At 37.0% G+C, this 110,004-nt stretch overlaps 1 protein-coding gene across 3 annotated transcripts; it reads right to left on the reverse strand.

Annotated features, from left to right (window-relative positions):
• Nucleotides 1–27,320: 27,320 nt before the first annotated feature.
• Nucleotides 27,321–99,790, reverse strand: ATL2 (atlastin GTPase 2). Of its 3 annotated transcripts, XM_044663263.1 has the most exons (14): nucleotides 99,652–99,790; nucleotides 49,596–49,840; nucleotides 44,973–45,107; nucleotides 43,945–44,049; nucleotides 42,436–42,486; nucleotides 42,058–42,114; nucleotides 39,971–40,063; nucleotides 36,641–36,779; nucleotides 35,602–35,729; nucleotides 33,967–34,023; nucleotides 32,660–32,731; nucleotides 31,438–31,869; nucleotides 29,814–29,828; nucleotides 29,127–29,715 (listed from the first exon to the last, which is right to left on the reverse strand). In XM_044663263.1, the coding sequence occupies exons 1-14, from the start codon at nucleotides 99,788–99,790 to the stop codon at nucleotides 29,608–29,610; spliced, it is 1,776 nt and encodes a 591-aa protein (XP_044519198.1). In that variant the 3' UTR covers nucleotides 29,127–29,607. The 3 variants fall into 3 exon arrangements, with proteins under 3 accessions (XP_044519196.1, XP_044519198.1, XP_044519197.1); XM_044663261.1 differs by lacking the exon at nucleotides 29,814–29,828 and having other exon boundaries at nucleotides 27,321–29,210; XM_044663262.1 differs by lacking the exon at nucleotides 29,814–29,828.
• Nucleotides 99,791–110,004: the final 10,214 nt, after the last annotated feature.

Genomic DNA, 110,004 nt, shown 5'->3' on the forward strand with positions numbered 1-110,004 from the left:
AAAGAAAGAAAGAAAGAAAGAAAGAAAGAAAGAAAGAAAGAAAGAAAGAAAGAAAGAAAGAAAGAAAGAAAGAAAGAAAGAAAGAAAGAAAAAGAGAGGAGGAAGGAAAGGTGGAAAAGGAGAAAGGAAGGAAGTAAGAGGAAAGGAGAGAGGAAGAAGGGAAGGAGAAAGAGAGAAAGGAGGAAAGGAGAGAGGAAGAAAGAGGAAGAAGAAAGAGAGGAAGAAGGAAAGGAGGAGAAATCCATCTTAGGTTGGATTTTGTGTGTGTTGCCCCTGGTATCAATTTTAATTCATCGTGAAAGGCGTCTTCAACTCAGCCTGTTCGCAAAGCAAGGGAAAGTCTTCTGGTCCTGTGGTGTAATAAATAACCCCTCATTATCTGGAAACATGACTCCCCAGCAAGCAGAGCCATTTGGTAACCGCAGCCCCACATGGCAGAAGCCTTCCTTGTGAAATCGGGGCCATCCGGGCCTCTTCCCTTTGGAAAGCAATTAGTGGAATAGAGCCAACCCCGTCTGGATTTGTGGTCACTTGGCCCGGCCTTGAAAAGAGCTGCTCAGCTCTCTGAGAAAGCAGCTCAGCCCTGAGAATCTCAAGCAGCAACCCGCTCCATGTGGTCTGGGGAACCCGTTCAATGGGATCACCATTTAGTGAAACTTAAGTCTCCCCTGGAGAGCTTGCAGATGGATGCATACGAAGCTTCCCCGCTCGAATTCAGGGCCTTTCCAAGCTTCTGACAGTTGCCTTTGGCCGCCTTCTCCCTCTGCAGGAAGGAGGTAGGGAGGGTCGGGTCTCTCTTCATCTGTTGGGACTCGCAGTGGTGAAGCCTGAGGCAATTAGAACATTTTTAGCAGCCAGAGCTGCTAGCGGGGCACACCACCGGCCCCCTGAGTAAGATTCCTCCCTGGGATCTGGACCCTGCCCTGCACTTCAAAATAAACACCTCCGACCCGTGCCACAGCGGGCAGAAGCTTAGAAGGCACATTAGAGAGGATCAGCCCAGGCTGGCTGTACAGATTCCTCACTTGTGCTGCAAAGACCCAGGACATCCGCCTACCCACTAGATCGTCCACGTGGGGCATTTGGGATCTTTGACCCTATTAGAAAGGAGTGAGCAGTGACGCTCCGCTGATGTATCTTCCCCCAAAACTGGAGGAAATCAACAGAACATAGCACGGTCCTGAGGCATAGCCCATAGGAAAACACTGCAGAGATGTTCAGGGACCAACTGATGCCATTTTTTTTAAACCCTTAACTTCTGTGTATTGGCTCCTAGGTGGAAGAGTGGTAAGGGTGGGCAATGCGGGTCAAGTGACTTACCCAGGGTCACCCAGCTGGGAAGTGTCTGAGGCCAGGTTTGAACCTAGGACCTCCCGTCTCTAGGCCTGGCTCTCAATCCACTGAGCTACCCAGCTGCCTCCGAATTAAAAAAAATGTCATTTTTTTTAAATAGCATGAGCTCCATCTAAAGACTCCTCTGATACAATCCTTAATCCAGTCCGGATTTTAAGGGCTCCAGACCTTTAAGCAGAGAGTTTGGGGGAGGCTGGTCATGTCTGCGAGCCAGGAAGACCAAGATCAGAGTTCTGAGGGAAGAACTGGAAAGCCTGTGGGCTCAGAGGTGTCTGCTGGGGCCATGGGAAGACACCACCCCTGTATACTCAGCTCCAGAACAAACATTAGGCCTAGGAAGTCTCCAGGGTCATGAGGAAAGGGGGGGGGCCCACAAGGGGGTCAGAGGAGCCAGACAAAGACACAGAAGAGGTACCAGGATCCTGCTGACTTGAAATCGAATGCTACTCGTTATATGAATTTAGGTGAATCATTTAATCTCTCAAGGACTTAGATTTCCTCATAGGCAAAAAGAGCCTACATGACCTCTATGGTTGAGTCCAGCACCAAATCCTATGATTTACTCTTATTTTTTTTTTAAACCCTTGTACTTCGGTGTATTGTCTCATAGGTGGAAGATTGGTCAGGGTGGGCAATGGGGGTCAAGTGACTTGCCCAGGGTCACACAGCTGGAAAGTGTCTGAGGCCAGATTTGAACCTAGGACCTCCTGTCTCTAGGCCTGACTCTCACTCCACTGAGCTACCCAGCTGCCCCAGATTTACTCTTATTTTAATCCCTCTGATGCTCCTATCTGATCTTGGCTTGGTAGCTTACTGACCACACCCTTCTCTCTCCCTTGCCTTTGAACCAGATCAGTGATTCCCAAAGTGGGCGCCACTGCCCCCTGGTGGGTGCTGCAGCAATCCAGGGAGGGCAGTGATGGTCACAGGTGCATTTATCTTTCCTATTAATTGCTATTAAAATTTTTTTTTAAATTTAATTTCCAGGGGGCTAAGTAATATTTTTTCTAGAAAGGGGGCAGAAGGCCAAAAAAGTTTGGGAACCACTGAACTAGATGAAGACTCACAAACATAAATACAATTATCAGTCACAGGTCTCCCTTGAAGTCCATCTCCTTCAGCCAGGCTGGCTGCCAAATGGCAATTAGTAGCCCTTGGAGCCTTTCTTCATCAAGCTCACCCCTGGCCATATGGGAGACCCGACTCACCACTGGCACTCCATGTGAAAAATCCCTAAATTGAAGCTGGACACCCACCTCCTCCTGGTGAGGTGATGATAGATGCAGGATGCAGAATAAGACATTTTCAGATACAGCCAATGTGGGACTTTGCTTCCTATGAATATTTGTCACAAAGTTCTAACTTTGGTTTTCACTAGGGAACTATAAGGAAAGAAAATAAGGGGGCAGCTGGGTAGCTAAGTGGATTGAGAGCCAGACCTAGAGACGGGAGGTCCTAGGTTCAAATCTGGCCTCAGACACTTCCCAGCTGTGTGACCCTGGGCAAGTCACTTGATCCCCATTGCCTACCCTTACCACTCTTCTGCCTTGGAACCAATATACAGTATTGACTCCAAGACAGAAGGTAGGGGTTTTAAAAATAATAATAAAATTAAAATTAAAATAACATAAGGAAAGAAAATAAATGCTTGTTAATTAAACTTCATAAATTTTTTAACCAAAAAAAAGTGAAAAATATTTGAGGTTTTGGTTCATCTTTTTAACTGACAACAGACTGATACCTTGGAAAAGGTCATCAATTTGGAGATAGAGGACTGAGATTTAAAACCATTCTCTGCCCACTTACTATTCACATGACCTTGGGCAAGTCAGTTTCTACTTTGGGGTCTTGGTTTCCTTATCTGAAAAACAAGGGGATGAAATTAGCTGATCTCTAAGGTCTTTCCCAGTTATAAAGCTATGCTTCTATGATTGATGTAAGCAAGCTGCATCCATCAGAGTATAATATCCATATCATCAGAAATAATAGTCCCAACATGCAATATGAGTATCAGACCACATCTGATGGCCCTACTTCCCAGCACCCCATTTTACAAGGGACATTAATGAATAAGAGTCTCCAGAGAAAGGTGCTGAGGACAGCTCTAAAAAGAGCTCAATGGTTGCCACGTAATTTTTAAAGGGCTCTCATATAGAGAAAGAAAGAAACTCCCTTAGGAGTAAGGAGAGAATTTTTAGTGAGGCAATGTTCAGCTTGACATAAAAAAAAAAATGAACTTTCCAACAGCTATAGTCTCCAACAATGGTTATGAGGTAATGAACTCCCCATCAAGCAAAGTCTGGATGATCATCTGTCATCTGCATAAGAGACTCTTGCTGTCAGTAGCCAGTTGAACCTAGATGATTCCTGAGGTCTGTAAGAGTTAAATTAATGTCCAATATTTTAAGTATTATTTTTTAAAGTTTATCATCTGACAAAATAGAACCACGTGACTAAGTTTTCTACCTGCTGAAAATGCCCCGATCCACCAAAGCCGCTGACAGAAAGGAAAAGAGCCCTAGACACAGAACTCCACCCAATTTATGTCCTGTATACATCAGCACATAATGACAGAAAGTGAGTGGGGTTCTGGGAATCGTAGTTTTTAGGGTAACAGATTCCAATTTCACAGGTCCTCACTACCTTTTTCTTGTAATAGAGAAACTGTCTTTGCCAATTTCATGTTGGAAAACTCTAAAATAAATACAAATATAAACATAAGTAAATATAATGCTTCCTAAAAATAAAAAAAATGCTTCCATTAAATGAAATAAATTGTAACTGTTTCTGTTTGAATATCACAGATTGATATTATTTTCTTTGAAGTATAGCAATAACTGCTTATAATTTCTGACTTTGCCTGTTCAAAGTTTAGCAGCTTTTTGAAAGTCTTGTGATTTTTGTGAGAAGCCTTACTATATGCAGGTATTACCTGAATTCCCAACCCTCCTCACCCATTCCCAAGATAGAATAACTGTAAGAAACTGCCAAGTCCAAACTTCCCATCCAAATAATAGCCACTGGGCATTGAATGAGTGCCAAAGTGAAGTTGACCCAAAGAACAGTTCAGAAAGTCTGGCAATGAGCTCAGTCACCTGTGTCAGTATTCTCCAGATCTTCAGGGCTAGATCAAAGAGATTTTCTTTCCTAATAAATTCCTTTAAAAGCCAAACGTTTCTTCTACATAAGCAAGAACAACCCAGCTTCAAATCACCTTGCTTCTAGAGATTCCCTACTGCCTTTCTACCTTTCCTTCACCCCCAATCCCTTTAGCCCCAGATCCAGAAGGTCATCATTGGCCAAAGAGACATGGAGAGTCATCATCGGTCCAGAGGGAACCAGCTGTAGATACAGACCCATAATCTTTCTCCATCTTTTTGGGACAAAATTGGCCAAATAGTCAATATTCTTCACTCCTACCTATCATGACTTGTTCTCATCTTTTACTTTTGAGGATTAATCATATAACCATCCATTTGGAGATCATCTACTACTGAATACTGGAGCTTCATCAGAGAAATGGAACGCCTCTCTCCAGCCTCTGAACTTAACCCCTCAAACCCAAGGCAACACGGTGAAATCAAACATGAAAAACCCTGGATTTACAGAAAAGACAAAGGAACTGATTATTTGATCAGCAAATATTTCAGGTTTTAAGAGGAATCAGAGAGAATTCCTTTACATAGTGAGCTCCCCATGTGATATAAGCATGGCAGCTTAATTAATTTGCAACTTTTCAGGAAAACATCAGTCCTAGGAAGTGAAATACACCCGGCAGAATGATTTTCACCTGAGTTTGGGGATCCCAGCAATACTCAAGTCTGAACTGCTCTGAGCAGACACAAAACCAACATCTGGGTCCTGCCCCCAACCCTCACCCTGGACTGAGCAGAACCCAGTCATGTAAGTTTAGGTAATAATCATTCACATTCTTGTGGATGCCAAATGGTTGTTTCCATTCCCGTGCCTGGGACCAAAAAATGGGACCATTGAAAGATGGTCTTCATCTGCCCTCTGGTGGCTATTGGGGAAACTGTGAGTAGAGGATGCAAACAATGCAACCAGAAAAACATAAAGGAGAGGGATGGGGGATGTTGGTACAATCACTTCATGTTACATTTGAGGAAACCGAGGAAAGGAAGATTAGTGAAATGATTTATCAAGGCTGAGACTAGAGCCCAGTTCTCCCAATTCAGTGCTTTTTCCACAGCGTTGAGGTTTGGGGGAGCTAAAATTTATAATCAACATTAAGCTTTCTGAGCTCTTCCTGGAAAAACAAACTTTGTACCACACACTGTCCACTATTAGAAAGACAGTCTCTAATGTAAATCTTAAAATTTATGTTAACATATATAGCCATTCAATTCAATAAACATTTATCTTTTAAGCACCCAGGACCAGGCTAATTGCTCAAAGAGATTTTTTTTAAAAGTATAGTCCTGGGGCAGCTGGGCAACTCAGAGGATTGAGAGCCAGGCCTAGAGACAGGAGGTCCTAGGTTTGAATCCGGCCTCAGACACTTCCCAGCTGTGTGACCCTGGGCAAGTCACTTGACCCCCATTGCCTACCCTTACCAATCTTCCACCTATAAGTCAATACACAGAAAGTTAAAGGGTTTAAAATTAATTTTAAAAAAAAGTATAGTCCTGGGGAATGCTAGTTGACTGAGTGGAATGAGACTCAGACCTAGAGGAGAGACATCCTGGGTTCAAATCTTGTCTGAGATACTTCCTAGCTATGTGACCCTGGGCAAGTCACTTAACCCCCATTGCCTAGCCTTTCCCATTCTTATGCCTTGGAACCAATACACAGTATGGATTCTAAAATGGAAAGTAAGGGTTTAAAAGAAAATAAAAGAAAGAAAGTATAGTCCCTACCCTCCATGAGTTTACACTGAAAATTATAAGATAATACCCCCCTTTCCACCTGTAACATTCCTCTTCCCCTCCTTGGCTACTTCCCTAAATCCCATTTACATTGACTGGGTAGGTTCCTGAAAGGCTACTCTTCTCTGTAGAGTTCTGGGGAGAAGCTGGGGCAGATATAGATTGCAACTGGTCAAGGCGACTTGGTCCACTCTCATGTTTATGTCGGTTAAAGCCAGCTGAAGTATCTTTAATAAAAAACCACTTGTAAACACAGGTAAAAAAATCCAGACTGGATCCATACACTAGAAAATAAGCCAAAAGGAGACCCACATGCAAATTTATCTGTGTGGCCAAAAGCTCTCAGTGACTAGAGGCCCCCTTCTCCTTCTGTGGAGTCCTCATGAGGTTCCCCTTAGGTACAGCTCTCTGTTGGGCTGTGAGAATTGGTGCCTTTTAGAAGTCCAGAGTTCTGTCAAAAGGGGTCATGATCCCTGAAGCTACCACTTTGGCCAACTTTTAGCATTCGTGCCTTTGTCATCAGCCACAATTACTCTGCTGGACATTTCTGTAACCTCCAATTGCTAGGAGGAGTTCTGAATGGGCCTCTGGATCTCCTAAAGTGCCCTCAGGTACTCCCCTCCCAGAATACTCATTCACTGGGGACCAGAAAAAAGTAAACATAAAATAAACTGAGACATCATGTATTCATAAAGACTCGGCAGCAAGGTGGAAGAAGGCAGTCAGCTGCCACTCACCCAACCAGTATAGGTCCTTGCCTCACTTGACATCCAGAACAAAAAGAGTCCAAGATAGGCAGGTTTTCCCTTTTGTATGTCCATTCAATTCTGGCTCAGTATCTTTTAAGTCATTGATTCTTCTGGCTCCATAGACAATTAGACTTTTCATCATCACATATACCAACCCCTTTATCATATATGGCTCAAAATCAGCTTACAATGCTCATTTTAATTAACTTAAAATCATTAAATTGGAACCAAGCAAGGATTATTTGTGCAGGCTTTGTATAACTCCCAAAGGAAGGGTAAATCTAAGCATTGCTCCTGGGCCCTCACTGGTTCTCTCCATTACTCAGGAAAAAAAGTTATAAAAGGATACAAGGAAAGACATAGTAGAAAGAAATCTGAACTTGGAGAATCCCAGATTTAAAAATGGAAGGGGCCTTAGAATCATCCAGTCCAACTCCATTGTACAAATGAGTAAACTGAATCCTACAGAAATTAAATGACTGACCCAAAGTCACACGCGTAATGATAGAACTGGGATTCAAACTTAGATCCTCTGATTTCTACACTTTTTCCAAGTGTAATGTAGAAGAGGGCAGGATGGAATTCCTGCAAAATACAGGGTCAAGCCTCACCCAAAGTTCTCCAGGGGGGGTCCCCTGGAATTCTGGGTGAGGCTTGACCCTGTATTTTGCAGGAATTCACCCAGAATTCCAGGGGACCCCCCCGTGGAGAACATTAGGTGAGGCTTGACCCTGTATTTTGCAGGAATTCCATCCTGCCCTCTTCTGCATCACACAAGGCACCACCAAGTCTCCTTATGGACAAGATGAAGGGAGCTTTATTCCATTAAGAGGCTTCAAAACTGATTGAGGGACCAGATCCAAGGAGTAGTGCTATATGAGTCCTTACAAACCTGGAGTGACATTTCTAGTGGAGGGTTCGAGGAATCTGTTCAAAGAATTTAGATCAGGGCTCAGCAAACTACCACACATGTGCCAAATCCAATGCATTATCCATTTGTATATGGTCTGCAAGCTCAATAAAGATTTATTATATTTTAAAATGTAAAAACCATTCTTCAAGGGCTATCTGACTCTACTAACTCCTGACTCAGAGGAAAGCAAAGATGGTATGTTTATCAAAAATGCACATTAAGCAAATCTAGGGGAAATGTCGAACACTAATTAAACAAGCTAGAATACCCAAAGAACTCAATAGACTAGAATGATCAATCGAAACTATTAAGATGACATTTAGTAAGAGAATATGTCAAGGCTTACATTTGAGGTTTTTTGTTTTCTTTTTTTAATATTTCAAGTAGAGGATAGGTTAGGCATGGCAAAACATGGCTTCCAGGTGTTGATTTTTTTTTAAGTAATTGGGTCATATAGTGAACATTAGTCAACAATGTGAAATTATAGCAAAAAATAGCCAATGTGATTCTCAGAGGATCACAGATGTAGTTCTGGAATAGACTCAGATCATCTAAAAATACAATAGACTATATCTAGTTGTTGTAGCTTCATTGTGAATTGATTATAGGCAGGTTTGTCTCTAAGCGCTCTGCAATTCAATGTCATTTAATCTCTACTAAGGTCAATTGTAATATTTAATTCTATTATGGTGTTAAAAAAAAACAACACTCTAAAGAAAAGGATATTTTATATTATTTGTCCAAAGAGTTTGTTAAATTGCTCATCCACATCTACAGTGGTCTGGCAAAGGTTAGTTGCAGTCTCATTTTTTTATCATAAAAAAAATTTAACCTTTTTTTTAATTTTTATTATCTTTTCCCTAATTACATGTAGATACAATTTTAATAAACATTCTCTGACATTTTGTGATCAATGTTCTCTTTCTCCCTCCTACCTCTCTCCCCTTCCCTAAATGGATATAGGTCATACATGTGCTATCATGCAATACATTTTTCTCTATTCATCATGTTGTAAGAGAAAACACATATTGCTTACACAAGAAAAAAACTCATGAAGGAAATAAAGTGAAAATGGTATGATACAACCTGCATTCAGACTCCATCAGTGCTTCCTCTGGAAGTGGTTAGCCTTTTTGCTCATGAATGCCTTGGAGTTGTCCTGGATCCTTGCATTGTTTATAATAGTTAAATTGTTCGTGGTTGATCATTGTATATTATTGCTGTTACTGTGTACAACATTCTCCTGGTTCTACTCACTTCACTTTGTATCACTTCATATAAGCCTTTCCATGTTTTTTGTGATCATCCTGTTCATCATTTCTTATGGGACAAGAGTATTCCATCACAATCATAAACCACAGCTTGTTCAACCAATCCCCAATTGATGAACATCCCTTCAGTTTCCTGTTCTTTACTACCACAAAAAGAGATGCTAGAAATACTTTTATACAAGTAGGTCCTTTTCTCCTATCTTTGATCTCTTTGGAATACAGACCTATTAGTGGTATTGCTGGGTCAGAGGCTATGCATACAGCCCCATTTAAAGCACTCTTTCTTGAAAATGAAACTAGAAAATTCAAAATGTATGGTCATTACAACTGCACCTTACATTGTGGCCTCAGAAAAAAAATGTATAATAATATACAAATATCATAGTAACTAGGAGGGTCCAATAGAGAGAAGACTTGGTCCCAGCGTCAGAAAGATCTGAATTCAAATGTAGCCTCTGACACCCACTAGCTGTGTGACCCTATGTCTGTCACCTAACCCCTGTTTGTCACAGTTTCTTCTTCTGTAAAACAGGGATCATAATAGTCCCCATCTCTCTGGGTTGTTTTGAGCATCAAATGAGATAATTGTAAAGAGTTTAGCATGGTGTCTGGCACATAATAAGTGCTATATAAATATTAGTTATCATTATTATTTATTATTGTTATTATTATTCCCTTGGGACACTAAGTCATTTAACCTTTGTCTGCCTCAAGTCCCCTATCCATAAAGTAGGCAAAATAACTCTGGGAGAAGGATAAAATCTTTTTTTTTTAAATTAAGAGATGTCTACGCATTCTGCCTATGGCTTCAGCTCCTACCAATAGTGTTCCCCAGAGTGTAGGGAGATTCCTTGCACCCCAGCTTCATTAGCTGTGAACAGTCAGATTAGCTTTGACCCAGAAATTTTGATTTTAAAAGTTATCACAAATATGCAAACTTATCCCCTTAACACTCAAGATTTCATCAATGTCACCCCTCCCCTCACCAATCAACAAACTTCAGTGACTTCCTTGTGCCTCCAGGATCAAACACAAAATGGTCTGTTTGGTAGTCAAAAACCTTCATAACCCAGACCCCTCCTACCTTTCCAGGCTTCTTTTATCTTATTCCCTAACACATATTCTTTGATCCAGTGACACTGACCTCCAGACTGTTGAGGGAACAAGACATTCCATCTCTCTGGGAATTTTTACTGACTGTCCCCCATGTGTAGAATGTTCCCCCTCCTTAACTCTTTCCTGCCCACTTTCCTGGATTTCTTTAAGTCCCATCTATAATCCTATTTTTTACTGGAAGCCTTCTTTAACTCCTCTTAAATTCTAGCATCTTTTCTGGGATTTCCCATTAATTCTACATATTTTTGTTATTGTTGAGTTCTTTCATTCCAGTCTTATCCAACTCTTCCTGACCCCATTTGGGCTTTTCTTGGCAAAGATACTGGAGTGGTAGGCCATTTCCTTTTCCACTTCATTTTACAGGTGAGGAACTAAGGCAAACAGAGTTAAGTGACTTGCCTAGGGTCACACAGCTAGTGTCTGAACTCAAATCTTCCTGACTCTAAGCCTGGCACTCTATCTACTGCACCACCTACCTGCCCTATCCCATATACAGCTTACTTTCTATATATCTGTTAGGATATTTTCCCCCTGTTAGATGATAAGCTCCTTGAGAGCAGGAACTGTCTCTGGCCTCTTTTTGCATCCCCAGCACTTAGCACCGTGCTTGGGACACAGTAGATGCTTAATAAAGGTTTTTCAAGTGATTCATTGAACATAATCCTCCACTCCCACTGCATCACCTCAATTGGTCTCTGAGGAGGGTAAAGGATTAGGTTCAGAGCTTAGCTCATTTCCCATAGAGCAAAGGTCCCATTCCAAGTCCAAAATACCCCATTAGCATCCTATCCCAGATACCCTTTCTCAGCACTTCCATACTAGGCTGGCTAACTGTACGTGCCCTACCTGCGACCCTGATTCCAAGTTCACCAGAATTCGAATTTTTGTCCCATGAGGAGCATCTCTGGTTTCTGAAACTGAGGACAAACAACTCAAAAAATTTAAAAAAAAAAAAAAAAGCAGAAAAAACACCTGGATTGTTTCTCAGGGCAGGGGTAAAAGAGGGAGCAGAAGAAGGAAAGTCTTTCCTCCTCTCTCCTCTTCAGTTCAGGCAACTTCTGGAAGCTCAGATAAAAACTGCCCAAAAGCCCACAGCAGAATAAAAAGCTACAGTTGGGAATTAACAGCCATAGAGACTTAGGAGCCATGAAAGGGGTCATCTCCACCCATATGTGAAGAGGCACAGCAACTAGGCATGCTCAGAAGGACCCCTAAGGGTGTTTCCATGTTAGGAGAAATGAACATATCCCCAGAAATCAAGGTTCTTATTAATTTTTATTTAATTAACATTATAAATGCCTTATCAATTATAATGACAGGTATATGGCACTTACTATGTGCCAGGCACTGTGCTAAGCACTTTACAATTATTAATCTTTTGATCCTGAAAATAATCTTGGGAGATAGATCCTTTTATTCCCATTTTACAAATGGGCAAACTGAGGCAAACGCGTTGCTTTCTCAGGGTCATATAGCCAGTAATAAATGTAAAAACACTGGTAGGGGTTTTTTAAACTATGGCTTAGGAAGGATTATGTCCTAAAAGGTACAAAAATCTTGAGGTAGTTTCCTAGGGTCCCATGGTAGGTGGAGGGGAAGAAGACTATTAACTTCTAAACAAATTATAGACTTATAATTTTTTTTCCTAAGCAATATGCCCAGTATTTATTACCAGCTGGGATAGCTATTAAGTGTTTTTCATGGTGAATAAACTTGAATCTCATTATATGCATCATTTGCCATCACAAATAATCATTGTCATTATTACTACTATTATATTGTTGTTTTTCAGTCATTTCTAACTCTCTGTGACCCCATTTGGGGTTTTCTTGGTAAAGATACTGAAGTGGTTTGTCATTTCCTTCTCTAACTCATTTTACAGATGAGGAAACCAAGGCACACAGAGTTAAGTGACTTGCTCAGGGTCATACAATTAGTAAGTATCTGATTCCAGATTTAAACTCAGGAAGATAAGTCTTCCTGACTTCAGGAGCAGCACTCTATCCGCTATACCCCCTTGGGTGCCCCTAGAGTTCAATCTACTTAGCCCTATATTCCAGGACCTCTGCATTCTGGCAACACACATTTACAATGGATTACTCTTCTCCGTGTATTCTATCATGTAGCCCAAATGGACAACTTGCCCCCTCTGAGAGATGCCCTCTGCATAGATGCTTTTTCTCCCTTACCCCAAAAATCTTCCCTCTTCTTCTTACTCTGTTGAATTCCTCCCAGTCCTAGAAAGCCCATCTCTGCCCTCCTCCTATAACTAGAACAACTCATTTCCTGGACAGCTAGGAGCACAGCTGTTCCGGGGACACCTCCTTTTCCTGGGCTTTCCATTAGAAACCTGAATGTCCTCATTAATGAGTCTCATGTGTCCCTGAGGACAGGATAGGGTTTCTCCCTCATTTTTCATTTTGAAATATTCACTGGAGGGAAACCACAAGGGGAGAGCAGATAATTTGCAATAAATAAAGAGACCTGACATCTAGGTTAGCCCTGCTTAGGGTCTCCTCTCTTCCCACTTTTACAATCAATTCTTTCTCGCAGGAAAGCAAAAGAGAGTGGAAATGTAGTTTATTTTATTTATATATTTATTAAATGCATGCATTTATTTGTATATTTTTATTCTATAATGTTATATGTTTATTAAATATCATATTAATACATCTTATATTTTAAATTTAAATATTTCTATAAAATAGATTAAATTTTACATAAAGATCTTATCTTAAATTTAAATATTTATATAAAATATATACTTATTAAATTTTGTATTTATGTATTTATATTCATATTTTATGTATAATGTATATAAAGTTATGTGTTTACATAGCCAGTAATATTATATATGATATTTAGTCATCACAGCTAAAACTTCTGGTGGCAAGGCTAGAAAAAGCTAGGCTTCCCTGAAGAATCTTTGTCCAACTTTTCCTGCTAGCGATGAAGTTCATCCTACTTTCTATTAAGCAATAGAGCTCCCATCATCCATATATATATATATATACATATATATATATAAATTTAATTATATAAATTATATATAAATTTAATTTTATAAATTACATATAAATTTAAATTATATAAATTATATGTAAATTTAGTTATATAATTTATATAAAGTATATAAACAAAATATACATATTAATTCATATAAATAAATTATAGAAATATATATTTAAATTTAAAGTTTATTTTATACTTTTATTTATATTTATTGATTTACCACTTTATTAAAACCTGACATTTAGGTTTTTCTCTCAGTAACTGACTCTGCTAAAGTCCTCCAACATTTCACTCTAATATGGAAACCCATTGGGTTGCTGTTATTTTTTTAAATAAACTGAATAAACGCCAACATAAAAAGTTGCACCCCAGATCAAAATACTTGCCAGCTCGGGGAGGGAGGAGGGAAGGGAAGGAGTGAGACAATTTGAATCTTATAACTTTGGAAAATCTAAGTGAAACTTTATTACATGTAATTGGTAAAAATAAAAATAAATTTTTTAAAATTGTCCAAAAGAGTCATCACTTGGTACAGTGCAATAATACCGGATTGAGAGTCAAGTTCAGAAATCCAACTTTGCCACGGAGCAAACTTTGACGAATCAAAAAACCACTTAGCGCCTGTTTCCTAATACCTAAAAATGGGCAGGTTTGGACGGGAAGAACCCAAAGGTCTCCAGACTTTATCTCAGGCAAGGGATGATGGGAGCTCTATTGCCTGGTAGAAAGTAGGATGAACTTCATGGCTAGCCGGACAGTCGGACAAAGATTCTTCTGGCAAGCCTAGCCCTTTCTAGCCTTGCCACCGGAAGTTTTAGCTGTGAAGACTAAGGCTGGAGCTTGAAAAAAGCCAAGACTAGACTCAGTTCGGAGAGTGGCAATTGGGGCAGAAACAAGAATTTGAAAGACCGCCAGTGCTTCTGGATTTCTCGGGCTATCGGTCTTCATCCCTACGGAACCAAAATAGCCTGAAGGTCTCTGAATTAAAGTTGAAGGATTCATTCCTCTGGCAAAAAGACTATATGGTGGCTGCCAGAAGGTGGCAGCAGAGAAGCCATAAGTCAGACCCACAAATGGACATGACCAAGGCAGCCCCATGATGGTGGTGCTTTCAAAGGGGCTGCCCCATTACCAATACCTCTTGTTTTCTCTGACTTCCTTCAAGACCCAGCTCAGGTCTCAGCTAGAGACGTCTCCCCATCTCCCCAGGTGCTAGTCCCTTGTCTCAGATTACCTTCCATATACCCTGTATTTATCTCGTGTGTGCCTGGTTGTTACACTTCTTGAGAGAAAGGACTATTTTTTCCCATCTTTCCTTCCCATACCCCAAGATCCCTATAGTTCCTCGAACATAATAGGTGTTTAATAAATGTTTGTTGACTATTTGGATTAATATAGCCTCTTCAAATCAATTGGTTCTAAGGCATAAGGTAGTAAGGGATAGGCAATGGGAATTAAATGATTTGCCCAGCTAGAACATGTCTAAGGCCAGATTTGAACCCAGGACACGCCCCCACACCCCACTCTAGATCTGGGTCTCAATCCACGGAGCCACCTAGCTGCACCTTTAATATAATATTCTTGGCACAGAGTGGTAAATTCTTAAAACTTTGCCATCTGGCTGACTCTGCTTGACTCTGATCATACATAATCTCTTTGTGTACCTTCTCCCCTAAGAGATTCCTGGGTAAGTACCCCATCCTGTCCAGGCTGAGGCCATACCGGTTCTCTTCGTGTATTCTCTCCCCTGTTGGTAGAATGGCACCCTGTAGGAGAGTACATAAGTCCCATGAGCATGGATGGAAGGGGTAAGACAGGTTTGGAGGTTCCTGAGCGCTACACTTTGAAACCATCCACGAATCACAAAATTTTAGGCACCGAAAGGGACTTGAGAGGCCATCTAAACCAACTCATGCCTGAACAAGACTTCCTTGCAATTCTGTATGTATGATCAAATTAGATTTTTTTGGCCCCCACACTGCCCCCTTGACTCCTAATGGTTTGCAGTCCATGAAAACCTCTGGATCATTTTCTGATGAACTGTGGACTCGTTATATCTCCCACCACCAGTTTGCATTTGTCATGCTGAGTTTTCAGAATCAGAATATAGGATTTGGGGTTCATCCTAATTAAATTTCATCTTATTAGATTTGGAACAACATTCTAGGCTGACTAGAAGACCACTTCATAAATTTCAAAAGTGCGAAAGAAGCACCCTGGGAGGCATTGTTTATGACATCCCAGCAGTGAATGAAGTTGGCAGCCCAGTCTGTGTCTTGACAGAAGTAAACTCGGTGGAAAGGATGTTGATATCAACCACTCTACGTTTGAACCTTCTCTCCTTGGGATCGAGATCACAGAAATTGTGCTCCTGATTATGGAGGTTTTTATACTTATGATCTTATACTTATGATCTTCCTCTCTTCTCAGTAAATTCTTTGTAAAAGCAAATCAATATTAAAGGCTAAGTTGATATTGGGTCAGTAATTACTAATATCTGTGATATGAGGAAGATAGTAACTGGTCAATTGATATTAGAGGATATATACTGGATAGAGTTTCATGAATACAAGAGAAAAATACTCCCAAACTCTCAACATTATCCCTACAACTCTGAGGGGACCAGAAACCTTGCTTTGAAGTATGTAATATAAATATGGATTGGGAGTATAAGTCCAAAGCTTTTTTGTGTTATATTCTCATGTGTAATTGGAAATCTTGTGCCTTTGAACTACATTACCCAGGACCCCACTGACTTCCTGTCATTACATGCCCTCGTAGAGAGGAGATAAATTGGGGGGAGATTGTGTCTAGGTCTCTTCTCTTCCTGTGAGGGCAGCTGTGAACATGGAAATTTTGAGCAGGTAGATTAGCTTGAGCACATGTTTTTTATTTTGTTAGATAAATACCTTTTTATTCCTTTGCTTCTAGTGATTACTAATAAATCTTATAAAAATATAATATTTTAAGTTATTATATATTAATTTAAATTTTTACACACAGTACCATTAAAAAAAAAACTTACCTTCTATCTTAAAATCAATACTAAGTATAAGGTATAGGCAATTGGGGTTAAATGGCTTGCCCAGGGTCAAATAGCTAGGAAGTGATGGAGGTCAGATTTGAACCCAGGTCCTCCCAACTCCACTGGCCTGGCATTCCACCTACTGTGCTACATAGCTGCTCCCAGAGTACCATTTTTTTTTCAAAACCCTTACCTTCCATCTTGGAATCAATACTGTGTATTGGTTCCAAGGCAGAAGAGCAGTAAGGACTAGTGGTTCCCAAACTTTTTTGGCTTACCGCCCCCTTTCCATAAAAAATATTACTTAGCCCCCTGGAAATTATTTTTTTTATTTTAATAGCAATTATTAGGAAAAATAAATGCACTTATGGCCATCGCCGCCTCCCTAGATCGCTGCAGCACCCACCAGGGGGCAGCAGCGCCCACTTTGGGAATCACTGGACTAGGCAATGGGGATTAAGTAATTTGCCCAGGGTCACACAGCTAGGAAGTTTCTGAGGCCAAATTTGGATCCAGTACCTCCTCTCCCTAGATCTGGGTCTCAATCCACTGATCTACCTAGTTACCCCACCCTTCACATAAATGTAAAATATTATTTTATATTAGTCAGGTCATATAACTTTTCTCCCTTCATCCTCTATAATAGATGTTAGCATTTAAGCTATAGGGATCTTCATGGTGGTAGTCTTTGCTCATCATAAGACCTACAAGGAGAAATGACAAAGCATTCCATTAAATAATGTTCTTGCTATTTTGAGGAATAAAAATGAAATCAATCCTGTAAACCCTTTTATTATGTCTGCAAGAAGAACCTGTAGACTCACCTCCCATTTAGCTGTAATTGCTTTAAATCTTCTGGTTTCATTCATTCTAAAAACTCAGTATATACATGCTCTGATTGCTGGACGAGGATCTCTCTGGCATACTCTCAAGAACCTAAGACCACCTCAATTCAACAAACATTTTTTTTGTGTGTTTCAAGATAACATATAATTTTTTATTGTCATGCAAAACACACTTCCATATTGGTCATTGTTGTAAGAGCAAATTCACACATAACCAAACACCCAAAATAAAGCCATAAATACACTGATGTGAAAGACAATTCCAACAGTTCTTTCTCTGGAGGTAGAGAGCATTCCCTGTCATAAGTCTTTCAGGATTATCCCAGATCATTGTATTGCTGAGAGTTAGCCAAGTTTTCACAGCTAATCATCATCTAATATTGCTTCAACAAACATTTTGGGCAAGTAAAGTCAAAAAAACAAAAATATGCCCTGCTCTTAGGAAGCTTACATTCTCCTGAGGGAGATGTGAGATCCTTAGACATGTTTGTAGGCATCAGAGAAGGAGCAAGGAAATAAGGAGAAATTAGAGATGAGGAGCAAGGAGCGAAATATGATGAAAGGGTTCTCAGAAGACAAAAAGAGAGAAAGTCAAAAAGAAATGCAAAGTAGTTGGCTTTGGTGAGAAAGTATACAGCTTTGTCAGGGTCTAAAGTGAAGGAAGAAAGGTTGTGTAAAGGACTTTTAAGGTGTGGTGAAGGGAGAAAGAGAGAGTTCATGGCAATCGGTAAAGCAGGAAGAAGCATCCTTTTCTGAGTAGTAGAGGTGGGAGGTCAGGACAGACTATAACAGGACTATCATGGTCTTATTTCCACGCAATATGTTTCTATTCATGCAAATTAAGATTGAATTGGTAGGTATAGGCATAATGACTACCAAACACCCTCACCAAGAATGAAATTGCCTTGACTAAGCTGTTTGTGCACAATATTGATTCATCAGAACTAAGATGAGAATTTATTATTAACAAGAAGAAAAATAGTAATGGGGGGAAATGCCAGACAGTTAAAAAGATTAAACCTTGAATTATTTAAATAATCTAATGAAAGTCAAAAGGAGGAAATGAACTCTTAAAAATTACATCAACTCTAAAAGAAGCTACAGAAGCTAAACCAATGTAAATTAATTATAATAATAAAATGGAGATGAAAAGAGGTCAGAAAGTGCCTTACTCAGCAAGCATTCGTTTTATTGGCCAATTAAGAAAGATGACTACCAAAGACAAAACAACATTAGAATCTAAACTCACTTGTAAAATCTTACAAAGGAAGATGAGGGACAATAACAAGCAATATCATCTCATAAAGCAGAGGAAACAGCAGTGGAGAGCAAAATCAGTCGGAAGAAAGCTAGATAAGATAGTCAACTAAGCAAAGTCATTCCAAGAACATTCAAGAATGAAAATGGAAAGAGGATTATAAGCAGAAGAAATATGGAAATTATTTGCAAATATTATTACAATGAATTTTTTCTCCCTCAAGGACAATGGAATCATCACATTTGGATTCTAACATCTCAATCACTAAAGTGCTTACAGAGAACATAGGAATGATTCTAAAGAGAAAAAAGACAAGAAAAGTGGCAAGATTAGATCAAGCATATAGAAAGACATTTGGCAATGGAGAGATATAATTATGAGGGCACAATTATTAAGGGACTAATCTACAAAGTGTTGAAAAGAACATATGTACATGAATTGAGGATCCTTAGAGAATAAGGTGATTTTTGCAACTGAAATTCAACAATGGACTACATCTTTACCATCTCATAACTGACTGAAAGATGTAGAGAATAAACAATCTCATTGTACTTATTGGTTCAGTCCTAGATACATACATCTGAGGGTCTGAGAATCAGCATTTGACTCTAGAACAAAATGCATCCTTTGGACCTGTGGCCAGGGTCCCCTGCTCCTCTGTGGCTGCAAGTGCTGATGTGGGATAGTGTTCCTCCTCACCCGAGATCTTGACCCAGGACTGAAACCTGGATCTGCACATGGGCAATGGGACAAGAATCTTGCACTCAGAGCTAGCAAAGGGACCCCTTTGTGTCAGAAAAAGGAATTTGGTAGCACCCTAAGAAAAACCCTTACCTTCTGTCTTAGAATGGATACCAAGTGTCCATTCAAAGACAGAAGAGTGATAAGGGTTAGCCAACTGGAGGTAAGTGACTTTCCCAGGGTCACACAGCTAGGAACTGTTTAAGGCCAGATTTTAACTCAGGACCTCCTATTCCTAGGCCTGGCTCTCTATCCACTGAGGCACCCAGCTGCTCCTGGGACTCTTTCTTTAACCATTTTTTTCATGTAGTTATTTTCTACTCAGCACTCGTCTTTTCATCAGGAATGTTTGAAAGTCTTCTATTTCATTAAATATACATTTTTTCCCTTGAAATATTATATTCCATTTTGATGAGTAGGTTTTTCTTGATCATAATCATATCTCCTTTGCTTTCCAAAACAGCATATTCCCAGCCTACTCTTTTTTTTTTTAAACATGGTAGCTGCTATATCCTGTGTGATCCTGAGTGTGGCTACACAATATCTGAATGGTTACTTTCTGGATCCCTGAGGTATTTACTCTTTGCTCTGGGAACTCTGGAATTTGGTTATTTTTTCCTGGGAGTTTTCATTTTGAGGTCTCTTTTAGGAGGCAATCAGATTTTTTCCATTTCTATGTTACCCTCTAGTTCTAGGACATCAGGACATTTTTCCTTTATAATTCCTTGAAATATGATGTTTAGACTCTTTCTCTGATCATGATTTTTGGATAGTCTAATAATTCTTAAATTATCTCTCCTTGACCTACTTTTCAGATCTGTTGCTTTCTTCTATTTTTTCATTCTTTTCATTTTGTTTCATAGTTTCTTCATATCTCATGGAGTCATTAGATTCTGGTTTCTAATTCATTTAGCTATCTGCTTCTGTTTTATTTGCCTAACTAATTTTTGAGGAATTAGTTTTCATGTGGGCTTTTATAAATTTTCATTTGGCCAATTCTGCTTTTTTTGAAGAGTTATTTTCATCAGTGAAGTTTTGTATCTCTTTTGCCATTTGCCTAGTTTTGCTAATTAATAGATTTTCTCCAATATTTTTTGTACCCTTTTTGGTCAATCTGTTAATTCTCATTTCATAATTTTCTTATAGTACTTACTTCTTTTTGTATTTTTTCCTCTACCACTCTTATTTGACTTTTAAAATCATTTTTAGCTCTTCCAGGAATTTTTGTTGAGTATGTATTCAATTCATATTTTTCATTGAGGCTTTGCTTGCAGCTGTTTTGATATTGTCTTCTGAGTTTGTCTTGATCTTCCCTGTCACCATAGTAGCTTTTTATGGTCAAGTTCTATTATTTGCTCATTTTTCCACCTGTTTCTTGACTTTTAACTTTTTTAAAGTTGGGCTCTCTTCCTGGGGTTGAGAGTTGGTTGAGGAACTGCCCCAAGCTTCAGATTTTTTTTCACACTGCTATTTTCAGAGATACCTTTCAGGGTTTGTTAGTTTTTTGTGCTTCAGTGGGGAATGATCTGAGAAGTATGGTCACTGCTCTCCAGGTCCACTCTGGTCCATCTTTAGGAAGGGTTCCTGCTCCCTTAGGACCACAAATGATATTGCTCCTCAGGGATCCTGACTGCTTGTGACCAAAAGCACTTTTCTCTGTCCTGGAACTGTGACCCAAAAGTTGCTTTAGGCAACAGAATTACCAAACAGCACCTAATCCTGAAATCAGTATTGGCACAGATATCCCCTATAATCTCCAATTAGTTGCCTGATCCCCTTACTGTTTCTGGCTTGAGAACTTCTGAAATGGATGCTGCTCCTATCACTGCCTTCAGAGCCAGAGCTGGTATTGCATTAGGTGGGCTCCAGGAAAGCCCCCAAGCTGTATTCCTAAGTCTCTCCTTCCAACCTCCTAAATTGTCATGGTCTGGAAAAACATCTTATCCCAACCTTTTCTTGGCTTTGCTGCTCCATAATTCAACTTGAAGGCATTAGTTTTTTTAGAGGGGAATGCTAGGAGAGCTCAGCAGTAGTACTTCCCTTACTCTACCATTTTGGGTCTGTTCTCCCTCCCCTCACTACTGCAACTTTCAACAAGTTTCCTATAGAGGTTGCCGTAGCAGTTGAAAGGATCTTTGACATTTCAATAACCTGTTACTCCAAGAAAGAAAGCTCTGAATGTACTACCAGGCATAAGTGTTAAGAGAACGAGTCTCTTAGGAACTTCCTTAATCTAATAGATTTCAAATAATTGTTTATCATCAGATCAGAGAATGATAGATTTAGATCAAAAAGTGATCTAACCATCATTATGGGGAAGGAAACTGAGGTCCAGAAGTTAGATGTTCCAAAGTCCCAAAGGTAAGTGGCAGAACTGACATTTGAACCTAGATTGTTTCATTCCAAATCCAATGTTCTTTGTATTGTTGCATGGCTTATTATGAAGACTCACAATAAAATCATCAGGTAAATAACAATGTAAAAAAAAAAACCTGAAATAGTCCATATTCTAACATCAATCATCTGGAAGAACTAATTGAGATAATGTTCAAAAATAATCTCCAAGTTCAATTATAATCCTTATCTCTATTAATGGATCCAATTCTAATTTAGTCTAGATTTTCAAAAATATTTATAAACTTGAAATGAAACCCTTCCTGAATTCAAATTTATATCAGGTGTCTTTTTTTTTAATTTCCCTAGATTGGAGTTTATTAATTTAACATTGATCATTTGAGACGGTCATACAATAGCAGTATACTCTTGGTAGGGAGTAATACTAGTTTGAAATAAGACAACGAAAAGTGATAGATGCAAGAAGACTGACTGCCTTTCCAAAGGCCTGCTCCCCAAAGTCAATCTCATAGAAGTTTCTGGAAATAGTTGAATGGCTTTCTTTGGATTCATTTAAACATCCTTCCAAGGATTTGTCATTTGACTGTCATGGGTCATCAATGCAATGTCAAGATCTAGACTACCCCTACTGCACCTTGACCATGCTTTCTTTAGAACACCATTTATCTCATGAGTCACACAAAAATCATTACCAATTTAGATTTTAAAAAAATCTAAATGGTTTCATATCTTTAGACGTCTTGGTAACATTCTCCAAAAGCAATTGTTTGGCTTCAGCTTCATGGAATATCCCTAGTCTCCCTCATCCCTCCTCTCCATGAATACCTAAAACTTCATCCCCATAATTAATTCAAATTCAGGTTTTGACATTCTACATTTTCTCAATTCTCCTTCAGTTACCTCTTCAACTCCAAATGGAGGGCTAGAGAATTAAAACTCCTCCCCAAACCTTGCTGGTAACTCCATTTTCCATCAGCAGTTTCGCTTGGTTCTAATCCAAGAATACCATTCCCCTGTGCCAGGTCCCCCCTACCTCCTGCTTTTTGGCTTCCTTTTGTATGTTATCTTCCTCCATGAGATTATATGCTTCTTGAAGGTGGGAGACTGTCTTTTTCTTATTTGTGTCTCCGACCCTTAACAAAGTGCCTGGCACATAGTAGGCACTTACTGGTTAATGAAATGAATTGACAGTCCTCATGAGTGAGATGTTGTGAACATTAAGACACTCAAGAAACAAGTCAAAAAATTTTATTGGAGATTAGGCAGAGCAAATCTGTGTGGAAGAAATAATCACTGAATCAGACAAGTAGAAGACCTAATTCCACTCTAAAGGTAGAACACATCCCAGAAGAATTGGGGCTTTGTAATGGTTTTAGAAGCAAAGTCACAGAACCTTAAGTTTGAAGGAACCCTCAGAGGCCACTTTGTCCAATCTGGACATGAAGAATCTTTTACAACATATCCAGCAAGGGATCATGTGGCCTCTGTTTGAGGACCTGCTGGAAGGAGAAATCCACTACCATTCAAAGCAGCCCATCTCATTTATAAATAGTACAAACTGTTAGGACAGTTTTCCCTATAGCAAGCATATATTTTCCCTGAAATTTCTACCTTGTTTCTACTTCTGCCTTCTAGGGCCAGAAAGACCAAAGTAATGCCTCTTCCATCTAACAGACTTTAAATACTTAACACAATTATACTCTTAATTTTCTTCTCTGGACTATACATCCTAAGTTTGCTCTACATAATTCTCAATGTGCCAGCTGCCCTTCTCTCAACACTGTCTTCAATGTCTGTCCTAAAACATGGTACCCAAAACTGACCTAAGACCACCTTAAAGTCTTTGATTACATCTTAAGCTATTGATTTACATTTGTGGCCAGAAAGTATCTACCCATAGCACTTCTCTGCTCTCATCTTAACTCTCTGCAATGGAGTTTCTAACCTTTAAAACTGCTCTCCATGGTCACAATCCCAAACAGCTCTACAATCGGACAATGTTGACCACTCCTCTGCATTTTCCTGTCACTGCTCTCTTGGTTCTCCTGCCTGCTCTTCAGTCTCCATTGCTGGATCATCCATGTTTTGTCCACTGGAGAACCCAAGGCTCACTCTGTCCTGGACTTTTTTTTCTCTACTTCTCATGAATTCATTTTCATGCAAAAGAAACTCCAGATCTCTTTCTTGAATTCCATCCCACATGACCTTCCTAGTAAAAGAGACTTTTAACTGGATGTTCTGTAGCCCTCTCTAGTCCAACATATCCAAAACTGGCTATCTTCACCCTAAAACCTGCCCCTCTTCCAAACTGAGAATACCACCCTTCTTCTGGTCTTTCAGGTTCACTAACTAGTCCCACGTATCCCAAACCTTGTAAATGTTCTCTTCTCTACACTCAACATATCCATCCTCCCGATTCCACTCTCATCATCTTTAGCCTGCATTACTACAATAACTTATTTGGTCTCCCTCAAATTTCTATCTCAATCCATATAGCTTTGAAATACATCTTTAAAACATAATCCCTTACTTTTCTGGTGGGTCTTTGTCCTGGCTGCTCCCCAGTTCCAGAATGGACTCCCTATTACCTGCCTCCCGAATCACCTAGTCTCCTTCAAGACTCAGTTCACACACCACTTTCCATGAGACCTTTCCTGGTCCACTCAGGACCAGCTTCAATTGTCTTCTCCAAGACTGATTTTAATTTATGTATATCTATATATACATTGTTTGCCTTCCCCCTTAGATTGTAAGCCTCTTGAAGGCAGATTTTCCCATTTGTGCAAGTACTGCCAGTGTCTCTCAACAGTATAAGCACATAATAAACTCAGTGCTTGTTAAAGTCCTCTAAGACGGAAAGTTTTGGGGTTTTTTCCCCCCTTCAAATGATTCCATTATTTTTTTAAAATGGAACACCTAAAATAGCTCATACACAAAAAGATATACAGGCAAGTATTTTCTGTTGAAGGTATGGCAGGCCAAGCTGATGTTTTTCCTTAAAATTATAAGCTGAAATGTGGATAATTTCCTTTTGAAGAGGGAGGGGTGGTTTCTCATTTATTTATATACTGTATATACAAACCCTCACCTTCTGTCCAAGTATCAGTTATAAAAACATAGTGACAAGGGGCTGGGCAATTGGGGTTAAGTGACTTGCCCAAGGTCACACCTGAACCCACGTTTGAAGCTAGGTCCTCCTGACTCCAGATCTGGCATTCTATCCACTGTTGCTACCTAGATGCCCCATTTCATTTACTTCTCGGTTTCCCTTCTAATAGTTCTCCTTCAGTTACCAGCAGTGTCCAAAGACCACAGTTTAGAAAAGGAGACATCGTACACCCAAAAGGTTTTACAGAGGGAACTCATTTGCTATTGACTTCATTCCAGAGAACTCCTCTTGAATGAATGTGGCAGTCTCAAAAGTATTAAGACAGTGTAAATAAAATATATTCACAAATTAACCAAGACTAGCATGAATTTCATGGCATAATTCAATATTAGGGAACTTATTTTTAAATTTTTCTGTAATCTCTGAAAAGTTATGTAAGAGAAAGCTTAAGTAGATCATTATTGGCATCCTTGACATGTTTTAACCTTTAGAATAGATATGGGGCTAAGCTAAGAAATGTTTTTTCCATTCTAATTAAAAATTTTAATTAAATTTAATTAAAAATTTTTAGTAGAATAAGACTAACTGGGAGGACATTCATCTTGAAATAAGACTTTAGTAAACTGTGTCATTGCCCCCCCCCAAAAAAATCAGTTATATCTGTATCTTCTATTCCCCTGAGAATTCCATGAGTCATGTGAGTATGCAACAGAAGTTTCAGAGCAGCATTCGTCCCCAGCCCACAAAGAAAACAGAATCAACTTGTTCAGAGATGTTAACATGAAAAAGAGAGGCAGAGACAGAGTTACAGAATGTTCATAGGATCAGTAAAAAATATTCTAGGTAAACTTATTTTATTCTTGAAATATTTCTAGATTATTTTATCAAAAAGGAAACAAAAACAGTAGATTTGTGAATTCCTTTATCTGAAAGTTATTATAACAAAGTAAACACTGTCATCACACATTCAGGAGACAATCCAAAGCAAGGTTCTGGTCCACCTTCTTAAAAAGGATCTCGAGTCCTGAGCAATCTCACATTGGATCAAGTCTAAGGTACAGTCAGTGCTCTGTACGGGTCAGGGTTTCAGCCTCTGAGAACTGTTACTAAGCAGTGAATCAGCTCTCCCATCTAATCTCCAGCAGAAAATAAAGAGTAAAATGATTCATGATAAAGGTGATGAGCTCCACTTTGCTTCTGCCCCAGGTGCTTAGGGTATGTCACACTGTCCTAAAGCAGATGAGACATTGTGTGAAAGGACCACACACTTGCCTGGTGATGGTCATTTATTAAATATTTGGTCATTACTAGCTTTGGGAGGCTAGTCCATCTAAACCCACCCATTTTTTCAGTTGTCAGACCTTTGAGATTAGGTCCATGGTGGTATAGAAAGAGTACTAGTTGAAAAGATCTAGGTTCTAATCCCAACTCTTCCACTTCTAAGATGTGTAAGTCACATTTTGAAACTGTTCCTCATCTGTAAAATGGAGATATTTATACTACCTACTGCAAAGTATTGTTTTAAGGCTCAGAGCAGGCAAATGAATGTAAAGCATTTTATAAATCTCAAAAGAGTTGATGAATGATATGTAACTGACTTAGCAGCAGAGATACAAATTAAGCCTAAATTTCTGAATTCTCAGACCAGGGATCTTCTCTAAGATGAAGGACCATCTACCTTACTCCTTTGCCACTTCCTTTAATTTACCAATGCATCTTACAGACTCTTGGCCATTCATTCTATTGAGCCACCAGGCTTTTTTGTTCATCCAATAGCTGAAATTCCTTACAAGCTGCCTCCTTCAATTAGAAAGTGAACCCCCTTGAAAACAAGGAAAGTCTCCCTTTTCTCTTCATGTGTTGAGCACTTAGTAGAGTGCTGGGCACATAACTGCTTAATAAAATGTTTTTTCATTTATTCATTCACTCTGCCAGGTTTCTTCCTCTATGAAGATAGGAAGTTACACGACCTTTTGAGCTCAGTAACTAGAAAAAGTATTATTTGCAAAGAATTACCTGAAATCCTTTCATTTGCAACCTAATTAAAAGTAGAGCTCCACTTTTCACTAGAATATTATCCATCAAACTCTCTTGGTAACTTAAAAGGGGAGAAAAGCAGCCTGTTGATGGTGTAGAAAACTGCCTGTTACAAACCTATTTATAAATATTCACTTGAAAAAATGCATTTATATTAAATGTAAAGAATTTTGATAGACTTAAGTTTTGCTTTGTTTTCTTACCAATTTATTTATTTAATGAGGGTCAAAGTCTTTTACTGATCAAAGGAAAAATTTCTCTAGATGTCTTTTATAGAATTAAATTACTCTCAATTCCATTCAGTAATAGATTCTAGCTCATACCAGACTTTATAAAGCAGTTTACATAAATTTGCTCCTTGTAACCCTTCTGAGGTAGGTGATAGATCTTTTTTCACAGATGAGAAATCAAAAGCTCAGACCAAGTTGTTATGTATCCCTCCTTGCGCATGGTCACACAGGTTAAAGTAGGGGAGGGAGGGCTTGAACCAAGATCTCTGACTCAAAGTTAACACTCTTTCCACACTACCATGCTTCCTTATCATGAAATGCTAAAAGCACTAACTACTTTAAAAAAAAAAATGAAGTGGTCTGGGTTTTATCACTCTCTTGGTTGGAAACATGTGAAATGCAGTCTTCAATTTCAGAAGCTTTGCTATGACACAGCCAACTTTTTATTTTTCTATTCATAAACAATCCATAGCTTCATTAAACAGGGTGATAAAAGGAAACATACAAACTTCAAGTGGATTCTTTTTGATTGAAAATAGGTGAGTTGGTATCAATTTAATGGATAGAAATAGATACAATCCATAATGAAAACAAAATCCCAAGGAGAAAAAAAGATACAAAATCAAAGTGTGTTTCAAAATTCAAAATGGAACTTCCATTTTCACTTGGAGAATAAGCTATGTGCTTTCACAAGTGCAGGTCATTGTAGAATATCAGCCTTAACTTATATCCCCAAAATGAAAACAAACACCAACAAAAACAAAACCCCACAATTACACCTAGACAGAGATTTTTTTTTTCCCTTCTAACAGAGACAGACATGGAAGAATTAACTATACTTTCACAAACATAGCTTCATTGCAAGGTATAGTACCAAAGGAGCTGTCATTTGGGCATTTCCTGCTCATGCTCATTTAGTATAAACAAACATGGTTTCTGTTGGGGAATATATATTTGAAGAGTTCCTTAAAAAAGAATCACGTTTCATATTATCTATATACATATATACATACATATGAAATATGTGTGTATATACATACATATATAACCAATTTTTAATTATGTACTGAAAATAAATTACAGGAAATAACTTTAAAATGCAACGGAAGACAAAGTTTCACAACAAACATTCTCACTGAATTCCCATGGAGAGGGGCAAGGAGGGAGTGAAATTGCGGTGCTCAAGGCAGGTAAATATCACAAATATATCAAAAACTCCAAATTGTTTATGCATTCACACATTTACATGAGCCACAAACATTCCTTTACATAAACCATACTTATTTAGCCTACTACAGAACCAGATTTTGCCATATACTACAAAACTTTTAATACAAAATTGTATTTATATATTTATAGTTCATATACATGCCCTATCTGTGATTTTAGAAAATAAAAGCTACACACTGTACAGACAATCCTAACTCATAGCTGTAGGCAACATTTTTGGATGGAATTTCTCCCCCAATAAAATTAATGGCATATTTTATGTACACAAAGGCTAAACTGCAGAAAAGACAGTTTCGTTTCCCAGTTATGCATCTCCTTTTAGGGCAAGTTTATGGAATTTAAGAAGGCAAGACAAATGTACACTCCAAAATCACTTCCTTAGTGACAAAGGTTAAGTCATGTCATTTCTGTGAAGATCTGATGAAACATGCACTTTGTGTAACACTGGTACTGATGGCAGTAAAGCAATCTATATTTTTAATGTCGTGGCTCAATAGAGAATTTCCTGGTGCCAGTTGTCACTACCATCTCAAACTGACTCTGATTCACAGCTATTCCAGAAATTAAAATCTCAACGGGACACTGTATGTTTACATTCTGTTAAAAGATTCACTTGATTTCTCAAAATATTTCCCTGATACATCCTTTACAGACGATGACTTTTTCTAACAAGCCAGAGACTGCAGATTAAATTAATTAAGAATTAAACATGGCACGAATGTGCGTGATAAAAGAATGCTCCTCTCTCAGTCTCCATGGCACTAACTGGTGTCTTGGAAGCAAGTGAAGAAGAGAATACTTAAAACCAACAAGCAATTTCACACTCTGTGGCAACAATCTGTGGAGCCAGTTATACTAAACTACTTCTATAGTGGATTGTAAACTTTGGTTTATTTGAGTTCTCATTGTACAGCAAGCATGAAAAAGGACGGAGAGCAGAGTTGAAGAGGAGATGAACTGTCAGTCTGTCTTTAATCGGGCATGATGAGACACCTGGTCAGTCAGGCCTGCTTTGATAGAGTTTGATACAGACTGCCTTATGTTTTCCTCCATCAAATTATCACCCAGGGGCTTCAATACCTGTGGTATGAGAAATGTGCAAAACAAAACAAAAAGCCATAAGGTAAAAAAAAAAAAGTTACATATAAAAATATTTTAAAATTCAATTCAAAGTAATGAGCAAAGTAACCAAGAATATGGAAAACTAAACTAAAAAGTTTCAAAAGAATAAGCTGCAAATAATGTATTTAGTCACTTTACAAAGAAAAATAGAAATTATTTTCTTCCTATATGGTATGTCACTGAATTCAAACCATTTTATAGTTCCTATGAGATGTATGTGCAATTCCATACCCTATATGCAGCATCAATCTGGTATGTTTACAGCATTTTATGCAGACCGGCCCAGACGGTCCTGCTTATTGTCCTACATGTGTAAATGTGAACACTTCATATACAGAAAAGTTAAAAATACTGTCTAATTTTTCTTCTTGTTATTGTTGGATGACAGTCTCTGTCGCTGTGCTGACGAAAGAGCACGATGAATCATTCGACGTCTAATAACTTCAAACAGTTTGGAAAACACCTAAAACATGGAGTGAGTGGTTAGGAAAATGGCGTCAGATTGACCTGAAGTTGACAGAGTTTAAGACTAAGAAATTTGAGACTTGGTAGGTTTCTCACCTTCCTGGGACTCCTCTGAGGCAAAAGAAAAGAGAAAGGCAAAAATATTTAGATAAAGTCAATAACAACACAGAGGTTTTGTCCTCTGAATAGTAGGAATCAGTGCAATTCAAACTAATGTGAAAATAATTTTATATACTATAGACCATTTTCACTTGGCTGTTTCAGTGACACAAAATTCTAGAATTAATGCTGCACAGTAAGTAGATAATTTTTAAAACAAGAACCTGAAAAACTAAAATATACTCGTAATGTAAAATAATAAAAGGCAACTGGGACAAGAGAGGGAGAGATGATATACTTATTACAAAAATCAATTAAGGAACAAATCAAAGGTTTTGTCTTTCAATCAATTTGTTAGCAAGATAACAAAAATGTTATGGAATTATTAGAGAATTTTCAGGAGAGCAGAATTTAAGTCGATGCATATATGAAGTCTTTAGCCAACTACAAACAATGTTATTTCAAAAATTAAGTGAATGAGTCATCATTCTTATGGGTGGATTGCAGTGGAAAGAAAGAAGAAAGCATTTTTACAAGATAAATTGGAGAAGGAAAGCATTAAGATAGAATTACTTTCTTAAAAAGTTTTAAAGCAGAAACATGGAGATTCAATAAGAATTATAGCTTTAGAAAGAGTAAATATCTCACTAGACTACAGAAATGCAAACTGAAAATAATTACTCTACTGTTCACAAGAGCAGCTTTATTTTTTTCTTCTGATAGTGTTCAAATATTCCAAGGTGATCATTTTTCATATCTGTATACTACATGCAATGTCAGCAAATAAGTGCTAGATACAGACAGAGCTGCTCCAACCCATTAACTGCTTAGTGTTAGTGAAGTTTGACTCTGACCATACCAAACACCAAAAAGCAAAATCCAGAAATAAGTCCTTCTGGTTTCCAGTGGGTTTGTCTTCCCATGTCATAGGAATAAGTTAACAGCTTCTCAGGTCCAGTACACAATGAATCTAGGATTTTTTCTTCGAAGTACTTCAGTCTGTCAACCTTATGTTCTTGGTAAGCAATTTTGTCACTTTGGTTGCAGATATGTCCACTATTTAATTTTAATTTTTGCTCATATTGGTAAGCAGCCCTTTTCAAAAATGTTAGTTATGAATCCCAAACCTATTTGTCTTCCCTCTTTAAGTCTTCACTGATTGTATTACTATTGAGGGATTTCATAATCCAAAGAACTCATCATAAATAATCCCAATTCATTTAAACTGAACTGAACATTTTTTGTTGAATTGACCATCTCTGCAACAACCAACCCTAAGAAAAAGCTTTAGCAATCTATCCCAAGGTGTCAGTTTTGGCATAGCCAAGCTTTTGTAATTATTGTGATTTTGAAAATTAATCTCTCATATCTATACGACATATTGACATGGTGATTTTTAAATCCACTCAACAGAGCATGACTTCAATACATTCCACAGAGGTGAAAGAAACCTTAGACATCATCGAGTACAACCCCCTCATTATACAAAGACGGCAATAGAGGCCCAGAGAGGATGAGAATTGATACAAGGGAGAGAGTAGCTATTCAAAGAATGGAGAAGAAAAATGTCAAGATGGGAAGGATAAATTAGTCAATGAAAAACTAAAAGATAGATACCAACCTGTTCCCATAGTGTTTCAGCAATTTGATCAATCATTGTTCCAATTTCTCTGAATTCCCCAGAGTATTTAACATATGCCCAAGTACAAAGGGATGTCAGTGCTAAACCCATTATCAGATTACACAAGACGGCTATCGAGTTCAGGCCGATGAAGCCAGTCAGTCCTGAGATTATATACATAGCAAACATGACCGCAAACAGTGTGGCAGGTGTACGAGCAGCATAGAAGATGTTTTTGCCATCATTGTGCTTTACAAAATTTGCATAGGTTTCTTCGATCTCAGCTTCAAGCTGGTCCTGATAACGACGGCAGAACTCATCTCCTCCCATTTTTTTCACAGCACAGAACTGTTTGACAGCCACCTCTTTGAAATCCAAGTGTTTTTTCTCTAAATCCGAAGGTGCAATGTAAGGCTTATCTCCACCACATACCTATTTAAATAAAAGAGGAATACAATTACCTTCCAGAAATAACATTTTCTAAAGCATGCTTAACTTTAATTCTTATAATTACAGACAGAACTATGCAAGGCCCAAGTTCTTAATAGCTCAGTATAGAAATGGGAGTTAAGTGATGTGCTTCACCTGAAAGGTTTAAGCCAAAGAGGTACACCAAGTCATTTCCCTTCCCAATAGAATAAAACCACTTGAAACTTCCAATACTATAGTATCATCCTTATACAAACAGACCTGACACATAAGAAAGCCAAATTACTTCCTCTACTCTGGGTCACCTTCATTCTGCCTTCTCCTACATACAGTGTCCTTGATAAAACATTATCCTTGGAGGAAGTGACAGCTTCATTTTTAATCTTTGAATTCCCAGTGTCTAGAATGTAGTAGGCACTTAAAAAAGATTGACTAACACAAATGAATGGAAGAGGCACTGAAAACTGCTAGGAAGATGCATGGTAAAAGTACAATAAACACACTACCCAATGTATCTTCAATTTACAATTGATTTTAGAAACTACTCTGAGCCTTAAGCTTACTTATTTGTCAGAGGCCATTATTAAGAGCATTCTAAATCATTTAAAAAAAAAAACATTTTATCTATATGTTTTATGACCTACTACCAGGCTTCTTTTCTGTTTTATAAGGAACATTAACCCTTGTAAAACAATTTATTTCCAAAAATGAGAATGAGGAAGGGGACAAGAATACAGATGTCATGATAATAGACATATATCACAAACTGATACAAATTTACACAATTACCAACCTGCTCCATGTTTTTGCTATAGCTGTCCCTTGCTCCTGCTACTGCAGCAAGATTGTTAGCTTCAGCTGTTGCCTATTTAAAAAAAAAATCACCTTCTATTAATGAAGAACATACTTGATATCTAACATTAATCTTCAAACTAAGCCACAAAAAATTATAAACAATCATTTTTCCAAGAAGAGAAACAGTAGTAATAAATTCAAAGACTCATCTGATCCAAAAATTAGCTCTATTTGCCTTAAGCAATTTTTTTTTCCTTAGGGAGGATGGGAAGGTAAAAGGACAGGAAGGGCAGTAACTATATTCTCTCGTAATTACATTTATTTATATATTTACATGCAAATTACATTATTTACATATATAAGGTAAAAGCATGGAATAATGTAGGGAAAAGCTCAGAAAATCTGGGCCCAAATCCCAACTCTGCTACTTGCTACCAGTGAGTTCCTGAACAATCACTTTCTAACTTCAAATTTCCTTGTAAAATGAGAGGGAGCCGATTAGAAGACTGATTTTGTCCCCCAGATCTAAATCCTTTGATTCTAATATTTAAAGTGCCTTGACTATATGCCAAATAGTTATAGCTAGAAATGACCCTAAAGTAAGTTGGGGTAGCAGAATAGGGTTAAAAATGAAACATTGGCATTCAAAGAATTAATAATAAACATTTCTCTAATCACATAGTCCATTTAAAATTAAAAATGTAGTCACATAATCTATGTAAAAGTAAAGATATACTCCAATCCATAAAAATAAATTTCATGTTTTAGGGGGAAATGTGCCTGCTATGCTGTAAAACTAATAGGTTGTCCAAAGCAGCAAATCCTAAAAGAATTCTTAATCAAACTTTTCCTAAAAGAAAATAGCATTTTTGTCCTCTTACAAAATAAATGCCAAATCATCACATTTACAGAAAAAAATTACATTCCAAAAGATTGATAGAACTAGAAATCCATTTGGTTTTTACTTCAAGAAAAAGAAAGTTTAGTTCAGACACTTATATTATCATTAACCAATGGATAAAAAAAAAAACTTGATAACTCAGATAAGCTAAAAAGAAGATTTTTTTTTCCTCCTATAACATAAGGAATTAATTTAGCCCTTCTGAACTAATTCTTCTAATCTAAGCCAGGATATATTTGTAGTTCAAAACACTTTCAAAATTACCATATCCAAGATGAGTTTTGATTCATCTTTTAAAGTAGTCATCAATTTTTAAAATCATGTAATTTTTTCATAGCCTCAGCATAACTTTCTGTGTTAAGCTGGTTTTTCTACCTCAAGTATAACAAAATAAAATAAAGTACCTGAAGCATAGATTTAGGATGTGGAAGTTCCTCTCCTTGATAGATTTTTATGTAAGCCTAAAAGCAAATAAATCTTCATTATTTGGTTATTATTAAAATCTGATTCAAATAACAAAACAAAATTTAAAATAATGATATACAAGATCATTCAAAAATTGTTTTCATCACCAAGTAGAGCATATGAATTATCACAAAGAAAAATCATATATTGGTTTCACAACACTACCAATCTGCCCCCTTTTTGAATAGTGATTAAATATAAGGCAAATTAAATTTAAAAGAATATAGGAAATATTTGAACTGAAACATTTCCATATATCTTAAATATGGTCTGCTTATATAAAACCTGGAAAACAACATACAGAATAACTACGAGATGGAAAAAAACCTTCCAAATTGAATGCTTCAAAATTAATGACCAAATTTTGGCCCCAAAGAAGAGATATGAAAAGGTACCTTCCTCTCCGTTTTTTGCAAGGAAAAGGTGTAAGGGTGCAGAATAATGCATGTAGCAATTTTTTCCCATGTTAGTTTTACTCAACTTTCAAAAAGTGTTTATTAAAAGAGATTTCTCAGAGATGGAGTAGGGAAAGAGAGAAATGCAGATGATGGAGGACAAAAGATATAAATAAAAAATTGCTTAATTATATCTGCTTTCAACTATAATTTACTCATACCCTCACAAGTCTATGCAGAATTTAGTCAATGAAAGTTTTAAAATTCAAGATCATATGATGGCCAGTATCTTTCATCACATTCCATCTCAAGGGAAAGTCCAATCTCCAATTTTTGGCTAGAAAGAGAGAAGGAGCAGATTTGGGGCCGTCTGCCCACCCCACCCCTTCACTTCATCTAAATGACTGTCAAGACTATCTTATTTCATATGCATAAATATTCAGACATAAAAGCTTTACAACTAAATCACACCTAAAAAGAAATAAAAAACAAACTAAATCAACATCTAAACCAAAAGTTATTAGAAAAGGAGCTGGGGTTAGATCAAAAAATAACAACTTTCTTTTCCCATACCCCTACTCCTAATTTTGAATAATTGATGCAAAACTGATTTTCCATTACATTATTTATTCTACCACATTCTCAGTAGCAGCGGTAATCCTAACACTGAAGGACAGAAAAGAATAGCTAAAGAGGAATGAAATGTGCTTTTAGTACTAGCCACAAAGGTACTTTGCCATTACTTAAACTTCAACTGCTCTTAGCGAATAGTCAGAACTGCTAAGAATTCTTCCCAATGACCAAAGATAGGGAATTAACCCCCAATCCTAAACATGTTTCATAAATGCTAGTTAGAGTAACATGAATGTCATTGTTCTTATTCTTATCTCCCACTCACCAATCCCATTTCAAATCTTAGAATAAAAGGCAGGAAAATTATGCAAGAAAATAAAATCTTGCAGGAAATGAAGCCAATTCATCACAATTACAAGTTCTTTCAAAATGTCCTAAAAACTAAAAAATAGTAAAAGGTAGAGAATATACTTTAAATCTTCCTTGTTGCTGCTATAAGAACAAATCCTCTTATACGTCTACATAGAACATCAAAACCCATGAGCTATCACTTCTAATTTAGGAAATTATATCTTAATGGTTTTAAATATAACAGAGTTTGCCTACCTTAAAGTATTCTACAAGATCTCTACAAGTCACTTTGGATCCACTTATCTCTTTTTCTACCAAATTTTCAGGGGCAAGCAGTAACGGAACCAGATTGCGAAGCTCTTTTTTAAAGTCTTCATCAATATCTAGTAGAGATGGAATTAGTCAACACTAAGTTAGTCACAAAAGAAATAGATTTCAATCCCTATCGGCTATAAAATTGCATTAGGTTTCTTAGTATAGAAAAGCAATATAGAAATCACATACCTCCTTTACATTGAGAAGTTTTTTTTCCCCTTTCTTAGGAGATCACATAATTTTTTACAGGGCATCATTTTTACTCAGTGTGTGGACTGACACAGCTAGTTATCCCAGGTACCTGACCCAACATTAAAAACACTTTCCCTATTGAAAATGATGTCTCAAAACAATGTAAGCTCCTACAAGACAGGAACTGTTTTGTGTATGAAATCTAGTGTCTAGTGTCATGCTTGGCAAATAGTAGGGGCTTAATCAATGAGAAATGAATGAAGGGGATTAGAATAAGCTATGAGTCAAAAGTCTCATTGCAGGCAGTGTATAGGATAAAAAATTGTTGGTGTTTTGTTTTGGCTATTTTCAAATGTTTGTGTTTTGGTTTTTATCTTGGTCCTCCTGAATTAGTTACTTAATATCTTAATCAACCCTTCCCCATTTATTTCCACAAAGGAACTAAACTATCTTCTCAAACAAAAAGGGAAGACTCCAAACTACATCAGTTAGTACATTAGGATTTCTTAGTATATTGCTTTAAAGCTTGGAAATTAGTATACACAACCAACCTTTCAAAATTTTGCTACTAACATAAAAAGTTAATGCTTTTGTGGCAAAATTCCATTTTCAACAACTTGACACAATAAGGAACATGGTAACCACCTTTTAAAAATGCATTAAAACCGAAAAATGAACAGTAAAGCATGTATATCAATCTATCCCAGTGACCTCATAAAATCTAACACTTATTTTAAAAACTGGCACCAACAATATTTTCACATAAACAAGAATGAAAAATACCTACCAGTCAATCTCCCATCAAAACTTGGATTGGTTGCAACTTTAAGTCCAGGATGTGGCAACAAGAAACAACCGAGGTTAGAGAAACAATTATGAATATGCTTCCTTACATTCTGCAGCTCTTCATGTTGGTTTTGCTTTACCTGTTATAGGAAAGAAGAAAACAATATAAAGATATAAACTTCAGGGAAATGTATTATTATTTTTTTAAACAAACATGGTTAAATACCAACAATGACACTATGGAAAATAAGAAAATCTGTAAAGGCATTTTTCAGATTCCACTTAATATAGTCCTTCCTTTTTTAAAAGTAAGTTTTACATAAGTTCATGAGTACCCAAATTCAAAGGGGAAGAGAGGAGGAAATGCTAGATTGGGGGTCAATTCCAAGTGACTTACTACTTGGGTGACCTAGGTCAAGTGAATGCTTCTGCATCTGTAAATGGAGATGGTTGGACTCAATCTTTCCAGGTTCTTTTTCACTCTATCTGCTCCCTCTCTGCCATCTGGGAGTTGATGTCCCACCATAATTAGCTGTGCTACCAACTCAACACTCTCCACTGGGGTATGCCTATCACAGTGCCTCTCGCTCAGCAGACGCACTGCCTCTTACCACTTCTTGCTTTCAGCCTCCAGATGCTCCCCTCTACCTCCATCAAAAAAGCAACTGCTACCTCCTCTTCCTCCTCCATCAGTCCCACTCCTCTCTATCACTGTGGCACTTAAGGCGAGAGGTCTGTGAGCATCTTAGGTGTGTCTCAAGGTAAATTATGAAAAAGATTGTACTGCAGATATTTGTTTTACTTTACCGACAGGGAGCTGGAAGGATGTCTCAAGAGACCTGAATTCTAATTCACAGAATCAAATTTGAGAAGTAGAAGAGACCTCACCAGCCATCTAGTCAAAGTGATTGCTTCTATTTGAAGACTTCAAAGAAGAACCCATTTGTAGGAAGCCACATGATAACCCTTAAAATACTTGAAGACAGCTACCACCTTCCCAAGTCTTCTCTTTTCCCAGCTAAACATAGTATTTCAATCAATCTGAATATAAAATGGACTCAAAAGGTGAAATTCTGTTTCTCTAAACTAAAATTCTGGTGTCCCGACTCCTGACACAATGCTATTATTTTAGTTCCAACTGAAAAACTAATATAGTGGACAAGAAATTCACCTCTTCACTGATCCTTAGTTTCTTGTGTAAAATTAGGACTGATTAGAACATCTCTAAGGATCCCATCTAAGAGCTTTAAGATTCAATAACTAAACATCCAGTTTTCCATCCAAGGAAACCTCTGTTCCTTTCTCTATTTTTAAAAATAAAATCCCATAGTTATTTTCTAAAATAGAAAAACCAAAAAGAATAAAAAACTATCACTTAGATTTTACTCTGTATCCCTCCACTGCCAGATAATCATCTATAACAAAGATTGTAGACAGAAAAAGAAGAAAAATTTTTTAACAAAAACAATAAGAACATCAAAAAAGATTAGGTGCAACTTTATAAATCGGTGGACCCCAATCTCTGCAAGGGATAAAGGAGGGTTATTTTCTCTCATCTCCTCTTTGGGACCAAATATAATTTTTAATTTTACAACATTCCGTTCTGATAGTTTGGTGGTGGTGGTTCTTTCTATTTATACTACTGCAGCAGCGTACATGTTTTCCTGGTTCTGCTCACTTCATCTTTGATCTGTTCACATTAGTCTTTCCAGTCTTCTCTGTATTCATCACAATCATAATTTTTACAACACAGTAGCAGTTCATTATATTCATGTATCAAAATTTGTTTAGCTACCATTTAATCAATGGACATTTACTTTTTCAGTTTTTGTTACCACAGAAAGTGTCATTCTAAATACTTTAACACAAAGGGGCAACAGGGTGGCTCAGTGAATTGAGAGCCAGGTCTAAAGATGGGAGGTACTAGGTTCAAATTTGACCTTGGACACTTCCTAGTTGTATGACACTGGGCAAGTTACTAGCCCTTATTGCTCGTCTGCCTTGGAATCAATACTTGGTTTTGATTCTAAGATGGAAGGTATGGGGGGTTTTTTAAATAAATAAATTCTTTAGCACAAATGAAGCCCTTCTATACAATGGTCAATGCCTTGCCCTAAGGCGGTGATGGCAAACCACTGACATGCATAGCCATTTTTCATGACACATGGCCGCATACAGAGAAGTACAGGGCCACGTGCCAAGGATGAAACATTTGCTGTGGTGTAGTGTAGACACTCTGTGCACTATAGACGACAATTCTACCTATATTAATTTACCTATTTTGGTTTACTAAATACAGTTATATATTACAATTATACATTTTTGTTAAACTATAAATATCACGAAATTGTGGTTTTTTTCTCAAAGTGACACACCATCCGAGTTATGCTCGGTTTTCTGGTGAATTCTGACACATCAAGCTCAAAAGGTTGCCCATCACTGACCTAAGGTATATGCCCTTAACTGCTCTTCTGGCTTTGATTCTAAGATGGAAGGTAAGGGTTTAAGGAAAAAAAATAATTCATCCCTTATCCATACAGAAAGGAATAGGATATTTTTCTAATTATTTTATGGTATGAGCTAGCCATTTTTAATTTATTATGGAATACAGGATAAGATGCCAATGTTCACCTCAACCTTATTTCTGCCAAACTGTTTTCCAGTTTTCCCAGCAATTTTTATCAAATAGGGAGCGCTTTCCTGGGTAATTTATGTTTTGGGATCTATCAAACACTGAGTTAATGAGTTTCACTATTTCTGCTTATTGATACACTTTTCAGTTTTTTAACTAGTTCCAAAAGATTCTGATTGTTCTAAATAAAAATAGTTTGAGGTCTGGATGTGCTGCTGCCTCCCTCCCCCCCTCCCCCCTCCCCCCATCATTTCCCTTGAGTCTAAATCTTTAATTCCTCTAATATAATTTTATGTAGCTTGATCTTTATGTACTTATTGTAGCTTGATGAAGTATCCTTTTGGTAGTCTGACTGGTATAGAATTAAATCCATAAATTAACTTTTGTAGTAATGTCACTTTTTTTATTGGTATAACTTAGCTTTGAGAACTGGATATTTATTTATTCCCCCAGATATTTAAACTGTTCTTTATTTCTACAAGGAGCATTCTGTCATTTAATCTATATAATACTGAATGTGCTTTAGTTAAATGACTGACTCCCAAATACTTTATGCATTTTATATAAATAGGACTACCCTTTACCTGCTGAAATTTTTTTTACCATGGTTATTTTATTGTTCTGGTTAATACACACAAATTACTTATATTATTTGTAGGGTTATTTGCAATATTCTTCATTCTCTAACCTGAGACTTACCTGTAATCTTTTTTCAAGGAACTGTTTTCCTCCTTCCAAGCCATATGAATGTTCATATGGATAACTCCAATCTCGAATCAAGAACATTAATGTCTACAGAAAAACAAAATGTGATCATCTTACAAGCACACAAAGATGATTATATTTACTATCACTTTAATGAATTTCCCCATATCCTCTAAATTACCTTAACTAGAAACAATGATATAGTCCCTACTTCTGATCTTCTCTTGATGCATACACATGCACACTAAATATAATATATAATATATATGTGTGTAGTGGCAACTAGATGGCAGAGTGAACAGAGTATTGGTCCTAGAGTTGGGAAAACTCATCTTCCCAAGTTAAAATCTGGCTTCAGACACTTACTAGTTATATGACCCTGGACAAGTCACTTCCTATTTGCCTTAGTTTCCTCATCTATAAAATGAGCTGGAGAAGGAAATGTCAAACCACTCTAGAATCCCTGCCAAGCAAACCCGAAATGGGGTTACAGAGTCAGACATGACTGAAATGACAGGACAACATGTGTCTATATTGTTGTGCATACATTTATGTATACAATTCAGGAATATCAGCATCCCACTCACAGCCATTATCAAACTAAAAGTTTAAATGATATCAAAGACAGTTCATTGGGCCTTACCACTATCCAGGAGTATATAAAAACAATTTTTAAAAATCATAAGATTGTGAAAAAACACATGATTTGATCATAATACTGTACATTAGCAAAATCCTCATTCCAGAAGAATAAGATAAATCAACTATATTAACTCTGTACTGGTTAGAAAATAAAACTACTGAATTTTAGAGCTATTTTAGAGATCCCTTTATACAACTCATTCATTTTATAGATGAAGAACTAGGTAAAGTGGTTTGTGCTGAAGGTTACACAGTCAATACGCAAAGTAGCTGAGATCAGGAGCTCAAAAAACGAGCCCTGTGTACTTTTCTACCTCATATGGTATTAATAGAGGTCAAAATAATAATCTGACATATGGTCAATTCAATAACATTATGTCGACCCATATACACGAGACTGTAACCTTTATCCTAGCCAGTTATTTCCAAAATGTAGTCAACGCAAACCAAGCAAAAACAGAATCATTATCATCATCAAAAATTAATAAGCAAACGAAATATGGTGAAACAAATAATCTTACTGTCTACAACTGTCTCTCAGTCAAGAGTCAAATTAAACAGAGAAGTTTACTGACTGAATCTTTTTCCTTATCTAAAAAGAGGGTAGTAGATTAAATATTTTGTGATGCCCAAATACTTAGATGCTATTACAAACAAAACATATGAAAAAGTAATCATAGCTAAAATGACAGTACTTGTATTCCTTTCACTACTAAGGGCCTTCTCCAGAGGAAACAAACTATACTAAAAAGCATTTTAAATCTAATTTTACTCTCACGAACCCAGGAATCCAGCTACAAGGATAAGCATTAAACCAAAATAAAAAGGGACAAAATTTACCCAAGCCAAAAATTATAGTCGCACTACAGTTTATACATGAGGAGTGAGTTCAAAGTTTTTTGTTTGTTTGTTTGTTTGTTTGGGAAGGGGGGTGGGGGTAAAAACAGAGCCACAGCCCTATATGAAGGAAAAGTAACCAAATCTTTGGAAAATGTGAAAAAATTACTGAGGAAAAAAAACCCAGATACCTTCTTTCCTTTTCTATGCTTACTTTTGTCTTATGACTAACCCAGAAAGGCCTGGTTAAGTGGTATTTGCCAAAAATTCAACTATTGGTTCCATAGGATACACTACTAAAATCTGAATTTTAAAATCCAAAGAATTTAAAATAAATTCTCTAAAAGATTCAAGCTAATTTGAAACTCTTCATACTGAGATAGAATAACTTTTAAAAATTTACCTGAGAGGGGGCAGCTGGGTAGCTCAGTGGAGTGAGAGTCAGGCCTAGAGACAGGAGGTCCTAGGTTCAAACCCGGCCTCAGCCACTTCCCAGCTGTGTGACCCTGGGCAAGTCACTTGACCCCCATTGCCCACCCTTATCACTCTTCCACCTAGGAGACAATACACCGAAGTACAAGGGTTTAAAAAAAAAAATTTACCTGAAATGGTTTCTGGTAGATTTCTTCCATTGCTAGTCTTCCATACTCTGTAAACAACTATTAAATCAGGCTATTAAAATTAATGACACAGGAAGATAGGAAGAGGGTGTGATATGACACTGATTAAATAGTCTATTTTTTTTATCAGGAATTAAACATATCTCAAACAGAACATAAAAAGCAATCAAATATAAAGTTTTTCTAAAAGTTTTTATGTAACAAAGACTATCCTGATAAAGAGCCTACGAACTGGTTTCTCACAACTCTCAATATTATTACAGTTAAATTGGTGGACTGGGCGTTAAGATTTTCCAAGAAGATATGAAGATGAAATATTCTAGCAAAAGCCATTTATCATGAATTCCTCAACATACATACTTGTAAATGCTGAAGATCATCTTCTTGGATATTCTGAGATAAGTTATATACCTGTTAAGAAAAATAATAAATCTTTACATAAGACTGTAAGATTTACATTTATCATTTTAAATGGAATACTAGCTATAATTTTTATACCACAGCATATAAGCTTTTTCATTTTATAACCAACGAAATGAAGATATCAAAGGTCTTTTCTTATTTTAAAAAGTCTAGTATTTCTGTGGTACAAACATCAACTTTAACAACAACAACAACAACAATAATAATTTAAAGCACAGCAATTCCTATATAGTATCAGTACTAGCTTTTCCTTTATCCCTCCCTTTCAGTGAAGTTCATCTGTTTCTCCAATAACCAAGAATCTTATTTTCCTGGCTTTTTAGCAACCAGCTGCAATAAGTCATGAGCTTGTATCCTTCCCACGATGTTTTGAAAAGATTTCTGTTACTAGAGCTAAAGTGAAGACCAAACATAATAGTAAATAAGACTGAAAAGGTATGATGGCACCAGATTCTGGAGGGCATCAAAAGACAAGCTAAGAATCTGAACTCATTCTTTCCATTTATTTGGGTAATTACAGTAATCATCTCCAGTCTTATGACAAGTCTTGATTATTCAGTTCTCATTATCTTAGTTAATTTTCTCCAAGAGCAGGATAAAAGGCAGACCAACCAGGCAATTCAACTACAGATTCAGACAAAGGAATCAATCCATAAACAGTTATTAAGTACCTACTATGTGCTAGGCACCATGACAGGCTAGCAAATCCCTAGCTGGACAGGGTCTAACTTTTAGAGAATAGCTTCTTCATCAGTTAAAGCCACTGAGCAGAGTCTGACAAGCCTGGCAAGGAAGCACCAAAACTATTATTACCAATCTGAGTTAGGATGTGGTATGCTCTTAGGAAAATAAAATGAAAAAATATAATAATAGCTGACAGCTGCCCACTCCTTTAAGATCTGCACAGTATTTTACATATATTATTTCATTTAAGCTTCACAACAACCTTGTGAGGAAACCACTATTTTAATCCCCACTGTACAAATGGGAAAACTTAAGCAGTGAGATTGGGACTGCATGGCTAGTACTTGAGGTCAGATCTAAATTTGAATTCAAGTCTTCCTGACGCCAAGTCCAACATTGCATTCACTATATCATTCCAACTACAGTATTAGCTAGAGTCAAAATATCAAAGAAAAAAGGCACAGCTGTAGATGGAAGACAATGCCTTAGAAATTTCAGATAAAGAGAAAAGCAATGGGGGCAGCTAGGTGGCTCAGTGGATTGAAAGCCAGGCCTAGAAACAAAAGGTCTTAGCCTCAAATCTGGAGGGAGGGAGGGAGAGAGAGACAGAGACAGAGACAGAGACAGAGACAGACAAGAGAGGTAGAGAGACAGAGACTGAGATTTCTCTAAGTTTAACCATTTCCAGTTTGAATGTGGAAAATAATTAAAATGTGTTAGGGTTGTCTAGTTTGAATATCCTACATAATTCTTGTGACTCACCTGAACAGAACTTGTCATAGTGCTCAAAGCAAATACAGTTGCACAATCTTTGATAGTCGATTGGCTATCAAAGGCACCTTGGGTATCCATTAGCAGTACAGCAACCTATGAAGTAAAGAAAAAAATTAGCATGCCCAACAAATGCACTGGCCATCAACAATAGTCTCCTTAAGGCTCACATAACTAACTATATGCCAACAGTCACATTCAGGGTCCTTGTTAACAATTTTGTTTTCAATAAATTTGTTTTTCCGTCATTAGCTCAATGCTTTTTGCACCTATTTGGACCACATTAAAGAAGTAATTACAAAGCAGCAATGAGCCTGAAACAAGAAACTGAGTTTCTAAAGTTACTGCTTAACAATTAACAGCCTCTCATGGGAACAAGGAGATTTTTGGGTTGTCTGCCACAAAAGTATGGCTCAAGAAATAACTCTGCCACTTCTCCCTTTAGTCTCTGGGAAAGGGAAATAAGAGTATCAGTCCAGGTTACTATAGAAGAGGAAAAGAATGCCAGAGAATATGTCTTCCCAGTATTGGCAGGTGTCTCTGCACATTTCACTACTACAAAAAAAGCATTCTTTAGCACAGGTGCCCCAACTTCCCCTCTCCCTTCCATGGCCTGTGACTGCTACACAACTCTCTGTTGACCCCCTTCCCTTCTGACTACCAAGAAACTTCTCCATTCTCCTTACTACAAGGGTTTGGTAAGTGATCTTCAGGAAAGAAAAGAATCATAGGTAAGGCAAAGAAGGGACAGGAAGAAGAAGTAAGAAATGATCCTGTCATTACAGGATAAAATGTCCTTCAATTACATCCTTGAAAAAAGCCAAGTAACAGCAAAGGACAGAGAGATGAATTAGACTAGACCATCTTACACACCTGAATCTTACACTTCAGACAAGGTATTAGGAATATGAAAATGAATCAGATGTCACAGAGAAAACTTCAACTTCAACTAAAAGATGAGTTTTGAGAAGACTTGAGGCAAGGGGGAGAAGGGAAGAAAAGAGGGAAGGAAAACTTACCTTTGTTCCATCTGGCCTATCAATTACAAATACGTCATTCCAGACCTGAATGCCAGTTGTTTCTCTCTCACATCCACCTCTCCATGTAAAGCCTGTCAATGGTTCATTGTTTCCACCAATCCAGCTAGAGGAATTCTATTGAAATAAAGCATAAGTTTATATATTGAAATAAAGTATTCCAAACACCACCATTTTTTAGTTTTTGTTCAGGAAAATGCTATTCTAAAATAACTTCACAGTCTTACTTTCTTTAAAATAGTATTCATTAAAAAAAAAAAACAACTGCTGGGATATTCAAAATGGTAGAAATTAAATAAGAAAATAGAAGTAATATTTCATTTATGCAGATCCTCAAGCTAAAAAGAAAACCAAAAATGGGAAAACACACAAACACACACCCCTCTGATGTAATTTTCCCTCCTGCTTATTAGTTCCTCATTTGTCCACTGAGGCAGCCATTCAAAACTGTCCTTCATCCAAAGTTTATTTAACCTTGCTTTAGAAAGAATTCTATTAAGTTATGTGGTTCCCTAGTCTCTAGAGGACTTAAGAAAAAAGGAAAGGGGAAAGTTACTAGAGACAAGCACACACAGAAATAAATAATAACAAATCAAATGAGAGAAAAACTCGGGAAAAAAAAGAAAACAAATTAGAAACACAGCAGCTTAGAGCAATCGGTCAGCAATGCTTCACAACTCAATGCACAAGGCCAACATTACCACATCACAGAATAAATATATGTGATGTTTATAATGCGAAATGAATGACAAAGAAGGCCAAATTATTTTCAATATTCTCCTAAAGAAAAATAACATAAACATATTTCTTTAAAGGATATACATAATGTTTTTCAATTGTCATTTCCATGGATGAGCATCATTTATCTGAAAATTTCACTTTACAAACCTACACACAATACTGTCTCTCCTATGGGATTTTAAAGTAATCAAGGACATGGACTGCTTTGTAATCAGACATCTTTGTATTTGTTATTAACTCTCTTGGCTTCTAATTTCAATGCTTACTTATTGAAAGAACACCAAAATGAGAATAAGAACTTTATAGGACAAACATGCAGTGAAAAGCACATTGGCTTTATAGTCAGAACTAATGGGTTCAAATCCTACCACCTGGAATGTGCTATCTGTGTGACCATGGCAAGTACTTAACATCTCATCTTTAAATTCTTCACCTGTAAAATGAGGGAGTCAAACTAGATGGTCTTTGAATTCCCTTCCAGTATACATTTATGATTCTATAACATATCACTGTAGTACAAAATGTCCCAACTCAAAAGATCATATTCTTGATTAATAGGGTCTCATAAATATAAGTATTCTTCCTTAAAAGGAATGGAGGGATGGGAAGAGACCTACTCTTACTTTGCTGTTTTGAGAGTTTTAACTTAATTGCAAGGACCAGACTTTTTTTTAAATGAATAGAAAATGAGAATCAAAGGAGGAATGAATTCTTTCATTTTACAAATAAGGAAACTGAGGTCCAGAGCAACCATCTAACTTGCCCAGTAATGATCATCTGACATCATCATCACCATAATAAAAGTCTACTAGCAATAACTATGTAATTTTAATAATGGCAGGTAGAAAAACTACCTCTCTCATATTAATAAAGAAGAGAAATGAAAATGAAAACAAGTTTGAGAATTCACCTCAAATTGACAAAGATGGCAAATAAGGGACTATGGGAAGACAGGTATTAAATTAACGTTTTATTCTGATCCAATAGTTCTGGAAAACAACTTGGAACTATCTAGAAGTCATCCTTTGACTTGAGAGATCACATTTTTTGGACATATACGCTCAGTGAGGTCAAAGTATAAGGAGATGTCTCATGTGTATAAAAATATTTTTGGTAGCAGTTTTTATGTTTAGGAAAAAATGTCTACAAAGTGGATACCCATCACTAGAGTTGGTTACATTTTAAGGGAAAATCTATGATACAGTTAGAAATTTCATTGACATAAACAAAAAATTTTTTGGTAAATCTCAGGATGCTTTTAAAAGAACAGTTATTCAAATCTATTTAACAAAACAATTCCCCATTCCTTCCCATCCTCCCATCTACACTGCTAGGAAGGGCAGTGAATAGAGCCTGGGATCAAGAAGACCAGATCAAGCTTCAGATATTTACTGTTTGACCCTGGATAACTCACTTAACTCTGTGTGCCTGAGTTATCCCCATCTGCAAAATGGAGATCATAACAGGGATTTTGAGGATTAAATGAGATCCTATTTGTGAAGCACCTGACAGTGCCTGGCACACAGGAGTCATTTAATAAATGCCATTTCCTTCCCATCTCCCCTTCTCTTCCCATTCAATTTGCTCCCCTGCAAAATGGAAGTAGTAATAACACCTATCTCCCAAGGCTGTTTGTTTTGAGAGATAAAAAGAAATTATATATCTAAAATGCTTTGCACTGTATAAATGTAAAATATTTTTATTATTAAAATGCTTACCTTTACCTATAGGTTTCTATGGATTTTTGCATTTTATCTGTTTCATACTCTTATGTAATCCATATACTTAAATGTCAAGGAATCTAACTTAATTGAGTACAGGAGTTAAAAAGTCAAAATGATTTTACTTCTCTCAGACTTCCTAAACTGCCATCCTAATTAGCATACCGTCTTGATCTATAAGCTCTACTATGAACATCTACAATTATTTTTAGTTATTAACTTTTGCCTAACTAAAACAACTATACAGAGTGATATACCATAAAATTGGTTCAATATAACCGCTTTAATTCCATTGCGGATTAATAAACAAAGCTCCTGATTTGCATTACAAAGCTCGATTAGTAATTATCAAATATTATAATGAATAGATCAAAGAGCAAAATAGAGAATTAGGAAAACAATTTTCAGTCTTAATCTTTTCCAAGTTACTTAAAAGTTACCTCTTGAAAAGGTCCAAAAAAAATTTCCTAAAATTCTTTTATTAAAGAAAAGGCAGCTCTTCATAATAAGGACTATTATTCAATAGAAAGCACAGATCTATTCCATATTTTATTCAAAGGAAAGGAGAAGAGAGTAAGCACTTATTAACTTAATTGAAGTAAATATTTATTAAAACTGCCCACTATAATGCCACATCCTGTGCAAGTATATCACAAATATAGTCTCATTTGATGTTCATAACAATCCTGCCAAGTAGGTGCTTATTATTCTTATTTTACAGATGAGACAGACATTAGGTGATTTGCCCATGGTCACAGAGCCACATTTGAACTTAGGCCTTCCTTACTGGGCCTAAAGCTCTATACCAGTGCTTCCCAAACTTTTTTGGCCTACTGCCCCCTTTCCAGAAAAAATATTACTAAAGCATCACTGCCCGGTGATGGCCACAGGTGCACTTATCTTTCCTATTAATTGCTATTAAAATTTTTTAAAAATTAATTTCCAGGAGCACTGAGTAATATTTTTTCTGGAAACAAAAAGTTTGGGAACCACTGCTCTATACTATACCTGATCATCTTGCTACCTATTCAGTAGAACTGGTTTTCTAAAAAGTTAGCATCTTACTAGCATGATACAGTTACCTCAAATAATTATTTCTAATAATTTCTAATAATCTTCAAAATACTCTCCTGTTTTTGATGATTATATTTTCTCTATATGAGTGATAAGATTCTACAACAAATATTCTCAATTCAAGAGGAGGGAGTTTCCCTATTAACCTATATGAATAATTGGCCACACATGGCACAATAACCTTAAGGCCAGTTAAATCACTGCTGGAAGATCTGGTCCAAAGCTTCGGAAAACTATTTGCAATCAGGCAAGAAATGTTATGAAATTGTTTATACCCTTTGGCCAATTCCACTGCTGGGTATAATTTATACTCCAAGAAGTTTAATGACAGCAAGAAAAAATATATAAAAATATTCACAGAAGTATTATTTGTAATACATTTCAGATTTACTTAGTTCCCCCAGTCTCTAACATAAACCACAGAAATATTGAGTTTAACTATATAAAAGCAATACTAATTATATTCCATTATTTCAACTACTTACCAGTTTGACTTTAATATAAAACAATGATTAAGCTCAAAATTCGGAATCTTAAGATTTTAAAGGGGAGAAATAAACCTTAGATATTCTGTCCAGTATTCCCCAACCCAGAACTATAGTACAAATCAGCAAAATATATTTATATTTTATTCCTCTACCATGGACTAACCACTGTAAAACTATAGTGGTGTAGAATGATTGAACTTATTGGGAAGGGAGTCATTTAAATTTAAATTTTTGGAAAAGTAAAAACTTTTGTTAATAAACTTTCTAAAAAATGTTTTCTATAGATTGCAGATTCAGAAACATTGGCCTAGTATTCAACTCCCTGATTTTACAAACAAGAAAATTCAGACCTCCCATTCCTAATGTGGAATTTTCCAGTTGTGAACAATAATGTAATGTGTTTTCAAGAGTATAAAGATCATGTGTGCTTAAGAAAATAATTGATGAAATTAAGGAAAGGAAGAACTTATTAGAATACAAATTATTTAATTGTAAAATAAAAACATGAAAAGACTATTTTTTATATACCATTCTATAATGCATGGGGAAATTTATTTTTAAAGTAAAGAAACATTATTTACCTTGTTATACATATATCTCAGCATGAAATCCAGTAAGAATGATTTCCCTTTACGGAAAGCTCCTGCCACAGACACCACTACAATATTAAGATCACGTATATGCTCTTGTAACAAAATTTGCTCCAATGCCTCTTCATCAAGCTCAAAATTGTGGTCATCTTCATGAGCAAGAACAATCTGTACTGGACAGGGTTTCTTCATAGCCTCATCTGAGTTTATCAGATCATCATCTTCATAATCTTCACCTGAGAAAAAAGAGAGAATGACACTTTTACTCTCTTATATTAATTAAAATAACCTACCCACAGACTCACTATTGAAGCGTAGCTACAATGTCAACTGCAATTTCTTGAAATAAGACTTTATGTGAAAGTAACATAGCATCTTGCATCCTTACATTCTACTGGGGGCATATGACAAAAACTCAAATGGGCAAATATGCTCACGTTGATAAAAAGGTTCAAAAGAGAATCAAGAAAGAAATTACACTATGAGCAGTAATAGGAGCTAAGTAGTAGTCCAAGAGGTAGAGGGGTCAAATGCGATGATATTCCTGGTATGGTAGTCTCCCTATGAACAATTAGAGATACGAGAAATGAAATGGCATTAACAAAGAAATACAAAGATCAATCTGGCTGAAATTTGCTATTTGATTGAAATACATAATCAAGCAGAGTGACATAAAGTAAATCTGAAATTTATCTGAAAAATGAATTACAGCCAGAAGACTTTTATATTCTGGAGCAAAAAGAATTATGCCCAAAGGGCTATAAAACTATGCATACTCTTTTATCCTATAATACCACTCCTGGGTCTTTATCCCAAAGATATTATTAAAAAGGGAGAAATTATACAAAAATATTTATAGCAGCTGGTGGCATTTTTTAAATTTATGTTTAAAATGGTGGCAAAAATGTGAAAATTAAGGGATGTTAATCATTTGAGAAATGGCTAAACAAATTGTGGTATATATGGTGATGGAATACTAATGTGCTATAAGAAATGATGAGCAGAATGATTTCAGAAAAAGCTGGAAAGATCTACATGAATTGATGCAGAATGAAATAAGCAGAATCAGAAGAAAATTGTACACACTAACAACATTATTATATGGTAATCAACTAGGAAAGACTTAAGATTCTCTCAGCAATACAATGCTCTGGGGAAAACCTGAGGGACTTTGGGTTTTTTTTGTTTGTTTTTTTAACATTTAATAATATTTATTTTTTAGAAAATTTAACATGGTTACATGATTCAAACCTGAGGGACTTTGTGACAAAAAATGCTATCCACCTCAAGAGAAAGAACTTTTGGGAGTCAGATGCAGACCAAAGCATATAATCTTTCACATTAGTTTATCTACAGTTTTATTTGGGGGGGGGGGGGGGGGTTGGCTTTGCACAACAATGAATATGTAAGCATGTTCTGCATGATAATACCCAGATCAAATTGCTTACCATCTCCAAGAGAAGGGAGGGAGAAGATGGAGGGAAATAATTTGGATCTTATAATTTCAGAAAATGTATGTTGAAAATTGTTATTTTGTGTAATTGGGAAAATAACATATCTTTAAATAAAGAAAAGAGTAAGCTCTGCCCCAGAAAAGAAAAAGTTGAAGAATCTTTGCAGTGGTATTACATATGTATTATATGTATCTAAAGAGACCATATATACACACATATACATATATGTAGGACACACACAGCTGGATATTTTTATAGGATTCCAAGGATTATTTGTTTTTTGGTCTGTTATAGAGGATAGTTCACTAAGGAGGGGAAGAAATGAGGATGTAGTTACAGTTAAAGCAAAAACTAAAGATATCAAAATTAATTAAAAAAAAAAACAACTTAAGAACCTTCAAATCAAATTCTGGATCCTTTAGGATTCCCTAACTGCTACTCAATCAATGCTAAACATATAGGAGGAAAAGTATTGATAAGCTGGGGACTCTGAGCAGTGGTTCTCAAGCTTTTAAAAAATCTGAGCATATAGTCTCAAAAATGGTATATTTATTAAATAAGATATACTATAATGTATTATAAACATTATAAAATGCACAGAAATTGGTATTAATGGGTGTAAAAAAATAAAGACATTTTAGAATTATGCTTTACTATATTTGTAACAGAACCAAAAGATCTTTTTATACTCATTAAAATGAAGTGTTAATATTTTTAAAAAACAATCCAATTAAAACTTTTTTTAAATCTTGGTTTAACAGTTTGAGATACAGAGATTTGAAGTTCCATTCTAAATTAACTTTATTTCAATATTTGATTTTAATAGTTGTCTAACCTAGGAAAGCCACCTCACAGAGATAAGTAGGTAACAATGGAAGAAGTACATTATTGGCTACAATTCAGTAAATTATATTTGTTTTTTTAATTAGTAAATGTTTGCCTCCGCTGGTAGTCATCAGTTGTTCGCAAACTAATCAGAAAGTTTTTGCATTTTTATATTTTTTTAAATAGGTTCAAATGCATGAGAACTCTCCATTTGGAGTATTTTTTAATTGGTTGGAAAATTCTGCTTCTAAGTTTATGTGTGAATAAATGAAAATTTGTATATGTGGCATACATTTTCAGCAACACAGTAAGGAAACTATCTAGGAAAGTGTTCAGTAATGTCAAAGTACCTGAACAGAAGGCAGAGAGGGCTAGCAATATAATTTATGATCAAGAAGTATGAAGCATAAAAATGGATCCACATTTGTATAAAAAAACTCACAGCAGCTATTTTTGTGTTGGCAAAAACTACAAATTCAGGAAGTGCCTATTGACTGATGAATGGCTAAACAAACTATGAAATACCACTGGAGAAGAAGACTTTTTTGCTTTAAGAACTGGTGAAAAGAATAGTGTCACAAAAACCTGGGAAGACTTGGAGGAACTGATGCTGAGTGAACTGAACTGATCCAGGAAAAAAATTTATTTTTTTATAACCACATTATATTATATATGTATAATATGATATGTATCTATGATATATATCATATTATAGATATAGATATAGATATACACATATATATTATAACCACATTATATATTATAACCACATTGTCAAAATAAAGAACTTAAGAATTCTGTCCTCCCTAAAGGGATGATGCTGGCTGCAAAGCCAGGATTTGGCAAGTACTGAACAGTAACTTAATAGAAACAAATTTCACCACTGGCGACTCAAGAAGGGTAGAATGAAACCAGTTCTCCCACCCTCTGAGAGAATGTCCCTGTCCACTCAAGATCTTCAGCCCCTTCTGATAACACTACTACAAAAAAGGCAGTCAGAATGATGAAGGGTTTAATAGCAATGATAAGTCATAAGAAAACTGTTGAAGGAGATGAGATTAACCTGGAGAACATGATAGCAGTCTTCTGGCATATTTTAAGATGAAGAACTGATTTATTCTGCTTGGTCCAGAAGAGAAGGGGTAAGGAACAATGGGTGGAAATTACAAAAAGGAAAAGATCACTTCGTGTTTAGACTGTTGCAGAACAAGGAAGTAGGGGGAGAAGGAGTTAACTATCCAACTTAGTTCTACAACATCTATAGAAGATCTTTAACAATTTAAGATATAAGTTTAAATCTACTGAATTCTTTACAATGTTTTAGCATCTTCCCCTCTATGAAGCCCTGAAAATCAATCTCTCAGTGCCTTTAAAATTTGCCAAATACAGCACAGATTTTATCTCAATCAATTTGGTCAGGTTCAGTCACTTGTGAGTGCCATTTCTTCTTAGATATAGCACATCAGGTACTGAGACTGTAAAGTTCAAATGGTGTGTGGTTCTCCTGCACAAAGAGCAATAAACTTGAGAATCAAGATTCAGTTGTTCCATTAATCCTCAAGACTTCATAGTAAATATATAAATATTTATTAATAAAAAGAAAGAGAAATAAGGTTTCCAGCCTTTCTAACTTAAAAGTAAGATCAGGTCCCAAATTCCAGCCCAGCACACCTCTTCCAAGCTGCTTGTCAGAGATGGCCACATAGATAGGCTAGCAACCGAGGGCTCAGAGAATGGCTCAGAGAGAGACAAGAGAGCTGAGAGCCCCACACGCTGCACATGCTGGTTTTTCCAAGTCTCCCTCTAAATCCTTCCTCCAAATCCTTCAAGATCCTTCAATTGGCCCATGGTTTCCATCAGTCATCTCTCCTGGGCTCTGTGACTTCCAAGCCACTATGTTGGCAGAACCAGACACATAACTCTATGACTCCTTTGTCTACTCATAGTGGTAAGTTGCTGGAAGCCAGCCAGCAGTTTCCATTTATCTGGAGAGGTGTGATGGTTTAGCTGAGAGGGAGGGAGGGAGGGAGGGAGGAAGGGAGGAAGGGAGGAAGAAAGAGAGTCAGAGACACAGTTGAGTTTTCCGGAAGCTGCTCTGTCTTACTTCCTGTAGAATCTTTATTTCATACCTTTCTCTCACAGTCACACAAATGCTGGGAAAATTTACATTTCAAATTCAAAACATAGAAAACAAAAATCAAGATTATACTGGTTACATAAAATTTTGGCACACAAAAAGTATTTCTACAAAATCCCATATGTAGATTACACAAGAGTAAACATGCCCCAAGGCTACCAAAACTCTATTTTTTCTAAGTTTTATTTTTATAAAAGAACCTTCAACATATTTCAAAAGTGGATTAGAGTGTGAGAACCCCCAAATTCAGGGGGACAAGTCTAACGCGGGAAAGTAGAGAATGTTTTGGTTTCATAAGGTTAAATTCAATGTGAGAAAGGATTGAGACAAAAAGGTATTTTTGTTTTGCCATGCTGGGGCCTTCAAGCTCTGAGACAGGGAAAAAAGCAGCTCCTGCTTTTTCACTGAGGGTGTAGTTATTAACTCATTAAATGCTGGTTGATTATATAGTATACAAGGGAATTCTATAATAAGAAAGTTCTATAAGTGAACTTCTATAAGGAAATTTTATATCTATACTACAAAACTTGAGGCTATCCTAAAAATATAAATGATAGTAATTTTAATAATAAAAAATATTGGTCAGAAGAGAGCTACATAGAGGGGTCTGAATGGGTATCCATCCATCCTGTAGCCTGATTTTCAGATAAAAGGGATCAATGTGAGGATCTGCAGTCTACTTTGACTTGATGGACCCTGATGGAACCCTTATTTCTCTGAGGGGTTCTCAGAAGTGAATCTTTCAGGATTAAACTAGGTTGGAGGTCCCTCAGTTACTTAATTCACATAGTTTTCAAATCTATTTACCAACATGATTGTTGAGAAGTCATTTCCCCCCTTCAAGTCTAATTTTTATCACCTATAAAACAAATATAATACTTACATTACTTAGAGGAGTGCTTTATGAACTTTAAAGCACTATAGGAATTCTACTTATTAATTATTAAATAAGAATGAATTGGTAGAAACCAATAGTTTGTCTATTAGATTATGAGCTAATGTTTTCTATTTTTATTTGCTGGCCTTACATTACTTATAATTATCCTCTTCTATATGTCTTTATAAATTAGTTTTATGCTTAAATTAGTGTTGCCCTTGGGCTACCATTTCTTTCTTATTGGCAAGGACTTTGCTGACTAATAGTTTCTAGACTCTTTTGGTCTTCTTGCTATATAGTTACTGTTTTAAAATAGGTTAAACTTCCATAGAAATAATAAATCACCTTTGCAGCAGATGTTGGCATATTAGCTATTATTCTCTCCATGGTGACATTTTTGCATATACTTATGAATACTGTAAATGTAAAATAAGATGACCAAGTAATTCCATGAAATGTTTCATTGTTATTCTTGAAGATATGATAAAAATATCAACTCTTCCTATTTTCCTCTCCAAGAAGGATATGAGACACCCTTTCCATTCAATTGCAATTTCTTTATGTATTCTAGTTTCACTTCTAGAATATGATTGATTTAATTCCATTGATCAAGTATTATGTCCACTGGACTGTTGGATTAGGATTTCCCATTAAAGTGCTAATAGTTAAATTAATGTTTATAGTCTAAAAACCATAATGGCTAGCACTCTGCCTTCTGTTCAGGTACTTTGTCATTATCATTAAAACTCACCTTGACTTCTGTACAGGATTATGGGCACCTTTTCTATTGTCATGTGGCTTGACACAAATAAGGGATTTCCTCACTACTAGCCACCCTACTGGAAAATGAACAATTCTTTACTTAGCTAGGCTGATCTATCAATGGAAAACTACTCGAAGTCTTTTGATCATAATAAAATCTAGTAGAGTTTGTTTCCACTAATAAAGACATTAAAAATTAAGGGTCACTTCCATGCTATAATTACCAAGTGAAGGAGTTACTTGGAAATAAGTATATATGTGAGATCAGAAAGATCTAAAAAAATTCAAGATAGCATGGATCACTTCTAGTTAAGGAAGATCAGAGAAAACTCTCAAATAGAAGGGCAAGAAATAAGCAAACAGATTTAAGTGACTTGCCCAGGGTAGAACAGCTAGAAAGTGTCTGAAGACAGATTTTAATCCAATGCCTCCAGACTTCAGGTTTGGGCTCTATCCACTGTGCCATCTAGCTGTCCCTCAACTTCATTTAAAAAATAATGAGGCACAAAAATGTCCCAACAGTTTGCTCAAGAGCAAATGATTAATGAGTGGTGAAGCTGGGCATAGAATTCAATTTTTGTACTTTTTTTCTTTATATGACGCTTCCCACAGACCTTAAGATTTTCCTTGGAGACGTTCCTCAAAAAAAATACCATAGATGCTTATTATGAAAATATGGTCCCTTGCTTACGTCTAATCCATAAACTCCACAAATAGACTGGGTCAAAATTAAAAACTTCCTTTTTTCCAAAACAGGAAAAGGTCCCTGGCAAAGTAGAAAGAGTAGATAATTTATTAACAGAAAAATTGGGCTGAAATTTCAGCTCTGGTAACCCATCTGTGAACTACTTTAGCAAACCATATATAACCTCCCTTATCCCAAGTTTCCTTAATTTTAAAATGAAAGAGATTGGACTAGATGAGCTAGGATCATAGCTCTAGAATTAAGAGCTGAGAGTCCATCTAGTCAAAGAATAAAACAATGTCCAAGCACGAAAAAGTCCAATGCCCACATAGAGCTCAACACATATCTAAAAGGATGTCCAAATCCCTCATTTTAGAAACAAGGAAACTGAAGTCCAGGGAAGCAAGATGAATTGCAAAGTTTCATGCCAACAGTAGAAAGCACAATCAAGACTTGAACCCAGATCCTATAACTCCAGAGCCAGTGATCCTTCGACTGTCACTATACCATCTCTTCTAAATATCCCATTGGGCTTACTCAGAGCTAGGATTAGTTCCTCATCATTCAAGCTGCTCTCCAAATCTTGTGTATATCCCAGGCATGGGGTTATAGCCTATATTATATAGACTTACTTGTATAGGAATGTACTCCGTAATCATCACCATCAAAATGCTGCCTTCTTTCCTTCAAGATATAGTTCAGGTGAGCAACTGGGTGGCTCAGTGGATAAGAGCCAGGACTAGAGACATGAGGTCCTGGGTTCAAATGTGATCCCAGGCACTTCCTAACTGTGTGGCCCTGGGCAAGTCTTACCTAAGTCTCATTGCTTAGTCCTTGATACTGTTCTGCCTTTGAACCAATATATCACCTCTTCTAGGAAGTCTTCTATAATAACCCAAGTAAAAGTAATTTTTTTAAATCAAATTTTGTCTAAATTTCCTTTTCCCTTCTATATTGTATTTTGTATTATGCTTATGTTCACATTCTTATTTCCATTAAATTCTAAGTTCTCTGAATGCAAGGAATATAATTTTTTCACCTTTATATCTCCAACACCATGCCTAGTACCTCATACAAGCTCTTAAATATTTACTGAATTGCATTCTCTCAGTAGTTGGTAGAAATCTTGCTCTTTTTAATAGAGATGATGCTTTGAAAGCAGTTAAAATCAGAGACACAAGTTCATGGAACGAGGGATCAAGAGGTAACAGTAAAAGTGAGGAGGATGAAGTACTGAAATGGGTTCTATTAGAAAGGATATATAAAAAGACCTAAAGAGAATTCTTTAACAAATTCCAAACCTGTTTTAGGAATTAATATATAGTCTCAAAGGCAATTATTGTCAAAGTCAATACTCATTTTTAAGTTCCAGCATTATTAAGAGGACTCTAGATAGAGCAAGGCTTTGTGCTGTAGGCCTACAGGTTGTAAAAATAATACTAAATACAAAAATGGTCATACTTTAACAACGACAATCATTATTATCATCTTAATGATAAGCAATAATAAATTATTGCACTGTCTTTTAGGACAATCTGTACATGAAGAGATTCATCCAATGAAAGTAAGCCTGAACTCTTATCTATTCAAAATTGTTTCACCTTTTCTGAAAAAGTCACCAGGTACCTTTACACACCTTAACTTCTCTATTTCCCCACAAGTAGATGGGAACCACGGATGACAGATGTGAACCCAGGATCTCCTGTCTCTAAGCCTGGCTCTCAAACCACTGAGTTACCCAGCTGCCCCCCCCAGTTTTGGTTTCTAAAAGGCATATATATTGAATATTAACTCAAGGATAAGTTAAGAGAGGGCAATTACAAAACCACAGCAACTTCTCTACATATTAATACCAAAATAGACAATAAGCACATGAGAGATAATCTCAGTGTAATACAAAGGCATTTCTAAAATCATATTAAAGAAAAAAGTAGATTCAATGGGCAGGCCTACTGCTCAGCATTATTAGATAATGATAATGTATCACAGACAGAAAGTGGAACTATTTCCTCAACTCTTTACTTAGCTTCTGGTTTCTCTGTTGAGAAAAATGACCTTTGAATAGAAAGGTCAAAATAAAAATAACTAATAGTTGGAAGTTCAAGATAAGTAAGGAGATAAGAGCATATAGTTGCCTCCACAGAGTTTAATGAGTTCAAATCACCAGGCCCTGATGAATGAAGTACAACCCAGAGTACAGTAAGAATGGATACATGTGATTAGTGAGCTCTTGTCAGTGATCTCTGAAAGACTGAGACTGCAAGAAGTGAAACAGCCTGGATAAAGAAAAACATTGCCCTGACTTTCAAAAACAGGAAGAAAATGATTAACCTTGATTGCTGGCAAAATCCTAGAGAAAATTCCTAGAAAAGGGAAGAGTGATGGTAAAAACAGCATGGCTTCATCAAGAAGAGATCAATTTAGGGGCAGCTGGGTAGCTCAGTGGAGTGAGAGTCAGGCCTAGAGACAGGAGGTCCTAGGTTCAAACCCGGCCTCAGCCACTTCCCAGCTGTGTGACCCTGGGCAAGTCACTTGACCCCCATTGCCCACCCTTACCAATCTTCCACCTATGAGACAATATACCGAAGTACAAGGGTTTAAAAAAAAAAAAAAAAGTTAAAAAAAAAAAAAGAAGAGATCAAGACAAACAAATCTCCTTTACTGTTTTGACAAGGTTACTCGTCTGTAAAGTCTCAAGCAATGCTTATGGATACAATTTCCCTAGATTTCTGCAAAGCATACGATCAACTCCTAGATTATTTTGTGAGAAAGATTTGGAATTAATTAGATGGTCATGGCAAAAAAACGATCGTTTATAGCAGTGATTCCCAAAGTGGGCACCACCACCCCCTGGTGGGTGCTGCAGCGATCCAGGGAGGTGGTGATGGCCACAGGTGCATTTATCTTTCCTATTCATTGCTATTAAAATTTTTTAAAAAATTAATTTCCAGGGGGCTAAGTAATATTTTTTCTGGAAAGGGGGTGGTAGGCCAAAAAAGTTTGGGAACCACTGGTTTATAGATTCCTTATCTAATGGTACACTCCAAAGGGTTCTGTTCTGTTTAACTTTGTTTTTCCTAATTACTTGGCTAAAAGAATAGATTGCATGAACTCTTCAAATTTGTAGCTGAAAAAAAGTGATCAGGGAGAGCTGCATAATAGACTGAAATCTAATAAGATGGAGCAGAATAACAGGGATAAATGTAAAGAACATCTGAATTTTAAAAGTACAAGAAAAGAGAAATATGGCTAAATGGTATTTCATCTGAAAAAAATGTAGTTTTGATGAAATGCAAGTTCAATGAATTAATTCTGCCTTGATCACATCATAAAAGGCAGTATCACATTTTAAAAAGATACAACATGCAGAAATGATGATTTAGGATTTGTGTAAAGAAAAGCTTATGTATGCATAAGTAAAACAGGAAACCATGGAAAGTCCGTTATCTCCCTACTTAAACTCTTGAAGCAAAGGCTAGATAACAGGAAGATTCCTGGATTCCAGTTACCTCTCCAACTGTCTACACTGAAGCAAATCACAATATTACTATCATTTCCTGATAGTAAAAAATTCACCAGCTCCCACTGAAGACCCCTCAAGACCTTCTTCCTCCCAACCTCACTTTTCAACATTCAAGTTGGCCTATTTACTCATCTCCAAACACATTTGTTCATACTTTTTTCCCCTTCCCTAACGAGAAATCCATGTTCTTCTCTAACAAAACCCTACATTTAAAAGGTTATAAAAAAAAAAACCTCTCCCTATTCTTTTAAGAAATCTTCCTATTCTAGTGGACAATGATTGTTCCTTTATCTGACTTTCTATCACTATCTATGCTGGCCTTTAGCAATTAGTTACATAGTAATTTATAGTACCCCTATTTTTGTATGTAGCAAAGGGAAAGAAAGGAAATAAGCATTTATTCAGTGCCTACTAAGTGCTAGACACCATGCTGAGTGATCTACAAATTTTACCTCATTTGATATTCACAACCTTGTAAGGTAGGTGCTATTATTACCCCTATTTTACAAATGAAGATACTGAGGCAAAAAAGCAATCAAGTGCCTTGCCCAGGATTCTATAGAGTAGTAACTGTCTAAGGCCAAATTTGAACTCAGTCCTTCTTGACTCCAAGCCCTGTAGTGCTTGCTCTATCCATTGCAGCACCAGTTGCCTCTATTTATGATTTGTTTGCATTATGTATTTATTAACATCTATTGGTATTAGATCATAAGTTCATTTTGCTGAAAGGGAACATATGTCATCTAGTCCACACACAAACAGGCATTCATTTTACATGGGAAATCGAAGCTCTCAGAGAGATCAAGTGATTTATTTGGCTTTTATTTATTTGTGTGATGGCACAAAAGTACTAAGTGAAAATGTCAAGATCACAGTCAGGTCCTTTGTCTTCAAATTTAGCAAAACTTTAACTGCATCATGATGCATCTCAATTTCTACTGAGTATGTGGCATATGATCAGAGTTAAGACCAAACACCTGGACAAAATATAAAAAATTATATCAAGAGATGGATCTTCTTAAAAATGGAAAAATCTTTAAGGTTAAAACCAGTTTTAAATTAACTATAGCAGGCTTGAAATGAATATAAATTTGCAGAAAGGATTCTAAAAATATGAAATGTGTAGCATATCAAAAAGATACGGCTAAGATCAAACTTTAAAATAACACTATATATATATGTGTCTGTGTAAACTTTGATCCACGTGGCCCAAAATTTCTAATACTACAATCCTATCTCTAAAAAGCTGACATACACAACTCCTATAGAAGGCTAACAAATCATCTAGTTTATCACCTTTGCAGCTGACACAAGAAACTGTAGCTTCATATCAGCTGTCCTTGACCTACGTAGAACCCAAAAAGCCATTCAAGGAAAGAAAGGATGGTGGGAAAGAAGAGTAAGAGATGGATCACAAATTTTCCTATATTATATACTTCTTGCTTTGCTTCAGGGAAAGTCTAGAACATGGTATTGTAAGCAAGAAAGAAGGATAGAGAAAAGAAGTTTTCTATTCCTATTCTTCCCCTCCTCTTTTAGCAAGATTATAATAAGATGTAAAATTCTCAGAAGAAGGATCACTTCTGGTTAGGGAAGGAGGGTTTGGCAGAAAAATCAAGATAAAGCTTTGCAAACAATGTTATCTATTTTTCAAATTAGTAATGTAAAAGGGGAAAACTAGATATTTAAGGTATGGTCACCAGAAATCGATTAACGCGATTTCAAATTAAAATAGACCCAAGTCAGGATATCTTTTATGGTGGTTTATTTACAATTAGGAAGATTGAAGATTGAGAGAAACTCTGGCCCAGACCAAGGACAGAACCAGGTGGAATTAAGAGACCCCGGAGAGGGGCACAGAGATTAATTAAACAAGGGTTTTAGCCACAACGCCTCCTCCAATAAGAGAGGTCTCCTTAAGGCTAGAGCCTCCAGAAAGGCCAAGAGAAGAGAAAGTCAGCCTAACTTACCCATGTGACAATTCAGAGGGAAGCAGTATGAGGTCTCACCAGAGATCCCTCAACACCAAGTTCAAAGCGCCAACTCCTCCACAGGAAGTTACCATCATATTTAAAAGATAGCATCTTTCGTCACTTCCTGCATCCACCTCCAATTTCAAGTGGAAAAATGGCAGCCTCAACACTGTTTTGGACTGACCAAAAGGCAGTACCTTGTTTTTGATTTGTCACTTATTGTCACATGTGGGTAACAGACCTTCCCCTCCTCACTTTATTCTAAGTTGGGTGGGGTGACATTATTTCTGATGGCTAGAGTCAAAACAATGAATGATGAGCTAATTCCATTTACACAATCCCCCTGGGTGCCTAGTCACCCCAAGTGATCACTTAACATAATCATCTTGTACCCACAAAGGTTTTCTAACTACAATAGTTAGAGATAAGAGGGGAATGGAAGAGAGAGAACGCAAAACCAATGTTTTGCTAGGCGCATTGACAAAAAAACAATTGGGGCAGTCTCCTATTGGCATAAAATGTACATTCAAAGTAACTGTCCAAACCCCATCAGTTCAATTAACTGCACCCCAAAGTTCATTTTGGATCTTCATGATCCAGTGAAGGCTCTTCAGGCATCTTCATGGNAACTGCACCCCAAAGTTCATTTTGGATCTTCATGATCCAGTGAAGGCTCTTCAGGTATCTTCATGGGAGGGGAGGGGAGGGGAGGAGAGGGGAGGGGAGGGGAGAGAGAACGAAAACGTGCAGGATAGCATTATACATTAAGAAGTATGCCCATGAGAGAAAATCCAGGAAAAGAGAGAAAGGATGATGGAATATTTGGATAAAGGACAAAGGAAGAACAAAGAAAAATTATCTTGTCATTGCAGTATACTACAGAACTGCCAGACAGAAAGAAGAGATGAGCTTAGGAAAGAAATCACAAGCCCAGCACAGAAGTATGATATAGAATGATGAAGACTTTCTATTTGTCCCACATCTGCTAGAACTTGTTTTGCCAAAAACACATGATAAATTCTTGACTTTCCCAAAGGCAACTAAAAGACAAAATGGATAGAATGCTGGGCATGAAGCCAAGAATACAAAAGTTCAAATGTAGCCTCAGACCCCTGCTTGACACTATGCAAGTCACTTTTTTGCCTCATCTGTAAAATGAGGATAATAGCATTTACTTTGCAGGGTAGTTGTGAGGATCAAATGAGATAATAAATGTAAAGCACCTACTACTACTACTACTACTACTACTACTACTACTACTACTACTACTACTACTACTACTACTACTACTACCACCATTATTATTATTATTGACTTTAATGATAATTTTATCCTTCAGAGGACAGAGAAAGCAATAAGAGGAAAGTCTATTGCAGAACTGACTAATGAGGAAGAACTGCATGTTAAGACAGATATGAGAACCTTTGGGTGAAATGATCACTCTACCCTACAGTTCAGAGTAAGAACTAACATCTTCCTAACACTTTAGGGTTGGCAAAGTACATTACAATGTATTACTTCATTTGATCCTCATGATAATCCTGTGCTATTATTATACCAATTTGACATATGAAAAAACTGAGACAAAAAATTAAGTGATTTGCCCAGGGTTACAAAGCTAGTAAATCCTGTCTGGGGAAGGATTTTAAACCAGGTCTCCTAACTCCAAATCTAGGCCTCTCTCCAGGAATAAGAAAATGAGGCATAGTCTAACATTCACCTTGAATTTGGGGAAAACAAATTTCGAAGAGCTTGGAGGAAAGATAGCTAGGATCTTATGGACTAAAATGCTTCAGAGTAAGTCAGACCAGAAGGAATAAGAAATGTCCAAGTGTGAAATTCTGAGGGAACAATTCTAATAAGGAAAGAAAATGTGACTGTCCAAAGAAACAAACCAATGTAAGTAAACAGGAGACTCATAGTTCACTTGGATTTTTAAAAATAAATGTATAGGAAATGGAAACAACAAGTCTAGATAACAAAAGATGACTAAAAGAAGATGGCACAGACCCATAAAAAAAGTATCAGAAATTGTTAAAGGTCAGAATGGGCTGAGGCTGGTGGGAGAAGCTAAAGAAAACAAAAAGGACTTCTTTTTTTCTGGTTATACTAGAAGTAAAGGGAAGACCCAAAAAGAAGAACCCTTTGTTCAAGGCATAAATGGGACAATAATAACTGGGGGGGGGGGGGGGGGGGAGTTTCAGTGTTTCAATGTTTTGTTTCTGCTTTCCCTGCAAAGGAAAAATCACCATTACACTCAAAATAATAGAACAGAAATTACTAACAAGAACTAGATGATGATGATACAATCAGACTAACTCAAAAACAGCTGGATAGTCAGACTCAAAGTAGTTGTTAATGATTCAATGTCAGTTTGGCAAGGTCTCCAATAGAGCAATCTATATTTCAGTATCAATGACCTAGATATCCATAAGGGATAAGGTGATATGCTCATCAAATCTATAGATAACACACTACTGGGAAAAATAGCTAACACAGTAGATGGCATTCAGGATACAAAAAGACTCTGACAAGCTAAAGAACTGAGCTGAATCTAAGAAGATGAAATTCAATGGAGAGAAATGTAAAGTCTTAAGCTTAGGTACAAAAAACGAGCATCAACAATTGTAAAATGCAAATTTTTATAGTTTATTTTTAATTATCACAGATAACAAACAATTTTGAAACAGACTGGGAGGTGGGGGTTGGGGGGCAGGACAGGGGGAATGTTAGTGAACTGCAAGCTTAATAGAAGTCCCCAGTGTGATTTGCCAGCCAAAAGAGCTAATAGTCTTGAACTACATTAGGAATGCTACAACTTCCAGGAACAGGAAGTAATAGCCCCACTTTACTCTGCCCTTGTTAGATTACATATGGAATATGGTGTTCAGTTCTGATATACAAGTTCTAGTCTACCAAGAAGTCCATTTTAAGCCAGAGAGTGTCCTTGAAGGGCCTTCTTCATCAGCTCATATCAAAGGATTACCAACTGAAGAAACTGGACATGAATTACCCTGAGAAAGAAAACTTACATGGGATAGGTTAGCTCTGTTTAAGAACTGTCATGAGGATGGGTAAGATTTGTTCACTTGGCTCCAAAGGAAAGAAACAGGAGCCCTGACTGGAAGCTGCAGAGGCAAATTTCAACTTAATGCAAGGGGAAATTGCTAACAATTAAGCTGGCCAAAAGTGGCTTGTCTTAAGAAGTAGAGGAGACTTTCCTTAGAGATCTTCAAATAAAGGTTGAATGACTGCCTGTCAAATATGTTATCACTGGTAGGGTAGAGAAGTGACACAGCAAATAGCTCAAATCCAGCCCCAGGCACTTACTAGAAAGTCATTTACCCTTATTTGACTCTGTTTCCTCATCTGTAAAATGAGCTGGAGAAGGGAATGGCAAACCAAGTCAGTATTCTTTGCCAAGAAAATCCCAAATGGAGTCACAAAATCAGATATGACTGAAAATGAACAAAAAATAAATGTCATGTGTGGCTGCTGAGGTCCCATTCTATACCAATTCTTAGCGACTTGCCCAGTATCATACAACTGGAAACATTAATAGCATAAATAAACGATATTTTTAGCAATGATATAATTGATATAATTTAAAACTAGTTTGACTTAAATGGCTAAAAAAAGAAAAAACCTAAGGCACCCCAGAGCAATAGTTGAAAGGAATTTTAATATTCAATATGAAAATATATGCACAACAGCTAAAAACCCTGAACATTTAATTATTTTGACTAGTTTTCTTATTTTTAATTTACTTTACAATTTGATCCCAAAAGCAAAGAGTTTACAGGCACTGTTGTGGTTCAGTCATGTCCAACTCTTCATGACTCCATCAGCCAAAGCATACTAATACTGTCCATGTTTTCCTTCTCCAGTGGATTAAGACAAATAGGGTTCAGTGATTATTTCCCCAAGGTCACACAAGATAGTATCTGAGGCCAAATTTGAACTCGGGTCTTACTGACTTCAGACCAAGGCAACTATTCCCTAAGCCACCTAGCTGCCTTTTTATATAGACAGGAGCCTTTCTCAATGTTCAGAGCCATTTATATGCTTTTCCCGCTCCTAGCAAAGTGGTTACACCTAGGGCTTGTCATATATCTCTGTTAAATATTAAAGAGAGAAAGAGAAAGAAAAGAAAGGGGGTGGGGTACTAGCTACAGGAGGCAAGTTCAACTTTGAAGGCAAGAAACAAGTAGGTTGCTATTTCCTGATGTAGCTGTATATAATATACAATCAATAGATGCTACCAATTTTTGGCCTTGGTGCCAACAACAAGCAAGTTTTTTTTTTAAATGGAGGGATTAGTAAGCAGACAATATCTTTTTTAAAGTATAAAAACACTGTACAAATTTTAAGGTTTTTTTGTACAAATAACTAAGCATGGGACAAAAGAATAGTATTAAATCAATTATAAAATGCTTATGTTCACTACTATCTTGCTCCATGCACAACATACCAAATGTTATCATTAAGGATTCTGTAAATCTCATATTTAAAACTATGTAACTTGATTACTCTTCTTCCTTCATAAGTATGGAATCATGAAATTTTCCCCCCAAAGTCATGAGGGTAGGAGGGAAGGACTCCTGCTATGTTATTCTGCTTCTTCCCACTTGAAGTGAATCTGGTTACCATAGTAACCTGCCTTGATGTCACAGACTGAATTCTACTGTTCTCATAAAATACTGAGGCACAAAAGTTCTGTGTTAATACTTTTTTTTTGGAATAAAAAATAAACGTTAGCTATAACAAATAAACTACTTGGCCTGTCATCAAATGCCACCAAGTCTTTATTAAAAGTAATACTCATATTTTTCTCACCTGGGGAAAAAAAAGATCTAAAAACTAGAAACAGTGGATATGAAACTCCTAGAAAATGAAAGTAGATGACCCAAAGAGCAATATAGACGGGCATGGTGAAGGTGGATAGGCTGTAAAAGGTTACCAACAAAGAATTATGCAGGGAAATCTAAAAGTTATCTGTGAGATACATACCTAGAAAAGGAGGGAGGGAGGGAGCAAGAGGTAATGAAAACAGGTAACTTATCAAAACAAGTCTAATGCTCTACACGAAAGCCTCCAGTAGCAGAAAAGAGGGGGAAAGAAAGGGTAAGAATCAAGAATTTTAAAAAACATTCTCTGAACACTGACTGCTGATACTTTAAAGATGAGATCCTTGTACAGTGACTAATACAACTACAGGAATTCAACAAGATCAAAACCAGTATTGATATTTTTGTTTTAAGTTAAACCAGAAGGCAAAAAGTTACAAATCAATAAAAGAATGATTCATAAAAGCCTCTTTTAAAATGGCAAATAAAGGAATTGGCTAAGTTCGTTTTTTCACAAGGTAAAGTAATATGATAGAAAGGCTGCCAGGCTTGGAGTCAAAAGATTTTGTTTCAAATCCAGAGCCTATCACTAGTTACCTGTGTGACCTTGGGAAAAATCATCACTTTTCTAGGTTGGCTCTTCATCTGTAAAATAAAGCACTGGATTAGATGACCTCTGAAGATCCTTTCCAGTCTCAAATCTACTGTCATTCTATGATTCTGCACCAAAAATCAACAAAAAAAATTTCATAAGATGATCATCTTCTACTGCAGTACTCAAGATAAGCAAAAAAAAAAAAAAAGCCTCATTATCTTTCTCCAAATCCTCCAATCCTCCCCCCACTTCTTTTCTAACATCCCTATTATTAATGGCAAGGATACCACCAGCCTTCCAGTCACCCGGTCTTACAACTCAGGGTCACTAACTCCTCCCTCTCCTTCCCCAGTATCCAATCTGCCCAAGTTTTGTCATTTCTACCTTGGTAATATCTCTTCTATATGTTCCCTTCTTTCCTTAGGCACTGCCACCCCTTGGTGCAGACCCTCCAGATCACCTGCACTATTCAAAGAGCTTTCAGATCAGTGTCTGAATCTCAAGCCTCTGAAATCTACTCCACTCAGCCTATCAAACTAACCATCCTAAAGTGCAAGTAAGAATGAGCCTGAAAACCTCCCTCCCCCAATTCAATGAACTGCAGGGGCTCCTTATTACCTCCAGGATCAAATATAAACTTCAGTTTGACTTTTTAAAAATCCTTCATACCCTGGCCCCTTCCTACCTTAAATCTCACTCTCTTCCACATACTCTACCATTCAGTAATGCATGTCTTCTCACTCTTCCTCAAACATGCCACTCCATCTCCAGATTGGGTAAATACATTGAAGGTCTTCCATGCCTGGAATGTTCTCCCTTCTTGTCTCCACTGCCTGACTTCCTTGGCTTCTTTCAAGTCCCAACCTTTCTGCAAGAAGCCTTCCCAGGCTAAGCATCTTGGCAAATGGCTCAAGATTAAATCTCAAGGAGCTGGAGGCTGTGGAGGATCATTTAGGCAATTTCTTTCTTTGTATGCTCAAAATGTAGTCTAGATCAGTCATAACCTGATGTTTGTGGAGAGATTTCTGGGAGCCTATGAACTAGAATGAGAAAAAATATACCTTTATTTTCTTTATCCCCTAACATCTAGAATTCGGCATTTCCTTCAATTTTGAATTTTAAAAACCTACAACATAAAAAAAGAAGCCTTTCCAGGTCCCCTTAAATGCTACTACTTTTCTTCTGTCCTAATTTATCCTATATATTAATTTAGTTGTATATATGATATCTCCTCCATTATACTGTGTAATTCTTAAGAACAAAGACTTTTTTTTGCCTTTCTTCATATCACCAGTATTTATCAGTGTCTGGAATATAGTAGACACTTAATGCTTGTAGGGAAGGAGGGAAAAAAGGAAGGGAGAAAGGGAGGGAGGCAAGGAGGCAGGGAGGGATCTATATTGACAACAAATGACTAATTATTAATGTAGGAATCATTTATGAATTGGATGAGTACAGTCAAATATCACTTGGCATAGGAAAAAAATCAATGCCAAAACAAAGAGGAAAAGACAAAAAAAAAAAAAAACGAATTATCATGTAACTGCTCTAATCTGATTTAAATCATTAACAATGAAAAATGTTAAATGGATGAGAGGACAGTGATACCAACTACAACTGTTCCTAGGGAAATTTAACTCATGTACATCAATGGTCATAACAAGGAAACCAAATCAGAATAGTCAGCAAACAATTGCCAGTTGCTAACATCTGGCAGCATCTATATACAATATAAAATAAATTATAAAATCTTACATATATTAGAAAATTGGCAGAATTTAAAGCAAGCTTGGCAAGAGACCCAATTTAAGCAGTCATCCCATCACTGTTCCAAATACCCAAGATTACAACTTTGGAAGTAATCTGTAATTCTTTACTCTTTCTCATCTCCATATTGTCAACTATCAAACCTCTTCAATTCTATTTCCACATCTCTAGCAATAAATTCTATGCCAGTTCAAGCCCAATCACACATCACCATGATTTACTTTAATAGCCTCTTACCTGATATCCTACCTTCCAGATTCTACCCTCCACAGCTGCCAAACTGATATTCCTAAAGTATAGGATGATCACCCCTCAACTCAAAATACTGCAGTGGCTCCTTACTGCATTTGGCATATAATACAAACATGTTTAACTTAAAACACTTCAAAAACAGAGCTTTAACCTAGCTGACACCAATCCTGATCAATTTCACATTATTTCCTTTTACATGTTCTGGATTCTAGGCAAAATGACTCAAATTACTCCTCTAAACACAGTCTTCTTAACTATTGCCTCTAGCTTAACTCAAGCACCACTTCCAAAATGCTGATCCTAATTTCAAAGCCCTCAAAATTTACTGTGTATATTATATGTTTCTCTGTACAGATGCTATTTCCACCTAATGAAATGTAAGCTCCTTCAGAGTTAGAACAGATTTATTTGGAATTTTTTGGTCTTTGTATCAACAGTATCTAATTAAGAACAGTGCTGCATGTAAAATATGTTATCAGATTGCTTACTGTTCAGGAAGGTAGAAGAGAGGAGAGAAGGGAGAGAGGAAGGAGAGAATTGGGAACTCAAAACTTTAAAAATATGAATGTCAAAAAAATGCAAATGGGGGGCAGCTGGGTAGCTCAGTGGAGTGAGAGTCAGGCCTAGAGACAGGAGGTCCTAGGTTCAAACCCGGCCTCAGCCACTTCCCAGCTGTGTGACCCTGGGCAAGTCACTTGACTCCCATTGCCCACCCTTACCAATCTTCCACCTATGAGACAATACACCGAAGTACAAGGGTTTAAAAAAAAAAAAAAGAAAAAATGCAAATGAATCAGTAGTCTAAAAAAAGTATGCAATAAATATCTAAATAAAAGTGAACACAATAAGCCTAACAGTCCTTAAAAAAAATGTTTTAAACAGTTCTATATACTGAGTAGATACTTGATACTTTTTTGTATCAAACTGAAAGCATTTAAGGATGAAATAAGAACAACAAACTGAAGAAAAATAGGGAAAATGTCTGCAAAAAATCTTGACAACAGTTTTTTGACCAATAAGAACAAAACATAACATCAACATCTAAGATGTGCTGTCAGAGAAAGTGGAAATAGCATCAACAAAAATGAGATGAGAAAAGCAACTGGCCTGGACCAATTATTAATGCTAGATGAGGTAAATTAAGAAGGGAACCAAAATATCCAAACAGGAGACTATCAAAAGATAGGGTGAGGGGGAAAATTACATACTCTTATTATCCCTGGAAGACTATCAAAACTATCAATTTATATGCCTTTTTTCATCTATAACAAAATTTTTATAATAATCAACAACTAATAGAGAACAAAACAAGCAGACCCTGAATTATATACACAATAACAGTGTAAATTAAAAGTTCAGTCAAAAGAAAATAAAACTCTGAGAAACTAAAAAAAAAAATCAATGGCTGGTTCCAGGCAGAAGACAAGGAAACATGTATCTCCTCCCATCAAAGCCAACAGATTGGGAACTAAAAGGTCAGAATTTTGTCTGTACTATCAGATATGGCCAATGTATCATGTTTTTGTGGGGTTTTTTTTCCCTTATGATAAATTTTTTGAGAGGGGAGAATTGAAAGTATTGATGTAAAAGACAAAACGACCTTATTCATTCTTTTGAGTGAAGCATAAGCAGAACTAGAAGAGTAATTCACATAATAATAACCTTGTAAAGATAAATAACTCTGAAAGACTTGATTTCTGATGAGCACAAAGATCAGGTGTGATTACAGAAGACCAATGAGGAAGCATGACACAGAGGTGGCAGATTCGAAGTATAGAATGAAACAGACATTTTTTGATATGACCATTGTGGGAACTTGTTTGTGTGACTATGCATATTTGTTTTAAGAGTTTAAGTTTTTTCTTTTTCTTTTTTTTAAAAACTTACCTTCTGTCTTGGAAGCAATACTATGTATTGGCTCCAAAGCAGAAGAGTGGTAAGGGCTAGGCAATGGGAGGTTAAGTGACTTGCCCAGGGTCACACAGCTAGGAAGTGTCTGAGGCCAGATTTGAACCCAGGACGCCCATCTCTGGGCCTGACTCTCAATCCACTGGGCCACCCAGCTGCACCCCCCTTTTTTTTCAATAAAAAGAACAGAAAGGAAAAAAATATGCTTCTGTTCATTTAAATTTCTTAATTTAACTTTAAAAGTACAAATAAATGTTTTTAAATATTTTTAAAAGAAATAATCTATTCAAATATCTCTGTCAAGGTATCTTTGAAGAGTGTTACAGTAGACAAGCAGGCTTTTACAAGTGATATGTCCTAACAAATCATGATTTTCTAAATCTATTTGCCCAAAAATATTCATAGCAGCTCTTTTTGTGATTGTAAAGAATTTGAAATTGAAGGGGGATAGCCATCAACTGGGGAATAGTTGAACAAATTGTGATATATGATGGTGATAGAATACTATTGTGCTATTAAGAAATGATGACCAGGATGATTTCAGAAAAATCTGGGAAGAGTTACATGAATAAATACAGAATGATGTGAGCAGAACCAGAAGAACATTGTATATAGTAACAGCAATATTGTACAATGATCGACTGTGAAAGACTTAGCTATTCTCATCAATACAATGATCCAAGACAATTCTGATTGACTTATAATGAAAAATATAATCCACATCTAGAGAAACAATGTAGAGAGCCATAAACAAACAATATGATCTGTAATTCATATCAGATCCAGCTATAACTGATGATTATAACCAATTAACTTCTTTCATTATTCAAAGTTTTCCTGTCTAATAAATCATGTTATTTTGAAGAGAAGGGGGATATGTCAGGAGCTATTAAGAGAAATTAGAATCTCAAGTAGATATTTTTATCTGGAACCCTCAAAAGATCAATACAGACCGGCAGAGCCGTGTATTGGTTTTTCTCCCTATCAGGGTTGAGACGGAGAGGGATATCTAAGATAAAAATCTGAGATTCCTCTTTTGATTCCTTTCATAATTCTGACCTTCCTTCAAAATGCATTATAGTCTTATTGAAAAAGCTTTGGGTTGGGGCAGCTGGGTAGCTCAGTGGAGTTAGAGTCGGGCCTAGAGACAGGAGGTCCTAGGTTCAAACCCGGCCTCAGCCACTTCCCAGCTGTGTGACCCTGGGCAAGTCACTTGACCCCCATTGCCCACCCTTACCACTCTTCCACCTATGAGACAATACACCGAAGTACAAGGGTTAAAAAAAAAAAAAAAAAAAAAAAAAAAAAAAAAAAAAAAAAGCTTTGGGCTCTCAGCACTCTAGCAGGAGGGGGGCTAACTCTGTTCCCCTTTGACCGAGAACACAGATGGCTGGTATGGCCAAGGTCGAACCCTTGGCAAGGCATTTTGCCCAGAATTAAAGTAAAATAATGAGGCTCAAAAAAATTGTTTAATACCATCAAGGCTGAGAATTGCAGAGGCCTTCCAGCCTAACAAGATGTCCCAGGTTTCATTTAAAGATAACACATATAGTTGATAGTTTAGCATAGGTTTTTTATCTACACCTGGAGGCTTCTAAGGCTTTTGTTTTGATTATAGTAAAAATCCTGCTCTCTGTAACTGTGGGAAACTTAATTTAATTAATTAATTTGATTAATTTTTTTTATTTTAATAGCAATTAATAGGAAAGATAAATGCACCTGTGGCCATCACCGTCTCCCTGGATCTCTGCAGCACCCACCGGGGGCTGTGGTGCCCACTTTGGGAATCACTGTTTTAGATTTATATAAGTATTCTCTCACAACATGACCAAAGTGAAATTTTTTTTTTAATACAAAATTTTACCATGCTTATTACTAGCCGCCTACAAGTCACTCAAGAAGTGTTAGGCCTGACTATCCAAATGGGCAAAAACAAAATAGATGAAAAAATTTCCATTCACTTTATGCTGTGCAATCAGACAACCAAATAGAACTCTCCAATTGTTCTATATGGGGCAGAAGCAGAGCCCAGAATTGAGCAAGTTTTCTTAATGACCCACACTTCTCCCCAAAGCAAAGGTCTATCTTTTAACATTAGTACTCTCTTTGTAATGCTACAAAGAGCAGTGATTCCCAAAGTGGGCACCACTGCCCCCTGGTGGGTGCTGCAGCGATCCAGAGAACGGTGATGGCCACAAGTGCATTTATCTTTCCTATTAATTGCTATTAACATTTTTTAAAAATTAATTTCCAGGGGCTAAATAATATTTTTTCTGGAAAGGGGGTGGTAGGCCAAAAAAGTTTGGGAAACACTGTTATAAGAGCTACAAATTAATATTGTGAAGAACTGTAGTTGAGGAACATCCAAAGAGCCAACAGAGTAGCAAATAGTAGACATGAAATCTATTGCTCAAGACAAAGGAGGATTACTCAAAGAAGCTATGATATAATTGAAGAAAAGTATGGTCGTGACTTTGTCAGATGATTTCACTTAACTATTTTCATTTGTTACATGTGAAGGTTCATTAAGTGGGACTTGGGGAATATTAGCCAGCAATTACTCTGATATAAAAACAAAAAGGCAGCAATAATTAAACTTACTTAAGGGAATGAAAAATCAATGTGATAAGAATAAGGTATGAACAATACACGGAATCTACAGCGTAAATAAAAAACAGCCCTTTGCACTATGCATGGACGAACTTTAACAAGCTAATGGGAGCAAATAAACGTGAGTGGTAGTGGATGATGGATGGGTAGGTGGTTTTACAATTGCATAGACATCACCAGGCACTGAAGTTCCAATTTGTAACGCCTATATTTCCCAAAAGTTGAAACACCAAAATCACATGGCTCAGGAACATAGCATGATGTGAGACTGCTCTATTCTTCCTCTTTAACTTACGATAATTTGACAGTACTTCTTAAACTGCTCTTTCCCTTCTTCATGCATCTGGAAGCCAAGAAAAAAAAAAATCCAAGCCCATTAATGGAAGGTTGGGATTTAACATTCCTTGAAAGACAAAGTCTACCAACCAAGAGCATTTTCCCCCTCATTTAAACATTCTCAAATAATTTAATATTCACAGTACTGGCTACAAATTACTTTCTGGTTATTCCAAATAATATAAAGAGAAAAAAGTCAGAATTTTAAACAAGGTATTGATTATACTCCCTCTTCCCACAATTCCACTGCATGTGTATGTATGCCATTTACTTCTCTGTATTTTTGTCATTTCCACCAACAGAATGTAAGTTTCTTGAGGGCAGTATCTCCAAAGTCTTAACACAGTTCCTGGCATACAGTAAGCACTTAATAAATACCTGCTGAAATCAAAAATCCAGGACATTTCTGAGGGACTTATAGAGAAAGAACACTATCCACATCCAGAAAAAGAACTGTGGGAGTAGAAACACAGTAGAAAAACAACTGCTTGATCACATGGTTCAATTGGGGTATGATTGGGGATGTGGACTAAACGATCACCCTAGTGCAAATATTAATAATACAAAAATAGGTCTTGATCAATGACACATGTAAAGCCCAGTGAAATTGTTTACTGGCTACAGGAGGGGGGTAGGAGGAGGAGAGGGAAAGAACATGATTTCATGTAACCAAGGGAAAATAGTCTTAATTAATTGAATAAGCTTAAATTCTTTTAAAAAAAAGAAAGTAATAAATAGAATTTATAACATAGAATAAAAAATAAAATAATAAAAATAAATGTCTGCTGAAATAGGTTAGAGTTCAGGGGCCAGAGAATACTTGGGAAGGGCAGGCAGGCCTTCTTCCTCAGCTGATTATGAGGCTAGAAGTCCAAGTGTTGTACAAGGGAGTGACCTTATTTACCCTATTTCAGAATGTCAAACTTTAGCAAATGAGATAAAAATTCCAAGGCTCAAGAGAAGTGAGTTCTAACCCCCTTCTCTAACAATCGATCTCTTGACACTTAAACTAAGGCTTGCAGGGTCCCTTACTATAATTATATAAATATATATACATATATATACTATAAATTATAAAAATAAATATAAATCTATAAAAATTTCAGAAGCTCAGACTCCTATACAACTAAGCCTGAATTTCAGTATGAGCTGAATAATCTGACTCTGAGCAAGGCTCTACTTCCATGTCTTTGCACTAACATCTGTTCCTGGAATACTCTAGCCGGTCACCCATAACTTAGACTCCCTGACTTCCAAGACTGACCCAGGAGGTCTTCCCTGTTGCTAATGCCTCCCATTAATGCTATATGTAACTTGTACATACCTACTTGTTTATGTGACCTCCTCCCCCTGCTCCTAAGATCCCTTAGAGAATCATGTTTTTGCCTTTCTGTGTATCCCAGAGCTAATATTTTGATACTTTTGAAGGTTACTGTTTATTTTTTGGAAGGTCAGGATATTTTGGCCTCAAGTACTCTTTTGGATCCTTACCCAAAGTGCTCTTAGTCATAAGAGTTAACACTACTTTGCCCCCAATGTCCAGTTGTCAAATGTGAAAAAAAACCCACCTTAAGTATCTAGTCATGAATAAGGATAGAGACCAGACCTAAGGATATAGAAAATTCCTAGGTGAGGAAATTTCCTCTACCAATGCAGGTAAGCACACATTCACACCTTATAGTCTTAAGAGATTTGCCAATCGTACAGCCAAGTACTTCAGAGGTGGGACTTGACCAGGGTTCTTCCTGGCTTCCAGGAAGGCTCTCCAAGTTAATATGCCAGGCCTCCTCTAGACATCTAGTGTTTAGTTATCTAGGATAATTAGTTAAAATAGGAAACTGTAAGAGAGCCTGTTTCTCATCAGCTGTTCCTTTGTCTATCTCTTCAGGAGAAGTCAGTGTACCTTTGCATGGAGGTATGAGCATATAGCAGGGTCTTTTCTCCTATCCCCACCTTCCACACTTCTCTCTCTAATATTCCATTTCTCCTTATTCCTCCAATCTATCCTGTTTCCTAACAACACCAATGCCTTCTCAGTTCTGAAACAAAGAATTACTAGATCCAACTATCCTCCATCCCTATTATTAGCTATGGTCTTATATCTTCCTCCCTTGTATAGCTAAACTCCTTAAGGAAACCCTACAATCAATATCTCTATTTCCTTTCCTATCTTTTTCAAACTGTTCAAGGGATTGAAATTTGCTGCCTCCAAAGTTACCAATGATCTTTTAATTAAATTTAAGGCCCAATCAGATGACTTTTTCTCAATCCTAATCCTTTTTTTTTTCTGCAGCTTTTAGTACAATTAATAATCTCCTTTTCTTTCATATTTTCTTCTCTCTACATTTCCATGACACTGCTCTCTCTTGGTTATCCTCCTACCTATCTGATAAATTCTCAATCTCTCTTGTTGGATGACCAAGCCTACTAATTATGAATGCTATCTAAAGCTCTGTCTTGGGTCCTCCTATATCATTTTGCTTGGTGATCTCACCAGTTTCCACAAATTCAATTACCATTTCTATCCAAATGATTCTCAGTTCTGCTACTCCAGGCCCTATTGATGATGTGACTGGATCTCCAGAGATTAGGACCTGGATGACCATGGGCATCTAGAACTCAACATTTCCAAAACAGAATTCATTATCCTTCTCCCATATCTTCCCCTCTACCAAACTTCCCTATTAATGTTCAGGGCATCATCCTCCTCCCATTTTCCCAGACAGTCACAATCCATGGGCCATCAATGATTCCTCATTCACAATCAGCCCCAATATTTAATCTGTTGCCGGATCTTATCACTTCTACCTTCACATTTCAAATATACATCCCCCTTCTTTCCACTCACATTTGCCACCCTGAGGTAGAGCCTATCTCTACCACAGCTGGTCCACTGAAACAGCCCCAAGTCTCTCTTCACTCTAGTCCATCCCTCAACTCAGCTGCAAACTGTGGCACAGTAGATAGGGTACTGGGCATAGTCAAGAGGGTCTGAAATCAGGAAGATCAAGTTCAAATTTGGCAACAGACATTTATCAGCTAGCTATGCAGCTCCAGGAAAGTAACTTACCTGTTTGCCTCGTTTCCTAAATTTCAAAATAGGGATGATAATAGTACCTGTCTTACAGGGTTGTCATAAAGAACAAATGAGATATCTGTAAAAAGTACTTCACACAAGGCCTGAGCACATAGTAGGCACTATATAAATACTTATTCACTTTTCTTTTTCCAAGAACAGGTCTGACTATGTCATCCCTCCACCCTTTAGTCAACAAATTCCAGGGGTATATGTCTATGTGTGTAGGTGTAAGTATGTACATGTAGAATAAATAGTGGGTATATATTTGTTTGCATGTCATCTAACCCATTAGAATGTAACTCCTTAAAGGCAGGGATTAAGTTTTTGTCTTTGCATCTCAAGCACTTCACATGGTACCTGAGCACATAATAAGTGCTTAATGAATAAATACTTGTTGCCTGACTTTACTGGACAACACCTTTTATACTCTGACCCCAGATGGCTAGTGGCCCTTACTTCAAGCACAGATTCTTGTACTTTTCTAGTTACAGCTCTACTCAAAGAAGCTTAATCTTGCTCCAGTGTACAGAAGAGACAGAAAGGAAAGATGAGAGTCTGGGGGCAAGGAATCCAGTCGGAAGGCTGTTGAAATAGTCTAGGCATACAGAGTAAAGGACTTTAATTAGTTGTTGGAAGTTGGATAGAAAGGAAGGGATCACAAGATCAAAGATTTAAAACTGAAATGGCCATTGAAAATCATCTAATCCAACCTTCTCATTTTTTTCAAATAAGTACACTAAAGTCCAGGTATATTATATGATTTGTCCAATGTCACACAAGTAGTAAACTTCAGGGGTGGAACTTGGACCCAGATCCTCTGACTCCAAATCCAATGGAACTATTCAACCAGAAAAGTTTTACTAAAACCACCAAAACCATTTCTTTCTGTTTTTACAGAACACAGATAGGTTACATCTATATCTGGGAGGAAGGAGTACTTTCATCAGTAAGATCACAGTTCAGGGGCAGCTGGGTAGCTCAGTGGATTGAGAACCAGGTCTAGAGACAGACTGGAGGTCCTAGGTTCAAATCTGGTCTCACTTGACCCCCATTGCCTACCCTTACCACTCTTCTGCCTTGGAGTCAATACACAGCATTGATTCTAAGATGGAAGGTAAAGATTTTTTTAAAAAAATTTAAGAGAATAATTCAAAGAAACAAGAAGTTTTTCTGGGCAATATGGGGACTGATGGGGATGAACTCCACCATATTGATAAAGAAGTAACACTGAACTTGGCATCAGAGGTCAGGTTTGAATCCTGGCTCTCCTATTTACTACATGTGTAACCCTAAGAAAGTGCTTTAACTTCTTTGGGCCTTAGCTTATCTGCTGAAAAATGAAGATGTTCGCTAGAATACCTCATTAAGATTCTTTGAACTTATGCTCATTCCAATAGGTCCCTAAAGTTCATCGCCTTAAAATGGCTCTTTTTTGATGTTGTCCTGTGTCAACAACCACAACTGACCATGGAAAATATCGGTCTTTGATCTTTGCTCTAAGGAGCTGGAATCTACCTGTTTACTCTATTTTCCTGAGGAGATCTCAACAAAGGAGTTGAGATTTCTTGATTCTGACAGATATGCCTTAGGACCAGTTAGAACCTCCTTTACCTCAATAAGAGCAATCTCTTAATTTTTCCTTAATGACCTAAGACCTTAACACAAATATCTGATTTGTTACCCATCATACTTTCAACTCTAAGCTTTCAAATACAGAACCATAGTCCTTTATACTTTTAGTAATGCTACTCACTTAAACAAATTGTTTGAAACATTGCAGGACACTCATGCTTCAGGGAATTGTACTAAATAATGACTTCTAATATCACTTCCAACTCCTGAGATTCTATAATTGAATACTGATATGACACTGCTTACCTAGTACTGATATGCACTAGCTCTATATCTACTTGTATTCTGAAAAACTAATTTGAGATTCTAACTTTTAATATCAAAGAAGTATTTAAGCAACTACTATGTCCAGGCACTGTTCTAGGTGCTAGGCGGTACAAGTATAAATACTGCTGTCCTTTATATCAAATGCTATTATATCATATAAATAAAATCAACTTGTAGTAGTCAAAAAGTCAACTAACACTAGGAAGACCCCTTAGCACAAATCTTCATATACCTTCAGCACGAGGAAAAAGTACTACAATCAAAGTCCTTGAAGTTCAAATTCCAGCTCTGTCATTTGTCACCTTGAACAAGTAAATTGACCTCTCTGAGCTTCTATCTATACCAAGTCGTGGTCATCCTCATCAATGCCATCATCATCATCATCCAACGTCCTTCAAATATTCAGTCTAGCTCTAAACATGAGCCAAAAACCTAAATTAGGAATTCATTTAGGTAAAGTAATTCCAAAGCAGAGAAGACTAAATCAAGTCATTCCCACCTTAACATCAAATGCTTAATCAGATACAGACTGAACTAAGGTTAGTCATAGTAAAAGAAAAGGAATCTGGAGAGAAAAACAAACAAACAAATAAATGAAAGAATGAATGAATGAATGAATGAATGAATAGGTGAACAAATGGATGAATGAATAAATAAATGGATGAATGAATGGATAAATAAATAGATGGGTAGATAAATAAATAAAGGAAAAGAAAAAGGGGTTTGAAAAGAGGGAAGTGATAAATAAGGTCAGGACTTCCTTCCTTGGCTCTACTCATAGAATGCCTCCAGAACTTATTTCTCACACACTTTTATTCTCTCAGCTTAGTTTTCTAAACAATAAGTTGTTTTACTGGCATTTCTAGAATTCTATCAAATAAAAGCAATGACAATGGTCATCCTTTTAGCCTTTTTCTTACTAGAAAGGCTTCTTATATTTCTTCACTATAAATAAGGGTAGCTCTTGGTTTTTAAAGACTGTTTATCATATGAAGCAGAAATTCATTTATTCCTCTGCTTTTTGGTGCTTTTAAAACATAAATACTATATTTTGTAGCTACTGATATAATCACATGACTTAAATTGTTTTCGTTATGTTTAGTTATCATAATGTCAAACTATCCCTACATTCATTTATAATTCTAATCTAGTCAAAGTGAATAACCTTTCATTATATTCATAGTGCTGAGGCTGTTTTGTTAATATTTTATTCAATATTTTTGGAGTATAATATTTATTTGTGAAATTAGTCTACAAATTCCACAACTTTCATTTCAAACTTATTTGTCACTATAGGACATCTACTGCAGACAAATTCCTTCCCCCTCTTGTAATCAAACTCATTCTGTACTTTTATCACCTCTGTACTTCCTTCTTTCTGTAAAATTCTTTGTTTTCTTTTTTTTTAATTGGTACATTTCTACATATAAATCTTCTACCCATTCTAGGCATCCCGGTGCAAATGCTACATCTACCCCAAAGTTATCCTTTATTCAGTTTATCTCACTTTTCCCAATTTGGAAGAAACATCTTCTCTTATACTCCCAAGGCACTTTCAAATACTTGACTTCCATGTGGTTAACTATTATGTCCCGTGAATGTGCTATCTTTTCTTTCTACTAAATCATTAAGGCTGAAACTGTTGGCTTATCCCCTCAATGCTTGGTACAGTATTTTTAAGGAAATAAATATTTGCTGAATAACAACACTTTCAGATTTATGTTTAGTATCTACTCTATAGACAAGATGTCATATTAACAAATATATGAATGAAATGAAATGAATGGAAATAAATATTAAGATCCAAGGTCAGATTAGACTAGGGTAGTGATGGCGAACTGATGGCATGAGTACTAAAGATGTCATGCAGAGTGCTCTCTGTGGGCATGCAGCTGCCCTCCCTACCCGAACCCCCCAGTTTGTTACTAGAAAGGCAGAGGGACTTGGGTGGAGCTGCTCTCTTCCCCCTCTCCACCTACCTGATGACATTTTTTCCATATCTCCTGCCCCTCTGCCCAGTAGCCCATTGGGAGCACATATTCCCTTTCCCCTCTCCACCCTGGCTGAGGACACTCCTCGCTTCACCTGCCCCTCTAGCCAGCAGCCCAATAGGATTGTGGAGGGGGGATGGAGAGGTGGGTACACAGTTAATCTAGGGGGGTGAGGTGGCAGCATGGCCTGGCACTCAGTCTCTAAAAGGTTCACCATCACTTGACTAGGGTTTCCAGAGCAAATCTCAAAAATTATATCTGCCAAAACTCTGGAAGAAGATGCCAATTTCCATTTTGCCACATCTTCCCACCCCCAGATAACTTGATATAGCAGCAGTTATAGAAATCATATGCTCATCCTCCAGGCTTGGCTTAAAACATCAGACAAAATTCCTACTAGGACAGTAGCAAGCTTTAAAAAGAAAGGAGTAATGCCAAAGATGAAGATAAATATGCATCCTTTAAGCATCAAGCTTAAAAAAAAAAAAAAAAAAAAAGCAATTCCAATTTTAAAAAGCAGCAGAAGACAACAACGGCTTCTCCATATATCCCGTCCTTCCTCCTTCCCTATCCTGATTTGGAGATTTGGGAGTATGCATCTAATTTTCAAGTGTTAAACAGATGCCAAGGCAGCCAACCCAAAGGTCATATCTTCAATCACAGTGAAGCTGAAAAATGAGGATAAAAATCTAGATTATTCAGAAGAAAATTTTTCCTAAATTATCTAGAATCATATCCCGACCTCGTTTTTTAAAAATATCCCTGTATTATATTTCTCAGTTCCCTGAGTAAAGAATTACATCATTATACTATATTATAACCGTATTTATTCAACAAACATTCATTAAACCTACTTTGTGCGGAGTCTTTTGCAAGGCCCTTGAGGAGACAAATAGTTTAGAAAAAAGAGCACACTTTCAGTCCATGATTTATTCCATCATTGTGAGCCCAGATTGAAACCTTTCTAGCCTTCTCTTGGAGAGTTGCTATGGCTAAAACATTCATTACTCTAAAGTCTCTAAAATGAAGTCTCCTAAAAGTGGGAGAAAGTCTCTTGTCATTTTGTTCAAACTTTGTAAGCCACAGTTTACATTATACCAATACAGACTTTGAAAAGTCATACCCACTTCCACACTACAATAAGTAATTAAAGTAAAATTTCTATAGAGAAAACCATAGTATACATGTTTTATTTTGTTTTCTTCTAAAACCCTTACCGTACCATCTTAGAATCAATACTGTGTTACTGGTTCCAAAGAAGAAGAGCAGTATGGACTATGCAATTGGGATCAAGTGATTGCCCAGGGTCACATTTGAAACCAGGACCTCCCATTTCTAGGTCTGGCTCTCTACCTACTGAGCCACCTAGCTGCTCCCATAGTATAATAAATATTCCTTAGAGATAATTATATATCTTTTAGATAGCAGATATTACAATTTATATCTTATAAAAGCCTAGCATGGTATTATGTGTTTAGTAAGGGCACATTATCAGTATGTTTCTCCACCTCCCAGAATATCCACATCTTTCCATTTCTTTGAGAACTCCAAAGCCTGACCATTTAAAGTTCCTGCACGCCCTCCCCAAATTCCAAAGACTGGCACCTTCTTTTGGTTTCTTCACTGCACATACTGCCTACCACTCATTTGATATATAATACAAAGCAATATATTTAAATAAATAATATATATTTATGCATATAGTTTATCTCAAACAAAGTATAAGATCCTTGAAGATGGGAATCTATCTTATACCTTTCACAGTCCAACTAATATAGGCTTGTACACTGCAGAATTCCTAAGACAAAGGAGAAAAAGTCATGTTCTCTATTACCATCCATCCTACCAAAAAAAAAAAAAAACCCACACTTAACATCCACATATCCTTTAATGAAAACAAGTTCAATAGAATAGAGCTAGCTCAGGAAGGGAAGTATCAGACCAGAGAGAGAAGCAAATAGTGCAGGACTCGGGAAAGACTTGGAGTTGCAGAGAATATTAAAAATTATCCCCAAAAGATAAATTACAAAAAAAATAGTTGTTTTTTTTTTAAATAATTGCAAACAACATAGTGATCCAGGAAAATTCTGAATGATTTATGACAAGAATACTATCCCACCTCCAGAGAAAGAGCTGTTGGAGTGGGATGCAGATCAAAGCATGCAATTATTCACATTAATTTATTTTATGGTTTTATTGTGGCATTTTGGTTTTATATAAGTATTCTCTTACAACAATGACCAATAGAAGTATGTTTTGCATGATAATACATGTATATACCCCAGATCAAATTGCTTACCATCTCTGAGAGGAAAGGGAGTAAAGGAGATAATTTGGACCTTATAATTTCAGAAAACATATTACTTGTTATTGGGGTAATAAAATACCCTTGAATAAAAAATAAACAAAAAATAAAATTGCAAGCTATCAAAAAACATGAAAAAAAAATATTCCAAATCATTACTGAAAGTTAAAAGAACTCTAGTTTCATCTCATAGCCATCAAACTGACAAAGATGAAAAAATGAAAAAAGTAAAAGGGTTGTAGAAAAAGGCAAGCACGCTGAAACACTACTGAAGGAGTTGTAAATTAGTCTAGCCATTCTAGGAATCAATTTTCAATTATGTGAAAAAAGTCAATAAGCTATTTAATATCCTTTGACTCAGCACAATTGGGTACATTCTCCGAAGAAGTCAAATAAGGAAAATAAGTCCATATGTACACTAAAATGGTTATTACATTATTTTGTCATGTCAAAAAAACAAAAACTAAGTGAATGTCCATTTATTAAGGAATGACTACACGAAATATGATATATTAATGTAACTGATGAGAAATGAGAAACATGAGAAACTTGCCTGAACTGATTCAGAGTTCAGTAAGGAAGACCAAGAGAATACCCAAACACATAAAATGCTGGTGATTACAACACTAAAAGAAAACTGAATTCGAGAGATCATATAAAATGATGTATTAGAGATTATAATGGTCCTAGAAAACATAAAGAAACACTCATCATACCTTTATAGATCATGGATACAAAACGCATATTGTTGGATCCAATCACTTGTTTTTTATTTGTTTTCTGCTTAACTGTTTCTCTGTTGCAAGGAAGGCTCCATAGAAGACAGGGTGTTAAAATGACTAACATAAAAGAAAAAGGCAACAATAAAATATTTAAAAAGACAAACACTTGGAGTTGAAAAAAAAGTGTTCTAACTCCATGACTCTGACTATTCTCCCAATCAATATCAGTTTAAGAAGGTATGGGTTTAAAAAAAGAGTAAATGTCATTTTTTGGTTGCACTATATATCTTTCTACTGAACTACCTGCCATTTTATAAGATATGACTGCAATTTTTTTGTGCTAATAGCCTCTCAGTTCTCAAATAAAAAGTTTTCCACAGCATGGTTCATAGTGCCACATGCATTTAAAAATTAAAGAAGTGCTAATAAAAAGCAACAATTTAAAAAATCTTAGACTAACAATTGTTTTCAATTAACCATTTCCTTTAGAAGGGTGTTATAATTTCTCTTTGAGCTCAAGACCACATATTTCACTCAGAAGAAAAATGCAGAACAAACAACATCTGAATAGACCTCACCCAAACCTGGTCATGCAAAATACTATGTCAGTAGTTTCTCTTTCAGGAGTTTCTCTGCAGGACAAAAAGTAAAAGGAAAGGAGACTTAGCTCTAAAAGGACAAGAAAAGTCAAATTCAGAAGTGTAAAGACTGACTTTACTTGTCTTGAGCACATTAAAATTCCAACCATCACAAAACAGTGAACACTACAGATGATTAAATGACCAAGGCCTTTTACTCCTTTCATTACCAGTATATTTCCAGTCAGTCAACACTGAATACCAATGTGCACCTAGGTCGGTCCTAAAATAGTATTTTTGAGAAGTCGATGAAGAATTAAAGAAGCAATTATTTCTGTAAACTGCTATCATCTCAAATCAACCATTATAAGATCCAAATCAAATAAGTACACATTTCAGAATGCTTTGTTTCCTCTTATACTATACCAATTTAGTATATTTGGCCAATTGCATTTAAATACTATACTGTCCTTATTAGCATATTTTAAAGTCTTTCAAATTACTACTTTTATAATATTCTTATAATACTTTTTACTACATAGGTTCATATTCACAGTAACAACAATATATTCTTAAAATGAATTTTTCTTTTCTTAAAAGTATAGCATTAAACTTTTTTAGTGGAAAAGATCCTATTTCTACCCTTGTCATATCTTGTAAAGAACCTTATTTAGTTCTAGGCATCACATTTTAGGAAGGCTATTATAATTGGCTCCCCAACATATGTCTCTTCATAAATATGAAGTACAGAATGAAAATCCATAACTCATTCGATTGGCAGAACATATCCATCTAGAAACTAAGAATAATAAAAGAAAACTCTAAAGTTACTACGTAAATACACTTCTGTATGTCTTTTGCATAAAATTATTTCAAGTACATTAGAATAATCTATGTTATTTTAATACCCTTCTTGTTAAATGCTTCAAGAGTTTTTGTCTTTGGTCTCCCTAGTAGACATTCCTAAAAGAATTGTATTGATAATGCCTATCTGTGGAAAGGGGTCATTCCTGCCTCCAAAGAATAATAGCTCTATAGATAACCATCTTCTGGCCTAGAAAAATGGAACTTCCCAACTTAAAGCCACTGAGCAACATTTCTAACACAGAATGCAGATGAGCATTTTAGCCAAGTATATATTCTGAAACAAGGAAGTAGATAACCCCAAAATATAAGCTTAAGATATAAACACCTAGATTAAGATATAAAAACCTGCCTACCTACCACAGGTGTTAGTGTTCAACAATATGAAGATCTACCACAGGCCTAAGAGAAATGTCATGGAAGCTGCATTATAGCATCCTTCTGTGTCATCATGGGACCAATGGGTAGTGCTATATTTCTCAAACCTCCTGGATATCTAGGTTTTGCTCATTAGCTTTCTTCTTTTGCTTCTCTGGCAGGGTGTCCAACTCACCACTGATTTAGAAAGCATTCACTACTAAATGGTGAGAAATGGACAAAAAAAATCACCTTTCCTATCTCCTAAAGTTAGCCCTGGTAAGCTCAAAACAGTCATTAACAAACTAGGAACTATCTAGGAGAGAGTAACTAGGATAGTGAACTTGAGGAGAAAGGGGCACCAGGGACAACACATATACATATCTAAGTATATGCAAAATAAATACATGAAACAGTTTGTGGAGAAGGTAATAGCAACTGGGGAGATAAAGACTTCATGTAAAATATGGAACTTGGCCTGAGCCTAAAAGAAGACTTGGGATTCTAAGAGTCCCTCCAGGTAGGGGAGACAACCAGTTCCAAGGTCAGAAGATGGGCCTTTGACTATGAGATATGTGAAAGGAAGTGAGGGCAACACACCTGGAAAGATAGGGTAGAGCTAAATGTTTGCTCCTAGAAGTCACAGAAAACATTGAAAAGAATAAAGAATGGCCTAGTCAGATCTAGACTTTGGGAAAATTAATTGGGCAACTATATGGGGGATACATTGGAAAAGACACGAGGCCACTGTCAAGTATTTGAAGGACTGTCGGACTGTCCTGTGAAAAAGGGATTTTTACCTTGTTCTGCTGGCCCCAGAGAGCATAGCTAGGAGCAATGAGAAGAGGCAAAAAGTTAACTTCTTAACAAAGAGATGTCTCCAAGTAAAATTAATTACTCCTACCTCACCAGACATAAATAATCAAGAAAAAGTATGATCTATATGCTACAGATACACATAGGTTTGGAGTCTTACATTTTATTGACATAGGGAACTCCTAGGTAAAAAAAAAAAAAAAACCAACTACCAATGCACATCTAGCATTCTGGCATTAGAGGTGCTTGGGACACCAAAAGGCTAAGCCCAGGATTACAAAGCCAATATGGGCCAAAAGTAGGACTAGAATGCCAGGTCTTCCTAACTTTGAGACTAGCTCTCTTTGCACCATACCACATTTTCTTTCATACCTTAGAAGAAATTCTTATGTAGTATGAGTTGGAGAATTTCTCTCTTCAACATGGCAGGTCTAACCACACTTTAAGCCATCATCATTAACAACAAAAAATTGGATAAGACTTTAGAAAGAGGATTCCCTGGAGTCCTTTAGTCTAATCTCATGATAGGAAACTGAGACCCAGAATCAATCAGTCAAGTCAGTCATTCAGTCAAAATATTTATTAAATGATTATAATGTTCTAGGCATTGAATATAAGAAAAGGCCAAAATGGTCTGTCCTCAAAAAGCTCACAATTCTAATGGGAGAGATGAAATGTAAATAACAAATAATACAAAATTACATACAGAGTAGATAAAAGATAGTATGAAAGAGAAAAGGTCTAGCAGTTGGATGAAGAAAGAGAGAAGGAAAATTTAAAATTTGAGCTGAGTCTTGAAAAAGCCAAAAAGTAAATGCTATTTTCTTAAGGGGGTACAAACTATTTCAGTTTTAGAAATAGTCAATGCAAAAACAGAGACAGATTTTTTTGGGGGGTGGGACGGAAGATTTCTTCAAGTAGGTAAGTGTAGATAGATCACAGAGTGAATGGGGGGGGGGGAAGTAGAGTAAATAGAAGGGAGCAAAATTTAAGAAGTTTGGAAAAGTAAGAAAGGGCCATGTTTTGAAAATTTTTAAATGAACCTAGGAATACTGAAGCTTACATAATCACAACTATCCTTTAGAGAAATCACCTCAGCGGCTGCTTCAGTTTTCTTAGGGTGGGAAAATCTGAAGCAGGGAGACCAGTTGGAAGACTACTACAACAACCAAACCAGAGGTTTTGAGGGCATGAATGTGAATGATGGCTATATGAATAAGGAAAAAGGTACACAAGAGAAATGTTGTGAAAACAGAAATAAGATTTGACAATAGATTGGATATGTGGAGTAAGTCAAGAGTAAGGAGTTGAAGATGATGCTAAGGTTAGTGGCTTGTGACTTCAAGGATGACAGTAGTACTTTTAATTATAATAGGTTAGTAAGGAAGGGAAGAGGTTTGAGGGGAAGTAGTTGTTCTATTTTGGAGAGGTTAAGTTTTAGACACTTATTCACCATCCAGTTCAAAAATAACCAAGAAAGACTAGGGGTAGACAAATCTAAGAATCATCTGCATAGAGAAGATGACTGAACCCATGAGAGCTGAGATCACCAAGTGAAGACAACCTTGGTTGTCTTACCCTTCAGGGTAAGAAAGACATGGATAGAGAAACAACCAAAGAATGAGGAGAGATCTGACTGGTAAGAGAAGCAGAAAAAGAAGGATCATTGGGGCAGCTTAGATGGCTCAATGTAGAGCCAGGCCTGAAGGTGGGAGGTCCTGGGTTCAAATCCAACCTCACATACTGCCTAGCTGTGTGACCCTGGGAAAGTCATTTAACCCTCATTGCCTAGCCCTTATTGCTCTTCTGCCTTGAAAGTGATACATAATATTGATTCAAAAGAAAGAAGTTAAAGGGAAAGAGGGAAGGAAAGAAAGTCATGAAAACCTATTGAAGATTAAGTGTTCAGAAGGTATTAAAACATGTTGCATTGCTAATAGAGGTCAAGAAGCACTCAGAAAAGTCATTAGATCTTACAATTAAAATATTGCTTTTAATTTTGAAGACCATTCCAAATGAATGAGGTTGACAGTCAAATTGCAGAGGAAACGGAAAAGAATAAGAGGTGAGTGAAAACAGCTAGAGCAAAGAATTTCAGATTATAGGATAATGCAGATTTTAGTTAGTTTACCAAAACAGTCAAAATAGACAAGGGTGAAAAGTGTAGGCATAATGGCTTGGGAAAAAACTGAGATATGAAAGTAATATTAGTCAGGATGAGGCAGATGGTTTGTGGTTGAAAGGTTTAGGGAAAGATGGAATAATAAAAGATTATGGATTAATGAATAAGCATTTATCAAGCACTTATTCATAGTCCTTACCCTAAAGGAGTTCACATTCTAAAAGAGGAGACAATACGTAGAGATTTCAACACCCAAGTCAGAAGGAAAGAACTCATGGTCTTCAGAGGACAGTAGAAAGGCTGGTAATCTTTCTTTTAACATCAGTTCCACAGATCAAATATATATCCATTTCTGCTTTGAAGCAGAATGTCAATGGCAAAGGCTCTGATAGCAAGAATTTTCTTTTCCAGTCTTAAGTATCAGTGTAGGTTGAACACCCAGGGGTTACAGCCCCAACAGAAGTAGCTGCCAGGTTGCATTCCTATTGTTTGCTTCCGGGTTAAAAGCTGGTGGCACTGGGTTGGAAGCAGGTCTAATGGTTTGTTGGGGGATGGGGAGAGAAAATGCCCAGCCAAAGGCTTTTGAGCTCAGAATTCTGAGCTTCCTTCTTAGGAGTCTGAGAGGTGGGAACAATGGTTTAGCCTATCTCAAATATATTTCCTGTCTCTCCCTCCAGGTGCCTTATGACCAGATAAAGGAATTCCAGAGTTTGTTAGGAAGGAAGTGGACACTTATAGGTAATGGTAAAACCAAGGGTGATTCGGCTTTCTGTTTCAGCTGAGGTACAGGGTAATAGGTGATGGGCATTGAGTAGATTGAAGAAGAAATGTGTAGCAATCCAGGTATACATTAATTGTGATATGAGTGCTCAAAAACTGACTCTTATATTGCTTATGATTGATTTCTGTAACCTTGAGTTAAACTGAACCTCAACCTAGCCAAATTCCTAGTCCTTCCCTAAGGCTACACCCCCAACCCCCACCCACCCACCCCACCCACATCAGTTATCTCAGTCTCCTTATTTTACTTACAATAATCAATTAACATATGTATCAAACAACCATAGGCCATAGCAAACTCCTAAGCTGGGTATAGTCTTAGTATCTGGCAGTTTGTATCTCCGGATGATTACCCCATAATGTTAATGTTATCAGACCACTTGGCTCTCCTCTTCCCCCTTATACTGCAGTAACCCCATTAAAAGTAGCTCTATGGCAGTTGAGGGTTAAGCTCTCGCCCAGAGTTTACTCACCGTCTGACTACCTTATGCCAGAACTTCCTTTTTCTGTGTATCTTATGTTCTCTTAACATTAGTCCTTAACCTGTAACCCATTTTCACTCAGTCCTTGGTTCCCCTTTCTGAGTGTCCTACCCACTAGGAATTTTCATGGAGCTGCTGGATGGCTTCAAAATGGGAAATTATAATATTTGAGAGAGTATCCATTTATATTTTGGAGTCCCCTAGAATGAGGACAGAAGAAAGAAGAGAGAAAAACTGAGAGTCAAGCAATGAACTGACTGAATAAAGAGAATATCTTTTGAAGAGTTGATAACTAAAAATCACCAGGATCTGGATTGGTGTGATGAATATGGATAGGTCATACCTAAAAGGAGTAGAGTTTGCTTAGTGGTTAAGGGAGCATATTGGAAGTGGCAGTGGGGAAGAGTATTCCAACTCCCTCAGTGACTGGTGAAATGTGGGGCTATGAGACAAAGTATAGCCAGTATCAGAAAAGGTACCACAGGAAACTGCGCAGCTAGGAGGGAGGCATAAGATGTAAAGAATAAGAGAAAAAAACATGTTCATTATGGAACATGCATTCAAGAGGGCTTAGCAGACAGGACAGAAGAAATCTGAAGGGGAAAAGGGGGAGAATTAGAGGTGGGGAAGATAAGGAGAATCTGGAAAAGGGTCTGTACAATAGTAGCCAGGGGTTCAGGGTGACACAACAAGATGAAAGCAAGCTAATCACCAAATATTGAGTCCAAGCAAACTATCAGTGGTTGCATAAAAGTTCATTGAGAGAGGCACAAGATTATACTGTTCAAAATCCTTCACTAAGTTTCATCATCCAGGCAAATGGAAATGAGGCCTAACTCATAAGTAGGCAAAGGTAGGGGAGCCTAATCAAGCACAGTCCTGGAGAAGGCCATGGAGGGAACTAGGGCACAATATTGTCCTCAGATTAAGAGAGATTAAATGACCAATTCCCACTGGTGGCAAGGAGCGAAGCTAGGATTCAAACCCAACTTCTCTAACTCAAAATGTGGAAAAGGTCTTCAACTAAGAGTTCATTCTTACCCATGTTTAATAACTGTCACAGTTATAGCAGTCTTCATTGCATCTAACCTGAACTCCTCCAATTATTCGTGTTCATTTCCTCTTTTGAACAAAGAAGTCTCCTTCTATATACAAGTACATCAGACTACTGTGGCATACTTTACCCATTCCAAACTATGGAAAAATGTATTATCCCTATATATTCAATCCTAATTATAATATTGATACCCCATTTCAGAGAAAGAGAGTATAAATTATCCTTGAGCAGCATCAGGTACAGTGGGTAACTTATATGCTTCTAGAAGCCCTGGGATTCAATCTCTCTTCTTTCATTTAGCATTGTCGACGTGGAATCTAGAGACCCCAAACTTGTGGCCTAGTGAGATCTAATGAACCCCAAGTTTTAGGAATAGTTTTGTCGACGTGGAATCTAGAGACCCCAAACCTGTGGCTTAGTGAGATCTGATGAACCCCAAGTTTTAGAAATAGCTTGTGGGCTGGAGACACCCAAAACTTGCTTTCAGGTTCCCGAGAGAATCCATCCTAAAGGGAATCTCAGGCTAGCAGTTGCCGACTGAATAATGGACCCTGGGGTAAATGCTAAATATCCTTTTGTCTTAGGTAATATTCCCCATTTGTATCCAAGACCCCCACCCCCACCCCAGGGCACACCTGGACAGGAACCATCCTAAGTATCCATTGTAAGCAGCCCCAGTGAAAGCTCAGTGGGCTAGGGCTGGAAGGCGGAGTCAATCCTCGGACTCTGCATAAGGTACAGGGTGCAGGGCTCAGAGTGGAGGCCTAGTCAGCCCAGTTCCCCCTTTCCCTTAATTAAAGAGTGGTTTTTCTGACTATTTCATAGTTCTGTGTTTTTTCTAAGTTAACAGCATCTATGTGAGCATAAAAATCTCTGAACCTCAGTTACATTCAGTTTTATGTAATTTGGATTATAATAAAAGTTTCGTCGAAAAAAGCTATCCTCGCAAAATTAAAGACATTAGATTTTAAATGGATACTTACATCAATCCTAGGTCAAATGTCCAGATTTATTGGCAAGATTCAGAACTGTTACATAACTTTTACTTCTGAAATCTAGTTATTTTGGTTCCACTAACAGAAATGAGTGTTAGTCTAACTTCATATTATTCTGTGCATTTAGAAAAGCAACTGTATACTAATGCAAGTTAGTGAAGGATTTTGGGCTTAAATGCACTGAAAAATATGTAACTATTCAATCCATATTCAAAATGCTGATAATCCATCTCCTCAAAGAAATATAAATGCTGGGAACCAGAACATAAATTGTCCTTTACAAATTATGTTTACTAGCACTTAATCTATAGGTCAGTCTTGCAAATCATCATTGCCTCAGGAAAAAAAATTAAGAAAGCTGTTCATACTGCCTGTTTTCAGGGAGGAAAGAAACCATTTAAAGATATGATAAAACTCAAAGGACTAACAATTGGACCCAATTCCTTCTTCCCACATTTGTTCTCTCCCATTATTCCCTTTTTCCACTCTTTATTTTACATTTCTAACTTCTCTGCCTTTTATATCATTCATTCATTCATTCATTTATTCAATAACACTTATTAAATGCCTACTATGTGTTCCAGGCACCATGCTAAAGCTTGGGGATATAAAAAGAGGCAAATCCTGCTCTCAAGCTTACAATCTAATGGGGGAGACAAACATATATATCACAAATATGTACTAAGCACACAATATCCACGATAAATAAGAATTAATTTTTAAAAGGAAGCATTGGAATTAAGGGGTTAGGAAAGGATTCCTGAATGAATTAGGATTTAAGTTGTAACCTAAGAAAGCAAGAAGGTCAGCATTCTAAGGAGAGAAGGGAGAGTGTTCCAGGCATGGACAGCAACAGAAAATGCCCACAGCCAAGAGAAGGGATTTTTTTGTTGTTGGTGGAACAGCCAAAAAGTCAATATCACAGGACTATATGTGGGAATAAGGTGTAAGAAAGCCTGGAAAGATAGAGGGGATTAAAGGTTATTAAGGGTTTTGAATGCCAAACAAGGTATTTTGCATTTGCTCCCAGAGGCAACAGGAAGCCACAGGAATTGGGGGATGGGAGTAGAGGAATATATGAGGACACAAGATTGGAAATGCATTTTAGAAAAATTACGTTAATAGCTGAATGGAGGATAGAATGGAGTGAGGAAGAGATTTAAGACAAGCCCACCCAGTAATGACTATTGCAATAGCTCAGATACAAGTGTCTGAACAGTGGCAGTGTCAGAGAGGAGAGAATCTTCCAGAGATGTAGCAAAGGTAAAAGCTACAAGCCTTGGATAACTGACTTCCAGAGTGTGAGCCTGAGGGACTTGGGAGGATGGTGTTGCCCTCTACAGTAATAAGGAAAGTTCAAATTTAATCACAGGACTAGAATTTGCCTGCACAAATTCAAATTCAATCTCTAAACAGCTAGATGTTGTGAATGTAAGGTAGTGAAGAAGAATTAAAGGTGAAAAGTTTTCTTCTTCCATACAAGACTGGAGCAGACATCTACATTACATACTTCCTTATTTAAGTTAAATAGGATCTGCATTTTACTGCAAAATTGAAAAAGCGAAAAGTTTGAGATCAGAGATATTATCCCACTGGCAGAAATTCAAGAAAATAAATCAATACCAGTGTTTGGTTTCACCTCCATTCTCATCTAGGCTCATCCTTGCTCTCTAGATTGACTAAACCTGATCAATCACATTGGGACAAGAGGTTAAGCTCATGAGACAGATTTTCTAATTTCTGAAAGCTCTTCCTCCTCAGAAATATGCTGGCAGTCCAAACTAGAAACTGGAAAGGATGTAGTTCAGTGCCTGGCACAGAGGTGCTTAATAAATGCTTTTTTCATCATACTGAATAATCTAATGCAGTATCACAACTATCCAAACACAGAAAAGAGACTCAAGTTTATAGCAATTAAATTTCTTTTCTATATTCTAAATTTGGGAGTTGAATCCCAGAGCCTAAACTGCTTTATATTTCATTTCTTTTCTCTAACTTTTCTCTTCTTTTTTCTCCTTAGTCTTAATTACTGCCCTCACCCCAAGAAATTAGAGGGGGGTGGGGCCTAATAAGATGTGAGTTAACTATGTTACTGTATTCCTGAGGTAAAAAAAAGGCTTCAGAAATAGGAATTCATTAGTAAAACCGCTGGGGGCCCACCTGCATGACAAGACAAACTATAAAGAAGAGATGCAACTACACAAAATAAAGAGGTGAAAGCAAGTGCATCAGTCTGGTTGGATCAGAGGAGGAAGACTGGTCAGCAATTCTATGTTCTTGTACTTCTTTAATCCCAGATCAATCTGTCTCAACTTGACTAAAGGAAGGAGGATTTACTCACAGCACAAAATCTGATAGTACATTTAATTAAATAAATTTAGGGTTATTATTATTTAATAACATTAGAGACTAAGCAAGAGATGACAAGGGAAAAAAAAAAGACAAAATCTCTGGATGATAATTAGGGTTCAGATGCAAAAGATTTTATATTCTTCATAAATCTTACTATTTTACCACCAGAAATGGAAGCTGTCTATAACCAGACCTTCTGAGTCCAAGCCCTCTACCCACCCTTTAGATCTCTGCTTTGGGGGAGTACTATCTTGATTGGTGGGTGAGTGAATTAAAAATCCAATCCACTATATCTAGCTGGCCCCAAACCATCCACCAGGAGCCATCCTGCCATCTGCTCTTGCCACTAATGGGACATGTTCCAACACTTCTCTCCTCCTGCTCCCCACCACCCAGCTCCCCACTCTGTTTAGTCTGGAAACAATCAATGTAGCTACCACTGCTACTAGAAAAAGCGAGATTAATCAATCACCAGATAACTCTACTCAGAATCATGCTTAACTCCCCAGACCAAAACTCTCTTTCCTGGTCCCGATTACCCTACATGTTTCAATATTCCCTCCATTACATAGCACACAGAAAGAGCTTTAATAATTTGCTTTTTCATTCATTTTCACCAATACAACTTAATCTACAGCTTTTTAAAAGACATATGCCCTTGAATTCCAAGAGCATTCAACTTGTTCCAGTTACTTTTAAATGTCGTCTTAAGTCAAAGAGGTATCAGACATATATGGTCATTCTGAAAAAATGTCAACTCTAAAAAAATGAAACAAAGTAGACTATAAAAAACCCTACAAAATTAGTTCCAAGTCTAAGTCCTAGTTCTAACACTTAAGTGTTCATGGTTTACATGTTTACATTACCTCAACATATCAATTCTTCTCTGCATTTGGTTCCTCAATGATAAAACTGGAATTCATAACACTTCTACTAGTGCCTATTTCTTTGAATTTCAGGGATACTGTGAGGAAAGTAACCTACACATTAGAAAGCAATATATATGTCAGCATTTTTTTTTTTTTTTGGCCTAGGCCTATGATTTCCTTGGTATAGATGTGTATTTACAACTCTTCTGTTACTGGAGTCTCAGTTAAAGTCCTCCTTTCTACAACATTTTCCCAGTCTTAGTACACTCTCTAAGATTGTATCCAATTTATTCTGTATGTAGCTTTTCTGTACATAGTTGTTTGCATGTTGTCTCCACCTATAAACTGAATCTCGAGGGTAGGTAGTAATTTTTCCTTTTAGTATCCTAATTTTAAGTGACTAGCACATAGCAAGCACTTAATAAATGCTTGTTGACTTGGAAAGTTTATTGCTTGAGGCATCAAGAGGTTAAAAGACAAACCCAGGGTCACACAACTACTAAGCATCAAAAACCGAACTGTTCTAGGCTTTCTTAACTCCAAACACTAAACAAACTCATTAGTTCAACTAAACAGAATTCCAAAAATAGATGAAGGTGTTCTAACCTTACTTAGAACCTGGGTTGTTTTCAACACTAATCTATTTCACTGAAAAGGGCAGTGTCTTTTTACTAGGCAACACCCACTTCCCTCCCCACCTCCAGTACTGCATTCCACCAAGGGCCAAAAATATACCCTGTAATAAATTTATTTTTAAATATTACATATTGTTTGGGTCATATTCTGAAACTTAAATTTAAAAGTACAAAAGATGTTTAATAAAACATTTCATATTTCTAGGGTGATTAAGCTACTCCTTTGAAACTTACTAAAAATGCTTTCCAATGATAACTTCAAACATGATACCTCACCTATGAGGAAAATAGCCAAGACACCATAGTTTCATTTAAAAAAGATTTAAGCAGTCAAAAGATACACCTAAGTTCATGCACCTGATTCATTCAATAAATCTACCAATCGTCTGTACAGAAAATAGATTAAGCTTTAGAGGAGGTATAAAAAAAATTTTGGGAAGCCCTCTTGGGCTCTCTCGTCGGCAAGCAGTGTCTTCCTAAGTACTGATGATACAAAAACTGTAAACTTGCAAAGGATTTCAGAAAGCAAAAAGAACATATGAATATACAGAAAAATAAATGGGGGGAGGGGTAAATTGTGAAGAGGGTACGTTTCATATAGAAAGTGGTGTCTGTGCTAAGCCTTAAAGGAGGTTAGTAATTTTATGAGGCACAGGTAAAAAGGGAATTCACTTCAGTGGAGAGAAAACCAATACAAATAGAGAGTAAAGATGGAGTGTTGTGTAGAAGGAATCTTTAACATGCTGTGTACACTGGAAACAACTGATAAGCAGAAAGAAGGGGAAGAGAAGGAAATAAGCAGTGACTACACTTATGAATGCCTACCTCATTTGATCCTCTCAACTAGTGAGGTAGGTGCTGTTATCATCTCCATTACACAGGAGAGAAAAATGAGGCAGAAGTTAAGTGACTTCACAGGGCCAGCAAGTGCCTAAAGGCAGAATCTGAACTCAAAGTTGCGGCCCAGAGCTCTAGTGTACTGCATCACCTAACTAGTTCTCACCAAAACAAAAACCTTTTGTTAAGATGCTCCATTGGCTCCTTTTTAATTTTAGGATAAAATATCAGCCTCCCCAAAAAAACCCTTTGGCACTTAAAACCTAACAGAACAGCCCTGGCCTACCTTTCCAGACATGGTGTTCATTTATGCACTGCCAAACTGGCTGGCTTCCTCTATTACTTGTGCCTCCATGCTTTCCTCCTCAAATCTGTCCCTTAATATCCCCACCCTCCTTCAAAAGCTCATCTCAATTGTCACCTCCAACAAGAGGCCTGTCCTATTAGCCTCATTCGCTACTACCCTTCCAGCCCCTCAAAATAACTCAGTATGTATTTTTAACTATTTAACTGAGTTCATGGTGTATCCTTCCAATAGAAAGGAAATGACTTGAGGACAGATTCATGTTTGTCTACAAGGACTTCACAAAGTGTGCCTAGCACAATATATAAATAAAATAATAATATAAATGCTCATAGAATTTTAAAAGCCTAGCAATATAGCGAGGTGGCATTATAAAGGTACCATCTTAATAACTGTTTTTCATAATAGCCCATGAATTCACAACATACACTTCTAATCCAAAGAGTATATCCTTTCCATGAATTAGCCAACTCTTGCATGAGTTGCTAAGACTGGAAGGAAAAAAAAAGTTTTACCTAAGTAGCCAACATTCTAGCTACTCCCCCCAAGACTCACCTAGTCTGGTTCTCCAATGACAACCAGCCACGAATTGAAAACTTTTCAGGTTTGGTAGGTCTGCTGGCACACCCTCCAAAATTCTACTCTGAGGTAACAACTCCATGCCAGAGTGAGACATTGAAGTAGGAATTCAGTGAAGGACAATTTAACTTCAGCAGGTAGTTAAGAAGTTAAACTATCTTAAATATTCTGTAAAGCAGGGAGATTCCTAATACCTAAAGATTTAAGAACTATTTTAAATTACTAAAGTTTTAAAGATAAAATTAGTGACAGGCAACAATGATTAAGAAGTAGTAAGATGAGATTTCTAATATTTAAAGATTTATATAAAAATTACTTAAAATGTCAGAGACTAAAAATAACAGCTTAGCACTTTATTATTTAAGATGATTCACTTTCTGGGAGTTTTAGATTACCTCAGTAAAAAATATTACTCCAAAGATTCTCACATTCTAGCATATCTTCGCAAACACTCCATAAGTTTTCCTACTTAGCAAAAGTTTTCCTAATTATGGAAATAACACAATAAATAATTGCTCAAAACAATAGGTAATAGCTAAAATTCTTAAGTCTGGTATTCCTTAGCAAATAGAAGTTTCTCTAATAATAGCTAATTGATCAAAATATTAGCTAATACCCCAAAAGTCTAACACTTTTGTATACTTTAGCAAAAAGTTTTCTGAATGCTGGAAATAATATTGGATGTGTCAATTAAGATATCTCAGGTATCTTAATAAATGTTCGCGTTTTTCATAAGGGAAGATTTTAATTTAACAACATGTACAGGGATCATTTTTTCATAGGAGAAAATTTTCAATTTCTATATCAACATTGTCTAGGGCTACTTTGGGGATCATTTTTTTTTTTTACAATGGGAGAAAAAGAATTTAATCTCTCCAATAACATATACAGGGTAGCCTGATAACATTTTTTACAATGTGAGGGGAAGAATTTAATTCTTTCTAACAACAAGTCCAGAGCTACCTGGGATTATATAAAATGATATCCACCAACTTCTATACAAAATGAAGTCAAAGAACTATCAAAAGCGACAGGAAGTTTGAAACAAATTGCAGGACAAACAAGAGAAAGTTCCGTCAGCTCGTAGGGTTTATAGTGATTTTTGGCTTCGGATGGATGCAAACCCAATTAGGGAGTGGGAAATTCATTGTTCCTAAAGAGCTGGATAACTTGGGGTGACAGCGAATTTGCGGTCTCCATCCCCTGGATGCCACCCCAACAGGCCAAATGCTATTCTCCTAAAAATAGGGGTGTTGTTGGCCAAAGGGACACCTAACACTAGGCTGCCACCGCCAGTGGGCTTGGGAGGAGGAAGGTGAAGGGAAGGGAGAAGACAGGATTTGGGCATGCACCAGACGCGCTTACGTGGGTCCAGCGGAGCCAAGGGGCTCGTCTCTTCCCATCCCGATCGCGTCCCCTCCGCTCCCTCATTATGTCCCCCCTTCCCCACCTAAGAGGAGGCACGCGCGGGCGGAGTCGGCCGACGACCCTTGAACTTGCAACCCGCAGGAAGCCCCCCGAGGGACAGCCTGGAGGAGGAGGGACCTGAGAGCCGAGCCCGGCTCCTCTGGGTTTTCCGCGTGCCCCCTTTCCCAGGGAGAGTCTACCCACGAAAGGTGTCACCTCCCTCTCCCCACGGGGGGCGCCATGGTGGGGAGGGTCAAGGGCAGCCCCCGACTCCAGAGAGCCCCACCTCCCCGGGAAGGCCAAGCCGGCCCCATGTGCGCGCGCCCGCTCCCACTTGCTCAGGCAGCGGCCTAGGCGCGAGCGAGCGAGCGAGGGAGGGAGGGAGCGGGCGGGCTGGCAGGCAGGAGGGCACGGCCGCGGGGAACCCGGAGGACGAGGACCCGGCCTGGCCCGGCCCTGCCCCTACCTAGCGAGGACGGAGACGAGACGTGGTTGTCCTGGACCGCTGGGTCTCCGCTCCGCGGCCGCCCCCGCCGCCGCCGCCGCAGCTCCTGGGGCGGGCGCTGCTGCTGCTGCCGCCGCGCTGCCGCGTCCCCCTCCGCCATCTTGTACCGATTTAAAATTAACTCCCCGCTGACGTCAAACGCCGCCGCCGCTTTATCAACCTCCCGGGAGCCGGAGGGGGCGGGCGATGGGTCCTAGCGCCGCCCGCGCCTCGCCCCGCCCCTCGCCTCCTCCGCCCCCATCCCCCCGCGGCCTCGCACCCGCATCCACCTCCCACCGCCCCGCCTCGCGGTCATCCCGCGTTGAGTGGGCTGGGGGGAAACGACTCAGCGACCTGCGCCTTCCCTCCGGGACTCGGGCTCTGGCCAATAGCATCCAGATCCCCCGAACACGTGAGCTCAAGGACGCGAGCGCACATTGTAAACAAATGTCGGGCTGCAGCTGCAGCTGCAGCTGCGGAGAGGAGCTAAGGAAAGCCGGGGCTGATCCGGTTGTTAAATTTCCAACTCCTCCGAAATCCAGCCGGACAAATCAGAACCGGGATAGCCGTTTTGTGGATTGTGTTGGCTTCAAAAAAGTGGAGAAAATGCTCATAATACAAGCTAAACTTAAAAAGTATGTCGTGGGTGCATTTTTCACTGGGGAGCTGGTGATTAAACATTTACCAACACACTACTGGAAAGATGCCCCTTTCCTTGTCCTGTTCTTCCCCCACCCGAGTCTCTTCTATTCTAGTGGAAACAGTGAAGGGTTTACAATCAAAAGACTCGGACTGGCTCTGACACTAGCTTTGGAACATCAGTCACCTCAGTTTTAGCATCTGTAAAATGGAGATGATAACGCATCCAAGGTTGAAGAAAGAGAACAGTTTGTGAACTGCAATGTCAGCATTGTATAAAAAAGATGGAAGATTGTACCTTTTTGTCATCGATGCCAAGCAAAATGCCTGGCACGTGAGAGCTTAATAAATGCAACTTGACTTCTCTTTTTGGCATAATTATTAACATATCATAATAGTTAACATTTGTATAGCACTTACTACATGCCAGACACCTTATCTCTATCTCATTTGAGCCTTCACGACAACGTTGGGAAGGAAGTACTTTTATTATTCCCCTTTTACAGATGGGGAAATTGAGGGAAAAGACTAGTCACTTGTGTCTAGGGAGGAAAATTTGAATTCTGGTCTTCCTGACTCCAGACTCAACTGTGCCACCTGGCTTTTCTCCAGTCTAGTTTATAAATTTTATCTTCCAGCTAGTCTCAAAATTCCACCTTCTAGAAGAAAGTTTCCCAATTTTACCAGTTTTAAATTTGCTAAAAGGTCTGAATCCTTTCGATTTTAGTCTTCAGTCTTTATTATCTCCAATTTATCTTGTAAAATAGTTTTTTTTTTCCTACATAGTTGTGTACATGTTGTCTCCTGTACCAGCCTGTGAACCTCTTGAGAGCAGAGATTGTCTTTCATCTCTGCATCCCCAGGACTTATAGCACAATGCCTGGCACAATGGCAAGCACTTAATGAATATTAATTGATTGCTTAATTATAGGAGTTGTGGTCTTCATAAAAGAAATTATAGATATTTTAAATTAAAGTAGAGGAAGCAATCCAATAGTCTTTTAGTTAAAAAGAATGTGGAAGCACTGGTTTTGGTTTTCTTTCTCACCACCCCCACCCCTCTCCTTTTTCTACCTTACACAACTAATTGTTTAAATTTAGTTAATACTCCTACATTACACTTTTCTCTTTCCTCACCCACCTTACCCTGTGTCTCCTGTCATCATCAGTCAACAAAACTGTATTCTTAAAGGTAACCAACAATTTTTTAATTAATTTTACATCCTTTTTAAATTTTTGGTTCCAAATACTCTCCCTCCCTTGCCCACTGTGAAAGCAAGCAAAATGTTATCAGTTATACATAAGAAAATGAAAACATTTTTCTATTAAGCACATTGCAAAAAATAAAGTGAGAAAGTTATACTTCTGTTTGCACTCAGAGCTCATCAGTTCTCTCTCTGGATGTAGACAGCATTTTTTTATCATGAGTCCTTTAGAAATGCCTTTAATCATTGTATTGATCAGAGTAGCTAAGTCTTTCACAGTTGATCATCATTACAATGATACTGTTACCATACACGGTGACGCCCCAATTTTTCTCACTTCAATTTAGGTCTTCCTGTTTTATTTTTCTGAAACCAACTCCTTGTCATTTCTTCTAGCATTATACTATTCTATCACGATCATATGCCACAAATTTTTCAGCCATTCCCCAACTGATGAGCTTCCCCTCCATTTCCAGTTCTTTACCACCACAAAAAAGAACTGCTATAAATATTTATGATTGCATAGATCCTTCTATTTTTTCTTTGATCTCTTTGGGAAACAAACCTAGAAGTGATATTGCTCTGTCAAAGTTTTATAGCCCTTTTGCCATGGTTCCAAATTGTTCTCCAAAATGACTGGACTAGCTCATTACCAACAGTTTATTAAGGTAAATATTTTCCCTCAACCCCTCCAGGATTTGTCATTTCTGATAAGTGTAAAGTGTAAGGTATCTCAGAGTTGTTTTAATTTGCTTTTCTCTAATCAGTAGTGATTTTAGAGCATTTTGTATGACTTGATAGCTTTAATTTCTTCTTCTGAAAGCTGTGTTTGTTCATGTCCTTTGACCATTCAGCCTTTAGGAAATAGCTCTTATTTTATGCATTTTGCTTAGTTCCCTTTATATTTGAGAAGTGAGGCCTTTAAAAGAGAATCTTGCTGTACAATTTTTTGGTTCTGCTTCATTATCTGTTGTACCTTTTAGCAAAATATAATTTCCCTGATTATCTCTTTTAATTAGGCCTATTTTTGTGTTTACTTTGTCTGAGATCATGATCGCTATTCCTATAATTTATACTTTAACTGAAGTTTAATAGATTTTTCTCCAGTCCTTTATTAAAACTCTTTCTTTCTGTTTCAAGTATATCTTTTGTAAATAACATTGTTAGATTCCTGTTTCTAATCCATTCTATCTACTTCTATTTTATGGGTAAGCTTTCTTCCATAGTTATGATTGTTAACTGTGTATTTCCCTCCATCCTATGTTCTTATATTTATCTTTTTTTCTTTTTAACCTGTCCCTTCTTAATAGCTATTTTTTCCTAACCATTGCCTTCTTTAATCTGCCCTCCCTTTTATCTCCCACCCAAATCTTTTATTCCCTTCCTCCTATTTCCCTATTGAGTCAAAAAAAATTTACATACCTAAGAGTGTGTGTGTGTGTGTGTGTGTGTGTGTGTGTGTATTCTTCCCTCAAATCAGTTCCAGTAAGAGAGATTCAAGCATTGCCTGCCACCTATCTATTTTCCCCCTCCACTATAAAAGTTCTTCCTCCAATGCTTCTTTTATGTGAGAAAAATTTCCCCATCCTACTTCTCCCTTCCCACTTCTCTCATTACATAACTTCTTTCTCACTCTTTCATTTTTGGTGGGGGAAGACTTTGAACTTTATGTGAAAGTTGACTTGGTTCACCTTGGGGTGGGGGAAGGCACTGTCCCAAGCTCCAGGCTATTTTTGCTGCTGTTTTCAGAGCTAGTTCTAGGGTCTCTAAGTTTTCAGGGTTTCCAAGGTGGTGTGGTCCAGGAAAATATGTGGCCATCCATCTCCTGGTCTACATTCTAGACTTTCCCCAGAAAGAGTCCCTATTCTCCTACAGCCACAAGTGCTGGTGCTTCTCATTGCCTTGAAACTGTGCAAAGGACTGCTCTTAGGCATTAGAATTGCCAGTCAGTGCTGGCTGTACCCAGTGCTATCAAAGGGTCCCCATAATCCCTTTTTAACCAGTTTTCTGACTCCTTTGCTATCTCTGGGCTGAGAGCTCCCAAAGCTGCTGTTGCTGCTTCCAAGATCCACTGCTGGTGCTGCCCTGTCCTATATGCACTCACGCTGGCGTCCAAGACCTCCGAAGTTGGTGTAGGCTGTTAAAACATCTCCTTCTTTGTGGTATCTGTTGGTGATGGAATACTATTGTGCTCAAAGGAATAATAAACTGGAGGAATTCCATGTGAACTGCAAAGATTTCCAGGAATTGATGCAGAGTGAAAGGAGCAGAGCCAGAAGAACATTGTACACAGAGTACACACTGTGGTAAAATCGAATGTAATGGACTTCTGTACTAACAGCAATGCAATGACCCAGGACAACTCTGAGGGATTTATGGTAAAGATGCTACCCACATTCAGAGGAAGAACTGCAGGAGTGGAAACACAGAAGAAAGACAACTGCTTGAACACATGGGTTGATGCGGACATGATTGGGGATGTAGACTCTAAAGGACTACACCAATGCAATTATCAATAATATAGAAATAGGTCTTGATCATTGACACATGTTAAAGCCAGTGGAGGGGGGGGGGTTAAGGGGAAAGTAAGGACATGAATCATGTAACCATGGAAATTTTTTCCAAAAAAAATTAAAAAATGGTAAAACAAAAAAAAAAATCTCCCTCTGACCTTTTGTTGGCTCTGCTGCTCCAAAATTGTATTTAATTCATTATTTTCAATAGTTATTTAGAGGACAATATTGGGAGACTTCAACTAGGTTGCTGCCTAGACTCCATCATCTTGGCTCCCCCAGGTCACCAACAATTATCTAATCACTAAATTCAATGGCCTTCACAATGCTTTGTTTCCTTCACTTCTCCATTGCATTTAACTTGTCCTTTTGAAAATTTAGCTTGAGGCAACTAGGTTAACTCAGTGGAGAGAGACCCAGACCTAATGATGGGTGGTCCTGGGTTCAAAGCTGATCTCAGAGGATTCCTAGTGGTATGACCCTGGGCAAGTTACTTAACCCCAATCACCCTACCCCATACCACTTTCCTGCCTTAGAACGGATACTTAGAATCAAAAGACAGAAAGTAAAAATTAAAAAATATTTTAAACTCCCTTATCTTTCACAATATTTCAATTGCCTTGGTTCTCCTTCCTCTATGGCCACTCTAATCAGTATTTCTTGAGGATTCTTCTTTCTCCCCACTAAACACAACTATTCCCTCAAGTTCTGACTTGGCTTTTTTTACTTATCTCTGACATACTTTTTTTTTTTTTTAAATCTACTTCTGTGTCTTCTACTAATATCTTTAAGCAGAGATCTCCCCACTCTATTTCCAAAATTCCCCCTTCTCTCCCAAGCTCAGATTCCATATTTTCAACCCTGCTAAATTTTTCCCCCAGTATTGTGGCCTTTGGCATTTCATATTCAATATCCATCCCCAGACTCATCATCTCCCGACATTGTCCCTAGCAGCAAACCTCTCAAAACTAGTTCTTCTTTCTGAATTATTGTTTCTGTTAGTGGCCGCCATATTCCCAGTCCCTGGGGCTGCCATTCTTTGACTCCTCCCTATCCTTTGCTCCTCACAAAAAAAAAAAAATCAAGAGTCAAGTCCTGTAGATTCTATCCCTCCCTTTTCACTTTCACTACCCCCCTGGTTCAGCCCTTCATTTATTCTCTGACCTGGAATACTGGTCTGTCTACCTCTATTCTCTTCCATCCCCACAACAGCCAGCTTAGCCTGAATAAATCACTCTCCTGCACAAAAACCTTTAGTTTTTTTCTTTTATTTCAGTGATTTCCTTACCACTTTAAAGTCAACATCTTCCCTTTGGTATCTAGGATCCTCCACAACCTGGTCTCAACCTGTCTCTACATCCTTATCTTCCACTACTGCTCTATGGATACCTTACATTCCTGGGCTTTCCCAAATTCTTACTTCTTTGTGTTATTTTTTCCACCAGAGTCTCGCCCCCTGCTAACCCATTCCAGTCCCTCCTTGTTGGAAATCATTGTTCATCCTCCAGCTCCAGGGTCACCTTGGCTCAGTGAACAAAGTCATAGAGGCAAGAGAGTTCAATGTGCTTTAAGAATCCAGAGAATTATCCTGTCTGGCTGGTTTTTATATTTCTTGTAGGGGAGCAATATACACTAATACTGAAAGCTGTGTTAAGTTGAAGAGGTCTTTAAATGACAGGCCTTTAAAGAGTCTGAACTTAATTCAGAAGGCAGTAGAGAGCCATTGAGAAGGAAATAACAAACTATTCCAGTATCTTTGCCAAGAAAACCTCAAATGGGGTCATGAAGAGTGGGGCACAACTGAAACAAGTGAACGAACAAAAGAGAACTTGGATATTTTTTAGCAGAAGACTATATGTCCAAATCTATACATAAGAAAATTATTCTGGTAGTGGTACAAAGACTGGATTTGAGGAGGGAGACAATGAAGTTATGAAGAATGTCAGTGATTACCCAGATGATAGACTCTAAATTAGGGGAGTTAAGAGGAACAGGACCAATAGAAGTTGTAGTGTTGTGATTGATAAGAACTAGTGACTGATTAAAGGTTAAGGAAAAGGGAAAAGTTGAAAGATAGGAAGCAGATCAAGTGGATATTTCTTTGTCTTTTTATGGTATATACAGCCACAGATATAAAAACCGAAGGTGGAAAGACTCTAGGTTTGGCTGAATTGGTGGATAAAGTGTTCAACATTAAACAGGTTACATTTGAGATGTTCCTGAGAAATCAAGGTAGAGATAGCCTACGGCAGCTGGAAATGGAGGTCTAGGGCTCAGAAGAGAAAATTTAGGATCAAAAATAGAAATTTGATAGTCATCTGCATAAATGCAATCACTGAAGTTATAGAAATTAATGAAATTATGATGGGAGCACCCTAGGTAGTAGCTCAGAACTATGTCTAAAAAAAATTACTAAATTGTATATATCCTTTGATCTAAAGATACTTCTATTAGGTTTTGTTATTACTTAGTCATTTTTGGTTGTGTTTGACTCTTTGTGACCCCTTATGGAGTTTTCTTGGCAAAGATATTGGAGAGTTTGCCATTTCCTTCTCCATCTCATTTTACAGATTTTTACAGATCTTACAGATGAGGCAAATAGGATTAATCGACTTGCCCAGGATCCACACGGCTAGTAAATGTCTGAGGCTTGATTTGAACTCACATAAGTTAGTCTTCCTGACTCCAGTTCTATCTACTTTGCCACCTAGACATACATCACCCAAAAAAGATCAAAGAAAGAGGAAAAATAGCCATATGTGAGAAAATATTTGTAGGAGATAATTTTGTAGTGTTAAAAAACCAAATACTAATGAGGTGCTTATCAACTGGGAAATAGCAAACAAATAGTAGTTTATAAATTTAATGGAATACTTTATTGTACCATAAAAATGAGGAAAGGGTCAGTTTCATAGAAACCTAAGAAGCCATATGAATTTGAACGAATTTGAGTCAAGTGAACTGATTGGGAGAAAACTTTATGCAATAGCAGCAATATGGTAAAGATAAAAAAAACTTTGAAAGACTCAAGAATTCAGTGATGAAACCTGCCACCTACCTTCTGACAGAGAGATCATAGATTCAAGATGCAGAATGAGACACCTATTTTCAGATATGGCTAATGTGAAAATTTGTTTTACTTCATTATACATATTTGTTAGAAATATTTTCTTTTTAATGGGGAAAGGAGAGAGAAATGTTTGTTAATTAAACTTCTTTAAAGGAAAAATTACATTTTAAAATATTTTTTAAAAGATTGCCAGTAATTACCATTATTAGGTTTATTTCCTGAGTAAGGAAAAGAAACTATATATTCTAAAATATTTATAGCAGCTGTTTTTTGTGGTAGCAAAGAATTGGAAACTGAAGGGATGCTAAACAGGTTGTGATATATGATTGTATTAGAATACTATTGTGCCATAAGAAATAACAAACAAGATGATCACAAAAAACCTGGAAAGACTTATATGAAGTGATACAAAGTGAAGTGAGCAGAACCAGAACATACACAGAAACAACAGTAATGTATGATGATCAATCAAACTAAATGAAAACTCTGATAAACAAGGCAAAGATCTAGGAGAACTCCAAATCAAGATGAAAAAGCATATTCACTACCATAAAAGGAGCAGAAAGAGTCCAAATGCAAATTGAAACATACCATTCTTCCCTTTATTTTTCCATGAATTTTTCTCTAATATTAGCAATATATGTCCTGTTTTATAACATGGCTGACCAGAAGATATGTATTATATGATAATATATGTATAATCTAGATCATGTTTACTTGCCTTCTTGGGGAGGGGAGAGGGGTAAGAGAGAGGGTGGAAAAGAATGAGGCAGATTTTTAGACATATCTAACGTGAGAATTTGTTTCTCTTGGATAAGTATATTTATTATAATGTATTACATATTTATAACAAATAATATGCATTATATCATTGCTATGTTACATATTATGTTATCTATTTTAAATGGTGATTTGGGCAAAAAAGATTGTCAAAGGAAAGCATATAGAAAGAGATGAAAATAAAATCAAAGACTTGGTAGGAAATTATATTAAGGAGTTGGAAAGATGATGAGGAGATAGAAGAATGGTTAGTCAACAAGAGAATCAGAAAAAATGTGGTGCCTAAAGCTAGCAAGGAGAAAGAGTGTCTATTAGTAAATGGGCAACAGCATCAAAAGCTTTGGAGATCAAGTAGGATGAGGTGTGAAAAAAAGTCATTAAATGGGATGGCCATTGGTGACCTTAAAGAAGGTTCAAGGGTAGTGTAGGAAATCTAATTTCAAGGGGTTGGAGTTAAAGCTAGTATAAGTAATATACTATAAGTAAAGGTATAAAAAGTGTTGGTAACTGACATCTGTAGTATATAGCACTTCATATATTATGAATATATTATATTAATATTCTACATATGACCATATACTATATACATAAATATGTAAATATATTAATCCCATTTATTCTTTTTTTTTTTAAGCCCTTAACTTCTGTGTATTGGCTCCTAGGTGGAAGAGTGGTAAGGGTGGGCAATGGGGGTCAAGTGACTTGTCCAGGGTCACACAGCTGGGAAGTGTCTGAGGCCGGATTTGAACCTAGGACCTCCCATCTCTAGGCCTGGCTCTCAATCCACTGAACTACCTAGCTGCCCCTCTCAATTTATTCTTTACAACAATTCTGTGAGAATTTACTATAGGCAGGGAGGGTGGGCTGGAGCCAGCTTGACTTGGCTCTAAAAAAACAATTCTTAAATTAAATTAAAGTTTCAGTATTGCCTATTTATATGTCAGATATTAATAAATGATCCAAATTAAGGCTTGATTTCTTGTTTTGTTGATTGTCTAGACTTTAAAAAGTGATGGAGAAAACGATGATAATGCAGATTACACTTAAAAGTGTACATTTTCTATCCCTAACACCCTTTTTTGGGATGCAAACTTAGCCAATTTCTCTCCTTTCACCTCTCACTGAAGCCTAGAATCCAGAATTAGAAGGTACTTCAGAGGCTATTCCTCTTAAAGAGGAATATCTTCAACAATATATCTAAGTGGTCATCTAAGCTTTGGCTGAAAGACTTCAGGAAGGAGGACCCATTATTTCCACAGTAATTAATAGCTCTAATTATCACAGTTTTTCCTTAAATAGAATCTAAATGTGTCCCTTTGTAACTTAGACCATTGCTCCTAGTCTTATCCTCTAGAAATCTAGATCCAAGCAAAACAAGCCTATTCCCTCCTCCATTAATAGCTCTTCAAATACTAAAGTCTTCTCTTCAGCTAAACACCCCTAGGTCCTTCAACCAGTCCTTTCTCTAGTTACGAACTCCTTGAGAGTGAAGATGGCTTTTCATTTTATTTTTGTATCTCTAGTGACTATCACAGTTCCCTTTACATGGTAGATGCTTAATAAGTGATCGCTAAATTGAATGGGAAGAAACTGAAATGAAGTGAATGTGACTCATTCTCAAGGCTACTTTACCCTGGTTCTCCTTTTCTCAATAGCCACCAACTTCTCATTAACCTTCCTCAAAGATGGTGCTCAGAACACAACACAATCTCATAGAAATAATGGGAAAAGTACAGAGTATATAGGAAGACCTAGGCATTGTCCCTCTCTTCATGCAGTCTCAGATCATGCTATGTTTTTTGATTGTTCTCTCACAGCCCTATAGTGATGCTTCACTGGGGAATAAGGATTCTGGATGGTCAAATGCTACATCATAAAATGTGAGCTCCAGAAGGCTCTGCCATATTGAAAAGGTTCTGTGGATGGTCCTGACAATAGATAGTGCCTGCTTATTAAGGATTAATCTAGTTAATTATGGGAAGAGGTTAAATGTTAATTTGTTAATTTATAATTAATAAAATTAATTTATAAATAAATATAATAATTATTTATTAGTAAAGATTAGAGAGAAAGAGAGAAAGATCACATGGCTGCACCTAACTAAAAACTGCTTCCCTAGTTCAAGCTC

Source organism: Gracilinanus agilis, chromosome 2 (assembly GCF_016433145.1).
Source record: "Gracilinanus agilis isolate LMUSP501 chromosome 2, AgileGrace, whole genome shotgun sequence".
NCBI lineage: Eukaryota > Metazoa > Chordata > Mammalia > Didelphimorphia > Didelphidae > Gracilinanus > Gracilinanus agilis.

Coding starts and splice junctions, on each gene's coding strand:
- ATL2 (XM_044663263.1), bottom strand. CDS start 99,790: ATGGCGGAGGGGGACGCGGCAGCGCGGCGGCAGCAGCAGCAGCGCCCG. Junction 42,115..42,435: donor ATGATCTTCAGCATTTACAA/GTATGTATGTTG, acceptor CTGATTTAATAG/TTGTTTACAGAGTATGGAAG. Junction 35,730..36,640: donor TTTTGATGGGAGATTGACTG/GTAGGTATTTTT, acceptor CATCTCTACTAG/ATATTGATGAAGACTTTAAA.